This window comes from Nyctereutes procyonoides, unplaced genomic scaffold (assembly GCF_905146905.1).
Source record: "Nyctereutes procyonoides isolate TBG_1078 unplaced genomic scaffold, NYPRO_anot_genome, whole genome shotgun sequence".
NCBI lineage: Eukaryota > Metazoa > Chordata > Mammalia > Carnivora > Canidae > Nyctereutes > Nyctereutes procyonoides.
The window spans coordinates 797,103-941,281 of NW_026575157.1; the positions used below are offsets into that span (position 1 = coordinate 797,103).

Here is a 144,179-nt window from a genome sequence, read left to right on the forward strand (position 1 = left end):
AGAATGCAATAATTAAAAATGAACATGTTTATTACATTAACTTTATATCAGAATAAAAGGAAATGACATCTGTCTGTCCAGTTCCACACGAGATGTTTCTGCTTTCACATCAATTTAACACACTTTTATTCCATACCTAACAAATCACTGTACCTATTACTTGTCTAATACTCTTAAAACCTGGTGATTTGGTTTTATAGCTATGTTACTGTCATCAAAGTCCTCTGATGAAGGAATATTCATTTTAGGGGACTAGTTCATATGTGGCACTAGTTTCTTACATATTCTCACCTCAGGGGCCCAGATTCCCTTGAGAATCTGAAATAACTTATTCTATTCTAATAATTCTAGCTCCTACCCTGGTGAGGGTCTCACCATCAAGGAGTTAGTTGTACCCAACTCATCAAGACAGCATGTCCTGCCTGGATAGTTCGGACATACGTAACCCTCTGGAAGATAAACACATTCATGATTGGCGGCGGGAGAGGCCACGAATGCTTGCCTCGGGCCTGTCTCAGCACAGAGGTGTTTGGAAGGGTCGAGAGCTTCTTTGCTAAAAGGCACAACTTCTAAGATGCTCACTGTTATTTGTAGGAAGATGGGGTACAGCAGGTGATTAGCCTTTTCCTGGCAAAACCGCAGTTTCCTTTGTGCTTTCAAGAACCAGCTCCTGAAAAAAAAAAAAAAAAAAAAAGAACCAGCTCCTGTAATTATCAGGAATTTCCTAGTAGATCGCATTTCCATAGATTAGAGAAAGCAGAAGGGAGAATGCGTGGGCTGGCCCACAAACGTGGTCTAGGGCCAGAGGTGGCTGAGGAGGCTGGCCATTGCTTCAGGGGAATGGATGTGTCCCTACCACATAAATTACTTTGTTCACGTCCCAGACTGGCGAGGGGAGGCAGCCTTCCATTTTTTTGTGTAAGAAGAGATTGCCTTTCATTCATTTCCTGACGAGGCATCCATGTTACTGAGTTAACTGCTAGGCATCAGGATTGGGACTTGCATGTAAGATTTAGGACACACACTTCTTGCCTTCAGAAGGAATACAAGGTATGTTGTTAGCTAATGATTGCCTCAAGGGAGTCCACATAAAGCATTATGGGATTACACAGGCCCAAACAGCACACTTTGCCCCAGAGGAATCACAGAGGGAGGGCTTCTTTGAGGAGGTAATATTTGTGAAGTTTTAAAGCGAAGTATAAGTTTACAAATCTGGGAATGGGGACAAGAGGGCAAAGGTGGGAGGTATTTTAGGCAGACAGTGTCATATGACTGCCGGCACTGAGGCCAAGAAGGCAGATGTGCTCAGTTAATAGAGAATTCTTCTTGGGAAGGTATGAACATTGGAATGTTCTGTGATGATGGGCAGAAAGGTGTTAGGATGATGAGAGAATGAGCTAAAAATGTGAAAATGCAGGCCGGGCCAGAAGTCAGAAGGCACACCAGGGGATGTAGCAAGGCTAGCTGGCACACCCAATGGGGTGCTAACAGTCTTACAAGGATTTGCACCGTGCTTATCAAATGATTACCTATAATGGCTGCCACAGGCAACCTTTCCAGTCTTTAGAGAAAGCTGTGGTTTTTGGAGAAAATCATCTAACTACTATATCCTTAAATTATCATTTCTTATTCATTAGCTAAGGGAAAAGATAATCTCAGACAATGTATTCGCACTCTGGCTCTCCTCTGTGATCCTGTTGATGGTTTTTGAAAAACACAGGCTACAGCATCCAGACGTGGTAGGCCACTTCCTTTTCCAGAAGTGATTTCACAGGTGAATGCTGTATCAGCAAAAATGAGTAAAACAGTCCAAAATGGTCACAGACTTTTGTCAAAGTTTAGAGCACCTACCAATGAAACTTAGTAAAAGCAAAGACTGGAAAATAGAATTTGTCTAGGTATTTGTGAAAATGAAAAGGCTGTAAAAAGGCTGCTTGGAATGGCTCAAAAATCCTTGCTGTGCCGGACTGCAGAAGTACACTATTTTAAAATTCGAGTTTACATATTTCTTGTTAGACACTCAGAGAGGACCTCTCAAGTGCGGCAGCACTTCCTCAGGACTGACATTTATAAGACTTGAATTTTATTTCCAATTATTCTGGTAAAAACAAGGAGTACATTAATTTTGGTTTTTCAGAGCGGGAGTCTTTAACTTATCGATGAAGCTGGCATCTTTAAGATGTTGTAAATATTACTGTACTGTAATAGATCCCTCCACCAAACCCTTACCAGGTCCTCTAAGTTTCATGGAATAAACAAAAAGTGACATGCTTAGTAACAAACATTTAAAACCTACTTTTTTTTTTTTAATAACCAAATAGGTCACAGTTTACTGATACCAGTGGTAGAAAAAATTCTGATTAGTAAAGACTCTCCATGTTTAAGTCATTGGCCCTATCTTGTAGTGAAGTGAACAACTAAGTAGTTGTTCTCTTCTTAAAAATCCCTTGGGAGGTGCCTGGCCGGCTCAGTTGGAAGAGCATGCAGACTCTCGAACTTGGGGGTGACGAGTTCAAGCCCCATGCTGGATGTAGAGTAATGTAGAGATTACTTAAATAAACAACCAAACTAAAACAATAAAAATAAAAATAAACTAAAAGAAACCCTTACTAGGCAATTACTCAATGGTCTTGTTATGTATTTTCACAGTATAAATCAATAAATAAAACAAAACATGGTTGTGCATCCATCTTTTGATGCTAACGACGGTAACTATATATTATCGCAAAGTGTAACTTCAATATTTTAATAACAGAATAGCTGAATGCATTCTGCTCCTCAGTTATTTTTTAGATAATACTTATAAACGTTGGGATAGTAGCTGCAGAATTTTCATTACAGACTTATTTTAGTGCCAGAAAATAGACCTTCATTTTGGGAAAATGCCTTCCTCCTAAATTATCATTAATAATATATATGCAAAAATATAAGTTCCCAGGCCATTGGTTACAAGAATTCCTTTTTTCCTAAATAAATTGGTCTCCATTACTTATTACATATTTTGCTTAGCATGGTTAACTACTAATTACTATATACATATATATTTACATATAGATGTGTGGGTACACACACAGATGTTCATTTTGGGGAGATGACTGAAGACCTTTATTTTCTGTTTTTAAAATATTTATGTATTTTTAAAGAGAGAGAAACAGCGAGTGAGGTCAAGCAGGTGGGGGGGGAGGAGTGGGAGGAGAGGCAGAGGGCAAGGGAGAGAATCTTGAGCAAAGTCCCTGCTGAGCACAGAGTCCAGCCTGGGGCTGGCTAGATGCCATGACCCAGAGATGATGACCTGAGCCGAAATCAAGAGTCAGACACTTAACAGACTGAGCAACCCAGGTGCCCTGACTTTTTTAAAATTTAAAATGAACATAACACTCAGTGAAAACTGGATGAAAACCTAATAAAATTTATCAAATCTTTATTTCTGAACACTCTACAAATTCTTCCCACTTTGAAAATCTCCAGTGATCATTCAGTTACACACCAAATAACAGAAGTGAGGCTAGGTAGGCTGGTTGTCTTTTTGAGCTATGCTTCAATTGCCCTGGCTCTAGATACATTAACTCACTGGCCACCTTCTTTTTTTTTATTTTTATTTTTATTTTTTAATTTTCTTCTTTCTTTTTATTTTCCTTCTTTTTCTGAGAAGGGTAAAGCAGCCTTGAAGACTTGCTATTTGCATGACCAGAGAGTTTTATATCTATGGAAGACCTAAAAACCAGAGAAAACCCACAAAATAATAGTCATTTGAAACCATAGACAATGCATTTTTTTCTCATTTATTCAAATTCACTGCAGGAAGTAAACACTAAAAGATTAAAAAACAAAACAAAAAAAATTCACACCGCAGTATGTACAGTTTCATGATATCACATGAAGAAATTAAATTTCTAATAAAAATGACAAATTATATTACTAAGCCGATAGCATTAAAATTGGTTGTGTAAACCCCAAAATTCATATGAACGGTAATGTCCCTGTATTCCAGCAGACTGGAATACTCCTGGTATAATATTACATTTTCAATGGGATTAAAAAATTCATGAAAGTAGTTGTGTGAACTCTTAATGTTGAAAAGTGGTTGACTTGATTTTAAAAAGTTTTAAGACCCTTGGATTCAAAGCACATTCTTTCACAAAGCTTAAACCACAGAAGTCATATCCAGAAATGGAATACTGTCATGTTGGGATGAACATCTGATCTGACTTGTTAAGACATTTTGCCAAATGCACAGATGCACAGGGTCCCCCATGCACTTTTCATGCAGCAGGTAATCACAACTTAAATAAAAGGTTTATTCTATACATTTGTCCAGACTTGCAACTGTATACATCATGCACAATTTTTAAACCTGTCTGATTATATTTACACTTATACATGGAATATACAGAAACTGAAGAGGTTAAAAGGCTTTTCTGTTGCATTAGAACAATACAAAATATGTATTTTTCATTAAGGAAATCACTATTTACATCACCTTTAAAAACTGATTTTAACATCTTCATGTAACAAGTCAATATATATATATATACATATTATATATATATATATATATATATATATATATAAAATATATACTCTCACCAGTTTACTCTTCTGTAACATGTACCAGAGAATAAACAGGTAATGCTACCTTACTGATGTCAATGAGAGCTGTAGTACCCTTTCACAAACGACTTCATCGGGAAGAAATTGTCTAGATATCTAAAATAGTCCTTGAAAATGTGTGTATGCGCGTCCTTGTAACTACATATGCATAAACAAAGTGAAGTTATGGATGTATGCCCTTTCTCACTGTTCTTCTTTAAAATCGCCCTAAAGTCAAACTGGGGACATTCTCTAGTAAATCAGAACATCATTCTTCTGGTCATGTTTATCTACGTATTACATATTCTCATTCCTTTAACTGTTAACAATGACAACAACAAAAACAACCAACCAATCAAAGAAACAAACAAAAAGATAGCAATGCTGGCCCTTGATACTCTTTTCCCTGACCTAAATTTCACTCCCTTGTGAAAGCCCATTTTCCCCCGACCAAAGGGGAATACCAACAATTTTTCTAGCATACCTCTAAGGCTGCAGACCTTTCATAATGGCAGGAAAAAAAAAATGACTTGCTTAAAAACTTATTTATATAGTGGAGACAATAAGATTGTCACAGAGTCAATATGGGATGGAATAGAATATATTCACTGGCCAGTGGGATTTTCACTTCAGAATAAGCATACGCCTTCATCTCTCCATGATGTAGCATAATATTCACTCCTGACTATTGTTTTATAATATATCCAGTAACTATTTACAAATCATTTTGAGAAAAAAATAATCATTTAGGGTTTTAGATCATATAGGAAATAACGCCCATTTTTAATATAAAAAATCTTAGAAACAACTTCAAGTAGAACAACTTCAAATAGATTTCCTTCTAATTAATAGTTGATTATATAACAATTTTTTGATAGGTCAGTTGCAAACCTGGTTCACTTTTAAAAACAAAAGTATTATCTGGTGAACAAACTGTGGACTGTGAAAGCTGAACTTAAAACATAGGGACTTGTTTCAAGATCAAAACCCCATGTGGCTCGATAATAAGTTCTTCCAAGAGAACATCAATGTTTATGTCTTAATTGCAATTTTAAAAGAGTAGGACCAATGGAGGGACTGTGTGCAACTTTGTCATGTATATGTGCCCTCTGTACTTTTCTCTTTAGTCAATCTGAGTTGAGTGCCTTTCTTGGGTTTGAGAGAAATATTTTTGTCTTGGTCAGCAATGTTCTTAGGACAATGATTTTAATAGAAACTAAGGATGTATTCAGGAGAAGTTTCCAAACCATCCTGGAATCACCTGAGTTTGGTTAAGTGGCCCTGTTATTCCATCCCTAAGGCTAATTAAGTAGATGTTACTCATTAGAACACACAAATAATCACAGATTTTCCTGAGATGTTGAGCCAGATATGAAAGTTGTCCCCTCCACCCAATTTTTTTTTTTGTCATAAAAAGTATTCTGAACCCGATTTCCAAAGACATAACGGTTATATATGAACTACAATATTGCAAATTTTGAGTTGATGTATAACTGTACTGGGGAAAATATAGGCATCAAGTAGTTTGGTTTTTTGTTTGTTTTTTACAGTCCTGTGTTCTGAGAAAAGTCAGAAGCAATGGTTCTCAGACTTGAGTGTGCAGAAGAAACATCTAGGGAGTGTGTTAAGATGCAGCTGGGAGATTCCCAGGTCCACTTAGCAGAGATTCTTGATCTGTAGATCTGAGATGCTGCCTAGGAATCTGCATTTTAAAACAAGTGCTCCAGATGATTCTAATGCAGGCGGTCTGAGTCCAGCTTTTAAGAAACCCTGGTCATAAGACTCACAGGTACCACAGAAATGGTGAGAAGTAACTTTTACAAGAGATGGTGAAAATTGTCCAAAGGAAAGCCATTTTGCTTCTGTTAAAAACAACTTCTTAAGTAGTCAACTATTCAGGAAACCACCTGAAGGTAAATGGTTAACTTTCCTAATTCTGTAAAAGGAGGAATATTAATTTAGTAAAGTAGCTAAAATACAAAAATGGAAATCTGCCTTTTTTTTTTTTAAGGATCTATCAAACTTCCATCAATCGTAATCAATTTTTACTAAGTAGTACAAGGCTTAAAGAAATACGTATTGAAAAGGACTGGGGTGGGGCAGACACATTGGGAACCACAAAACCCCTTCCAAGAGTTAAAAATAAATACGTCTTCTTCTTTTTCTTTTCCTTTTTTTTTTTTTAGCAAAAGTGAAAAATGTAAGCATATTTTTTTTCTAATTTATTTCCGAATCGGATAATGAGAAGTGAATTAGGTTCTTTTTATTATTATTATTATTCAACGATTAATATTTAAAGAGCCATTTAACAATTTGGATTCAAAAACAAATGTGTTACGTAGGCCGACGCCTGAAAAGCAAAATAAAGTACCCCAATAAAGGCAGCAAGATGCGTTAATCCACTGTGGATGGCGATCTACATTTTAATTCACGCCTATTATTGGATCGTAAAAGATTTTCATTCATAGGCTACTCACAGTGGTTGCTTGGTGCATACAGAGTGTCAAACAACCGATTTGCTAGTTCAGTAGTTGCCCCAGGACATCTAACGTAGAGCAAACAAGCAGTACGCATATTCAAACATCACCGGTAACCAATACTTCTCGAAATGAAAAAAGTCTCAGTTATACCATGCTTTTCTCGAATCATGCTCTTATTTATACAGGTCGCAAGTTCATACTAAGCAGTTTGGAAAAAAAAAAAAAAAAAGAAGAAGAAGGAGGAGGAGGAAAAGGAAAGAAAGAGAAGACCCAAAGCTGGAGGGCAGGGGCGTTTCACTCGGCCTCCCTTTTTATGGTCAGCACGTTTCCCAGCAGTCCGTACGCTTCCCCGTTTGCGCTGTGGGGGCGAGAGGCGTCACTCCCCATATGGCTACGGTAGGGGCTTCGGAGACTAAAGAAAGCGGCTTTCGTCTCTGCAGCAGGCAGGAGCTCTTCTTTGACTGTGACCTGCGCGACACCCTCCGCAGAGGAGGGCGCCCCCCAGATGTCCCGGTCCTGCGCGTCCCGGCCGGCGACGGGGCCGCCCCCTTTCTGCAGCATGTAATAGAGGATGGGGTTGGTTTTGGTCAGCCGGGGGCAGTCCTTCTCGTACTCGTTCCTGTCCGCATCGGTGATGACCCACTTAATGGGGCCCTTGTCGCCGGCGCCGCCCGCACACCCGTTCACGGGCCCCGGCTCCGGCCTGGAGCCCGCGCAGCCCCCGGGCTCGGGGCAGGGGGGGCTGGGCGGGGCGCGCGCCGGCCCGGGGCAGGGGCAGGGGCCGGGGCCGGGGCGGGGGCGGGGGCCGGGGCCCGGGCAGGTCCTGCTGTCGCCGCAGCCGCCGGGCTGCGCGGGGCCGTAGAGCAGCCCGTCGAGGGGCGGGATGCTCAGCTCGGGCTTGCTGCCGCCCGCCGCACCCCTGTGTCCCTTCCTCCGGCCCTCCAGGGCGGAGCCGCTCCGGTGCTGGGACAGATCTCGGACGCAGTTTTCCGAGAGGAGCAGCTGCTTCAGAACGTTGAAGCTCTTGCTCTCTCGGGCCCAAGCGCGGTGCTCGGCGTCGCCCGCGGGGCCCTGGCCAACGGGGTATTTGAACTCAAGATCATTTCTGCCGAATTTCAGCTCCGGCGGGCTCAGCAGGGGCCCGTACAGCCCTTCCGGGGCGCTGGGGCTGTTGGCGGCGTCAGCTGTGCTGCTTTTCATCTTCTTGAACGGGTTTTCCAAGGGCTCGGTATAAAGCTTCCTCTTCTTGGGGACCACGCAAAGGTTCTTGGACTCCAGGAGCGCCAGCTCGCTGCTCCGGTGGCTGCCGTCCCCCTCATCCGCCAGGTGACTCTCCTGGTTCTGCCTCAGCAGCCGACTCAACAGGCCGTTCTTGGAGAAGGAGAAATCCTGAGGGGAAGCGGGCTCCGACTTGAGGTCCCCGGGCGCTGGCAAGGCAGCCGCGCTCCTCGGCGCGGGAGGCGCCGCCCCCGGGAACGGGAACGGGGCGCCCCGGGCGTCAGGGCTCAGGTGCGCGCTCGGGCCGGGGCTGTGCGGGTCGTCGCAAGGCTCGGACTTTATTTTGACCGTCAGTATCTGTTCACTTAAAGCTCTCTCCGCGTGTTCCTGAGTACTCTCGTCTCTTAAAGGAGTCTTCTCTTTCTTTTCGCTCTTCCCTTTGTTGGGGTTCCCCAGGAGCAGCTGGAGGACCGTGCGCCTCTCCAGCAGATTTTCGATCTCGGAGCCAGGAAGTCCTGCCTCGGGACCTGCTGCTGGGCTGCCAAATGCCTTGCTCTCTTCCACCGCGTTTGTTTTGTTTGAGAGCAGGGGGCTACTCAGCCTCTCCACCATGCCCAGAGGTCGATCCGTGTTCACACTTAGCAGCTGCTTGCTAGGCCTCTGCTCCTCTCCCGAGGCGCACGACTGCATTCCGCACTGAGCTAAATTCTGTAACAGCTTACTGGCACTGAAAGTTGCAGAGTTCTGCGCGCCTTCGTCGTGGACTGGCTTCTCTGCTAGCGAGTCTTTGCTCTTTGAAAGGTCCATCAGGGGGTTAGATGCAGTATTCGCTGGCCTTTCAGCCTGAGAGCCGCAGGCGAACGGTGGGGGATTCCACTTGATGACCAGCGAGTGTTGGGAAAGATTGATGGGAGACTCTGCTTTTGTGGAGGCAAGTAAAGGAGGAGTGCTCACCGGGGTAGTCCTGTTCGTACTGGGGCTTTCTATTACGGAAGTCCTCGCGTAACTCTGGCTACTGGACTTGGACACATCGCCGCCGCCGTGTACTTCCTGAGGGCTGTTGTTTCTTTCTACATTGTCTTCATTCTTGTGGCCAAGTAGCAACTGAAGAAGAGTCACTTTCTGGTGCGAGTTGAGCTTAGAACTCTTTGAGGTATCTTGATCTTCTTTGATGTCTACAGTGGGGACTTTGGGATCCCAAGTGTTTAGCAAGGACTGGGTTAAATTATCAAGAGAAACAGGCTGGTCAGGTTCTGGCTTCTCAATTCGATGTTTGCAAGACAGGTCTATGGGGACACAGTTGGAATAGGAACTTTCGTCACCACTGCTGTCATCTGTAAAACTAGGGTTGTTATCCGAGTACTCATCGATGGTTGTAGGGGTACTACTATCCTCAAAGATGCTTCCTCCTCTCTCACTATGATTCTGTCCATTCATTGGCTTTGGTATGGTCTGGCTCTTAAGAAGATGTAAAAGCAAACTATTATTAGCAGCTTGTTTTAGATGGTTTCTTTCCAGTGAGTTCTTATAGCCTGCATTTTTGGGGGAAGAAGGAACAACACCCATGGGGTTCTGAAACGCTGTATTTTTGCTCGCCATTAGCTTGCTCGCTGATGTTCTCGCCTGACCATTGAGATGGCTTGACATTCCTTTTGAGAGCTGGAAACCGCCAACATCCTTCTGGCCATTTTCTTGTAATCTGGCCATGGCGGCAAGTCTTTCACTCGCTGCCTGATTCGCGTTTTGCGTTTTTAAAGCGTGTTCTCGAGAATACTGCTGCAAATGGGCTTCACTTGAAAGGAGTAATGCTAACTGGCTACAAGCGACACTAGGTTTGGGGGAAGTGGCTGGACTAGCCCTCTTTTCCACCATGCTTGCAACAGCCTGCAACCTGGCAGCACATGACAACGGTTCGCTCATGACTTTTGTTCCACTTTGTCCAACATGATGTGGTGACTCTACGAACCTGTCTCTGATGAGGTGTTTACTTACGTCAGGAAGACTGGTATCAGGCTTTTGATCTTTAGCTTTACTTTTCTTCAACAAAGTTTTTAAGTGACTTGAAGCAACACCATAGCACCTTAAATCTTTCTCCACTTTTAAAGAATCATGACCGAGTGCATATCCTTGCTCCTTGAGGCTCTGCCTAATTTGTTGCGACAGAGCAACGGTCTGCAGCCTGGAGCTGAATGACTGAAGCAAAGAGGCCAGTAATGTGCTATCTTGTTTGCCTTTAGGCACACTGTCAACCATGCCAGCTAGCAAAGCTTCCTTCTTCACGTTTAAATTTACGATGGAATCAGACAGCCTCTTCCGCTTCGCGGCATTCCAGTCCTCAGAAGACTGCAAGAGCCTGGCTTTTTTGAGGTGCAGCATGCCAGATCCCTGATATGAATGTGTATTGAGAACTGGACCATTACTTTGACAGGCGGGAAATGCATTACCAGAAACGTTAAAGTTCTGATCTTCTTCATTATGCCCAGCAGACTTTTTGTCAACGGCAGTACCTGAGCCCTCTGCTGCCTGATGCATTAGTAATCCTTCTAGGTAAGTTAAAACAATAGAATCCTGGTGCACATCAGAGCCAAGCTCTTCTCCATGAGTCATGTTCAATAGAAGTGTTCACAAGGGCTTGGTTTCTATTCACGTTAAAGAATGGTTTTCTGTGCGTGAGTGAGATGTAATTTTAATAAGTGAGTGTCACTTTATCACCTTCCATAGTCATCAGACAGAGATGCACTGTTACATTCCAACCAGGGCTCCCTGTGACAAGATGAAAGGCAGGCAAATTCCAAAGTAGTCTGACCACAGAGCTGATCAACTCCACAAGAAGCAGCAGCAGAATTCCTTAATACACAGGTCTGTGGCAGCAGGCAGATAGAATCCTTAGTGAACACACTGCTTCTCCTTCTTCATCTTTTGCTTCCAATTAAATGCCAACAGCGGTGTTCTGAAAATAAAAATAAAAAAGTTAAGAAGAGGCAGAACTATTATCCTGTTACGATACCAAGAAGCAAAAGAATCTAGTATTTGTAAGTCTATATATGTGTGCGCGTATATGTATGTAAAACATAACGTACATACGTATATATGCATTATAGCCACTTCTTTAGTAACATAGTTTGCCATTCCTATTAAATTGGAAATCGCTACCGGAAGTCCTATAAATTAACCTATATTGTTAAAGTGATCAAATCAATTAAAGAAAACACTTTGGTGTTATATAACTGTCTTCCAAAGCACACCGAGTTTCTGAATTCTTTCTTTCTTTCTTTCTTTCTTTCTTTCTTTCTTTCTTTCTTTCTTTCTTTCTTTCTTTCTTTCTTTTTTTTTGAGTTTCTGAATTTTCATGAGCACTTTCCACATAGTAGCAATAAGGATGCTAAGTCTCTTTTATAGTGACATAGCTCTATACGGGAGCTAGAATTGGCTTTCTTACATTACTGGGAGCTTATGAAGGAAAAAAAAAGTGCAGAAAAAAAAAAGAGAGATGCACATGACATGGACTCATGTGATGAGCTAGATGCAGGGTTGAATACTACAGATTAGGTTCACTTCTGACATCATTCTTGAAACATCACACATTCCATAAGTAATTCGTGGGATTTCTGTTTTTAAAGAAATGGAAGCACTGACAAGTATCTTGTAGGCCTACGCAAAGTGTGACAGTCTTAGTCATATTCATAAATACTGAAGTATAATCACAGGCTTCATTTTTATCATGACCTATTGGAAACAGAAGAGAGTGATTCTCTAGATGCTCATCAAGTCTATCAGAGGCTTAATGTATCCATTTTTAAATCTTCACTCATTTGCTCTATGTAGAGCTTTTAATGTGTGGTCCATTCCTAACAGAAGCAGAAGACAGGTTACAGGTGAACCCGTAACTCTGTTTCTAAGGTGTTCCTCACAGAAAATACTCCTTTTCCCCACCCATGCTATTTCTTTTTGTGTGACTTCACTATTATAAGTATAAATAAATTCAAATATTATACATGATTTGAAAAGGTTTTGTAAGGTTTTAAAATAAAAATCATTAATTTAGAAAAATGTGTTAAGGTACTTGTACCAGTTTTTTAGTTCAGAAAATGTGGTTTCTGGGACACTTGGGTGGCTCAGTAGGTTAAGTGCCTGCCTTTGGCTCAGGTCAGGATCCCAGAGTCCTGGGATCGAGCCCTGCATTCGGCTCCCTGCTCAGCGGGGAGCGTGCTTCTCCATCTCCCTTGCTTGTGCTCTCTTGCTTTCTGTCAAACAAATAAATAAAATCTTAAAAAAAAAATGTAGTTACTATAATACGTGTAAATGTAACTGTACCTTACACAATAGGTAATCACATCATCTTGTAGAAAAGTGGGCAGGAAATAAATTTAGGATAGATTTGAAGGGAAGATGAATAATTGCTTTCAGAAAATTCTAAGTCAATGTGGTTATTTTTCATTAATTTTTAAAAATTGTATAAACAGCACCATTATGAAACAGGGAGGAAGACCTTCTAATAGAAACCTATTTTTTAATAAGATGAATCTGTAAATCAAAGAGTATTTCCTGAGATGCTGCTTCCAGAAGCACTCAGTTGTAATACCTACCATCGTTCTAGCAAAAAATGAAATGCTGAAGAAAGAAGGAATTCTGAGACTATCTAAAGCCTGAATTTACTCAGATCCTACTATTAAAACTCTTCAGGGAACTAAGTGAGCCAAATTTCTTCAGATAACTTCCTTTTCTTTCCTTTAAATAACTGAAGCAGGAGAAATCATTAACAATCCTTCCTACCTTTCCCAAATCATGCCTTTTCATATTTCTATAATAAAGAACAGAATTTAATTGAGAAATTTCTTAGAAAAGAAACAAAAGGAGGCAAGGTGCTTGGATACAGTACAGCTCACTAAGACTATAGATATAAGGGTATAATGTAAAATATTACTACCACCTAATAAATAGACTTCTTAAAGTTAAAATCATTTAAAGTTAGTATTAGCCTGATTCATTTTCTTTTAGCAAAAAGACAACCACATTATTTTTGAATCACCAACTTATAGTTTGTTTGCTTTTTAAATTTTATATATGTATTACTTAGGAATGTTCCCAGATGTTTAACACTACTTGAGTATATTTGGTTAAAAATATCTAAATGTCAACACACTATTAAGAATCAGACTTCTTGAGAGATTGGCAAGCAGTATATTTTAAAACTGGAGTATTTTACAAAATACTGTGATGCAATGGCTTATCAGTGGACCTACTTGCATGTCCATAACTTCAACAATGATTTTATTAGAGCCCGTGTCTATTTAAAGATACTCAATGGCTCTTCATAAATATAATAAGGAAGAGACTTTACTTATATGACATATATTGCTAAGTGATTTCATTGCAAAGATAACAGAATCATCCACAACATTTGGTTTATGGGCCGGGGGTGTGTGTGTAAAAGACAACAAAAGAGAGTAAAAGTAAGGAGGAGGCAGGAAAAAAAAAATTACAAATGAACAAATGTAGACCTCATAAGTTTTGTAACTCTCACGAGATTTTACAAGAGAAAATTTATTTAAGAAACTAAAATAGGTTATATTAATATCCTATCTTTAAACATTATGTTGGCAGATATGACAGGCAAACCCAAGAAAGATTTTTTTAATGAACACTAAAAATACATGTATATGAAGGAGAAAAAATAAAAACTACCCAGTGATAAAAGCTGATTGAACAATGTTTGTTTCAACTTAGTTGTCATTTTTATAAGGTGGTTCCATAAAATTTTTAGAAAAACTGACTTTTACAAAAAGCTTAGTGTAACCTTTAATCATATATGGAGGGGTGACTTAATCTCAATTTTAGATTTACCATCCTAAATCAAAATCAGCTCTTTGTAATTTTAATGGATTCGTTTAACCCTCAATATACCAAGAAAAATAGCCATCACCATTACCGTCTGGGTCCAACAAACATTTTATTAATATGTGAAGTCAATTTATGAATAATTGACAGAGTAAGAAGGAAGAGATACTATGAAACAACATCAGAATTTTAAATAAAAATGTACACACACCAAACCCATTCCTAAATCCATTAACCTCCTGGTTTTGAAAGACAACATATCCATAATGGGCAACTGACAGCTCATCAACTGTCATGCGTGAACCTGGAAACATTTTCTAAGTACCAATTCCAGATTGGTAAATCTAAGAGGTAAGCTTTATCACCACTTCTGGGTCTTCTCTTTGTACTTGCATAATTCAAAATGTGTTACTTTGGAAATCTTCAACAGCTCATAATTATGCTGAAGAGAGGATAGAAATCTTCCTTGTTCCATAATTGCCAAATATATTTATCTTTTAGTTTTAGTTTTACTAAAACCAATTACAATGATCAACACAATGGATTATCTCATTTTCAAGTCATCTATTTTCTTCCAGTGTCTTTTATTACACCCCAGTTTTCAATATTTGCCCACTTATGAAGCATTTCAAATAAATCTGGATGTGTCAACGTCATAAAAGAAAGAATACTGTTATTATTCCTTTGAGCTAAACAGGACCACTGAGGTCCTTGTCACAAAATAGTGAGTGATGAAACCCTTCTTACTGATCAATTGACTATATAAAATACTGTATTTCCTTTTTATCTTTAGAAATATATTGTTGGGATCCCTGGGTGGCGCAGCGGTTTGGCGCCTGCCTTTGGCCCAGGGCGCGATCCTGGGGACCCGGGATCGAATCCCACGTCGGGCTCCCAGTGCGTGGAGCCTGCTTCTCCCTCTGCCTGTGTCTCTGCCTCTCTCTCTATCTGTGTGTGACTATCATAAATAAATAAAAATTAAAAAAAATATTAAAAAAAGAAATATATTGTTAATGAGAACAATATGAGGTGATGGATGCATTAACTAACTTTATTATGATAATCATTTTGCTATGTATATGCATATCAAATAATCACACCGGACACCTTAAACTTTCACAATGTTATTACACGTCAATTATACCTCAATAAGCCTGGGGAAAAAAAAGAACTATGTTGTTGAACTATATTGTTCACTCATTGATGCCTGAGTTTGAAAAATCCATTTAGGATGTTGTCATCTGAAGACAAAAGTCAACGATGTTGCTTATACAGTCAATGTCACCATCATCATTCATGTCTAGAGTACTACCATCATTCTCTTTGCAGTCATCCTCTGATTCATCTAATTGAAGCATCTTCCTATGCCAACTTTCTTTTCTTTGATGCTATAGATGGAAAATGAAAAATACTGAGTTCTCCATTGTGTTTAATAAAAACTTAGAATAGGAAGACTGCAAAGACAATTGTCTCTAGACTTTTTAAACATTCATGAAAATGTTATAGAATAATGGGCTATGCAATAAGAAAACTGAAGGTGATATAATGATGACTTATTTCACTATTGCATCATCCTTCTAGGCACTTCCATTTTTCTCTTGACTTATTATTTTAGTCCTTACTTGGCATATTTGGAAATAAATAATGAATTAATTCTCAAGATCAGAAAATAGCAAAATACTTAAAGACATAGGAAAATTAAGATCACTGAGGTTCCATAATGTATCATTGATTTACAAAAGGTTCCAACAGACACATATAGTAATGGCAAAATAACTGTTTTTTTCTATTAAAAACACATTTATTAAAACTTTAAAAAATGAAAGTCATGTAATATAATCCTTCCTAATAGTTAGAAAAAAAAAGTTTCAAAAACTAACACCAGGGCCAAAGAACCCTACTTGACAGCATATCCAGGGTTAATGCATTTCATGACAATTTAATAAAGTTCATGTACAACTACTAATGTTAAAATTATAAACCGATTCTTTTATTAATTTAAAATTGTTTATAAGCATGAAAATCTCTTAAATTTTATAAAATTGACATTTTATTGCTCTAGCTAGCAGACTGTAAAAAAATTATTGTTAAATTTAAAAAAATAGTAAAATCAAACTAAATCATTAAAGAATTCTTGACCATATGCATAGATTTGGAGAAAGATCCAAGTTTCAACACAGGCTAGTTTACATATCTAGTAAAATGTGTGAATTCAGAGTGTATTTTTTTTTAAAGTTGCATGTTCTTTTTTTTAAGTATCTGAAAAATATGAAATTATCTTGAACTTTTTTTTCGAATGTTAATCAATAAGATAGTTGTAAATAATTTGCACGTTAACAGTTCCCAAATGAGTGTTATATTGATTCTTTGAAGTAGTTAAACTATTTTCATTGCAATGCACTTTGCACTTTCTATTTGGAAATGGCTTATTAAGCAAAGGGAAAATCTGCTGAATTTTTAAACACTTTTAAAAATGGTAAAATAAAATTTTACTTGGATAAATGAAGGATGAATCTAATAGAATTCTTATATATGGGACTACTTTTGTTTGACAATAAATAAATAATGAATTGGTTTTCCTCCAGCTTTTTTTTTTTTTTAAGATTTTTATTTATTTGACAGAGAGCAAAAGAGAGCGAGCATCAGCAGGGGGGAGGGGCAGAGGGAGAAGCAGACTCCCTGCTGAGCTCCATCCCAGGATCCTGGGATCATAACTGAGCCAAAGGCAGCTGCTTAACCAACTGAGCCACCTAGGTGCCCCAGCATCCAGCTGTTTTTAAGGAAAAGATTCAGTATCTTACTTCCAAACAAATTCTCCACTGAAACACATTTAAGTGATTAAACATCTACGAAGTCACTTAGTATGGTATTTAAATTATATCTAGTGAATACCTCATGACTTCCAATTGTTTCCATGAAATCTCTTCCACTTGCTTATCCATTATTAAGTAATACCTGTTTGAGTATTGAATTTAAAGGTATTTCTCCAATGCCACTTTAATGAGCATTTTAATTTTTGGCTCTGGTTCTTCAAAATGCAAAAGTAACTGAAAGTCTACTAAATTGTAACATTCAAGAATAACTCCCATTGGACAATATTACTTAATTTCCACCTTCGATTATTTTAGGGATGCTTTTTACAGAAAAAAAAAAAAGACTAAGAAAAATATTAAGATGTTCCCTTAAGGATTAAAAGAAAAATATCTAAGTACTAAGAAGATTCCAAAGTCCTAAATATTGAACCTTCTATTAAAGCAATACAAATTGAGGTAAATAATTTAGAATACTCTTGGTGTTCTCTAGGGTGAGACTGTGAAAGAAAGTTTTAAAAGGTGAAAAGGAAACAAAAATCCATGAAAAATTTATCAAGAAGACATGACACCAAACATTCTATCCAAATATGTGAGATTAAGCTTTTCAAACCAAGGGCCAACAACTCAACACTAAATTTCACAAAACAAGAAATAAAATGTAACATTTCAGATCAAGGGTTTTGGGACTTCATTAAAAAGTAAAGATAATAGCAAACCCTCTATTATAAATTAAAAGTTATTTTTTACCCAAGTCAACAAAAACTATAAATAAAAAGGGAGACATTACCATCACTGATGCCCCAGAAATGAAAAGGATTGTACAGGTTACCACAAACAATTATACTCCAACAAACAGACAATCTATAAGAAATGGAAAAATTTCTAGAAACATACCACTTACCAAGGCTGAATCAGGGGAAAAAAAAAAAAAAAAAAGCCCAGGCCCAGATGGCTTCACTGGTGAATTTTATTTAATTCTGAAGAATCAACACCAATCCTTTTCAAACTCTTCAAAAAATCAAACAGGAGTGAGCACTCACTCCCAAGCTCATTTTATGAGGCCAGCATTATCTGGACACCAACACCACTAAAAGGACACTACTAGAAAACAAAATAAAGCAAAAGCAACCCCCCCCAAAAAAAACTATAGGTCACTATCCTTCATGAATATAGATGCAAAAATTCTCAATAAAATACTAGTAAACCAAATTTAGCAGCATATTAAAAGAAACATTTACCATGATCAAGTGGGACTAATCCCTGAGATGCACAAATGATTCAACACCAGCAAATCAATCAATGTGATACATCACATTAATGGAATGAAAAAAAAAAAGAATGATGGTATCTCACTAGATGCAGAAAAAGCATTTGACAAAATTCAGTATCTTTTTGTGATAAAAACTCTTAACAAATTAGGCATAAAAGAAATATCTCAACATAATAAAGACCTTACATGACAAACCCACAGCTAATATCCCATTCAGTGACGAAAAGTTCAAAGTTTTTGCTCTTAAATCAGAAACAAGACAATGGTGTCCAATCTTGCCACTCCTATTTTTTTTTTTCGCCACTCCTATTAAACATGGTACTAGAAGTCCTAACAATCAGGCAAGAAAAAGAAATAAAGGTATCAGAATTAGAAAGGAAGTAAAAATTGTCCCTATTTGGAGTTGAAATGGTTTTATATAGAGAAAATCCTAAAGACTCAACCAACCAAAAAACTGTTAGATGTAATCAATAAATTAAGTAAGGTCACAAGATGCAAAATGAACATACAAATATCAGTAGCATTTCTATATACTTAGCGACAGATTTTCTGAAAAAGAAATTGATCCTATTTACAATAGGATCAAAAACAAAATACTTAGAAATAAATGTAAGCAAGTGAATCATCTCCACTCTGAAAACTACAAGACACTGATGAAAGAAAAGGAAGAAGACAAATAAATGAAAAAGTATCCTGTATTCATGCACTGGAACAATTAATACTGTTAAACTGTCAATTCTACCAAAAGCCATCTATAGATTGAATGCAATCCCTGTCAAGATTCCAATAGCATTTTTTTCTTTTACAGAAGTATAAAAAACACTCTTAAAATGTATATGGGACCACAAAAGACAACAAATAGCGCCCCCTTCCCAAATCCTAGGAAAAAAAAAAAGATTAAAGCAGGAGGTATCACTTTCTGATTTCAAGCTATACTATAAAGCTATAGTCATCAAAATAGCACATATTTGCATAAAAAGAAATAGACCAATGGAACAGAATCAAGAGCCCAGAAATAAACCCAAGCATACACAGTCCACTAATATTTGACAAAAGATTTAAGAATACTGAATGGAGAAAAGCCAGCCTTTTCAATTACTAGTGTTGATACAATCAGATATTCATATGTGAAAGAATAAAACTGGACCCATGTCTTCTACCATTCACAAAAATTAACTCAAAATGGATTGAAGACTTAAAAAATGTATGACCTGAAATCATGAAATTCCCAGAAGAAAACAGGAATAAAGCTCCTTGACATGGGTCTTGGTAACAATTTTTGGGATATGACACCTAGCAACAGAAGCACAAGCAATGAAATTAAAAATAAACAAGTTGACTAATAAAACTAAAAAGCTTCCACACAGCAAAAGAAATCATCAACAGAGTGGAAAGACAACCTATGGAATGGGAAAAGATATTTGCAAGCCATATATATGATAAGTATTAATACCCTAAAAATATAAAGAACTCATATAACTTAATAGCAAAAAAACCCAAGTAACCCATTTTAAAAAAGAGCAAAGAACCTGAAGAGACATTTCTCCAAAGAAGATATATGAAAAGCTAACAGGTACATGAAAATATGTTCACCATCACTAGGCATTAGGGAAATGCAAATTAAAAAAACAATGAGATATCACCTTATGCTTGTCAGAATGACCACTATCAAAAGATAAGAGATAACAAATGCTGATATGAATGTGAAGAAAAAAAGCCCTTGTACACTCTTGGTGTGACTGTAAACTGGTACAGCCACTATGGAAAACAGTATGGAAGATCCTCAAAAAATGAAAAATAAACTTACCATATGATCTGGTGATTCTACTTCTGGGAATATGTCCAAAGCAAACAAAGATACTAACTTGAAAATATATCTGCGCTCCCCATGTTCACAGCAGCATTATTAACAAGAGCCAAGACATGGAAATAACCTAAGTGTCTATGGATGGAAGGATGGATAAAGAAGCTATACACACACAGGAATATTATTCAGCCAGAAAAAGAGGTGGAAATCCTACCATTTGTGACAACATGGATGGACACTGAAACATGCTAAGTGAAATAGTAGTCAGACAGAGAAAGGCAAATATGTTATGATCTCGCTTATACATTGAAACTAAAGAAAAACAAAAACTCAAAGAGATCAGACTTATGGTTACTAGAGGCAGAGAGCTGTGGGAAGGCAAACTGGAAGGAGGTAATTAAAAGGTACAAACTTCCAGTTATAAGATACGTAAGTCCCAGGGATGTAACATGCAGCTAACACTGCTGTGTGATACATAGGAAAGTCGTTAAGAGAGTAAATCCTAAGAGTTTTTATCATGAGAATAATTGAATATTTTTTTCCTTTTTTCTTCTTTTTTAAAAAAATGCGTTTATATGAGAAGATGGAAGTTAGCTAAATCTATTGTGGTAATCATTTCGCAATATATGTTTTGTCAAGCCACTATGCTATACACCATCAACCTGTAGTGATGTATGTCAATTGTTCCACAAACTGGAAAAACAAAAGAATCCTAAGTATTTGTAAACTTTTGAAAAACTGAGTTATTTTATCTGAAAAACTGTAAGTATCAATTGTTATTCTCTTAATTATTGTAACTACTGTTTTATTCCACTTTAAAATGGTCTTATCTATAAATGGATGTGGCTTTATTAAAATAAAATCTAACAGACCACCACTACATAATAGAAGCGTAATAAATCAGTGACAGAAATGGGAAAAACAAAAGTTTTTGAAAAAAAATTAAGGAAAAAATAGAAGGAACATGCAATTGCTGCCATTTCAAGCAGGGAATAACAAGGGCATGGTAAAAGAGGAAGCCTGAAATTTCATTTATTGGAACATATTTCTAATTTATTTTAAAAAAGGAATAGATACTCATTGATGTCCTTTGATATAATTTGAATTCCAAGACAGTCACTTTCTTTGTAGTATTATCTCTATCAAAAGATGGATGTGTGGTTGTACAATTTGACAGGTGCCAAGAAAATAAATTTATCTAAAAACATTTTGCTCAAATAGTTGAGGGCCTCAACATTAAATTAGAACAAAAGAGCTATTTGCCCTCTCCCAGGGGTTTTCATTTTAGATGAAAATAGTCTTCAAAGACTGGTAAGAGAAGCCACTGACACTGTAGTGAGTAAAACAGCTGCCCAGACTGCCCTCCATTGCCACCTGAGGGACTTACATATTTTTGCCCAAGGCCAAATTTGCTCCTAACTTCCAGGTCCATCAGCTTTAACTTGCTGTCAGCTGCTTCCATAGGAGTAAAATAGTGTCACTCACATTCCCTATTAAGAGAGACTCACTAGGACACACTAGCGCTTGACTGACTCAAATGTTCAATAGAAGGACATATGTATCTGAGGACCTCTTCAACTCTAAAATGCTTTGATTCTAAAATGCTATGATTCCAAGTAATTTATCAAATTGTAGTTGATAAAAATGACAAGCATTTTATATTTATTTATTTATTTATTTATTTATTTATTTATTTGACAAGCATTTTAATCAGAAAGATGACAATGCTATCAGAAAGTTGTGTCCTGATCAATATGTGTTGTAGTCTTTCTAGAGAAGTCTGAGGGAAGGAAATGATTTTGAAACAGCCATATGCCCTACCCATCCAATCTCCCCAGATTATTTATCTTCACTGCTTTCTTTAAGGGGATAGGGTATCACAGAATTTCAAATAAATGTTTACCTAAAAGTTAAATACGAGTTTATATTCAAACTAGAGCTTTTGCTTATCTCACAGTAACTACATACTAAATAAAATGCAATAGTAAAGATTTAGGATCCTTGATAACATAGAGAAATGCATGTAAGAAAGAGGACAATTATTTGTCCTGACAACAGAAACAAATATTCCCTATACTTGATATAGCAAAATAAGGAACAGCTTCTTTGTTCTGAAGGCTTATGTATGCTCAGAAGGCTTATGTATGTGAATCAGATTCAATGAAATCCATTATCCATTTTACTTTGCCTCTACAGTTTATTAAAAAAAAATAATTTTAAATAGAAATAAGATGAAAAAATTGGAGATTTTAGGTTAAAAAAAGGCTCAACGGAGTCAAAGGAACTAGAGAAAGTGCTTAATTGCCAAATAATTTCTATTCCAAAAATGTAATGCTTTCCTGGATGCTGTGTGCATTATCTTGAAAACACAGAAAACTGTTAGCTAAAATGAATTCTAACTACAACTTTTAAAAATCTAGAAGAGAATGATTATATGATAAAGAATATATATGATGTTTATTTAATATTAATATTAATGTCTGTTCACTGCCTCCTACTGTTCTTGAAGAAACAACAGTTCCTCTGAAGAAACACAAAACACTCATTAAATAAATTTTTTGGTAGCACATATGTGTGGGAAATAGGGTTTAAATATAAAATAAACAGAAGGTACAGGTTCTCTTAACCCTTTTCAATAACTCTTTGAAGTACCCGGTGCTTTCTATCGGTTTTCAAAAGCAGAATATTTTCCAATCTCTATCAAGATATAAAGTATAATGGAAAATGGTGCTTTCTTCTCTTGGGATTGTTTACAGTGTGTGTGTGTGTGTGTGTGTGTGTACACAACAGGGCATCCTTTGAGATTGGAGCATAAATCCTATTAAACTCAACTATGGTCTCCCCATCCCTAAAATAGATTTGACATACAGATACAAGCACAAGGTCAAGGTCACAGATCAGTAAGAAAGATTACCAACAGAACTGATGTAACAGCTGGCATTTGATCAAAGCTCCTGGGGTTTTTAGTACACTTACCAGATACTCTGCATTTACTCACAGGGTACACTCTGTTTTAAAAATGTTCCCCATCTTTGAAGATAAGATCTTCATGCACTTTTTGTTATGAAGCATATTCTTCTAAAAATGTTGCATTGATCACAGAACGTGAGAAACTTGTGTATGTGTATTTCCGAATTACAAGTTTTTATGTGTGTATATGTATGTGTATGCTTGCATGTTAATTTTTTGCTATTACTGATCTTTGCCATGACAACCTGAAATTAATTTAAATTGCAGGTCCCTGAATCATTCTATGCTCCCCCACATCTCTGTATCAGCTGAAGTGGAAATTAACTGTATATTCCTTGATATCTTGGGACACTTCTTCCCAAATATACAGATTTAACTGCTAGAAATTGGTTCAACCAGGAAAATTTTAGAATGTATCCACTTTTCCATGATAACTTCCAAATTATAAGAAGAATGTTTTGTTACTGACAACAGCAATAAAAGTGATTCTTAATGGAATATATTATTGAACAGTGCAATCATGCCTTTTGTTTTAGCTGTTCAAACAAGATATTGAATTGATTTTAAATTACATTTATGAACCAAAAGTTATGGGATGAATGTTCTTACTAAAAGTGTTCTGATTAAAAAAATTACCATTTTTAAGGATACATAATGCCGTTGGGGTAAATTACAATATATTATAGCTTTCCTTGTTAAATCAAGTATCACCTGCTGTAGCTTTATATAATTCGCAAATTAGGATATATGCACATGTAAATGTTCTCAATTATCAAATTTTCATTTTGCAAAATTATTTTTGGTAATTAAATAGGTTTAAATGAAAATACCAGAATTGTACTATCCTAGAAACACTGGGGTTTCTCCAAAAAGAAAAAAAAAAATATGTATCAAATTAAATAACACAAAAAAATGGAACTTCCTTTACCAGGCAGAAAAAGACTAGGTATTGTAAAATTACTAGTAATGGATACTAATTTGTATATAAAAATTTGATAACAGAAATCCATCAACATTTATTTTCTTTTGAAACAAATAGAGCTCCTTACATACTATTAAAGTCTATTTAGAGGAATCATTTATCAATTAATCAGTTAATCATTCAATCAACTAACATTCTTCATTATGCGCTGCCTGGGTGAAAGTGCTGCTTTGTTCTGAGTGGTCCAGGAACTCTGACTTGATTTTCCTGAAATGGTAAACATCACAGTATCCTTCTTGCCTGTATTGGCCCAGAATACAAAGCTTTCCAGATTGAAGGTTTTAGTAAGCTCGAGGCAGAGAAACGTCACCTGGGCAGACAGACATAATGACGATATCTGTAAAGAGGAGACATCAATAACCTGACAGGGTCCCACCCCAGGGGATTAATAAACAAAAAACAAGAGTATGTACAATGTACCTGGAGAATTTCGGTCTTTAAATATTAAAGGGTAATATTAAAATGTGTTCTTCAATTGGGAAGATGAAACTACTGGCATACCATCCATCAGTAGGCTATTTATTTAAATGGTTTCATTTTTATTGAAGAAATTGCCACCCATACTTTTCCCTGACCTGCCTTTTGCACAGCTGTGCACATAAGAAAATGTTTGCAGTAATAATCTCAGGGACTCCAGGCAGTAGCTGCCAACCTGAACCACAGCTTTGCTGCTACCCAGGTCTCTGGTCTGTTGGGTCTGTGCAGCAGGGACAGCTGCATCTGGCCCCTGCCTCGGCACCTGACACTCAGACACCGATATGGATCAAGTTGGGGGGCAGGGTAGTGAAGAGGCTTTATAAGAGGCTCTTCAGAGCTGGAGAAGGAATGAGAAGGGCTCAGTAAGTAATAGAAGTCACAGCTTTTCTGACTTTACTTACTGGACCAGGGACGCCTGGGTGGCTCAGCAGTTAAGCGTCTCCCTTTAGCCCAGGGTATGATCCTGGAGTCCCGGGATTGGGTCCCACATCGGGCTCCCTGCATGGAGCCTGCTTCTCTCTCTGCCTATGCCTCTACCTCTGTGTGTGTGTGTCTCTCATGAATGAATGAATGAATGAACGAATGAATGAATAAATAAAATCTTAAAAGTAGTTTGTTTAACTCTAACATCAATCAATGACTGAAATCCTTACATCAATATTTCCTGTTTATATTTTGCTTTATTGTTTTTGTCCTTATCGTGCTTTCAAATGTAGTGTTTATATAAAATGAATAATTTGTTTTATATTTAAATTGTCATTACACATGAAGAGGACATAACAGTGGGAGTAAAGAACCTTCTGCTCTGTGCCCTTCCCCTCCCCCATTTATCCACACAGTCCCTACATCATCATCATTTGATGAAATATACCAGATATAAAAACGCATCATATAATGCATTTTTAAATAATACAATAAGCCCCATTTGCCTACAATCAGGCTAAAGGAATTAAGACATCTCTTTTATTCTGTAAACCTCAGCTGAGGACCAACCCACCCCCCTTCCCTGGACAGCTTTCCCTGAACTCCACAGGGTGAGGATAGTTTTTCATTTCTAGGACTTCACAGCACTCAGTAGATCTTTTAATCATCTCCTTACAAAATTGTATTTTGGTTTGTTTATGTCTGGTCCTCAACTAGAGGTAAACAACTTTTAGGCAAGGATTACTTCTTTGTCATCCCTATGTCTTAGCACCTGGCAGAGGTAACATTCCCAGTAGAACATGCAACAAGTCAACCTCCTAGAGCCTGAGTCTGTAAAATGAGGGGTAGACTGTCATAATTCTAAGGTACTTTAAGATTTAAGATGATATGATAATGATATCTATAATGGTTGGTTTTGAGTTCAAGATATCGTTTCCCCCTCCACTGTGAATATAATCACAAGATTAAAGAGTAATAAAGTATTTTATTCTATGCAGAAAGTTCTATGTTTGGAAGACCGTGTGACTAGTACCTGTTAGAAAAATACAGTGTTTAAACATTTTAGAAATATATATATATATATATATATATATATTTTAGAAGATTTTAGTTTACATAAGATCTGTATTTTCAACATGTTTTTCTTTTTTTTTTATTTTTATTTTTTATTTATTTATGATAGTCACACACACACACACAGAGAGAGAGAGAGAGAGAGAGGCAGAGACACAGGCAGAGGGAGAAGCAGGCTCCATGCACCGGGAGCCCGATGTGGGATTCGATCCCGGGTCTCCAGGATCGCGCCCTGGGCCAAAGGCAGGCGCTAAACCGCTGCGCCACCCAGGGATCCCTCAACATGTTTTTCTTTAAAAAACAAAACAAAACAAAACAAAACAAAACAAAACGATCATAGTCATTGAATTTCCTTTAATTAGTGTCTTCCCAGTCAAGTTATAATATTCCCACAGACTATATCTAGAATGGGCAAACGTTTCAGAATACCGGTATCATAAAGTTTTCTTTTTTAATCATTTTTCCCCTCTCAAACTACACACTCTCTAGAAAATTGAATAAAACCTACTTAACATTAAAGTATTACTCTGTTAAATTTTCATATGATAGAGATGTGTTAAGAAATGAAGTTAATACATTGAAAGATTTATTTCCAAAAACCGAACGAATCAAACTCATCCTAAAAAAACAGTTGTGATAACATGGGGAAAGAAAGGCTTTATGAATTAACCTTTTATCAAGCACAACTGAGAAACTGTTTCTCTATGTCCACTATAAAAATCAATCACTGAAGTAGAAAATCATCATGTAGTGAAGAACTTGAACCCTTTAAATTATGTGATAAAGATTAAATCCAATTGGTCAAAGCTATTCTTAGGATAATCTTTTTCATTTGAAACTGAAGAGCTTTAAGTGTGAGCTTTCATTGTATCTGGCTAAATAAAAACAATATTCTACCAAAGTGATTCAATTAGAGTATGTAAAAGTAATCAAATTATTTCTTGAAGACTTAAACCTGAAAAACCAAAAACCAATTCAATAAAAACAAATATTATACAAGCAGGTCTTGAATATTGATGCAAGAAGAGTCAACATGTCACTGCTGTCTTTTCTACTTTTCACCCTATCTGCACGGCGCTGTTAGTAGTGATATAAAATCAGGACATTCACTCCTCTGAACCATGCTGAAAGGGTAAACTTTAGGTCTCTTTTTGCTTTGTGGCATGCTATTACACCTAAACGTTTCTCAGGTGTGAGGAGGCTAAGAAGTCATGTAGGTCTAAAAGTATCTAACTTTGATGCAGAATGGATAAGATTTTTGAAAAGCCAAATTTTCTAAAATGTACAATAAACCACTGTTTAATATATATTAAAAACAAAACATATCTGATTGTATCCCAAAAGCTTTTTAGCTATTTGTCTTAAAGATACTCAACTTTCTAATCAAATTTCCTTGTCATTCATTCTACAAATACATATATATTTTTTTTCCTGGCACTTTACTCACTTGGATTAATGGCTTCCTTTTAAAGCTAAACTGACAAACACCATAGTCTGCATAATACTGGGAAAAGAAATTCATAGAACTTGTATAAAATTGGTAGAGGAGCTAATTTTTAGAAAGATAAACCGTTTTCCCCATAACGACTCTACCACCAACTACCGTTTTCCTAACAGTATGTCTTGCAAATTGATTCTACAAACACAACAGTATTAGAATTTAAAGGTTAAGGGAGAAGTGAAAGGTGACTTGCCTAACCAATCACTCCATAGAATGCTTAAACTCCTTTATAACCTCTTTGCTAACTCTGGTTGTCTAGTTTTTTTTTTCTGAAAACCTCTAGTGACCATGGACTGTGTCTTCCAAGGTGGTATCTTTTGGAATCAGCTCTGGGTTTAATTTCTAGCTCTTCCACTTACCAAATGGTTCTTACCAATTAGTTGGTAAACTGATCTTGAGCAAGTTAACTACTCTTCAAAGTTTTATTTATAAATGTGCAAAAACCTATGTCACAGAGCCTCTGTGAGGGGGTGAATGTGCCAATGTCCATATAGTACTCAGCACAGTGCCCGGGCACAATGCAGGCACTCAGTCTAGGTTATCCATTATTTAGGAACTTGTTCCACATTTGAACAAGTGCAATGGTATAAACATTCTTTCCCTGCACTGGGCCTTAATCTGTCTCCTCTAATCTGTCTTATGGCTGGTCTTTTAGAGGCCTCAGACAACAAGGCTAATCCTTGAATTATCCTTCAAACATGAGAAAAGAGCTGCCATATTCCACTGGCTAAATCTATCACCTTGTTAAGGTCTAGATAAGATAGTTAAATTCCACTGTTGACAGGAGCCTAACAAAGGACAAACAAAAGAAGATAAATGTTCTGGGGCTCCAGTCTGTGGTGGTTGCTACAAAGATGCAATTCTTTTTCTTTTTTTTAAAGATTTTATTTATTTATTTGCAAGAGAGAGACAGAGTGAGAGAAAAAGCATGAGTGGTAGGGCGGGGCAGAGGGAGAGGGAGAAGCAGACTCCCTGATGAGCAGGGAGCCCAATGTGGGACTCGATCCCAGGACCTCCAGGATCATGACCTAAGCTCTAAGCAGACACTTAACTGACTGAGCCATGCAGGCACCCCAAAGATGCAATTCTTTACAAATTTCTGGCTGGCCAAAGCAATGTATAAAAGGCTCCTGGGGGATGCCTTAAACAGGCCTTTAAGTAGCTCATCCAAACCTAAGTAGGGTTTTCTGTTCTAGCCCTTTCTATTAGTATGTAAAACTGCCACAGAGTACAGCAGAAGTGAATTTGGAAACATTTGGTAAGGCAAATACTTTGTTATAGAACTCTGAAAACTTTGGGTTACTTTTTCTACTCCAAAATCTAGTCTCTACTGTCCTAAGTCTCCTGTTTTTATTAGAAAGTCCACAAAGCACAGTGGTTCAGAGAACAGTCTGTGGATTCCTGACTCTTTAATTCATTAGTAGGTGACTCTGGTCATCACCTATCCTTCCTGGGGCTCAGTTTCTTTAGTTGGAAGACAGGAATCATATTACCTACCTCATAAAGCTGCTGTCGGGTTCCCAACGTTCATAAAGCTGTTGTCTTAAATGAAATATGTACGTAAAACACTTAATATAACATCTGCTATTTTCTAAGCACCTGATTAATGTTAACTATTCTATTAGTCATGGCCATAGCACCAGACTTTTGCAAAAAAATAAAAAAAATAAAAAATAATATATTTTTTTTCTCTTCATTTGCCGGTCACCACACATAAAGCTCCATGAGAATTTGGATTTCTTTTGTATTTGTAATCCTGTGCCTGATAGATTAGAGCCACTCAAAATGATCTGTTGAATGCTTTAACATAATCCCTGTATATCCTGGAAAACTAAAAAACAAAACAAAAAAACCCCAAAACTTTTGATCTGTAAAATAATTTAATAACCTAGCTAATTAATTCTTTAATTTTGTAATATTTTGTAAGACATGTTTCCATAAACCAGAGTAATTTTAGGTACAAAGGATACCTATTATTTCTTTCTTCCCTAGACCTTTTTCTTAAAGAATCTGTTCCCAGTCCATTAAGCCACAAGGAAATGTGGGAATGTTGGGAACCTAACTACACTGGAATCAAAACATTTCTTCTTGTGGGATCAGAAATTCAATGAAATGGAAAAACCTTCATTTTAGGTTGCCTTAATGAGGCTACATCTCACAGACGACAATGCTGAGGGGTCAGTATGCTGAAAGAAAGGAATGAAGTATGCATATACAGAAAAGCAAAGATGAAGAAAGCAAAAGGAAGAAAGAAAAGACAGTCAGGGGTGGCTGAATGGTTTTCCAGTTTCAAGGAGGTGCAATGCACTCTTATCACTGAGTTCCTAACCTACTTCATGTCTCGAAAAAATCCACCATACGTGAGCTTTGTGGAGTGGGCCTCTGTCCTGTGCAATCACAGCATCCTTATAATAATACTATACAAGACAAACTGTACCTTTTTATTGACAGTCTTAAAGGCCTCTGCAAATATCAACACTCTCCCTTACTTTTCCTACAGTGTCTCCACCTCACATATGGTCTAAAAGCAACACATACCTCCGGTTTTCAAATGGGGAAATCTAATGACACGAAGAGGTAAATAAGTTGTCCAAGGTCATACTTAAGAGTTTGTAGGGGCAGAGCTGATAACAGAATTTCAAATTTCTTATTCCCAGGAGCTTGAACTAACCAATAAACCAGCTGCCTCCCTTGACGGAACTAAAGTATGCCAATTATCCAAACTGTGTAGGAAACATTGACCAAAACAGGGGTTAATTGGACATTGGTTGTTTTAATTCCATAATCAGCTCTTTCCCTGAGCTACCCTGGGAGTGAATAACATATCTTTTGCAGGAATGGGAAGGAGGCCAGCACAGGCCATCTGGCTGAACATGTCCTTTCGTCAACTTATCCCTGCAGCTGTGTGAAACTTACTGATGTTGAAGAACTTTACAGTTTAATTTGTTTTATCATTTTCCCTCTATTAAATTTGAAAGTAGATAAATCTTTATTTTCATATTAGCCAAACAGTTTAACTGACTCTGAGGTTATTGAATCTACATGAACTTATATATGCTGTGGGTATGCATGCACATGTGTGGGCAAAGGGGACTGAAACTGCCTGACGTTAAGAATGACTTCTCATATTCAGAATGAGAGCAATTCATTTAAAAAAATGGCCACTAGAAAAGAAATAAGGACTCACTGTTCTTTTTACATGAAAAGTAAGACAGAATATTGATCTTTCTCTCAATCAGGAAAAAAGGGAACCATGAAAGAGCACAGGTAGCCTATTTCCCTGTCCATGTTCCTGAGTTCTACTTTGTAATTTTGTTAGGATGACAACAAATCTGGACTATTAAACTCAAGAGCAGTTCCTAAGACCTCAGAGTCAGATTCATATCTATCCAGTGGGTTCAAATCAGGATTTTAGCACCGCTAGCCTAAGGCAATAGTCAAGAGTTGCTTAAGCCTGTTATTTTTTTTCTCTCGTTTCTTCCTTCTTGTGTCCTCCACCTCTTTCCACCTTGCTCTTCTTTTTTCAACCTGTTAATTCTCAAGCCTTAAATTATTCTACGTGTTTTACTCATCAGTGCTGCTGATACTCAGAAGTACAGAGGCTCCTGGTATTGATGGAAAAGTCCCATTCTCTATGCTGGCAATGGTATACAGGAGTGGGAACAGGGTGGGTTATTAATACTTACTAGTGCAGGTAGGAATATCGAATTGTGGCTCAGACTAGGGTTGACCAAGCCCTAGATGATGAGCCTTAAACAAGGTTTAAGGTTTGAGAACGAATGTTTGAAAAATAAGGCAAGCTTAGAGGGAATGTCTTTACCCAGTATACAATCTGGGTATTTTCTCTTAATTTGAAGGGTAAGGGTCCATGCCAGGGAACTACAGTAGGAATCAGACAAGAAGTGATAAAATCTTAAGGGAGATACTTGTATTCAAGCTATATGTGTGAGTGGATGTGGAAAACGAATTCCTAAAGTAGAACCAAGCACTAAGGGTGGGTAGATGGGTTACAGTGAAATTCGCAAGCAAATAAAGACTAGATGGTTCTTACTCAGAGGGCTAGATAGCAAAATATTAGATAAGGGGATCTGGATTCAGCTAACCTCTAACATTTCTAGAAAAATATGTCCCTATTTCTAATAGGAAATGGGTATGGCATCTAATGGTGAGTAGCATCATACGGGTATCCTGTCTGCAGTCAAACTTCATTAGTGAAGTTGGGTGGGAAGCAGGGTGACCCGGGGTCAAGCAAGTCCAGGATGTACCTAAGAGCTCCAGATGCTTCTCTTGTTTCATTTCCTGCTGTCAACTATTTGGATTTCCACCTGTCTCCACTTCTAATAAACTTTGGTGGTTTCTGATCCAAGATTATAGCCTTGGGCAAAATATTTTGATACTAACTGCCCAAAGATGGAGTCAGAAATAACAGTTATTCCATGGTAGGATAAATAAGACAAGAGGCAGAAGTTTGTTCTACTGTGATAGTTCTCCAAATACTTCTGACTAAATTCCTTCCTGCACATCATGTAAATGCTTCTTCCTATTAATAGGACCAGGGAAGGATCAAAAGAGGAAGACAATGAATTTGGCCATCTGGACCAATTCCTGGAACTCTGGGACTACAAGAGATACCGAAGGAAAAAGAAAAAGTGACCTTGTGTTATTATCTCTTTGTGCCTCACTTTACTCATTTAAAAGCAGAAGGCTCAACAAGATCCTCTTTAAGATTCTATCGCATCTCCCCAGGCTCTAGTTATTTTAGCTTCTTATTTTAAAGTCCTCCTTGAGAATGTTCTTAGTACAGCTAAGACTAATCATTCTGCCTTTCTTTCTCTTCTCCATCTCTTAGAACTGATGCTCCTTTCAGGGAGTAAGTATGTATTTCCACTCTAAATGGAATAAAATGCCTTCTTTCACATCTTCCTTCTTACTCACAAAAGAGAGACTTTTTATAAGTGTCACTCCAAATTTTTTGCAGTTGTGCTTTAGAGATAATTATCATGGCTATCAAAAGGAAATAAAAATACCTGCATAAATGATACCACATTTTCAAAAAGTGACTAGAATGCAAAATTAATATACTCTTCTATGCGTACCATAATCAGAGGAAACATGCTACCCACTGCTCCATTTACTTTCCCCACAACATACTCTAGAGTCCAGGCATGTGACAAAGATTCGCCAAAAATATTCCCAGAATTAAAGTGCAAGAAACTCTAAATATTGTCTGTTTACATCTGAGATGGTAAGGAACCTCATCCAGGATTCTTTTCCTTTAAGAATTTTTCCTCCTCTCCCCTACCTGCCCCAGTTTCTCGGACAAGTGTTTTCTCCCCTATCCTGAATGTCTTACTAATTCAGCTTCAGGGAGTATAGTGGTTTATGATATACTCACAGAAATGGCTGATAAGATTCTGTATTCATTTACATAAAAGAATACCATTCAAAGTTTTAGAAGAAAAGACTTAGTGTTTTCAAAAAAAAAAAAAAAAGTCTAACTGCAAACATGGGTTTGCTATAAAATAGTTGCCAAGGTTGACCTGCTGAGTATGGTGTCCTGTCACCCTCTCAAAAGGTGTGTTCCTGTATGTTCACTACAGGAATACTCTCTAAAAGAGTGACACAAAGTGGGGAGACTCCTTCAATATACTAAAAACATCTATAGGGTACTGAAAAAAGTCCCCAAATTTAATAATATTTTTGTTCTAAATATATTACTCAACAGCATAAACATTATGAAGTAAAACTGGTTGGAACACATGTTCAGAATAAAAAGGGCTCCATGGAGTTGTGTATAACTGGCAAAATGAAAGAACAAAATTATACATTAAAACCTGAATACTGGGACAAAACAAATGTGCCCGGAATTTCTACTTTTAACTACACAATCAAGAAAAATGGTCATCAGATAGTTGATACTAGTCAAATCTTAGTACAATTATGACTAAAAGGGGATAAAAATGATTCAACCTCCTTAAAACCTTTAAATTTGGTTTTTAGTTACTAAAAAAGATTGTCAACAGGAAGAACACTTCTACAATTGTAGAAGATAACTTCTGTATTTTGCATTGTTAAGTATTTATACCTTTGTGTGATCTGTGATGGGCCAGGGGACAAAAGAGGGTTGGAAGTAACCAACAAAAATGGAGACCAGTAACAACAAAAAGTCAGGACCGAGAAACTAGACTCCAGAAACTATTTTACTGTAGTGGCTACTCATAGGGTTAGACACCACTCCAATCCTACCAGATTTAATGTCAATAATTTAAAATGAAGAAAGCCTAAGACTCAGATTTTCCATAGTTCACTTCAGAAAGAGCTTTTTTTACACCTTCAAACAATTTGTATAATAAAAAATTCCTCCCAGCTTTCATTTATAAAACATACTGTGAGCTTCACAAACAGTAGTACTGGGGCTTATCCACCAGCTCTGCAACTCCGGATAAATCTGTCCAAGCTTCAGTTTAATATGTAGGATACCAGCTTACCTAAAGGGACAGTTGTGTAGACTGAATAACGTATATATAACACAACACAGCAAGTCCTTAAGAAATGTTAATTTTCTTCTTTGTGCTACTTATCTCTCTAGAAGATACTACTGATAATTTACTGATTGTTTTAATATAATCTTATATTAATTAGGCAAAACCTATCCTTTCCAAAATCAAATAGTATAATGGAAACTAAAGTAGAAGTGCTATATTGCAAATGTTTTGGATACTCAAGTATTTTCAACACCCTTTTATATAATATCAATAGCTAACTAATAGAATACCTAACAGAATCTGAAATCTAAAGTTGAACCATATAATAGGTATTTTACTGTGACGTGGTACGTTAAATTACAGCACATTGCTTAGTCATAGTATTGGGACTATTGATTCCACTACCCTATTGTTTATAAGGCCACACATTAAAAGCAAACTGCTAATTTTTTATGCTATACAAGGAGAACTTAAGTGTTACCTGATTCCGCCCCCCCCCTTATTTTCATTTAATTAAAGGAAATAAAACGATTAGTTTACTGAAAAGTATCAGCTTGTCAGTGATAACACTGGATCAGCTTTAATCCGGTTAAGAAATGTGATTTTTAAAAACTTAATGTTTAAATGACCTTTCTTTTTACAGTGAAAAATACTATTGACAGTGTCAATGTTCCATAGCAGGGATATTGGGAAGTTAATTGGTTCAGTATACCTAAAAAAGTCGATAATATATCGAAGCTAAGAATTTGGACTTTGAATTTTAACTCAGATATTAACTTTTCTGAGATCCTGGGAATAATGTGACCTATCTAATAAGGCTATAAAAAGGATTTAATGACATAAAACATGCAAAGTACTAAGTATTGTGGCTGGTATCCTCGAAGTACACATAAGTGGAAGCAGATTCTATAGTAAGCTGTATTTTTCCCTCTAAAGCAAAAAAAAAAAAAAAAAAAAAAAAAAAAAAAAAAACACCAAAACTATGTGACGTGGCTTCCATTTTCTCAGTACTATGGAAGACAATCCAAAACTTGTACCACCACAGAATAGCATGACAGTAAAAAGCTAAAGTTATGAATCATTCCAATGTTATATAAATTAAATAGTGGTACTACAAATACAGCTTTCAAGCCAAATAAAACAAATGACAAATGTAACTCACATTCATGTACACAAATGCACAAGTACACTGCATAAAAGGAACACTCAGATAAGAGGAAATCAAAACACGTATCTGAATGATCTGAGTTTTGCCCAGTTTGTCACTTACTATCCTATAACCTTGGCAGCCTACTTAATTACACTAAATCTCAAGTTTCTTCATGCACAAGAGAAGGAGAATAAGCTCTACCAAGAGAATAGTTGGGAGGATTAAGGCTGTACAGAATGATGAAGCTTCTTAAGTTTAAGAACCAAGGTTCCCAGAAAGGTAGCTGTACAGACCTGCAGGATCCATGATGTCAACAGCTTCCATCAAATCATCAAGTAATTACTTGAACCCCAAAGTATTAAGAAATGTTTTAGATTTGTCAAAACTCTTAAAAATCTTTAAAGCCATACATGATTACACAATTTGAGGTATTACTATTTTCCATGAATTATAGCGCTCTGGAAAGCTGATAGAGATTTAATTTTGTAAGAGTTTTAATATTTCATGAACATGGAGGAAATAAAATTCTTATACATGTAAAACTAAACCAGTGCCTACATCCATAGCTTAAGAAATTCCGTCAGTAGGACTGAGAAACTCATTTATGATTACAAGACTTTTTTTTACATAACATTATCTGACAGCTGTTGTGATAACTAGTTTAGCTGTGTGTGTATGTGTACTACTGTACTAGCTTCCTAATTGGCCCCCCTCCAATACATTCTCCACATTGTAGCCAATGCTCTTTGTGAAAGGTAAATCCCCTTGGCTAAAAACCCATAATGGTTTCCTATTTCACTTCGAATAAAGTCTTAATTCCTCTGTGGTCCACAAGGCCCTGTATAATCTGGCTCCAGTGAATCTAACCAATTTTATCTCAAGTCATTTAGTCCCTTACTCATTATACTCTACTAAGCTGCTGCCCAACAGAAATACAATGAGAACCAAAAATGTAATTTAAAATTTTCTAGTAGCCATATTTTTAAAAAGTAAAAAAAAAAGTAAAACTAATTTGAATATATTTTATTTAACCCAATATATCCAAAATATTGTGATCTCAATATAAAGTTCTTAAGATATTTTACATTCTTTCCATCACACCGAGTTTTCTAAATTAGGGTATATTTCACAGTTAGAACCCATTTCAATTCAGAGAAAGCTTGTGTGGCTCATAGCTACTAAACTAGACAGCACCATTTAAGCTACAAAGACTTCCTTCAGTGCCACAATGGACAATTTTTTCTAGCCCTCTAGCCACTGTATGTGAGATTCCCTGTTCCTAGAAGGCTCTTCCTCTGACTAGCTCCTTTGTCTCTTTCCCCGACTTAGCCTAAATGTCACCTCCTTTCCCATAAACCTTTCCCAATGGCTTTATTCCCTAGCAAAGCACTCAGGAGAGCACAACTGTCTTGGGTTTTCTCTCCTTCTGTGTTTTGTTTTTGTTTTTTTGTTTTTTGCTTGCTTACTTTTCCTTGCTTTTTAAATACTTGTTTAATACCTATCTTCTACCACTATGTTGTAATTATTGCATCATAAAGATGAGGATTAGTTTTATTCTGTTGCCACAAGTATGTCTGAGGCAATTGAATTTTGGCTAAATAAGTGGATATCTATATATATTCTTAGTTTCTTTCTGAACACAGAACTTTGATACTGAAAGAACTTGCAGCATAAGAAATACATATACAATCACTTAAATTTATCACTTAAGCCACGTAAAGACCTTTAAAAGATATAACTTTAAGAAATCCTTTGATTTTGTGCTTTTCCAAAGATCAAAAGAAATAACTTCTTTTTAAAATTATAAGTACTACCCAATGAAAAAGTTAAATTTTAAACTCAGATCAATCATGAAGTATTTCTAATATTCCTCTTTTCTGTGCCTTCTGGAGAAGTATTGTGTTAACTGCAATTTATTTGGCATTCACATTTGTACACTTAGATCACCTCAGTCCTTGAAAGAAATACAAAAGTCTATAATTGCTAAGTAATTTCTATACTAAAGGGAGAAATGAAGGGTGTGTAAACTACGAGTGTCACTGGAAGAAAACTAAACTTTTTAGCTAAGATTTAAACAAATTAAACTTTATTTCCTTTAGCTTCTCATTTTCCATATTATTTACTATATTTTATTTTTTTAAGATTTTATTTATTTATTCATGAGAGAGACAAAGAGAGAGGCAGAGACAGGCGAGGGAGAAGCAGGTTCCCTGCAGGGAGCCTGATGTGTGACTCGATCCCAGGACTCTGGCATCATGACCTGAGCCAAAGGCAGATACTCAACCACTGAACCATCTAGGCATCCCTATTTACTATATTTTTAAACTGAGATCCATTATTTACTTACGCGTTTACACTGTTATATGGAAAGGTGGTCGCTGAAAATTATGCAGTTTTTATACATATTTTAAGATATTTCATGCAAAAAAAATCACATAACTGACGTAGTATGTACTTTTGAGAGGGAATGATATTAAAATTACAGGCTCTTTTTTTTAATGTTGAAATCTGAAACTAAATTGACAGTTAAAAAAATAGGAATAAGAGTTTATATGTAGCTTTAATATACCGCATATAAAAGAAAGACAGTATCATTCATTTTGAAATATCCAAAAATTCTATTGCATCATATTATGGTTACCCAGTCAAATCCTCTGTTAACAACAGTAGCATAAAGAATACATTTGCACAGGACATAGCTGTCTTACATTGGGACACACAAACCCCTATACACAAAAAATTATCAAAAACATATATATAATGGTCCAGGCACTATACATGTGTCCTTTCATTTAATCTTCATAATAACCTCAGAAGGTACATATATAACAATGCCCATTTTGAAGATGGGCAAACTGAGGTTTAGAGACGTTAGTTTGCCTGTAAACTTTGCTATTGTTGAATCAAAGAGGTAAGAATGGAGATTTTTTTTTCCCCCACTAATAGGAGAGAAAGGCTTAGAAACAGTTTACTGCAATTCCTATGACTTGCAAGCTTTATATAAACTTGAATTTGGAGCATGAGACAGCTCAAGTCCCCAAACCACACCTCCAACATCCACTAGTTTCCCACTGTTTCCATGTTTGGTCAATTTGGTTTCCTGTCAGTTCTCTAGTTCCTCCTTCATTTCTCTGCTAGAAATAAAATGAGTTTATGAATCTCAGCCCAAGTAGATGAAGGTGAGTCTACTTTTGTCAGGCATGGATTTTTGGATAGACTTTCTCATTCTTTAACTTGGATACTCATCTGACATGTACTGCTGTGATCTACCTGCAAACCCCAACTCCATCCCCAGGAGTCTAATCTTTCCAAGAACAATTAGAATATTTCTCAAATTTGGCAGTTCAGCACTTAATTATGCTTCAAGGAGGCCATGCCTGGCTAGTATCCCCCCCCCCCCCTTGGAGGTTCGTACTATCCAGCAAGACTCTCTGTTAGCTATTCTTTCTCTGCTCAGCCGTTATTACACTATTAAGGGAAACACTGCCATAAAATATTAAATATCAATAGGCTATAATGTGTTTATTTGTAATTGTACCAGAGATTTATTATAATATAGACATTACATTTTTACGTGAAGATTTTTCCTTAGTTTTTATCTATTTTTATTTTATTTTAAAGATTTTATTTATTCATGAAAGACACAGACAGCAAGGCAGAGACATAGGCAGAGGGAGAAGCAGTCTTCTTGAGGGGAGCTCGATGTGGGACTCGATCCTGGAACTCCAGGACCACACCCTGAGCCAAAGGCAGACTCTCAACTGCTGAGCCATCCATGCGTCCCTTCTTAGTTTTTAGTGTCTTTTTTAGTGATACTCAATATTTTCTCACTCTTTCTGGTATATGCTGGGTCCACATTCATGGAGAACAAGCCACAATTGTTATGTGTGTATAAAATGATTTATCAGTTCGCTTTAATTTACAACCTACTTGGATGTGAATTAAATTTTGTTGTGGCTATAAGATTTTTCATTTCTTAAATTAACTGATTTCTAAGGTTCCTATCACTCAAAACCCTGGTCCAAACCTCGCTAATAGACACCAAATAATAAAAACATCTGCTCATTAACTGAGCTTAGAGAATTGTCACCCACATATTTAAAGTTGTCTTCATTAATGACTTTCATTTCATGGCCTAAATTAATGGTCATGATAACACGCTAAACATTTGTCTTCTCCATATGTTTCATGTACCTAGGTATCTCTGACTCAAGTTAACATGCAGTTTTCTTGGATGTTCAAAGTAATTTGTTGATATTGATTAATAAGCATAATGTGCCTAGATTCACAACATGAATCTAAATAAGAAATGGATTTCACAGCTTTAAAAAATTTGGCATCATAGATCAGTAACATGAGGGAAAAAGATGGAGTCAATCTGAAGTGAAGAACTCTAAGTGTGTTTGTATATCCTTGTCCAGTGTTCAGAGGAATAACAATGTAAAAGCAGTCACTTGAATGACTCTGCCCGTAAGACAATTCTATAAACATGGCCCCTAGGTTGGTTCTAAAACAATGAATCTCTATTTTTTTGACACAGAATACTTTCAGAAAAGAAGCTGAGGCTAAGGACTCACTACAGAGCAGAGCAACAACTGAAACTGTAAATAGACAAGAGAGAAAACACAAAGTGTGTGTGTTGGTGGGTGAGGTGATTGGTTGAACATTTTTTATTCATTTGACCAAGAAATAGTTACTGAGTAGTTATTATGGGCCAGGTACAATAGGAATTATGGGTACTTTGGTAAACAAAAAACAACCTTCCGGTCCACCAAAAGAAGAAGAAGAATGACAATAATAGGAAAAGAAAACATAAATATCAATTTATTTTATTTGGTATTCCCTTTTCTATCTTCCCATTCTGAGTTGGATGAACATTATATATATCCATGCCATGCATTTCTTTTGATACGGTGAAAGATAACAAAATTTTCAAAGTTTGTAAAGTATTTACAAAACTAAAAAACTAAAATTAAAGCTAGAAAAAGTTTAAAACATGTTGTATTCTGGAAAATATTCTGGTTCTTAGTTCTATGGCTTATTTTTCCTCTACATTAACTCAATTTACATTCTTTCAATAAGAAAAAACTACAAAACTAGGTATATAAGAATGTAGTAGTAATCATTTTGATGGCTTACGTTCAACTGAAAACCTATCTAATAGTCTTAATTTTGCCATCAAGTTTAAAAGTTCTTTGAAAATGTCCCATCCCTTTATGGATACTATGACCTTAAATTTTAATCACATCAAGATTTGGTATATTTGTTATTTAACAAGTGCTTAAAAATGTTTCTCCATTCACCCATCTTCTATGAAAGTACCTGAGAGCAAGTCTAGACCAATGTCTATGACCTTTGATTTCACTGATCTTCTGTATCAGCATGTTTTTGTGATATTAAAATTAGTATATGTAAAACAATTACACATTTACTAATTTTTTTAACAATTACACATTTAAATGGAAGTGAAATGTCATCTGAAAACTGTAAAGCTATATACTAATTTCAGGAATGGAAAAGTAAACAATTGAAAACAACTTTAATTCCATCAGTGAGCTATTCTGCTTCTTCTCTTTCCTAAATCAAGGTTCTGATTATAATCGGAGGATCAGGATGGAGACATAGGAGGCAAAGGGCACTTGCAGTTCACATGTGGCAAGAGGCTGGGACAAGAAGAATTTCTCCTATCCCTTTCACAGTGCAGATTTATATGTAACCTGAAAAGTACAGCCACAACATCTCAGGAATGCCTGAAAATGGCAAGGGGTAAAATCCTAATCACAGATACTTCAACCATTTTATGAAATATTTAATTTGTTACAAGCAATCCCAAATTTTACACTACAAGTATCTGACATTCATAAACTGGAAAAAAAAAAACCTACAAAAAATGTTTCAATTTCCCATGACAGAGTCAAACAGTACAATGTTTGTACAAATGAATGAAATTAGTAAAAGAATAAAGTAAATAACACATTTCTTAATTTACTTAATATAGTTGAAGGTGGCACAGTGGCTACCGTGTTTTTTTTTTTTTAAAGGAAAATCTCTTTTCTTATTTTCTGCACCACATTATGTAGGACCTTTAACAGTGTAATATACTGAAAAATAATTAAAAATCATTTCCTAAACCAACTAGGTCCTCCATGACTTCTCCCATTCATTTTGTGGTTAAAATCTTATAATATTAGCTTGAATTTCATCTCTGCCTGACACGTTTCAAGCAGTGAAGCAGATTAGTGCCTCAGAACACTTTATAGGGTTTCGTTATCAATCAGGTTATGTTCCTAGTGACGCTTTCAACACAATTATCTTATTCGAATGAACTCTCATGGATTGAAGTAAACAATGCTGTAGCCCACTGCTCTTGTATACTTTACATTCATTTATTTCCTTTTTCTTTACTTAGACTTAAAGCACGTGCCATAGAAAGAGCGCATGTTAAATATTCCTGGAGTGTCACAATATGTAATACAATAAAACAGATTACAACCCTACCTTTCTTTCACAGCAGTGGTGCCAAGCACAGGTACACCGGAGCAATCAATTTGTTCTGCAGACAGTAAGGCTTTCATAGAATACTAATGTAAGATCTCTTTTCTTTCTCCTTTGCCTTGACTCCCCAATGCCCGGGTCCCGACCAATACTAGGAGGAGGGCGGTATGTCTTCTGCTGAGATAACCACAACTACTAATCAAGTCTACGTGTACAAGGGCACAGGATTAAACCTCCACCAAGCTTGAGTCAGGGTTTGAGAGCAGCTAACACATGCACAGCACGGTCAAAATTAAACACACACACACACACACACACACCCATGCACATGCCATGAAAATACAGATGTGTCTACTTCGGTGAACTAATTCATCACACTTTACCACTGATAGATTTTTTTATTTCAGGAGCATAAAATTACCTCCTGTTGGACTGGGAGCTTAGATCCAACAGTAACCAACAATAATTATTTTTTTCCAGAAATGAGAATCATCATCAGTATTCTCTGCATTACACTGTTCAGATTTTTAAACATGGCATTTTTCTAAATTGGACTATCCAATACAATTTACATGGACTTATACTTTCAAGTACTAACATAGGGTTAATGGACTCAGCAAAGATTCTTAAGATTTTGCACTTAAAAAGGTAATATAATAGCTCACGTCCACTTCTTCAAGAAAAGCATGTGCATTACCAATAGTGAAAAGATATCCAAAAGATTTTCATTTATTTTAAAGTTTTTATACTAAGTGTAACCCCAAGCTACTTAAAAAAATTCAGGTCTCAAAATTATTTAAAAAACATTTTTAACATTTTATAATTATGGTAGCATACTGATAACTTTGATGTCATAAATCCAAAATCCAGAGGTTCCTCTCTACAAAGCATTTTTACTTGGCTTATTTCTTCTTTTATCCCAAACGTGAAAAGGTATGCCAATCATTGAGTAGGGTGATGACAGAAGTTGTTAAATATTTTTTAACAACACATATTAACCTCATTTTAATTTGCCTGCCTTAATTTTCAAATAACTCCTAAAAAGTCGTGATGGTAAAGGGGCTGCAAACTAAGCAACAGTTAAGGACAAAACACTCTAGATAATCAAAGAAACTTAACAGGAGGCTTCCTAAACCAGTTCTATTTTCATGTACACAAATGCTTTAACACTGCTATAAAAACATGGGTCTTACTCTGCACTCTTCTCTTAAAAAAAAAATGCAGCAGGAACAATTAAGAAATACTAGGGCCTTCAATGAAGTATTGCAATAATGTTTAATCGATACTGATGCATTTGTCCTTGACACACTGACCATGTCATCAGGCTACTGTCATGTGATATCATGTCATTTCCCCACCTGGCTCATGACCTTGCCCTCTAAATGACCTAAAGCTTCCCTCAAGTAGCAGGAGGCCCCTCCCCGCTGTCTCAGCAAGGTCGAATGGGTCAGCGTGTCCTCATCTATAATCCACCACCATTTGTCAGCAGGGAGGCTGGAGGAGGCAGGCTTGCTACAAGGGGAGAATGCCCAATTAGGCAGCTGTCACACAAAGCATAGGCTGCAAAATTATCCCCTGTCAAAAGAAAGAGCAGCTGCGGGTGCCAATTACAGCAACCTTTCAACCCTTTAGGTACTGGAAACTACACAGAAGTAAATGAAGAACAATTAGTGATAACAAATCGATGAATTAGGACAGTGAATTAGAAATTACTAGCAGGTGAGCCTGGGTCATATATGACATAAGGGCATACCAGACTCCAGGCAAGGGCAGAGATGCACACAATCACACTAACCATTTTCTTGCATATAGATTTTCCCTCTGGCATTTTCTTCTTACAAACCCAAAACCCTTTAAAATACTCATAACCTCTAAGTATACATACCTTTTCACTTTTCATGGAAGATACCCAAATAAATTGTTTCTGGACTAGAAGGAAATCTTTCAGAACAGTAGGTCTATAGTTAATTCTAAATCATTCTCCTTACACAATCATCATGCTATGTCCTCAAACTTAAATTTAAGCGTGGCCCACAAAATCTAAAATATCAATTTAAATAATCACACTTAAAATATTATCCATCTTCATCAAGTACTTGCCCTGATGCTACTTTAATCACACTCACGGGGAACTATCTCCAAGAAAGCAACTGGGTATGAATTCTGAGACAACTGTGATGTTAATATCATCACGCAGACGTTACATTTCTCTACATGGTGTGATTCTGTGGATAAAGAAATAACTGCAATGTGTGCTTCTGTATATGATACATATTTTAAAAATCAACTTTAAGTTACTCAGGTTACTCTGCTCCTACTGAGGTGATATGCATCAAGTCTCAAGCATAGAAAGCCAATTCACTTGGACTCTTTCCAACGAATGTCTTTGGTAGTTAGCACTGGGAGGCAACAACAGAGGAACAAAATAGGCAAAGGAGCCCCATAAAGGAGAGGGAATCTAAATCTAATATGGCTTAGTGTTTGTGGACATGCTTTCACTGTGCCTTTAAAAAGTTATGTATGATCAGAAACAACTTTCTTAGAGACCACTTTAAACCAACATGACTTTTTTTTTTTTTCCTTAGGAAAAAGCAGGTATCATCCTGTACTGATTCTTTAAGAGTTGAGAAACCTGGATGATCTGCGCTACAATTTCTAAAGAAGCAGGGATAAATTGCTCAATGAGAATTCTAAATCACAAATGGGCAAAAAAGAGGGAGACAAGGTGAGGCAATAAAAAGCCCTTCGCTCATCCCCTCCAACATATTATAAATAAATCACAGTTGCCAGAGGGAAAAGTTCATAATTCCTAGCTCCTAAATCAAGTCATTTGATAACATTTCCATGAGAGAACTGTCTGCAGAAAACTTCTCCATTAAAAGTTTATCCAAGAATTTGATTCATAAATTATGTTTCACCCTGCTAAAAAAAAAAAAAAAAAAAAAAAAGGGCACTTACACATTTCCTTTAGTTTAGAATGCCACCTTCTAAAGTCAAACCGAAGGATTCAGAGAAAGAAATGGCAAGGAGACCGGAATGAAGGAGTTAATGCCTTTAAAATTCAGCTTCCATCATACATGGGTGACTATCTCTTTAAATAATTTAAATCCTCTCCATCAACTACAAAGCTGTTTTGAAGCCATTTAGCTTTGTTCTTTACATGTGTTCTAATTAAGAAATGACCTTGTCATCACACACACCATAAATCCGGGATTATTTCCTACAGCAAAAAATTCACAGAGTCCCCCCAAAAAAAGAAAAAGCAGGGGGGGAAAAAGACTTCTTCCTCAGTTCCTTACTAAAGGAAGTTGTTGGTTGGCTAAACGCTGAAGCAGTTTCACCGCATAATTTTTTTTGTTGTTGTTGAATGTCACAGGGCGGGTTAGTGTGACCTTGAGCTGCATCCGCAGCACAGCAAGGGTCGAGATGCCTGCAGGCGCCCTTGTACTGGATTTGCAAGACAAAAACCTTCAAACTGGCTGAAGGACATCTTAAATCTCTTCAAAGGTTTTCCGAACTAATCTGGGCTGCTCTTAGCAGGATCTGTGCCAGTGTGAGAGGCAAAATTAAAAACAAGGTCTTTGACAGGATGTTGTCTCCTCTTAACCCTTCCCAAGCAGCACAGAACAAATCACCAGCTTTCTGGAGAGAGAGTTTACCTAGAAGCATTCGTTCATAACAAATTATGTAAGCAAGCGATCACAAAGGATGGGGCAGCCATCAATCCTCACAATTAAACCTCCCATTGCACTTATTAAAGAATTGGGGGGAATCTTCTTCTTGCCCATATTTTAGTGCAGTGATGGGAAAACTTAAAGCTCTATTTGTTAGCTCTTAGGTTTGCGGAACAGTCATAAATTAAAAATAAGGAAATCTTTCCATCAACATTAATCTCTAGAATTTCTTTTTCTTTTAAGAATAAGCCTCTAGCTGGCTAAGTCACAAACTTCATGCATATTACATATAGCTTACTAAAACTGTAACAGGTAAAGAAAATTACATCATATGTTTATAAATTTCTTCTACCTAACATCATGGATACATGGCTACAAGAGGAAAAAATCAGCATAGTGAAAATGAACATATGTAAAATAAAGCAATGTCAGCCTTGTTACAAAAAGTCAGTGTAATATACTGTTATTGTGTGCAGTATTTCCAATGCAGGTATCCAGAGAACAGTATCAATGCCAGCAGAGGGTGTGAGTCTTCCCTGGCAATGCTCTCAAAGTTTAATTTAGTAGCTATGCTCCCAATAGTCTAAGGGAACAAACTTTGTAACAGTGATTTTAGGATTTTGCATTTTAAGCATTTCTCTTTCTATAACATGTTCGTTTGTCATCATCAGATATAAGGTATGTCATAATTAGTTGTAAAGAGTATTCAGTGAAAGGTAAGAATTTATTCAGGTCCAATAGGTTCCAAATTCTGCCCTTTACAAAAAAAAGACTAAGTAAATTCAAGACTACTCTGAGTAACTCAACATACTTTCACTTACTTGAATTCTGCTATGCTTTCCTGAATGGGACAAGAAAGGGGTAAAGTAATACCTGGTAAGTAGATAACACATGAGAGTGAATCATACATGTGAATTTCTTGTCTCTGTGCAAAAGGAGTCAAGAGCATATACTGTGCTAAATGCTATGGCTGAAATCTATAAAAAAAAAAAAGGTACTCTAGGAATGCAGAGTGAGTGTAACTAGGCTTTCAGTTCACAGGTATATGTGTCCTAAGTGGTGGTCAGTTACGGTTAAAAAACAAGGAAAGGCTGGCCAGGGAGAAGAGAATGGCGCCACTCTAGGTTACATAAATAACAGTCAAAGGCAGAGAAGAGCAGAGTGTGATACAGGAAGGGGATGGTCCAATGTGACTAGAGATTAGGCTGAAAACGCAATTGGGACCAAGGACTTTGAATCAAGGCCATGCCAAGGAGCTGGCCTTTATCTTGGTGGGCAGTGGAAGGTTTACAGGCAATGCTATGATTAAATGCATGTCAAAAACAAAAACAGAAGTTGTAGAGTTGTTCATGGCTTGGAGGGGAGAAATTTGAGATGAATTAGTGCAGAGAAGAAAACATGGTCAAAATAAGGCAGGGGGCAGGAACCCTGAAGAAAAAGATAACTAAAAAAACAATAAAGGTTGGTCTGAATCGTTGGAAAGCAATTTATAGAATATAGTGCTATTAAAAAGGGCATTTTTAATAGTAAATACATTAAGTAAAAAAAAAAGAAAAAATGATTATTGTTTCTCAAGCCCAGGTTTGTAAATCACAAATCCTGACATGATTTATACGGTTTCAAGAAAATTAAGAACTCCGATAGAGGTATGTAAGAGTCAAAATCAGATTCTGTTGGAGATGTGGATTTTGTACATTTCAAAGAACAATCTTCATTAAGATTGAATTTTTGCTTAGTGAGGCAGCAATATGTACCTTTTCAGGATAGTATGAAGACATATTTCCCTTGGCTATAAGAGAGAGATGTCTGGCTTAAACCATAATGTGGTTGATGGAGCTATCACATCAAGGGTTTCATCAACACTAATAAGAATAAAATTACTCCAGCAAACATTTATTGAGTATGTACTATGTTTAGAACTCAGAATTAAAAAATAAAAAGTCCCAACATTCTATCAGCTTTGTGCTTCTCATGTATCACTTACAATGATAAGTCCCTAAATTACAGTTTCACACCATGACACCATTACACAACAAAAAGACTATTAGTAAAAAAGAATATTGAGCTGTCAGTGATTTAAGTCTCAACTAGCAACCATCTTAGTATTCCCATGCGGCTGACAAGGTACACAATGAAATCCCAGAACTCTCTGGGAAGACCCAGTACCCATGCAATTTGAAGAGAGTCGTCAAATACTCTAGAGACTGACTGTCCTGCTAAGACCTCAGAAGGAATTTAACAGAGTATCAGCCAAGGTAAGAGGGTAGGGAGTAAAAAAGGAGACACTAAGGCCAAGAAACTATCTGCCAGAGAGCGGACTGTACTCTCAGAAAAGGAAAGCCAGCATCAGGGATCATGTTGAAGCAAGTGGAGGGGAAGGTCAAAACAAAAGAGAGAAGAAAGATTTTGAAGGGAGTTTTCTCACTTCCCTGAAGAAGTAAACTCTACTCTTCAAGATCATTAAGGAGGGACTAAATCTCCAAACCCTCTGGAGTAAAAAGAGGCACCACAGGAGAAGTATTTGGAGGTTCACAAGTCATAAAAAGGTCTAGTAATTGAAAGCCAGTGTAGTGACAGGGCACAACTAGAAATGACCTTCCCAAGTATTTACAAATAAAATGACTTCTCCCTGAATAAGCACCTCCATCCCACTGGTAATAGTTTCCAGCACATTCTATGTCTAGACATTAATATAAGGGTGGGTAATATAAGTCTTGCAGATATTTTTTAAAAACTCCAATAATTTACTAACCTACAAACACAAAGGCTAGGATACATTATTGAAATAAAAATACAGAATATTCTGTTGGCAATTAGTTAAGTAAATTCCTGTAAAGCAGAAGTTCGGAAAGCATGGTCCAGGGACCCCAAGAGTCTCCATGATCCATTTAGGAGGCACATGAGGTCAAAATACTTTTATAATACTAACCTGTTATCTGCTTTTTTGCTTCTTTCTCTCAGAGTGTACAATGATGTCCAGAGGCTACATGACGTGTCATGGCTAATGTGTTAATGGCTAATGGAATATAGCCTTGTATATTCTTGCGTTTTAACATTTTTCTCAGTTTTGATTTCTAATGTGGTAAAATACTGGTTGACATGACCCTCACAAAGAAAAGCTCCCCTGGGTCCTCAATAAGTTGAGAGTTCGGAGGGGTCCTGAGACTGAAAAGTTTGAGAACTGGGGCTAGTCTAACTGTAACAGAATCAAGAACTTCAATCTTGGTTTTAATCTTCAAACAAAATCTCCACTTTCTAATTTTCAAGAATTTACACTATTAACTATGCCAGACAAATACTATTCTCTGTGCAGGAAAGCCTTAAAGACTTGAGTAGGGGAAAGAAAAGAATGACCTTTTAAAAAAGAAAATTAGGAAACTAAAAATGATACAAAATATCATTCTTTGCATGGTCTCTACTCTTCGGGAATCACCATACCAGAAGTAACAAATCCACAATTATTCATAAAGAAGATACTATATGTTGAGAGCTGAAGGCAGAAGGATAGCTAAGTGATAAACTGGCCCTTAGTAGGCTTACCCCACCCCATCAGGAAAAATATAATCCACAACATAGTGAGATACTACTATAGGAAAACTCATGCACAAAGTGAAAAAAGCATAAAGGGGAAATTCTTGGGAAGTAGACAGGCAGCGAACACGTTTGTCAGTGAAGGCACCTGACCCCAGAGGTGGCATGTAATTCACATTACACGACTGGCAAAAATCAAGGTTTTGCCAAACGAACAGAAGTTAAAAAGCACTCTTTAAGCTGGGGGAAGTGCATCAGTCCCAGCAGGGAAAAGCAACAGCACACAGTAAGTTTTAGAAACTTTAGTTTTCTAATCACAGATATTTGAATTCTGTTCAAATAACAGAAACTGTGAGTAATTAGAAAGTTTTATAGAATTTGATAATGTAATTTACTATCAGTTAAATTCAATGATGAGAAATTTGGACTTGTAATTTGTGTGCCTTTTTCTTAATTTCCAACCTGTTGTAGATAACAGCTTTTTAAAAATACAAAATAAGTAATTTTTAAAAAAATATATGAAGTGAAAACAAAAACTAGTCCTTCACACAGATATTTGGAGAACCTTAGAGAACAAGATGCAAGATGGCAGGAAGGAGGAGGGTCAACTGGAGACAAAAGTTTCAAGCTAGAGCTTGCACAGATTGTACTACCAATAATCTATCTTCTTTTTTTTAGAGAGAGAGAGAGGGTGCAAGAGTGCACATGCCTGTATGGTGGTGGGGAGAGGCGGGGAGGTAGGCAGAAGGAGAAAGAGAGAATCTTAAACAGGCTCCATGCCCAGTGTGGGAGCTTGTCCTAGAGTTTGATCCCAGGACCCTGAGATCATGACCTGAGCTGTAATCAAGAGTCAGATGCTCAACTGACTGAGCCACCCAGGTCCCATCAATAATTTCTATAAGTCAATACAAACAAGAAAATAAATGGTGTTTGAAAATGACTAGTATACTTCTAATCCAGAGTGAGTGAGGATAAGTAAAATGTAATGTGTAAACTCTACTGTTAGAATCACACTCATTTCGGATGTGCAAACCACAAGCCATGTGGTTGAAGGGCAAACATGGCAGAGAATCAAGGAGAATATCAGGTTTATTACAGTTATTTCAAGTGAAAATGACCAGGGTCTGGGTAAGAAGCGAAAGTGAATTAACACTCTTATCAACACATTTTAAAATTATTTTAGTTATTTCATTTGAAATCCTTCATGGGAGGGCAGCCCGGGTAGCTCAGCGGTTTAGCACCGCCTCCAGACCAGGGCGTGATCCTGGAGACCCAGGATCACGTCCCACGTCGGGCTCCCTGCATGGAGCCTGCTTCTCCCTCTGCCTCTGTCTCTGCCTTTCTCTCTCTCTCTCTTGAATAAATAAATAAAATTTAAAAAAAAAAGAATTATGAAATCTTTCATGGGAGAGAAAAAACCTGAGTTGACATGGAGGCTTGGTATAGTGGTAAATATTCCTCTCAAAATGTTAGGTAGTTACATCAATTAAGGTACTAAGTAGGGGCACGTGGGTAGTTCAGCAGTTGAGCATCTGCCCTTGGTTCTGGGCTGATCCTGAGGTCCTGGGATTGAGTTCCCCATCAGGCTCCCTGCAGGAAGCCTGCTTCTCCCTCTGCCTATGTCTCTGCCTCTCTCTGTGTATCTCTCATGAATAAATAAATGAAATCTTAAAAAAAAAAATTGAAGTGCTAAGTAAAAGACTTTTAAAAAGTCAATCTTTTAATGACACCAAGTTCAGCAAAATGTTAATTATATTAACGTTTCCCACTGTAATAATGAGTTAGAATTAAGGAAGGCCTGTTACTTTCCTATGGTCATTATGCTATTAGGATCACTGAATTATTCTATGAGAAAACTAGCACAAGCAAACTGGAAGTTTTAGGAAAATGTGATGGCTGTGGAGACAAAGGCGTAAGTAAGGAGGCTTCCAGCACAAGCATTCAAGATGAGAAATGCATTCTGAGATAAGATGCTGGCTGTGGGAAAGGATATTAAGGAGTGGGTTAAAGCAATCTTGGAAATTAATGCTTCATTTGAGTGCATCATCCACATTTTCTTGCAAAGGCTCTCCACAAAGCCAGGGAAACATCAGTTGAGAAAGCTAAGTTAGTTTAGGGAATTAATTCCATCTAAAATAACTCACCTAGATTCTGGACTGATCTCAGTTTCACCAGTACCATGTTCTCAACTGAATATCTTGTGTAGAAGTTTAAACACTTTTTTAAAGTGCTATTCCTTTTATTTTGGGGCTCGAACTCATGACCCTGAGATCAAGACTTGAGCTATTATCAGGAGCCAATCCTTAACTGACTGAGCCACCCAGGTGCCCCTCACAGTGTGATTTCTTAAAAACATTACTTTGAGAAATGTTTTATAAAGTTTGGGGAACACATTCCATGTAGATGACTAGACTCATTTTACCAACCTAGTGACCCAATCTGTTAGAACCAGCAAAATCAGTGGCCATTGTCTCTTTATACAGATACTTCTGTAAGCTGATGGAAAAGTTTTAGCACTTAAAACATGTGTTGAAATACTTATCAACAATTTAATTGAACTAGAAAAAAAAAACATACATTAGAGAACTCTTCCCAGTGAGAATGCATGAGTTATAATAAAAACTCCATTTAGTGAGAAAATGAGTATATTCAAGTGTTTAAGCTAAATTGATTTATGGTCAATTATATCTAATTGTACCCAAGATAGTCACTATTTTTATGTTATCAATATTTACCAAAGTTCGCTAATAAATAAATGTTGCACTCTGAAATAGAGCGTAGAAAGTATATGGAGTCCCCAAAAAAACACTTTTCTGTGTTTTTATTTTGTTAGTTATATGAGATGACTAACTTTTTTTTCCAAAAGGAGCTGACAACTGAGCAAAGGAAATCTGGCCCAAGGCACTGAGAAGTTTTTATAAATACTTCATGCTTTATATGGCTTGCAATATTCATTTAATCAAATTCTTCTCCTTTTTTCCTAATCATCTTCTTTGGCCTCTCATTCAGAAGGACATTACCTAAAAATGCGATGTACAGAGTGTCTGAGAGGCTCAGTGGATTAAGCATTCAACTCTTGATTTTGGTTCAGGTCATGATCTCAGGATCCTGAGGTTGAACCCCAAGTACGGCTCCATGCTGGATGCGGAGTCGGCTTGAGATCCCCTCTCTCCTCTCTCTCTCTCTCTCTCTCACTGCCCCTCCCCCATTCTCTCTCTCTCTCTTAAAAAAAAAAGTGACATACCTGTTTTTTGGAGTGCAGCTGTATGAAAGACAAACTATAGTAGAACCTCATGGAATATATTAATTCAGAGTCTTCAAGTGTTTTCTATCAAATACTAATCTATATAAGGCCCTCCTTTTGGAAACTGAGAATCCAATGGCTGGCTAATGGAATGCCTACTTAAAAGATATATTATATAATGACAATTTCTCCATATTTATTTGATCAGGAACTCTCATTCAAAACATAATTTAGAAAACATACAATTAACATATTCATTTCTAAATCTTGAAAAAAATTTAAATATATATAGATGATAATCATGAATAGCTCATTTTTATATGCTTTCAAAACTATTCATTGTACATTCTAAAGAATCTATCTTTTCTATCTGAGAGAAAGATCTAAATTTGATCATTTTTCAAAGACAACTTACTGGCTATGTAAATTTGCCAGCTGGCTATCTATAATTTATTTATCCAACTGTCATAAGTGGTGGTTGCTTACTTGGTAAAACAAGGGCGTTAACAAATTAAGAACAACAAACTAATTATATCTTGTAGGTCACAAGAATATGCATGATTACAATTTTCACTTAACAAAATTAAAAGTTGGGAATTGGGGTGCAGTAACAACTATAAAAGCAAATTTCAGACTATCAGTCATTAACACAAATGAAAGAACTCAGCATTTAACAAATACAAGTCTGGTTGATTTAAAATCTCAATTTAGAGGAAAAAATAATAGGTGAATATGTGAAGAATGACTAGCAACCAAATAATTATTAGTAATTGTGATTCTTATTTAACAAATAAAATGTTTTAAAGATTTTCATACTTAAATTACAAGAAAGAATAAAAAGAATGATCAAAATAAGAAAGAAGTAGAATGATTAAATAAGTTATTCACTAGCTTTTCTGAATATAACCAGAATAGTGAAGAAAAAGGAATCTGTATCATCATCGCGCCAACCATATTATACCTAAGATAAGGAACAAATTTGGCTCAAAGTTGCCATCCCCCTTTAGAAACATCAGAGGCCATTAAAACACCATGAATTTTAGGATATCTTATCTGCTTTCTTCTAACAAGAGTTTTCAGCTAGCTAATTGAAAGTGAACTCTTCACAACTAATTATGAGCACAATAATTAATCACTATGTCCTTTCCTGGTTTACTTGGAGTGCTTCTCTGCCCAGGCAAAAGCAGCACAAAGTCCAAGAGCTTAAGACAGGACAAATTCATTTAGGTTGTAGCTCTACTAGATAACAGGAGTGTTAATCCAAGGAGAATTAACCACTCACCCATCTCTTTCTGTTGTTATGCCCACCTACTTGTGTTAATTTAGTCAGATTATTTTATTACTTCTTAGAAATGCTAATATACTATTTGCCTTATAAGAGGTAACCATTTTATATAATTCAAAAAGTAATCATTGACTTAGACTATAATAAACCCACAATAACCAAATATTGCTCCTAATTTCCTCACAACAATAATTAACTTTTTATTTGAAATCAGATTGCTATTTCAGGTTTTATATTAACTGTCCATTTTCTCTGGTTTTTGGTAAAACAAATTAAGTATCATCAACACAAACACTATTTCTGATTTCAAGCTTCCCAATCCCCCTCTCCAGAAGTAATCTACATCCTTTAAATTCAGAAGGAAATTTTTTCTGTCTTTCTTATGGCACTTAGCCTCTTTCTACTGGTTGGTTAAATTTATTTATCTATACTTATACTTTCCCTGTAAGTTCTTTAAAATTGTATCTTATTCACTTTTTTTTTTTAAACCACGCTGTGCCTAATGAAATAATTTGACAGATAAAACACAAAAAAAGTAAGTCTGGTGATTACAAGCTAATTTATAACTAAGAGAGGATTCTTCAAAATATATTAAAATCACCATGATTGAGCCTTAAGAAGTCAAGAAAAATATTCTCACCATCTGTCTCTGAGTTTGTCTCTACTTTCTGAGAAAGGAAATCGAGAAGGCTGTTGTAAAGTAGCTCTGATGTCATCTGAAATCTTCAGATTCTCCGCTCCTCCTTCGGCCTAGCGTGCATCTGAGGAAAAGGAAAACCAGATTCTGGAATATCTTTTGTGAAGTTCTGTAAGCTATTCCCAGTATCTTTTCTTATTCAAGTTCAATGTAGAAGCAGTCATTTAACAGAGAAATATGGTTTTATGACTTAGGAAAGCTTCATTAAAGGAAAGCATGTAACGTTTGCTTTTTAGACCATGCATTTGATAAAAGTAGATGCTTCAAGCAAACAAACTGTGAAAAAGATTTATACTTGCTAGGATGTGCTTTATTAACCTGTTAATTTCAAATTTCTGTCAAATTAATCCAATTAAGTCACATCTAAAAATTCTAAATCCTCCCTCCCAAAGATATATATCCAAAAAGAAAAAAGAAAACTAACAAGGAAAAAAGGGAAGAAAAACATAGCTATAGTTTTTTAATTAAACCTTTTCTGTTACAAAATACTACCTATGTAACCGTCTAGCACAAAAATGTAATAAATATTATATACCTTACGTCCACAGACAGTCCTGTACACCAATCTCCAAAGCAGCTTTATTTTAAATAGCCAAAAACTGGAAACAACTCAAATGCCTATCAGTAGGTAAATGAATTATGGTATACCAGATTTATTATTTGGTATACCAAATATTCAATATACAGAATGGAATATTTACTACTCAGCAACAAAAAAGGATGCACAATTGACATAAGCAACAGCATGGATGAGTTTCAAAATAATTATGCTGAGTGCAAGAAGCCAGTCAAAAAGTAATATTTAGTATATAATTCCATTTGCAAAGAACTGTAGAATATGCAAAGTGTTCCACAGGGAGAGAACACATTTCAGTGGCTACCTGGGGATAAAGGCGTAGGAATGTACAGGAAGGAAGGATTATAAAAGGATACTAACTGTGGCGATAGGTTCATGGGTGTATACATATGTCAAAATTGATCAAACTGTAAATCTTAAATATGCGGTTTATTAGATGTCAGTTATAACTCAATAAAACAAAAAAATAAATTTCTTAAAATGTCCCATGCACCTTAATGTAGCAATTCCAAGTCTAAGGTTTATCCTAATGAGAAAAAAAAATGGATATATACAAGTATTTAGCCATAAGGATGTCATTATATACATTGTTTTTAATAGTTCAAAAAAAAAAAAAACAAACTGAAAACAGCCATTAGATGTCAAAATAAAAAGTCTGAGACTAGTTTAATAGATTCTGGTATATTACATGGGATACTAGGTAGCTATTAAAATATAAAAATTATAGGATATCATTCCATATAACTCATGTAATAAGTGATAAAAATAGAAAGCAGAACATTATGTTCAGCTTAACCAAATTTATTTTAAAAATATATGAAAATAAATGTAGCAATTATTTCTTCATTTAGAGGTAATTTTTATTTTTCCTTTTTGCTGATTTATATTTCCCAGTTTCTAAATAATACACATGTATTACTTTGGTAATAAATAAAACAAGGGATGAAAATACCAACAGTCTACAACTGTCCATTCCCCAGCACAAGTAAAACACTCCTCATAGGTGGTGCATATTACAGAGTTCTGAGCTATCATGTCACCTCTACCAATGACCTACTAAACAGTAGTGAGAAAAGGGCAGGTCTGACAGGATAAACTGGAGTAATAATTAGTAAGCTACGTGCTTTACAAAGTGCTTTCATGGACATGACCTCGTTTGATCTTCATAACTCAGTGAAATGAGCAGAGAAGGCATTATCCCATTTTATAGAGGGGAAAGAGACAATGAGCAAGGCCAGCTAAGTGTCATGTCCCAAAATTACAAATCTTGGATTTAAATTGAGCCTTGACTATAAATTCTGACAGGCATTCTAAGAGGAATAGGGAACAATCACTTCTGATTATTTATAACTAGAAGGCAGTGATTTATACGTGAATTTAAAAATAACCGTATTTGCAATCGTATTAGTATTCCTATTAGAATATGCTAGGGGCCTCAGGGATTTCCTAAATCCCTAGGGCCCAACCGTGGAAGCTATATCTTGGCAACTCCAGCTTGCCCCTAGTCAATATTACCTACTAAAGCACTGACATTCAAAAAGAATCTAATTGCTTAGTTTTCAGATGCATTTCTTTCCTTCTTGAAAAACAGAAAGTATCACCTTTTAGTTTAAAGCTGGTAAAAGAAAGTAACCATAACTATATTTATGAATCCTGCAAATAGTGACTTACAAGTTGATGTCAAAAGATCTAACTTAATGGTACTTTAAAATACCACCTTTTGGGCCAAATCTTTTGTGTATACCTGCAGACAAGAAACAGTCTCCAAATAACTTCAAGTATATTCAGTGAAGAAAATGATCCAATTCCTCACAAAAATATCAGTAAACATCTTTGGAGGCATATTATTAACAAGCTGGTCAGCATCTACTAGTGAAGCTTTGAAGCATAAGGAATCCATATAGCTAACCACTCCTACTAACACTCCCATGACTACCAGAGACTTAAAAGGTAATTAATTAATGGTAGCTCTTGTTTTCTGGGCACTTCCTGTGTTATCAGACACTCAACTAACCTCTTTATATACATGATCTTTAAAACAACCCTATGAGATGACTATTATCAACTCCATTTAATAGATGAGGAGTTTAAGTTACCCCAAATCATAAAACCAGTAAAAGCTTAAAGTGGAATTCAAACTCTAGTATATTTTATTTCAAAGATGGGGCCTTCGTAGTTCTCTGGAATACAAATATAACTTTTCTCTAGTGTAAGCCACCTACAATGGTCTCAACACTTGGCAATGAATGGTATGTGAAGTTCATGAGTCTATATTTTCCAAATAAAGAAAAAATATCCAGAGCCCACAATTTATGTCTGATACTTTGTCACATTCTAGAATAGTTTGCTTTAATAGCTGTTCTCTATTAAAGCATTGTTTTAACCCTTTTGAGCTGACATGATCACATGAAAGATAAATTAAGAGTATTTAAATAAAAGTTAGCAAAAGATAATATTAAAGAAACTACTCTCATAGATTAATATTTTAACACTGTCTTAAATTAATAAATGAGTAAATTAGTCTTAAATCCAAGTCAGTGGAACTGAATTTGCCAGATGTTTTGGATCATGAAGACAGGAAGCATTTCTATGAATAAGAAAGTGTTTAAATGACTATTATAATTATAGTAATGCAATATTTCTATGGAATATTATGCAATCATCAAAATATATAATTTCAAATAATATTTAATGACAGATACAATAAAATGAATGTGATTCTAAGGAAGCAAGACACTCAACTATTTATGTGTTAAGCTGAACAAAGCTTAGAGGTTAGGCACTGTGCTAGGTGTTGGAATTACAAAGTGAACAAGAAAAGCACAATCCCAAATGCTGGACTACTTCTCACTGTATTCTTTGCCTGATTAGGACTTTCAGGTTGTTTAAATATCAGTTTTAGTGTCATTTCCTCAGAGAAGCTTCTCATCACTTTTTGTAAAGTAGCTTCCCCTCTACCTCTTCCTTTGTTTAAACTCTTTATTTTGTTTTCTGTTTCCTTGATTTTCTTTTATCTGAGTCTAATGAGATATTTATGAGGTTCTAGTCCTTCATTTTATTAATAAGGTATATTACATTAATTGATTGTTTCAGGGTGAAGACAACCATTCCTTTCTAAGACAAGCATATACAACTAGAGTCATACTTAATGGTAAAAGACTGAATGCTCTGCCCTATAATGCTGGTAAAAAGGCAAGATGTCTCCTTTAGACATCACTATTCAACACTGTACCAGAGAGTTCACTCACTGCAATCAGGCCAGAATATAAAGACACATAGATTGGAAAAGAGAAAGTTAAAACTCTCTATTCGCAGGCAACATTATCTTGTATGTAGGTAATTCTAAGAAGGCTACAAAAAAGCTACTAAGAAAGTTTAGAAAGGTTGCAGGATACAAGATCAAATGTAAAAATTAATTGCATTTCTATATACTAGAAATAACCCCAAAATGAAATTTTAAAAATTCCACTTACAATAGCAACTAAAAGAGTAAGAGACTTAAGCATAAATTTAAAAGGGGTGCCTGGGTGGCTCAGCCGTTAAATGTTTGACTCTTGATTTTAGTTCAGGTCATGATCTCAGGGTCATGATATCAAGCTCCACATAGGGCTCCTGTGCTGGGTGTGAAAACTGCTTAAGATTCTCTCTCTCCCTCTCTCTCTGGTCCTATGCACTACCCCCACCCTGCTTGCTCTCTCTCTAAAAAAAAAAAAAAGTCAATTTAACAAAAGAAGTCCAAATCCTATGCATTGAAAAACTACAAAACACTGTTTAGAGAAATTACAGAAAATCTAAATAAAGATGCATTCCATGTTCACGTATCTAAAAGACCCAATGTTGTTGAAATGGCAATTATACAAATGAACATTCAAAAACCAAATAATCCAGTTAAAAAATGAACAGAAGAAATGAACAGACATTTCCCCAAAGAAGACCTCCCGATGGCCAACACATACATGAAAAGATGCTCAACATCACTTATCATCAGGAAAATGCAAATCCAAACTACAATGAGATATCACCTCACGTTTATCAGAATGGCTAAAATCAACAACACAAAAAACAATTGGTGTTCATGAGGATGTGGAGAAAAAGAACACTCCTGCTCTGTTGGTGGGAATGCAAACTGGTACAGCCACTGTGGAAAATGGTTTCTCAAAAAGTTAAAAATAAAACTACCCTACTATCCAGTAATTGCACTGGTGGGTATTTACCCCCAAAATACAAGGCACTAAATCAAAGGGATACATGCATCCCTATGTTTATGGCAGCATTATTTATAATAGCCAAATTATGGAAGTAGCCTAAGAGTCCACTGACTGGCAGATGTATAAAAAACATATGGGAGAGATATAGATAATGGAATATTATTCAGGCATAAAAAAGAATGATATCTTGTCATTTGCAATGGCATGGGTGGAGCCAGAGAGTTCAATGGTAAGTGAAATAAGTTAGAGAAAGACAAATACCATATGATCTCACTCATATGTGGAATTTAAGAAACAAAACAATCAAGTGAGTGACAAAAAAGAGAGGGTGGGGGAAAAGACAAAAAACAGACTTTTTATTGAGAGCACACTGATGGTTACCAGAAGGCAGGTGGGTTGGGGGATGGGTGACATAGGTGATAGGATTAAGGAGTACACTTGGGATGAGCACTAGGTGATATATGGAATTGCTGAATCACTACATTGTACACTTGAAACTAATATAACACTGTATGTTAACTATTCTGGAATTAAAATTAAAAAAATAAAACATTCTTAGAAAAAAAAAAAAAAACAAACGATGGCAAGTCTCCCCAAACTGATCTATCAGTCCCAGTATGCTTCTTTTTTTTTTTTTTTTTTTTTGGTAGGAATTAATTCTAAGATATATATGAAATCTAAATAAGGATTTGGACTATCCAAAACAATTCTGAAAAAGAAGATTAAAGCTTTAGGACTTAACTACCTAACTGTAAAGCTTAGCCTTACTGTAAAGCTACAATAATCAACACAGTGTGATATTGGCAAAAAGACAGACACACAGATAATGAAATAGGATGAACCCAGAATAACTCTCACATTCATGGTCATCTGAATTTCAACAACTGTGCCACTGCAATTCAATGGGGAAGGAATGGTCTTTTTAACATATGATGCTGGGACATGTCAATAATCACATGCAAAAATAAATAAGTATAAATGTCTCAGAATTTACAAAAAAACCCTTAAAATCAATGATAGCTGGAATTATAAAACTAAAACTTCAAAACTTCTAGGAGGCATAGGAAAAAATCTTGTGACCCTAGATTAGGTAAAGAATTCTTAAATAGGACAATAAAGGAGCAATCCATTAAAAAACCAAAAATCGGAAAAACTGGACTTCATCAAATTCTTCAAGTCATAACTTAGATAAAAGACCAGCCCCAGAATAGAAGAAAATATTTACAAATCATATATATGATAAAGAAATAGTATCTAACATATTAAAACCCTGAGACCTAAAGAATAAGAAGATAAAATAATTTTTTTAACAGGCTAAAGATCTGAAGACATTTCACCAAAGATACATGATTATTTAGTAAACATACAAAAAGATGCTCACCATCTATCCCTAATAGAGAAATCCAAATAAAACCACAATGAGATTCCACTATACAACTCACTAGACCAGCTATAACTTTAAAAAAACTAAAAAATCCAAACTTTGGCAGGATAGAGAGAAATTGAAACCCTTATACATTGTTGATAACACTATAAAATGCCACAGCCACTTTGGAAAACAGCTTGGTAGTTTCTTAACAGCATACTCATATATTTAATCACATGACCCAACAATTTCACTCGTGGTATCTAACCAAGAGGAATGAAAACATGGGTCATTTGTGTGCAAATGTTTATAGCAGCATCAATCATAATAGCCAAAAACTGTAAATAATCCAAGTATCTATCAACTGGTAAAGGGATAAGCTTAAAGTAGTAACCAAAATAAAATAAATAAAAAATAATAATTCATACAATAAGGATAAACCTAAGAAACATAATGCTAGTGAAGGAAGCTAGATGTAAAAGACATATTTTTATGATTTTGTTTATATGTAAAATGTCTAGGAAAGTCAAAATTATATAGACAGAAAGCAGGTTGTCTCCTGGGACAGCAGAAGGGAACAGAAACTGACTGCAACAAGAATGAAGAAACTTTGGAGTGATAAAAATGTTCTACAGCTGGACTGTGGTGATGGTTGCACATCTAAACAAATTGACTCAAAATCATCATACTGAATGCTTAGAATAGGTGAATTGTGTAGTACGTAAACTATACCTCAATAAGGCCATAAAAAATAAAAAGGATACATTCTACATAGAACCACAAATTGTTTTAAAATGAAACCGAGGTTAAAATAAATTGCCATTTCTCCCATTATTTAAAATAATCATCGTAAAGATAAACCTAATGTGTAACAATTACTCTTTGGAGAATGCAAAAGTAGTTTTAAGATGACTATTCACCTGTCTCATATACTGCTGGTGGAAGGGTAAAATGGTACAACCGCTAAAGAGAACAGTTTGGGAGTTCCTTAAAAGTTAAATAGATAATTACCATATAACCCAGAAATTCTAACCCCTAAGGTATAAATAGAAAAGAAATGAAAACATATGTCCATGAAAAAAATCTGTATATGCATGCTCATAACTGCATTATTCATAATAGCTAAAACCTGGAAACAATCTAAGTGTCTATCAGATGAATGGGCAAACAAAATGTGATATACTCAATACAAAAGATAACATCCAGCCAATGAAAAGGGATTTAGTACTGATAAATACTACAACACAGATGAACCTTGAAAATTACTATACTGAGTGAAAGAAGCCAGTCACAAAAAAAACCATGTACTGTATGATTTCATTTATGTGAAATGTCCAGAACAGGTAAATTCAAAAACAGAAAATAGATTCACAGCTGTCTAAGGACTGGGAGTGGGGAAGGATAGGCATGGGTAGTGACTGCTAATGGGTGTGGGATTCTTTGCAGGATCATAAAAATGTTCAAAAATTAGATGGTGGTGTTGGTTGCATACCTGCATGACTATAAAGAACAGTTGAAACTGATGAATTTTATTGTATGTGAACTGTATCTCAATAAATTTATTTAAAAAGATGATTATTGTGCTCACTTCAACTACTAAAATCGGAACAATACAGAGAAGATTAGAATGGCTCCTGCAGAAGGATGACACGCAAATTCGTGAAACGCTCCATATTAAAAAAAAAAAAAAGATGGATTATTAACCTATGATTTATTAAAATATCAAAAATAATTTCAGAGTAAAATTCTGAATTTCTAATCTTGTTTATTTGCTTTTCAGCATTTCTTTTTTTTTTTTTTAATTTTTTATTTTATTTATTTTATGATAGGCACACAGTGAGAGAGAGAGAGAGAGAGAGGCAGAAACACAGGCAGGGAGGGAGAAGCAGGCTCCATGCACCGGGAGCCCGACGTGGGATTCGATCCTGGGTCTCCAGGATCGCGCCCTGGGCCAAAGGCAGGCGCCAAACCGCTGCGCCACCCAGGGATCCCCCTGCTTTTCAACATTTCTAACATTTACTTACACAAGTATGTTCATGTTTAGTTCATTGTGGCTAAATATAAATCACTTCTAAAAAATCAACTGCATTTTTACACACTAGTAACAAACAGAAAATAACATTTTAAAAACATCCAACAAAAGGGGCACATGGGTGGCTCAGTCTTTAAGCATCTGCCTTTGGTTTAGGTCATGATCTCATGGTCCTGGGATTGAGCCCCACAGGGACTCCCTGCTCAGAGGGGAGCCTGTTTCTCCCTCTCCCTGTGCCCTTCCACCCTGCTTGTGTTCTCTCTGAGTATCTCTCTCAAATAAATAAATAAATAAAATCTTAAAAAACAAAAACAAAAAACAATCCAACAACAAAACGTACCTGAAGAATAAAAGTTAACTTGAAAATATATCAGAAGACATTAAGTACAACCAAAATAAATGGGAGGACATACCATATTCATGATTGAAAGACTCAGTATCACAAAATCACAATTCTGTGATACATTTAATGCAATGCCAATCAAAGTCCAAAAGGTTTTATAAGTGGAGTAGCAAAAGCCCAAACAGACAAGCCATCCAACCAGAAACAGAATAGAGTAGGGAACTTGCTGTATCTACACTAGATTTATTATAAAGCTGTACTAATGAAATTAGTGTGCTTCCAGAAAAGAGACATACTGACTGCTAGAGAAGAAACACACCTTCATATAGAACAAAAACAATATTTCACAAAGGTCACAACATTGCAGATCACTGAAGGAAAGAGGAATCATTCAACAGTGCTGAACAAACTGGTTATTTTTTTTTGGGGGGGGGGAAGAAATTGGATCCCTCCTATGTAACACGTAAAAAATAAATTCCATAGGGATTAAAATTTTAAATAGAGAAGACAAGTCTTTAATTTTTTTTTTAAGATTTTATGTATTCATTAGAGGCTCAGAGAGAGAGAGAGAGGCAGAGACACAGGCAGAGGGAGAAGCAGGCTCCCTGTGGGGAGCCTGATGCAGAACTGAATTCCAGAAACCTTGGATCATGACTGGAGCTGAAGGCAGAGACACTCAACCACTGAGCCACCCAGGTACCCCAAGCCACCCAGGTACCACAGAAAGGGCTAACTATAAATATATGAATAATAAATTCAACTACATTATCATTAAAAACTTCCATCCATCAACAAATACAACAAGAAAAAATAAAGAAGATTAAATACAATACCATCAAGCACATTGCCAAAAAAAAAAAAAAAAAAAAAAAAAACGAAAAAAACCACCACAGTATCCAGAATGTATGTGTGTGTGCATATCCTTTAACATTTTATTTAAAAATAGGAAAAGCGGGGATCCCTGGGTGGTACAGCAGTTTGGCGCCTGCCTTTGGCCCAGGGGGCGATCCTGGGGACCCAGGATCGAGTCCCACGTCGGGCTCCCGGTGCATGGAGCCTGCTTCTCCCTCTGCCTGTGTCTCTGCCTCTCTCTCTCTCTCTGTGTGTGTGTGTGTGTGTGACTATCATAAATAAATTTAAAAAAATTAAAAATAGGAAAAGCGTAGGGGTGCCTGGGTAGTCATTTGGTTAGGCATCCAACTCTTAACTTCAGCTCAGGTCATGATCTCAGGGTCAGGAGATTGAGCCCTGTGTAGGACTCCATGCTGTGGGGAGTTTGCTTCAGATATTCTTCCTCTCCTGCTGCTCCCTCTGCTCACAAGTACATACTCTCACTCTCTAAAATACATAAATAAAATCTTTAAATAAAAATAAAAATAGGCAAAATACAAAAAAGTATCCCTGGGTGTCAGGTCTGAGCAGGATGAGGCAGGCACCCAAGCTGGAAAGGAGGGAAGAGTGTGACATGGGAGTCAGAGCCCAAACTTTGGCAGAGTGGTATGGGTTAAGCAGGACCCGCACAACAGATGTCAATGACTGATCACGGGGAGGAGAGTGCCCACAAAAAGATGCACTGGACTGTACCTGTAGGAATTGACATAGGGTTGAAGGGGGCTTCCGCATGAAGGGTCTTCAAAACTTAAGAATTTGGGGGGGCGAGTGCAATGAATACGGCATGAAGATTACATACAGTGAGACCGGTCCAATAAGTAAATTTAGGTTAATAATAGGCAAGTTTCTCACTATTGGAGAAGGGGATATATAAAAAAGGAAGAAAATGTGATTAAACTCTATAGTGTAGGAATGAAACTGGAAGTAGCAGCATGATTGATGATTGACACGTCAAAAAGACATTGGAATCCCATTGGCTGAATCTGGGCAAGATGAGCATCAAAATAAGTAACAACAGTACCTGATTATAGCTCACTGAATACAAGACAGAATCATGAATTTGTACTGATATAAATTAATTAATTAAAGTTTGATGAGGAAGGAGATCGTCACACAGTCTTAGAGCACTTCCACACAAAACAATTATTAAACAGAGGGAAAATGAGTGATTTCACAAGAGAGAAACGTGACAGACACCATCTTCATCAGGTAATCAAGTTAACATAAACACTAATGCGTCAAAATGAAAATCATGTGTCACCTGATAAGATACTAAGAGAAGACACAGCATAACGTCTGAGATATTCCTGCCAAATATTCATAACTTGCATGTAATCACTAGGAAGCAGCAGACAAATCTAAAGGAAGAGAGTTCTACAAAATAAGTGGCCTATGCAGTATAGTCTTGGAAAGTGCCAAGGTCTTGAAAGTCAAACAAAGACTGAAGAACTGTTCCAGATTGAAGGAGACTGAAAGGATGTGACAAGTAAAATGAAGGCGTGCTTCTAAACTAGATCCTTTTGCTATAAAGGACATTATTGGGACTACTTGTGAAAATTGAATGAGATCTGAGGATTAGATGGTAGTAATGCATCAATGTTAATTTCCTGATTTTGATGGCTTTATTGTAGCTTATAGGACAATGTCCTTGTTTGTAGGAAATATATGCTCATTTATTCAAGGGTGATGAGGCATCACATCAAATCTTCATGGGAAAAATTTTTCTTTCTTATGTTGTTACTTAAAATTGAAAAAAAATTAGAAATAAATATATTTAATGCATAGTTTTAAGTACATACTGGACAAAAGACATAAACGAGCAATTCATGAAAGTAAAACACCAATGGTGAGTAATCACATGAAAAGATGTTCAATCTCATTAGCAATCAGAGAAAAGCAAATGAAGACATAGTAAAGATGCCGTTTTGTAGCTACAATATTGGAAAAAGTTAAGTGGCCTGAGATTTCCAAGTTTTGGCAATGATTTGGTTCACTGGGAGCTTCTGTGGTGTTATTAGTGGTATATAAATCACTAATTTGTGGTCCAATGACTTCGGAAAACAATTGGCATTAATTTGTATAACTGATTAATAAACTCATATAAGTAATTATCATTCTCTATACCCCTACTCTTAGGTAAATATTCTAGAGTCTTACACATGTGCACTAGAACATATATAAAAGAATTCAGACATAAGTAATAATCGCAATAGCAAAAACATACCTGTATCAGTGTACAGAAGTACACCAATCTCAATATAGATATATCAAAAACAAAACAGGCATACAGAAACATCCAACAGCAACAACAATCCAGATGTCTACCAATGGTACAATAAATAAATTCAGACAATGGAGTATTACTCAGCAGTAAAATAAATGAATTGCAAACTACATACAATAAATAAATTTCAAAGAACCATAATGAACAAAAAAGGCAAGTTTCAGGCAACTATGCACCCTTTTTATAAATCTTTACAAAAAGTAAAATTAAACAGCATATTACTTAAAGATCTATGTGATAAAACCAGTATTATTAAAAAGTTAGTGATAAACACAAAATTGAAGACTGATTAGGGAGTCAGGGAAGGCATTAAGGGCAGCGCCATGGGCAAGAAGGGAAATATGCTAACAGTGCACACTTTCTCAGTCAAGTTCTGGTTGGTGGATTCTTGCTGGATCATTTTAATATTATGCTTTATAATATAAATATATTTCTATCTGCATAATAAAAAATAAGCTGCCACGTTGTGGCAAAATAGAGTTTTACTTTGACAAGAATATAGTTTTAGGTGAGCATCATAATTTGCAGACATGAACAAATGCTAATTGCTGGGTAACAGATTTTCCTAAATCTCTTTTTCAAAACAAAATAAAGGAGGGTATAAGAAATACACTCCAAAGAACTGGAAAGCAGACTTGTAGATAAAAACTTAGAGCTCAGTCAACCAAAAAATGAGGCCAATTCATATCTACCATCAATTTGGTCTTAAAACTAGCATAAATGCTTGCTTAATCACTCCAAATTTGCAGAACTCTCTCATGGGAGTTGATTATTTTGCAAAAATTACTTAACATGAGAAATAGGCAAACTGAAGTAATTCAATATACTCCAGGTTCTGACCAAACAGTATTTCCCCTCTAATTATAAACAATTCCCCTCATTGATCGCATAGGCTAGTGGTCATATACTCACCCTGATTGGCCAAAAGTGTGATAAGAAAAGCCTAACCCATCCTTAAGAGCAAAACTGTCTTGCCCAATAAACAATTCCTTATAATTATTTTATGTACTTTTATCTGAAAAAACCCATGATAATTCAATATTCTCAACAACCTTGCATTGTAGGTAGGGAACATTATTACCAAGCAACACCTATGTCATGCAGCATAATATTATTAAAGGTTTAAAAATAAGTTAGAAATGTGAATGTTCTAAATCAAATTTTCTTTCTATTTATTGAGTACCTATAATGTAAAAGGTACTTTATAAGGTGTTTCTCAGCATTTTACGTGATACACACAGATTGAAAATCTTAGCTATGGGCAGCCCGGGTGGCTCAGCAGTTTAGTGCCACCTTCAGCTCAGGGCCTGATCCTGGAGACCCTGGATCGAGTCCCATGTCAGGCTCCCTGCATGGAGCCTGCCTCTCCCTCTGCCTCTCTCTCTTTGTGTGTGTCTCTCATGAATAATTAAATAAAATCTTTAAAAAAGAAAAAAAAAAAGAAAATCTTAGCTATGTGCTGCATCCTCACTAAATGCAAACAAATATACAATCTGGTTTAAAAACCATCTTGGACTAATTCCTCTTCAAAAGAAAAGCCAATTATCCTGATATATATATATATATATATATATATATATATATATATATATATATATAATAACAATTCTTTTCCTGGCTTGGATCACTACTGAATATTATGCCTGAGTCTTAACTAGGTTGCATAATACTGAGGAAATTGGGATGGAGACCATACTTGGTTAACAATACAACATCCTTTAGAGGAATTGTTGCATCATGCTATAGAGGGAATGAACAAAAACTAAATCCACACTATTGATCCTTGTGGTGTATTTCACTTTTTATGTATATTTTTGACACAAGTTGAGGCTTCAGGAATGAGGTATTGATTGAAAGAATATACTTCTCACACAATTTCTGAAACTAGACTATAGTGGCCACTAAATAAATGCTCAGTATATAAAGGCTTCTTTCATTAGTCTATTTTAAAATTACTTCCAATACTTCCCTGTATTTGTTCAATGGAACATAAAATATCCCTCTCCATATACACTTTATTTCTCCATTTCCTATTCTCTCCCTATTTTTTTTAATTTATATTCTTTTAAAAGGCATGCCCTGTTATTAATGACCAATGTCATCCTTTTAAAATATATATATTGATCCATCTTCAAGAAATACGTATATTCAATTGTTTATTTTACATCTCCATCTGACATCCATCAATTGTTTACTTGACATCTGAGATTTAACATGTCAATAACTGAGTCCCTCTTCTTCCTAATCTCAGATTATATCAATTTCATCTTCTAACTGTTCAGGCCAAAAACCTGGCTGCCATCCGAGATGCCTCTCCTCTTCCCACAGGCTACATCCAATTTGTCAGCAAAGTCTGTAGGGTTTGTCTTGGAAATATCTACATCCAACTACTACTTACTGCCCCCATTTAAATCACCATCATATCTCCTGGATTATTACAACAGCTTCCTGACTGGTTTCCTTGTTTCTGTTTTTAATGTCTTTTGGTTTGCTTAACACAACTGCAAAAGTGATTCTATGAACACGTTTTATTGTGTCACTCCTTTCCTCCCCACTCTGACCTCACTTAATGTGACTCTCCCTCATTCACCCACAGGGGCTTTGACTAGAATATTCTTCTCCTAGAGAGCTGTAAGTATCACATGAACTCAGCCTTTCCTTAAGTTATCTCCTAGGCAAGATGTTCCCTGAACATAATCTAAAATTTCGTACACCCCTGCCCCAGACCTTCCACACTCCTTTCTCTGCTTCAGTCTCTACTTAGCACTGTTTGTAAGATATCATGAAGTTGAATTGTTGCATACTGTTTGTCTATCTCGTGAATAAAATGTAAGCATCAAGGGGGCAGTAATTACTCCCTTTTCTGGTCACTGCTCTATCCTTAAGACAGAGAATAAATGGAATACAGTAGATACTCAATAAACATATGTCAAATGAATCAAGGCATGACTGTCTATATTCTGTGATTCCATAAGGAAGGAAGCTTGCAAAAATTAAAAAAACTGTGACCTTCCCTAGCTGTGCAATCCACTGCAGCAGCCATCTAAGAGACATACCCACCCCCCCTTCTTACTTGCTGGTAAAACACTATTTCTCTTAGGAGGTAAATCCTGATTAGGTCAAGCCACTAAGACAAGTATTGTTTACTTTGCCAATCAGGGGTTTAGGCACGGGCATATGATGCAATTGCATTGCAGCCAATAAAGTTTACTAGGAAATGTTTTTCTTACCTAAAAAAAAAAAAAAAAAAAAAAAAAAAAAAAAAGTAGCATGGAAAAATGGCCACCTTGCAACCAAAGATTGCAAAAAAGCAGCAGAGTAGAAAAATGGAAAATACCCTGTGTGTTTTTGTTAACACCATTAGGACAATTAATTACCTCTATTCTAAACTTCATGTTGCATAGGGTATTTATCCCTCGTTTAAGTTAGTTTAGTAAGGTCTTCAATTACTTATATTTTAATTCACATAGAAAAAAGTTAAAAATAGTTACACAGTTTCCTGCAATGTGTTAATCCAACTAAAATGAAGATAGATGTCAGGTGTTTTTCCCCTTTTCTATGCTGCAGGCCTACATATTGTCATATGACAATAAGACAAGACCTCTTAATATGAGTCATACTTTCTCACAGGAATTAATTTATAAACAGTGTGTTCCTAATTAAGAGTTGAAAATAAACATATGACCAAGGCAAAGGCAGTCCAAATATAGAGCTTTGAAATAAATGGCAAAATGTACTCAAAATCACGATCTGCCTAACTGGATTCTACAGAACTATCAGTATTTACTCAAAGGAAGGAAGAAAGGGAAGAGAGAGGAAGTTAGGTGGTAAGGAGGGACGTGGGAGGTCCCGTGGCCAAACAAAATTAGGACGTGATGAATTAAACATAAATAATTACACTTCCTTTGTGTGTGTACACACATTGGAAGGCAGGTGGGGGACACCATCTCAAATGTTCCCCTTCATCTTTGAAGTAATCCTAGGTTTGAAGGGAAGCCGGGTTTCATGACTCAGTAATGGGTTGAGTCCAAGACTAAAAGTCATCAGGTTTTGGTTTTTAACTCAAAGCCAAACCATTAGTCAGTAACAAAGCCAAAGCTTTATCTATCCAAGACTCTAACTTAACTCTTCAAGTTCTTACTGTATGAACCTATCAAACTACAGTGCTTTCTCATAAAAGTCTTATAAGGTTGGAAAATTTCTACAAATTAAAATTCCTATACCATTAAATAGCTTCTTTTAGACATACTGATCACCAAATAGAAGATACAGAAAATTAACTTTATAAAGGAGAAACTCAACTCTATACTTAATTATGATACCTATAATATGTGGTAACTATGTACTTACCAATCACTTATTAGCTGTCACTTTGAAAAATTACTGATTGAATTATGTTATGGCTCTGAAAAAAATTATTGAAGGATGGTGGGAAAAGTAGAGATTTCCTTTAAAATCTTCTCAGTATATGTAACAATAGTAAAAAAAAAAAAGCATTAAAAATTATTCTGTGGTAATACTTGAGAAAGCATTCATGAGTCAATTTAACTGAGGACTTTAGTCCTGAGAGTATATCTGATCATGGTAAGGTTGAACATCTATTGACAATCCTGCCTACTCCTGCTTTCCCTGCTTCTCCTTTGGGTCACTCTCAGGCAATGAAGCAGAAAATAAAGCAGAAACATGAAATAAAGACTAGATTAAAAGTACAGAGCCATAAAATTGGATGCTTAGTTCATTCAGGCTGTTATAACAATACTATGGACTGAGTGGCCTATAAACAACAAAAATTTATTTCTCAGAGTTTTGGCAGCTGGTAAGTCGAGGACCCTGGTACATGCAAGCATGGTATTCAGGGAGAATCTAGCTTTCTTGTTCATATATATGGCTATCTTTCCACGATATCAAAGATGGCAGAAAGGGAAAGGGATCTCTCTCAGGCCTTTTTTATATGGGAACTCATCCCACTGTGAAGGCTCCTCCTTCATAATCTGATCACCTCCCAAAGTTTCCACCTCCCGATACCATCTCCTTGGGGTTAAAATTTCAACATATGAATTTTGAGGGGAAAATAAACATTCAGACCATAGCAGATGATATGTAAAAATGTGTTTTTCAAATATAAATTAAGTGCTATTTGGACTATAGGAGATTCAAAACATTTTATCTTAAGTCAACTAGATAAACATTATACAAACAGGGAAAAAGGTATTGATTCCAAAATTCCAACATTAAATATTACACAAAAAAAAATTCAGGCTATATTTCTTATAAGTACTCATGGCCATGTCCAAAAGGGTATCTATGGACTAATAAGAATAACTAAACATTACTGTGCCAAGAATGACATTCTTTCAATTCTGAAAACAACCCTATAAAGTTACCCCATTTTACAGATGAGAACACTGAGCCTTAGGAGGTAAGATGATTGGTCCAAAGTCAATAAAGTAGGTGGCAGAGTTAGGATTCACACTTGTTCAAAACACCACACCACAGTGTCTCAATTCTTGTCAAATTCAGTCTATTAGCTATAAACACTGCTTTGACTCTAATGTGGTTTCAAATATACTTCTATACTTAAATGACTCTCAACATGGAATGCAAGGGTTTTTTTTTTTTAACATTTTTTCATGATTTCTTTTTTTTTTTAAGATTTTATTTATCCATTCATGATAGAGAGAGAGAAAGAAAGGCAGAGACACAAGCAGAAGGAGAAGCAGGCTCCATGCCGGAAGCCCGACGCGGGACTCAATCCTGGGACTCCAGGATCGTGCCCTGGGCCAAAGGCAGGCACTAAACCGCTGAGCCACCCAGGGATCCCCTGAATGCAAGTTTTTTAAACTAAGTTTCAGAATTCCAGTACAGTTAACATAGGGTTATATTGGTTTCAGGTATACGATACAGTAATTCAACAATTCAAGTGTGTGTGTGTGTTTAAAGACTTTATTTGAGACAGAGGGAGAGAGAACACACATGCACTGGGGGGTGGGGGCAGGGAGAGGCAGAGAATCTCAGGCAGAGACTCCACACTAAGCTGGAGCCCAATGCGGGGCTTGATCTCAAGATACCAAGCTCATGACCTGAGCCAAGAGTTGGACACTTAACTGAGCCACTGAGGTGCCCTATTAAGTGCACTCTTTAGGAATGCAAGTTTTAAAACCTACTCTTTGGAGGGTTAATTCCCAGCCATTATAATTAACTAGATGGCAAATAAATGCTACTTTTTTACAATCGTCCTAAGTCATATATTATCTCACTTAATCACTATTTATAAAACAGATACTATTCATCCTTACAGATGAAGAAACTAAGTCTCAGAGCAATGGAGTGACTTGCCCAAAGTTATACAACAGGTAAGGGGTAGACTGAGGATTCAAATTCAAGTCGCTGTGCTTCTATAATGTACTTCACAAACCACTACTGAATAAAGTCTCCACAGTGTCTAACCAATTGCCCTAGTCAACCCAGCTCCAGATCATTTCAGAAAAGACTTAACAGTCTGTTTTTAAATTATTGGCCAAATTTTCTGTACCTGGAGCTGAACAAATATAATTACTAGTCTTTGCCTCTTTAAATAAAAATAGATCTCTAGGGTAGTCTGGTTTCTGGCAATTTCTATAAACAAATTCACCAAATATATTGCTTTTGTTACTACCATGGCATAAGCACCCTGAATTTTCCTTACTGGAATAAAGCCTATTAAGTCTTCTTGCAGGAAAATTTCTAGGACTTTTGTAAGTATCAAAATGCTGAGGAAATGTTGATACTTTAAAATAAATCTTGACCCAGTAAGAACTGGCACTAGGCCTTTTATTTTCTTGCAGTCAGCAAAACTACAAACCTATAAAAATTCAAATAGTAGTTAAGGGCATGCATTTTGAAGTACTTGCATATGTGGTGAGTCACTTGACAACTCATACTTTATACTGAAAACTTTTTTAACCTGGATTTGTAGGCAGAAATCACTTTAAACCTGTAAGTACTATGCAATGGAAAAAAAAAAAAAAAAAGCAAGTCCATTTGGGGTGTTACCAATTGTTTTCTCTGACAACTGCCTTCCTTAGGGGAAAAAAAAGAGTATTATTACTGGTTCTTCTGTACCTTGTTTTATTTATAGTTCAAATACATGCAGAAGCTGCTGTTTCTAACCCTGTATTAATCTAGATCTTTGGAAAAATCAAATGAAGTCCAATTTAATCACCCAACGAAAATAAGCATGTGTGTATGGGGAGAGCTCAGTTGAAGGAAGTAGAGAGAACTGGGTCAGTAGGTAGCAGATGGTAACTGGTTCAAACTTGAAAGGAGTTCAAAAGCGTGGAGCAGGGTTTGTGAAAACTCTTCAAGTAGAATAGAACCAAAAAAAGAAAAATGCAAAATGTGTGGAAGAGTGGTCCTAATTTAGAAGGGTATGCTATTGAGTAAAACAGTAGTCATCCAAAAACCTATTTTATTTCTTTTGGAACACAGAGAAATTAACAATATTGTCAATAAAACATTGTCTTTCTAGAAGAATACACCGGTGACAACAAACGTTATTTCCTCATTCATTCTGCATAATATTCCTTTGATGTAGATTATGTCCTCATTTTACAGATTAGGAAACTGAGGCTCAGGTTAAACAGTCTGTTTGATGAGCTGTAGTTCAAATATAAATCTTATGTCTCTAAGACCAGCATTTTTCCTATCACTGTATTAAACTGTGGCCACGGTAGGACTACTCTTTGTATCTACACAAGGGGTAAAAGAAATATAGTTAACCCTTGAAAAACACTTTGAACTATGTATCTTTCAATAAATATATTGGAAAATTTTTTGGAGATCTGCAATAATTTGAAAAAACAGATGAACCATGTAACCTAGAAATATGAAAAAAAAATAAGAAAAATATATTATAAGACTACAGTATATAATACATATAACATATAAAATATGTCTTAATAGACTGTTTATGTTATCAGTAAGGCTTCCAGTAAACAGTAGCCTATGAGTAGTTACGTTTTGGAGGAGTCAAAATTAGAGAATTTTGATTCTGTCAGGGATCAGTACCTTTAACCCCCATGTTGTTCAAGGGTCAACTGTATATCGTTTATATATATATAAAACAAAGAAACAACTATTTCTGCCTTCTCTCAGGCTACACTACTGCAAAAGACTTAAAAGCTAAGAAAACAGCATTCTGTAGTCACCAGACTAGGTTGAAATTGTATGTAACTTTCCAACAAATGCTGCTCACCCTAACAGAAACTCATGGGAGTACTTAAAAAAAATGAAAGTGTTACTTATTCATTTCTTATTTACTAAAATTACTGTGTAAATAGCAAATTAGCATGAACTCAGTATTGATACAAATTCTGTGCACATATTTTTAATATACTTGTCAAAGTAACATTAATAACACTATCAGGTTTTATCTATTTCTACTAGGATAAACAGCTGACTTTCAGAATTTTTGTCTGTAACATAATATAAAATCAAAGGGTCAAATTTTTAGTCACCATTAAAAAAAGGCTAAATATTTTCTACTATGGCCTAGGTAATGAAATAATGGCTCCATACACTCACGATCTAAAATATATCTGGGTGGCCTGTAAGGGTAACTTCTCAAATCTAGTTAGTTGCCAAAGGAATAGTATCCAAATTGCACATCATATTTTGTCATAAGTAAGGAACACTTAGAAACCATAATCACTGCCTCATACTTAATAAACTCAGTCTCTGGTACCAATTTGTGTTATCAACATCTGAGCATTTAAATACACAAGACCATATGATACCATATTTTCAGAATCTACAGATAATGATTGTATTCATGGTTCAAGATGCTGGTCCTATAATACTATTTCCTACCTGAACCTCAACCCTATCTCTCTTTCAACTAATTCACAGCTATATCCCAGATATACATGATACCTAGATTTTGTTTTGGAGAGAAAAAAAAATCTCTGAAAATCAGAAACTTATTCCATTTCTAGATGCTGTTCTTAGCACCAGAACTATACCCTACCCCAATTAAAAAAAAAAAAATTCATCATCCCGATTTCAGTCTCATATAGAATGTCCACTAGCCAGGTAAGCTATTTAATTTTAAATACTCTTAGGAAATAGAATTGACAGGGATGGGGTCACCTCTGAGAAATTTATGGAAATCTGTGAGATGATGCCCTTCAAAAAATGTATTTTACTCCATGTAATTCAATATGATGAATTAAGGATCAATTTTGGAAAGTTGTTAACAAAACTTTCAAATTCATTCATCTCTGAAATTGTTGGATTCCACGCAGGTAATTTATTACTTTCACCAAAAGCATCTCTATTTTCCTTCTTGTTTCAGATGAATTGTAAAGAGACTTATTACAGTAAACATTCAGCTAACATATTAAATCAATCTTGCCATTAGTCAGGTGAGGAACATTAAAACAACATTCTATACATTTTACATGAAGACAAAGAAACTTATATAGTCCACAAAATGCAGTTTGAGAACTATTACAAATGCTTAGATTACATTTTGGAACCTACAAATGCTAACACACATACTGTCATTTCATCTTCACACAAACCACACGTAGAAATTGTTGCAGCCTAAGCTTAAGGAACTTGTGTAATACAGGTGAATTTGTATCCTTTTCTTAATTGTTTCCTTTTTTCTTTTTTTTGGATTTTATTTATTTACTCATGAGAGACACACAGAGAGAAAGAGGCAGAGACACAGGCAGAGGGAAAAGCAGGCTCCACGCAGGGAGCCCGACATGGGGCTTGATCTGGGGACTCATCTGGGTACTCCAGGATCACACCCTGGGCCAAAGGCGGCGCTAAACCATAAGCCACCCCGGCTGCCCCTCTTAATTGTTTCTAAAGCTCCAGGATATACCCTGGAGTTACTGTCTCCTCAGTGTTTTGATTTATCACCTTCTATGTGTAAGGCTTAGAGCTGGGTGTTTTACAAATCACAGATTTATACAAGATATGATCCCTTCCCTTTAGAAGTTTACAGTCTTGCAGGAGAGACGAATTAAATAAATGCAGTGTGAATGGTACTCATCAACTACTAAGGGACAGTGGAAGAGGGCACTTCAGGGTGATTATTCAAATCACAGACCAGGGAGTGTTTTGGTAAAAGAAAATAAGCAGGGATCACAGGACACCTGTGAGAAAGATGACAAAACCCGGGTGGCAGCATAAGAAATGTGCAGTTAACATCTTTGAGGGTGAGGCAAATGGAATATGATGCTGGGATAAGTAGGAGACAGATAAAAATAGGACTTGGCCTTTATCTTGTTAGGCAAAGGCCTTTGTTCAGAGTTATAATACTTTCTTCAGAAAGGCTTATTGTCCTACGGTGTGTAGAATGGGTTGAATAATAAAAATGAAAAGACAAAAAGAGCAGTTAGAAAGCGACTGTCTAACAAGCATGAAATACTAACATGTGAATTTGGAAGAGAGCAGTAGAAAGAGAAGGAATAAACCAAAACACATAGCTCCTCCTGTTCTTATGAAAATGATTATTGAAATAGTCATATATATTATGTGTTGATATATAAAGGCACAAAATAAAACCAAACACTTGTAAACAGACTTGCAGGGAAAACTTTGCTTAAATCATCACGTAAAAGTTTCCTATTCTGCTTTGGAAAAAACATTTATAACAACTCCTTTCAATCTGAATACAGGTAGCATATACCATTTCTTAATATAAGTCTTTGATTATATTTTTGTACTATTTTAAAAACATTTATTATAGGTGGCCTAAAAATAAAACTTCAAAAACTACAGTTAGAAAATGTCTATATAAAACGAAATCTATACTTTATTACAACATTGTTTATATGAACAATTTATACTTTATTACATACAAATTACTTCTTAAAAACTATCAAGGTCTGTTTGATTCATACTAATTTTAAGATACCAAAATACCATGTGTGTCTCTCTAGTTCCTAAGAATGAAAGAAGTATCTTATAAATATACTTCTCTGAACCAACATTATTTTTATGACCCAAATGGAAAAATGTATATACAAATATCCAAAAGATAAATTACCTGACCATAATAATAAACCCTATTTTTTTGAAATCTCATATTTACATGTTACCTTTCATAGGCATATACACATCAATTTGATAAACTACTTTCAACTAATTCAAAATATCAAAATGTATTATTATATATACAACTGAAGATCTTTGTTTTCTCTTGGTTTAAATGTTCTCCGCCCCCAGAAAATTCTCAAAGGCAAATTTCTGGGAGGGGAAAAAAAGTGTAGCTTCTCTATACACTCAAGAAATATTTAATCAATACTTAGGAGTTCCTTCTAGATGCCTATCACTGAACAACAACAATTTTTAAAGGTATAATTGATTTACAAAATGCTGTTACAACTTGATGAGTTTGGAAATAAGTATACACTCATGAAACTACTGCCGTAGTCAATGCCATAAACATATCCAACACCTTCAAAAGTTTTTTCCCCCACTCTCTTTATTTTTTGTGTGATTAGAACATTTAACATAAGACCTACCTCTTGGAGTGGCTCAGTGGTTAAGTGTCTGGTTGAGGCTCAGGTCATGATCCTGGGATCAAGCACCGCATCAGGCTTCCTGCTCCTCTCCTTCTGCCCTCCCCCCAACCACTCTCTCTCTCTCTCCCCCCCCAAAAATAAAAAAATCTTAAAAAAAAAAAGACCTACCTCTTAGCAAATTTCTAAATATAAAATACAGTCTTGCTAACCATAGGTACTGTGCTGTACAGTAAATCTCCAGGATTTACTCCTCTTACATCATTTAAAGTTTATACCTTTTGACCAAAACCTCAGTTTCCTCCTTACAGAATTCCTGGTAACCACCATTCTATTCTCTGCTTCTATGAAGTCTTTCTGGATATAAGTGCAATCGTGTAACATTTGTGGCTCCTGCCTAGTTTACTTTATTTATGATGATGTCCTCTAGGTTCATCCATGTTGTCACAAATGACAGGGTTTCCTTATTTTTTAAGGTATGGAAACAAATACTGCATTCTCTTTATTCATTCATATGTGGATGGACACGTGGGTTGCTTTCATGTCTTGGCTACTGCGACTAATGCTGCAATGAATATAGGAGTGCAGGTATCTCCTCAAGATTCTGATTTTAATTTCTTTGGATATATATCCAGAAGTAGGATTACTCGATCAGATGACAGTTCTTAATTTTTTGAGGAACACTCTACACTGTTCCACAGTAGTTGTACCAATGGATGCCCAGGATTATTCTTGGTTCTTTCAGATGTACTAGTGATGAGCACAACATAAAAAGACTCCTGCCCTCAGGGAGCTTTCATTTTAGAAGAGGAAAATAATCAATGAGCAATCATTTTATAAGATTAATTTCATGGCAGTCTTAAAGGTGATAAATGCTGTAGAAAAAGAAAGGAGAAGAGGCTTCCACTTTGAGTGGTCACCAGACTAGGCCTCATTAATAAGATGCAGATGGCCCTGTCAGCAAATACAAGAACTTTAATTTTACTACAACCAAGACGAGGGCTTTTCAGCAGAAGGATGATTTTCATTTTTAAAAAGTAGCCATAATATGCACTATTAGAACGGGGTGTCAAAAAAGTAAAGTTGATTTCTTTTAAAAAAAGAAGAGGTAAGTACTATTAAAGAAGTTAGCGGACAGGACTATGAAAAAACTACCTCCAATCCAGAACCCAAAATAACAGCTAACATATATAATTATGTCAAGTATTGCTAAAGGTGCCCTGTCCCTCATGACAACTCCATGTGTGACCACATTCGAAGGTCAATAGTACTTTATCCATATTCTGAACACTAAAAAAAGCTTAAAGCAAGCCAATTTAGTAGTAAAATCTGACCCAAGTTCGTATGAGATAGCATATGGTTCTTGATTTATCCTACTTGGCAAATATATACATGAAGAAACATTAACCCTCAAAATGTAGGTAACTTTTAAATATCCTAATTAATGAAAAGTCATTATAGGCACATCTATATGTATACATATTACCTTTTTTAACTGTCCTATTTTATGCAGGAGATAGTGGAGTTACATCGTTCAGTTTACCACATTCAAATTAAACCAGCCATGCTTTAAAAATAAATTTAAAAAAAAAGGAAAAAAGCAACAAAGATTAAAAACCTATCCAGCATATAACCTAGAGTAAGATGGAAGATGTGAACCTGCCATTACAGATTTTGATTTTACAGTTAAAGACATGTATTTTCCATACAACATGTCCCCTAAACATTGGATAACTGCTTTATCTGATGTTCAACCAAAGAAAATGTCATTTATTCCAACACTGAAGGAAAAACAGGCAGTTTGAGACATACTGAAAGATGGTATATTAGCTTTTGACACAGCAGCTTTCTATTGGATTTTAAAGGATAATTTTTTCAAGATTTATTTATTTTTGAGAGAGCACGAGCAGAAAGGGGAGAGGCAGAGAGAATCAAAAGCAGACTGTGTGCTGAGCATTGAGCCTGGTGAGGGGGGCTGGGAGCCTCGATCTCAGAAGCCTGAGATAACAACCTGAGTTGAAACCCAGAGTTGGAGGCTTAACCCACTGCACCACCCAGGCAGGTGCCCGGAAAGGATAATTTTAGCTAGACATGGATTTGACTAAAGCCTTGTCTTTTAAAACCAAGATGTAATTCTGTAACTGTGCTGTCAGATATGGTAACCTATAGACACATGTGGCTATGGAGCATTTGAAAAGGGACTAGTCTGTCTTTTTAAAATTTTTATTTTTTAAATGTTTATGTATTTGTGTTTATATTTATTTACACACACACCTGCAGCAAGAATTACTATCAAACTCATTCACTGGGCCAGAGACCCTTGTGGTGTTAGCCAGACTTGTCCCTCATGTAACACAACACTACCCTACACTTGAGTTCACTGGCCAGGCCGTGGCCTCAATTCCAAGCTCTAACAATGTATAGGAAAGGTGACCAGTTTGAATTGAGATGTGCTCTAAGTGAAAATATACATTGAATTTTAAAAACTTATTATGAGAAAAATGTAAAATATCTCACAATTTTATATTAATTATGCAATGAAATAATATTTTGCTGATAATGGGTTAAAGAAAATATTTTATTAATTGATCAGTTTCTTTTTCCTTTTTTATGTGCTTACTGGACAATTTAAAATTACACTGTACTTTTATTTATTTTTTTTACATTGTACTTTTATTGAATAAACAGCACTGTTCTATAGTAAAGACTAAGAAGAAGATCTAACATAAAATTTCTCAAGTACTTATGCTCTAAAATGCATAATTTCACTTCACCAAAAAGATTAACACAACACAGATAAAGGTAGAAAGAAAGATTCATCAGAAATGCTAAAGTAGGGATCCCTGGGTGGCACAGCGGTTTAGCGCCTGCCTTTGGCCCAGGGCGCGATCCTGGAGACCCGGGATCGAATCCCACATCAGGCTCCCGGTGCATGGAGCCTGCTTCTCCCTCTGCCTATGTCTCTGCCTCTCTCTCTCTCTCTCTGTGTGACTATCATAAATAAATAAAAATTAAAAAAAAATGCTAAAGTAAGTTTTTTGTAACTCAAGAGTATATAATTTTAGATATTCCAGAGGTATCCCAATATTCAAGAATAAAATAAAAGCTTCATGTACAAAATGTCCAATTTATTTTAAAATCATTTTTTCAATATTTCCACAGTAGTAGGTATACATATATATATATATATATATATATGGTTTTATGTTCTCCTTTCCTTCCGTAGGGTTAGGACAGATCTAAGTTTCACAGATCAAATACATACCATGATGACATCAGAAAACAGGCAACTTATTTTAAATAGATGGTAAAATTTTATACCTCCTAAAAAACAATTTTAGAGTTTACATGAAGTTAGATAAAAATTAGTCTGTATCACAGTATAAGCTATCATTAAGAAGAGATACACTAATTGACATTTCACAAATATCCTTAAAAGCACTCCAAGTATGTATCATACTATAGTTAGACATATACATACTCCATGATTCAGCAGTTCCGTTCCTGTGCATACACTCATCAGAAATGAATGCTTATGATATGAAAGATATAAAAAAAAAATTCATGGCAATCTTATTTGTAGCCCCAAATTGTTAAGATTCCCAATATTCATTTATAGTAGAAAGGATAAATGGTGTATAATCATACAAAGGAATACAGACAATTGGGGTGGGGTACAAATAAAAAAAAAACAATACATGGGTGACTCTCAGAGACGTAATGTTGATCAAAAAACTCAGACACAAGAGTTCATATTATATGATTCTAATTGTATAAAGTTCAAAAACAGGCAAAACTAACACATAGTAAAAAATGCCATAGACTGGTTTCTGTTGAACAGAAGTAGTACTGCCTAAGACAGACAGCCTCCTGGGATAGTGTTAGTTATGCTGGGTATGCTGTGTGGAAAAAAAAAAAAAAAAAGAAGAAGAAGAAAGAAAGAAAAAGAAAAATCACTGAACTAGCAAGTAAGAGTGCCTGTTTGACTACATGAAATTATGGTTTGGTAAAAAGTTTGTTTTCTTTAGGAAACTTTTTTTTGAAGGGCCTTAAGTATTTTGAGTCAGTTTCAAAAGAATTACTTAAAACCAATTCCTATTTTGAATTTACATAAGAGTCTGTCTACTTAATCCTACAACTAAACTTAATTTGCAGTTTTTAATCAAAAATAGTAACGAGTTCAACTTTATTCAAACATACTCTTAATTTTGAGATTACATGATAAACTTTCATAAATGGAGAATTCATAATGACCTTAAAAGTTTAAGAATCCTTTGTATAACTAATAAACTATTTGAATGTATCGTCAAATATTTCCTTGTCATAGTAAATTCTTTGATTTAAAAAGATATCTTTCCATGCTCATGGATTAGAAGAATATTGTTAAAATGTCTATATTACCTCAAACAATATATACATTTAATGCAATCCCTATCAAAATACCAATGGCATTTTTCACAGAACTAGAACAAAAAAATTCTAAAATTTATACGAAAGATCCCAAAGAGCCAAAGCAATTTTGCAAAAGAAAAGTACAGCTGGAGGTATAATTCCAGACTTCAAGTTACATTACAAAGCTATAGTAATCAAAAGAGTATGGTACTAGCACAAAAATAGACACATAGATCAATGGAACATAACAGAGAGCCCAGAAATAAACCCACAATTATAGGGTCAATTAATCCTTGACAAAGGGGGCAAGATTATGCAGTGGGAAAAAGACAGTCTCTTTAAAAATAGTGTTGAGAAAACTGGACAGCTACATACAAAACAATGGACTAGACCACTTTCTTCCACCACATACAAAATGCACTCAAAATAGATTAGACCTAAATGTGATACTTGAAACTATAAAAATCCTAGAAGACAGCACAGGCAATGAGGTCTCTGACATTGGCCATAGCAATATTTTACTAGACACATCTCCTGAGGCAAGAGAAATAAAAGCAAAAATAAACTATTGGGACTACATCAAAACAAAAAGCTTTAGCAAAGTGAAGGAAATGATCAACAAAACTAGAAGGCAACCTAGTGAATCATGTGAAAAGATATTTGCAGATGACATATGAGATAAAGGGTTAGTATCCAAAATATATAAAGAACGATATAACTCAACACCCAAAAAACAATAATCCAATAAAAGATGGGCAGGACACATGAGCAGACATTTCCCCAAAGAAGACATCCTGATGGCCAAAAGACACATGAAAAGATGCTTGTCATCACTCATTGTCAGGGAAATGCAAACCCAAGTTACAATGGGATATTGCCTTACACTCGTCAGAATGGCTAAAATCAAAAACACAACAAGCAACAAGTGTTGGAGAGGATATGGAGAAAAATGAACCTCTTAGGTTCTGTGGAAAACAGTGCAGAGGTTCTTCAAAAAGTTAAAAATAGAACTACCTACCTTAGGATCCAGTAATCTCATTACTGGGATGCAAGACTTGATCTCATGACCCTGAGATCATGACCTGAGTGAAAATCAAGAGCTAGATGCTTAACCAACTGAGCTACCCAGCCACCCCCCCAAACCAGATTTCTTGCCTGATGTGGGATTCGATCCTGGGTCTCCAGGATCGCGCCCTGGGCCAAAGGCAGGCGCCAAACCGCTGCGCCACCCAGGGATCCCAAAACCAGATTTCTTTTATTGACTTACAAAAAATTCTGAATTACCCATATTGAAATATATCCCTCTCCTCCATTATAAACATCAACTAGTTAATCAATATCTGAAACTTAAAGAAAAATAAATAACAAAATGCAACATAATTTTCTTTCTATGATTGAAAAGGCATAACTACATTTTAAAAAATGGAGCAACAGACAAAATACAATACCTTCTGGATGTGTTTCTCCTGACTGTTAAAATAATGGGTCCTGAGAACAGAGTTCTGAAATAGCTCACAGTCCAAAAACTCCCTGAAAATTAAGAAAAATAAATATTACTTCAAGTGCATCTTATCTCAAAGAATCTCAGTGGCATGTTTTACAATGAAATCTTAACTACTAAAATAAATTATCTTTAAAAATAACACAAAAGATGTAAAATAAAAAATAGTTTTCATTATACACGCTTTCCTTAGGCATGGCTGTTGACCACAACTGATGACCAATTATAAAATTATTTACCAAAATATACTGTCTTTATATACATAAACACTATCACCTATTCTCAAGGTGAGAAGTTAATGGTGATGAAGAGAAATTCTGATCAAGGATTCTGAGAGAAAAGGTATTAGGATTATTTGTAGTCAATACAGAGTTTGAACCACCTCTTTTTTTTCCCTCTCTCTAGATCACCAGGAACAAAAAATGTTAAACTGAGAATTAGAAGCCTTCAGATACAGAATGACATCAACCATATAGGAAAGTTTATAACTTCAGGAATAAAAAAGTAGGTGAAAAGTTTTGACCAGCAAGAGACACAGCCTCTACTTTAATACTGTGGTGGCAGAGGAGGCTTTATATTGATCAATAGGCTAATGGACAGTGAAGCTGGTTGGTGATAAGGAAGGCGTGATGCAGATACCCTGATTCCATTATAGCAACTTCGACTTCCCAAAATAAAGGAGCTACTTTTCATTGTTATTTCATTTTACCAGTACCTGTCAGTTTCCCTAAAACCATACAGGGGAACCAAATTTCTTTTAGTAATGCTTTCTTAAACCCTACCAAAGCAGGCTCTTTGACCATTGTGCTTCCAGATCATTTTCTCTGCTTCATGCTTACTATTATTCTCATTGTAATTGTGAACCCTTTATTCATCTTTGAATCCTCCAACACTTAACATGGTGCAAGGCCAAGAGCTGATGTACAGTAAGTACCTACTCAAAAAGTGAATCTTAAAGACTTTATCAATTAATATGCTATGCTGAAGTAAGAATAATCCATAAAAGGAAAGAGGATAATTATACAGGTCAACTACAATGAAGAATAGCTGCCCTTCTTCTAATTAGTTCACACATACACACATATATACACACAATTCTTCATCAGCAAAATTCTTCTAGTATCTATGTCAATGCTCTCCCAACCCTTACAATCAGCCTGGTAGGATAGCAGATCTCCTTTCTGAACCAGGACTCTAATCATGCTGTCTGAGGTCCTGCACCAACTGGCATGATAACTGGACATTAACACAAATCCTCTAAGCACATACATCAGCTGCTCCTAAGCAACCCTCCATCAGCAGCAGGAAATGTCTCCTACATGTATGAGTCAAAGATACCTAGAATCATAACTAAGGGTAGAATGTTCCTAAAATTTTACAAGTAGACAGAAGGTATCATCTTAAAATAGAACTATAACTATTAGAAATAACAAACAAACAAAAACCCTGAAAAGACCTCCCAGTGGTTTAAAGAAAAAAAAAAAGCATTATCATTTCCTATTAGGACATTACTTTTTCAGCAGCTAAATAAAAACATTACCAAATCATTTTATGTAATAAAATTTAACCTTATTTTGACCTTCCTTATAAAGCAAACAAATCTCTCTATCCAATAAGGTTCCATCTGAACTATGTAAGATGATAAGCAATACCTTAATTGCATTCATTTACATGACTTTGAAACTATTCTGGGCTGAAGTCACTGACTGCAAGGTCACAGCATACAAAAAAGTAAAATGTACGCAATTTGCTGAAGAGGAATGATCCACTTAGAATGATAGCACCAAAAAAAAAAAAAAAAAAGAATGATAGCACCTTCTCCCTCCTCATTAGAAGATATCAAATGCTTAATGCAATCAACAGGTGCGAGTTCTCTTTTTGAAACATATTACATATATACACACTGATTTTATAACTATAAATATATAGATATACTAAGAATATATTTTAGAATAAGTTCATCATATAATCAGTCTGCTTAAATAGAGGTAAAGGACAATCCACTAGCATTTAAAATCAAAAGATGAAACAGAGCTATTATTTTTTCCATTATCTCATAAAATTTCTAACAACCAAAACTCAGATTACAAAGTTATAACAATTTTTAGGACAATAACTACAAACACAGGATCTAAGGTATATTAAGAGTTACTGCTTTCACGTTTTATAACCTAAACAAGCGTATGTTCAACTATTTTGCTTAGAGAAGCAGACTTTACGTGTCTCAAAGTCAGTAATACAACATTAGTAAAAGGAAGGAAATACAACAGACAGAAATGGACTATCACAGATTATAAAAGGCTATGTATATTCTTTGAAAACCTCAGAATATATCAAAACACACAAAAATAAGTTAACCCACCGGAATACTTCCCTGTAGTCTTATCAAATTCTAACACAAACTGGATAATATTGGTATTTGAGTTTACTGGAGAAAAGAAAAGAAAACTAAAACAGGATCTAGGGGTGCTTTAAAAAGGTTTATATTATTAGTACAAATGGAGAGCAGCAAATATTTATTTCAGGTTTTATATATCATCACCAGAATATTCATTTAAGAAGTTTCTGTCCAGAGGTGCCTGGACACCTAAGTCAGTTAAGCACCTGACTCTTGGTTTGGGCTCAGGCCAGGATATCAGGGTTCTAAGGTTGAGCACCACGTCAGGCTTGCACTAGATGAGGAGCCCGCTTGGGACTCTTCTTTCTCCCTCTGCTTCTCCCTACCTCCTCTCTCTAGCTCTCAAAAAAACAAAACAAAACAAAACAAAAAACAGTTTCTGTACAATAAATTAGATAAATCTCCCACGATTAATTTACTAACCAAGTACTTTTATACGACTCAAGCCAATCTTTGTAATTTAAAAGAGTCAGTAAAAGAGAAGCAACACTATTATAAAATGTATGCTTCTTTACTTTCTCTACCCTCACAGAAGGGCAAGACTTTTTTTCATGCAAATCTCTATTAGATCCAAAGAGTTTCAAGTGATGCTCCTCCCCAAAGAACACAAGGATAAATAAATATATATATATTTATGACAGTCAGAGAGAGAGAGAGAGAGAGAGAGGCAGAGACATAGGGAGAAGCGGGCTCCATGCACCAGGAGCCCGACGTGGGACTCGATCCCGGGTCTCCAGGATCACGCCCTGGGCCAAAGGCAGGCGCCAAACCGCTGCGCCACCCAGGGATCCTGGATAAATATATATTTATTCAAGTACCATATTCCTAAATAACCCCAATACCAAAATGTGACTTTGTCCTTTTTAAATGAGAAATAAAATATCTCAATTTTTCTCTAGAAGATAAGCCAATTAACTTTGGATTAGCTTAGCAGTAAAATAAATGCATACATATGTAGTTAAAAGTATTAGTTACTATTACGATCCACATGATATGTATAATTTGTATAACTATATAACAGGCAATCGATGGTTCATATCCTATGACAAAGATAAAAGCACGGGGGCCTATCAGAATCTTCTAATATTGTTTCCAATATTCTTGGTCACATTCTTACGTAAATCTCAGATGGACAATAATTTTCTGATAAAGATGATAACTTTTTGTTATCTCTAGAACACTTCCCCTTTATCCACCCAAATGACCACCGAATGTCATGTGTTCCTACAGCTCATTGATTACAATCACAATAATCTAAAATTCTATCTCATCCACATATTTAGGATCTTCCTCTTCTTGGATATCAGAACATGTTAAAGCCAATTTTTATAGCCACAATCTAGCCTTTGTGTATCTTTAAATGGGCTACAACCTTGAACTGAAAATGAACTATATTAATGGCATCACTCTTACATCTCTCAAAGAAATAAGTCTGAGCCTAGGTTCAGATACACTTCATTTTAACAACATGCATCAATCTCAGGTGAGCCTAGTAAATCCTGCCTACAAAGCAAGTACGCATGCATGCATGCATGTGCACGTGTATATGAGCCTCTTCCATTTTCTCTTTTCTTTTCCGTTTCCTCATCCCCAGGAGGTTAATGAACAAAATATGACACTTTTTAAGTATTAAATCCTGGACTGACAGGGTTGCTCAGATAACACTCAGAAAAGCACAACGTGACTCAATCCGTAAGGAACATGCCAAAAACACTCCATAAAACCAAGTGTATCTAGAATATGCCATATCTCTATTTGAAACACCTGCTAAGAATATGTGACTTCACAATTCCATCTAGGAAACAGTTTTCTTCTTCTCTCACCTGTTCCCCCACCCATCTTGCATTCAACTCCATAAACAGCAGTAATCCACCATTATAAAACAGTTGACGGTTAAAACAATGAGCCAACGAAGAAAGTACAATATTCTATAACTGACATTTACTGCATTGGCCTTGGACTTCTAATCTTTACCAGACGGGCACACAAATCAATCCATCAGCTCATAAAGGTGTGCTTTTTTAACCTCTAAAACAGATGGGATTGGCCAGAAGTGTCTGGCATGTCAAACTGCTAATCACTGCTGCCCTTTGCACAAAATAACCCACTTAAGTTGAGGCATGGTTGCACTGTAACCGACATTAGTCTGTGGGAAACCCATTTAACTGTCACACACTCCTGCCACTCCTGCTCTCCCTTAATTAAGCCTAATGCCTTATGCTTTGACCTTTTGTTCTAGCCTATTAACCCTATCTAGTACAAGTTCAATTATGTTAAACTAAAAACTTTGCTGTAAAATATTAAATGCCAACCTCAAAAAATCATAAGGGACATCCTCCCAGCCCTTAGTTCTATGCACCCTGTTACTCCATGCATGCAACAGTAAAACCTCATTTTTGAAGTGATACTGATTCTTACAGAGTTGAGAAGAACCGAATTATGATCCTAGTCCACCCTTATTTTAGAAACTGAGGCCAGAAAACATTTAACGACTCGCCCATTTCATAGCTTTAGCTGAGCCACAATGAAATCTATCTCATCACTAGCTCTAATCCTTTATTCTCCATGGTATTTTTTTTTTATAAAGAACTTTTTTTTAATTTTTTATTTACTTATGATAGTCACAGAGAGAGAGAGAGAGAGAGAGAGAGAGAGAGAGAGAGGCAGAGACACAGGCAGAGGGAGAAGCAGGCTCCATGCACCGGGAGCCTGATGTGGGATTCGATCCCGGGTCTCCAGGATCGCGCCCTGGGCCAAAGGCAGGCGCCAAACCGCTGCGCCACCCAGGGATCCCCTCCATGGTATTTCTGATTAATAGTTAAACCAACCAAGGTTGTTAAGGATACTAATATTTTCACCACGAATTTGTATCTTTCACCACCCTCTAGGATGCAATACACAAACTGGCCTAAAGCAAAATAAATGAGCATGTGAATAGACCTCAGAACTAATTTCCCAATACACACAAAACTTTCTATCCCTTCGCTATTTTTTTCTTTTTAAAAGTAACAATGATCATCAAAAACTGCTAAATTCTGCAACACTCAAATCTAAGGCAGTATGTATGAATACAATTTTTTTTTCTTTTCTAATGCTTCATCTAAGTATTTAACAGAGAAAATGACTTAAGCTACAGAAAGCAATTACAATTCACAATTTCTCCCCAGTGGACAAACTCACAGCTGGGTATCTTTAAAAATAGCTCTATTTTACACCTATATGTATAAGGATTGCTGTTCACATCTACCAGAATTCCAAAATATAAAAACAAAAAACTTTGAAGTTCACTGTAAAATAAAATCAAATGTAGTCCAAACTAACATGCTGTCATCACTGAGGTATTTTAGTTTTAGCAATAGCAATGTGTGTTATTATTCCTCTATTTTCTTCACACAGCTAGAAAAATTTTCTTTTACTATTCTCACTGTAACACATGAAAATAATATAAAGATCAATAACATCTAACAAATTTTAGATTTCCACCTGTGATTCTTGTGGGAAAACATATATTAATTTCAGATTTTCAAAAGATTAAAAGTCAGATTTTAATTTTATCCTTATTGTTGACTGCCCAAAGCCCATTTACCTATTTTCATTATTAAGCAATACTGTCATTTTACTGGAACCTTACAGGTTAAGGTGACATACCATTTATTGGAATGTACAGTAATTTTTTTTCTAAAGATTTTGTTTATTTATTCATGAGAGACACACAGAAAGGAGAATGCACAATAATTTTTAAAAGAAAGATCATTCAGAGTTGTACTAAAATGATGAATAAATCCAGTGAGGGAATTTATTATGTTTTAAGAGGTAAGAAAACATGGTATCGAGTTTAAAACCCAAAGTAAATGTGTTCATGCTATTAGAATGACACCTTCAAAGGAAAGTGTCACTTGACATTATCAGAAGGAATATATACGAGGATGTATAAAATGTCAAATACATGGATGGATGAGTAGCCAGAATTAAAACAAACACTTGTAGCAGGGACAATTACCAGTAAAATAATGATTCAGCATTGTATTCACCTTTTTTACTGCAAAGGAAAATGCTGTTAATTTATGAGACACCATGTCTTAGTTATAAGAGTCAGTTCATGAACATAGAAATTAAGTCTGATTCTCTGTTGAGGAATCCTACTTTGGAAAATTTATACTACTGTATAGAACTCATGCATTCTTTAACAATGAAAGGCAAAGACAATTCAGTTAATCAGGATAAATCATGATGAAAGCACAAAGTAGAATATATCACATAATTAGTAAATGTGCTTATTTTTCTACCCTTTTACCTTGGACAATAGTCTACTAGCCTACATATCTTCTTTTGCTATGATTTATAAGCATGTGACATATAAAAAATATATGAGCCATGAGAGGAGATGTTTTTTCTGTTTACAAAAGATACCGACTTCTAAACATGCATGAAGTTTAGTAAAACACTTTGTCTTCACAAAGCAAGAAACTGGGTTAAAGTTATTTTAAGAAGATTTATGAAATCTCAGTGTTGCAAATATATATCCCAGATTACCTATACATTTCCTTTAGCATTTGAAAATCACTAGTTTAGAAATTTCTTAGCTCCATTTTAAAATAAACTTCTTTACTACCTTAGCATTATTAATCTAGTTGAACATAATCATGTTCTAACAGAAAATTCACCTCCAGAGAAGAGCAATTGCTAGTTAAAAAAAAATAATAACAGAGAGGCTTCATATATTACTTAAGTCCTATAACTTAGTAAGGTTTGAATCAAGTCATTCTTAATGGAGGCTTTTAGATTACTGAACACCAAAATTAACTCTAGACATGAAATTCTGAAATACTTTCATCTTTCCAACCAGTCAAATCCAATGTGAGTAAATGTGTCAAGGTAGTATATCTTTACCACTACTATTAGCTAGTAAGTTTTCTTAGCTTTGGAAATGAAGCTAAGGAGACTACCTATAAGGCTCTATAAAAAATGTTGTTTCCTTAAAAAATACTTAAATGTTGCCCCCAACGGTTTTGCTAAACATGTTTTCAAATAGATTGTACTTTGTGTATTTTTGAAGAAACTTAGCATTACAAAACAACTTTAAGTGCCACGTAATTATAATGTCACCATCAATTTCACCTTTTCCTTCATAATTAATATGCCTGGAAAGACGATGATAAATTTTAAGGAAGAATTGTTATTCCTTTTAGAAGTCTTTATTTAAATAGTCTGAAGAAAAAAAAATGTAGAATAGCAATTACTATGAATTAGCTATACATAATAATTAGTAGTTGTTACATATAAATACATAAAGGCTCCATTCCTGACCCCCCCCCCCAAAAGCCAGATTTTACCAATAAATTGGGATTGGTATGGTTCAATTCAACTAATGTTTGTAACAGCCTTCTATGTGCCAGGCACCTACAGTACCAACAGGACACTGATGAATTAGCTCCTATTCATGGAGCTTACAATCTACTAAGAAACACAAATGTTAAAGAAGTCTGGCTATTGCAATCAGGGGTACAGAGAACTGGGACAGACAAATCTGATCTTGTTGGAGGCTTGGGGACTATAGTGAGCATCTATTCTCTCTTGCCCACTGGCCCAGGAGTGAGAATATTCCTTTCCAATTTTCTGGCTAAAATACAGTTTGTGAACCATATAAGTGACTACCTTAGGTTTCTTTTCTCTTGCTCTCATTTTAGAGGGGTGGATCTAGATGCACCTGGTTCAGGGCACATTACACTAGTCCACACAGTGCCATCTCATCTTGTTACCCTTTCACAGGAGAACACTGAAACACTGTCCACGACATTTGTATTATATTCCCAATTGAGCTGATAGACCCAACTACCTGCACTAACGATTTTATAACATTACTCTTTAGTGATATCTAGAGCTGACCTGTAGTTTGATCCCACTGGTCAACTAAAGGTACCTGACTCTGTTAATCTACAAATAGAAGTTTCCCTACTGATTTTTAAATAGAACTCAAAATGTATATAACATGTAGAAACAAAGCTGCTGCACGAATAGATGCGCACCTGTACTGTAAAACTTGTTTTTAAATTCTCAGCCTAGAAAGTACATTCTAAGTACTAGAATACATGAATCACAAGACTGTTCTGAAGACCATATTTCAGCAGCAAGGAAGAAAATAGACTACAAGAACTAGGGGGATGTGGTTGGCCTTGTCTCACCCCACTTCTCAAGACTGTCTTTCTGGAATCATAAGGTCAGTTTGGACTTTACTGCTGGATCCATCACCAAAGGTTATTAACTATTTCTTAACATGTGGTACACAAGCCCTCTTGCTAAGACTGCCTTAAACAAATGCAAAGTGTGAATTAAATTAAGACTTGATTTCTTATCTTGGGTTTACCCAACCACTAGCTGTCAAGTTTTAGAATTTACCTAAATTCTCAGGGACTCAATTTCCTCCTCTACCTAAATTCTCAGGGACTCAATTTCCTCCTCTGTAAAATGCAAACAATACATGTTTTGGAAATTTTATTTTTGTTTTTTCAAGTTTTTATTTAAATTCCAGTTAGTTAACATGCAGTGTAATATTAGTTTCAGGTACAATATAGTGATTCAACATTTCCATACAACACACAGTGCTCATCACAGCATTAACAATGACAATAATGTTGGAAGATAAAGTAATTTACCCTGTTGTATCACAAGTATACCCTGGCAATAAAAAAAAATAAAAAAAAAAGGACAAGTGAGAAATTGAGAAAACAGGGAAAATAGGAAACAAAGAGAAAGGCGGATCAAAAGAAAAAAGTGTATAAGTGCCAAAAAGTAGCACTTATCACTATTTGAGTTATAGTTCATATCAACTACCTATCCTGTGTGATCTTCCATTAAGCAAGATGCCTCTATAATCCAACTTGCTTGAAAATAGGGACCACAAGATACCTCTATGACCAATATACTTAAACCTGGAGCAGCCATAGCTTTTATCAAATTTCCTTCCAATCTGAAAATCTAAAAATTCTTTGTAATTACTTCAACTTGTGAAAGCTAAAGCAAAAAAAGAAAGAAAGAGAGAAAAAGAGAGAAAAGAGAAAAAGAAGAAAGAAAGAAAGAAAGAAAGAAAGAAAGAAAGAAAGAAAGAAAGAAAGAAAGAAGAAAAAGAAAATATGATGCTGATTCAGGTCCGTCAAGGATTACTAGGATAGATAGGTAAGAGCAATGTTTTACTAACAAAGCAAACAAATGCATTGGTTTGTTTTGTGTCAACAACACCAAACATATGGATATTGGGAAAGAACTAAATGGTGAATACAGAATTTCCATCTTCAATCCTTGGCTTCAAGGAGATTCAGTCTATCAATTAAATTTTTAAAAAGGTATGAATGGGTTAGGGAAATAATATAACCACATATCTGAACTCTAGAAAGGGGGGGGTAGGGTGGTGTTTTTTGTTTTTTTCCCAGATGGCTCACTTACAGTTTCTCTTTATTTGGCCAGATACAATATATTCTCTTAATAAAACATAATAGTAAAACATTTCTTTGCAGCTTTTATAGAAGCCTTTTTGTTTATCCAACATCTACTTGGCAATTCAAAATCCAAAGCACACTAGAAAATATGTACATGAGCCTTATTACTCATCCTTGTGTCTCCAATATAGTTTTAATTTGACTGTATCTTTTAGCGTAAAGGGAACCACTCGGCTTCTTTTGAGTTCCAAATTCCATAAATTTTAAATGAGTTAAGTAAAAAGAGGTGGAGAGATTTATAAACAATAAACAATAGAAGAACATTTCTGATGTATACTTAAAACTATGCTACATGCCACAAACCTCCCTAACTTAAAAATCTCTTTCCTGACCATGGTCTACTCCCAAAATGAAGTCAAATGCTCATCTTTCTATTTCCACTTCCTTCTTTTTTTTTTTTTTTTTCAAAATTATGAGTTTTTTTTTTTAATTTTTATTTATTTTTTATGATAGTCACACAGAGAGAGAGAGAAAGAGGCAGAGACATTGGCAGAGGGAGAAGCAGGCTCCATGCACCGGGAGCCCGACGTGGGATTCGATCCGGGGTCTCCAGAATCGCGCCCCGGGCCAAAGGCAGGCGCCAAACCGCTGCGCCACCCAGGGATCCCTTTCCACTTCCTTCTGATAAATGCACAATCCCATTACTAAATTCCTCTTCCTATCAAAGAGCCTAGTTTATTAGCATAATGTAGTCTTTAAAATAAAATTATTGTGGGTGAAGATAGGGCAATAAACCAAATTCATGTCAGGAACTGTTACAGTCAAGAATTTTAACTTTTCAATCAGGAAGAGCTAGGGTCTGAATTTGTGGCAACTGCTCTTTGAAGTAGACAAACATAATTAGCCTCGGGAATACCTGGATTAAGACCATGACAAGGTATTTTAATGAATTATATCAAGACACATAGTTGCTTTCTCTGCCTCACAGAACTCCACAGTAATTCTGTGATATACTTCACGAGGGTTAGCATCTGAGGAGGGAAATGAGTTTGCATGGTTACCCTTGTTGTCTACATTTCTCTTGAGAATTAACAGCAAATCCAGCAAATCCTGCAGAATTATCAACTGGAAACAGAGTGCCTTTCTCCTGAGACTGGTCTGAGAATCCAGGCTGGGCAGATTTGGAGGTGCTGCATGAGTTCTGTGCCTACTAAGTTTGGGAGCAGGATTTTTGGTGACTTTTTAAAAATCAAATAGAGACTGGTTCTCTCTTAAAAAGATGGCATATTCCAATGAAAAAGCAAATTATTATCAATGAAATTAACTGTGTAATCTCAAGAATTTCTGGGATTCCTGGGTGGCTCAGCAGTTGAGCATCTGCCTTTGGCTCAGGGTATGATCCCAATCTGAGGATCGAATCCCACATCAGGCTCCCTATGAGGAGCCTGCTTCTCTCTCTGTCGGTGTCTCTGCTTCTCTCTCTGCATCTCTCATGAATAAATAAAAATTATTTAAAAAAAAAAAAAGAATTTCTCAGACTAGTTTTATTTGTAAATAGAGAAAATGATACCTAAATGCCACATGGAAACTGTAAAGCAGCCAGCTCAATGCCTGGACACAGCAGTTGCCCCCAATTCCTTTTTTCCTGTTATTTTCTCAATAAAAAAGAAAAACACAAAAAAGGGCAGCTTTTCTATATTCTAAGTTTTTACCCTATCATGTCTACTCTTCTTCAAACCACAGGCTTGGGTACCTGGGTGGCTCAGTGGTTGAGCATCTGCTTTTGGCTCAGGTCGTGATCCCAGGGTCCTGGAACAGAGTCCCACATCGGGCTCCCCAGAGAGAGCCTGCTTCTCCCTCTGCCTATGTCCCTGCCTCTCTCTGCGTGTCTCTCATGAATAATAAAATAAAATAAAATAAAATAAAATAAAATAAAATAAAATAAAATAAAATAAAATAAAATGAAATGAATTAAAAAAAAAAAAACCCACAGGCTCGAAATCTTTACTGTTTACTGACAACAGCATACATCGATACATAGAATGAGAATTCCAGAACTTAGAAGTCCAACTAATCTCCTTGTTCTATACTCTATGGATGTTGCCCAGAGAGATAAAAGGACTTTCCCATTATCTATATCATACATCGTCATAGCAGCAGATCCTAAGCTGGAAAAGTACATGTGGGATAACAAAACAAATATGTAAAAATTTGTTTTTCAAAAATCAGATTTGAGCCTAATGACCCATTGTGCAAATACTCCTTTTACAGGAAAAAAACTGCAACTGTGATTAATTCATTTTGAGGATACGTCTTATTATAACCTATTTTGGAGGAGTTCACATGTTTTCTAACACCTTTTCCTGGTGCTCTCCACCTTCTTCTATCCTCCCTCCTTTCCTTCTTGTATTTCTTTTCCAGTGTATACATCTACCATTCTGCTGTTGTAGATTACTATAAATTCAGAAATTCAAGAATCAAAAAAAAAAAAAAGTATCTAAGAAAGTATGCTTTTCAAAAGCCAGTTACACGGACGCCTGGGTGGCTCAGCAGCTGAGCATCTGCCTTCAGCTCAGGGCCTGATCCTGGGGTCCCAGGATCCAGGGCCACATCGGGCTCCCTGCAGGTAGCCTGCTTCTCCCTCTACCTATGTCTCTGCCTCTCTCTGTCTCTCATGAATAAATAAATAAAATATTTTAAAAAAAGAAAAAACCAGTTATAATCCCTTAAAGATTTCATTTCTCTCAAATTCTGGAGAGATCCCTCAAGGGAGAAGACCCTTTTTTGTTTTGAATTTCTAATTCTCAAATTTGGATTATGTTCTGTCAGGTGTCAGCTCTCTTATCTACATTATGTCATTAAATCAACACAATAATCATAAATGCTACTCTTATTTTTAAGAATGCATATAACATAGTTTCCTAACTGTTACAATGCTAAATTATCATCTAACTTTTTTTTTTAATCGCAGTAACATAATTCAAGATGTTCACAAGTTGCAGACAGTATGGGCAAATTCAACAGTTAAAAGCACACAACTACAAGGAGAAGCTAGTGTAGCCACTGTGGGACTTAAGCTTTCCTTTTTATCTACCTAAAGCTCATCACCTGACTTTTACCCCGTATCCTCACATAGCTAGTAAAGAAGGTAAAAGTAAAATAAGACACCCCAGTAACAACGGAAGCTCCTAACTCCTTACTTCCTAATTTGTCCTCAATTCATGAGCAAATTACAGATTTGAAAATAAGGAGTAGCCCTATCATTTAACACATGACTAAAAAGAGAACTTTCTTAATTAGAAGTCCAAGCGCAAGAGACTCCTTTCCATCAAAGTTCTGAATAGACACCAACATCAGGTCAGTAAGAGTTGTCCTGGTCCTCGTGGTATCTTAAGCTGATGACTCAAGTTCCCAGCAGGCTTCTAGTTTAATATTTCTTGAAACACCAGGCTTAGTCAGAGTGACCTGGAATTTAAGGCAAATGAGGGTCTCTTCCTTTCATCCTTAAAGACATTTTTGCTAAATGACGCAAAGTTAAAGAGGCAAGATGAGTTTTAATTTAGAGCTTTTATTCCCTAAGTTATAAGTCAAAAAATTTCCTGGGGAGAATGGACCATGCTAGCTCTGAATTTCAAACACAACTATCAACCCTGTCAGAGGAGCAATTCTATTTCCAAATTTCTTAACAAAATGCCTCTTCCCCTAGTCCTATTTATTAAAAGAGGAAGGAGAGATGGGAAGGAAGGGAGGGAAAGAGGAGAGGTCAAAGGAAAAGGAGGAGGAGGAATGGGAGGGAGGGAGGGAGGGAAGGAGGAGGGAAGAATGGAGGGAGGGTGGAAGGATGGATAAAGGGATGAATGGATGTCACAAGCACCCTCCTAGCAAAAGGTTCAACACATTCTGGAGTTATTCTGGAAATTAATTCAACCAAAAAACAACCCACATGAATTACCCAAATCAGCTTAATTATCCATAATATTATCTTCAAGAACAATCTATCTTAAAATCTGGTAAAGACATTTAAAAAATCTTAATACTACTAATATAGTGCAGTCCTTTTTTTTTCGTAACTACATTCTTGAGTTGCCAGTCTCCTAATAAATTCTTTAAGTCTGCTTCTCATTATAGTATTCCTAGAGTTCTAGGCCAAATGTTATCCCTAGCACGGTTTAAGGTATTAATTTTAACAAAATGCTAATACAGTGGTAAAATGTGCCACATTTTCCCTTCTCTCTTGTTCTTCTCAATGTTTGATGAATGAAAAGAAAATCACCTTGTTTCAGGTGTGCTGATACGCTAAAATACCACAAGTTTTGGAATGCTTTATTTGTAATATTTGCAAGACAGAACTTCAAGGTTCGTAATGCACAGTGCGTACTATTACAGTAACAACAGCTAGTATAACATCCTATTATTTCAACAGCTGTATTTATTATGAAAAATTAAAACTACCCTTCGTAACTGTAGTAAGGTGAAAGGAAAGGTCTGTTCTAAATGACCTCTAATTTTGAGAATCCTAAACATTCACTATCCATCAAATTGAATGTTAATTTTCAAGGAATAGGAAAATAACAGATGGGCATTTATGCCATAGTTTGTGAAGAAATCCTGGTAAGACTTCAGATGTCTCTTAGTTACAGTTTTCCCCTGCCCTTGATAATATGCTTAAAGGAAACACTCTTTCTGTAGTTATTTACATCGTTATCTTTATCAGAAATCATATGAAAAGGGTCTCTAGTTCACCACCCAAACCTCAGCACTGTTTCCCATGTTGAGGAAGACCCTTAGAAATCACAGAATCTTAAAAGAATAAAGAAAAGGTGATCTAAGACGAATTCATTTTCTTCCAAACTGTAACTCCTGGTTCTCTTCTGGTACCCAGTTTTGATCTTCCCACCTTAGATACACTTAAGAGACGTTCAAAAGCAAAGTGTGCAAAGGCACAAATGGGGAATTTGCTGTTTTTCCCCCCTTCAAATAACCACTGTTTATATAATATTGCTGCCCTCATAAAAGGGAATCCATTACCATCAGCAATTCATGTCCCTGCTTCAGCATCAGATGCAAACAGGATACGGAAACAAGATCTCTCTCCTCCATTTACTTTTTGTTCATTCCAACCTCTGGACATATTCCTCAGTTCCATTCCATTGGCCTGCTTCATCATCTGGCACTCCTGAGTTTTACCTTCTCAAGTCTTAATGACCCTCCTGATGGTGAAGTTCTGTGATTGTTCTGGTATCCAAATACTATAGAAGGAGTTTGCCCATTAACCCTCCCCCACCATAGCAACCTAAGGAAATGAATCTTCAACAATTCAATTCACAGATTCGAACATATCCTGAAGTCCCTCCCCCTGCCATATTCTGTTGCAGATGTCTGACTTTTCGATGGTAATCAATGTGCTTTTTTGATAATCAAAATGCTTTTCATAAAAATATGTCCTCGGTTAGAAGACATGGGTACTGGGGCTTTATTAAAAGAGCAAATGCTTCTTTCCCCAGTCTTCGTCCACAAAAATGGTACATTGGTATTAAAACAAAACAAAATGCACTGATCATGGATTAGCCACGTGAAGGGGCATATGGAAAAAACACACAGTAAAGAAACTGTACCCACCGCAGCCAAGAAAGGAAGCTACAAATGAAGGTGATTCTCATAAAAGAACACACCCCAAAATGCAGAAGCTATTTATTTTAGAAAAGGGGGTGAGAGATGAGAGAGCAATACAGAGAAAGGTGAAGTACTGACAGATAAAGTACAATTCTTCTCTATTCACCTACACTCTAAAAACTAACTGTATCCGGCAATCTAAAGTTTGAAAGACAAAACTGAACCTATCACAATTTAAACCGAACAATATTTTCTTGATGAAAATTAGATGTGTTGGAACTTATTTTTGGCCGAATCATCTTTTAACCTGATACACAAAACTCGTACTGCTCTTCCACAACACTTAAAACACGAGCTTTCGAGTTTCTTACAATCTGCAAGGCTTAAAATCAAAAGCTTAATAATCCTTTTAGCATCATATATCCTAAGCCACTCAGATTTAAAATTACCTTCTCTATCATTGCCTCCTAGTATTGGTTTGCAATGGAATCTGTACAATTAATAATAACCTTCTTCCCTCTCATCTTTCTAGAGAGCCAAGGATGACATATCTTCTTATCTCCCTACTTGTTCCATTAGATTGACATATTTTGCCTCATCTGTCACCTTCCATAAAACTCTGCTTTCAGATATGAGTTAATTCATTTTTAGTTGTCCTCAATGTTCTAAAATAGTGATGTTTGATAGAATTAATACAGTGCTCTAGTTCTCTCTGTTCAACTGGTACTTAATTAAAGATCTTGGAGGCCATCTTTCTCTCAGGTTACACCATTTAAAGAAGGAACCTTACTTCCTCCCGACAATGTGATAAGCCACATGGCACTAAAGCTGCCATCCCCAAGTCTCCCATTTAACAGATTGCTTTACCATGTATAAACTACCAGCAAGACAGATTACCACTTTATTTCACACTGATTTACTTTTCACATCTCTGAACCGTTAAGTCTGCTTTGCCTACATTCTCTCTTACCTTTTGAATTTCCAGAACTTCTGGAGTTTTAAACACTCCCTTACACTTTTCTTACTGCTTTTGTTTGAGGTGGACCTGGAAAAGTCCTAACGACGTTTAAATCTGCAAGATTTCTTAAATACCCTGATAACGATGCAGAGCGATCTTGAAGCAATCGGAGAACTACCCTGGGGCACAAACCGAAAATTCCCTGTTTTAAATTCTTTTGAATTAGTATCTTTTGGAGAAAAGCCACTCAACTTGATACGTCATAATTTTCATCTCTAAAGGTAGCATGGATACTTTAAATTGGCACTTGCTATTTATTACACAAATAATTGTTCTCTTGGATGGCCTTCGAACACTAGCACTTCTCAATCATTTTTTTGGTTATACTGGAGCCACAAGAGACGTGTCAATTTAAGCAAGCTTTAGGAGCAATAAACTAACAAACAGACTCTAGGTGGTGGTATAGGTTATTTTTTATCATGATGTTTTGCTCTTAAAACTGAAAGAGTCAGGAGAGTATTTAGCCTCTTTTACAGACACTTGATTGCAAACTTACAATCTTTCAGGGCGCTTAAATCAGTAAAACCCAAGTTCTACAGAGTTTCGGAGATAAATGCAAGGAATGGATCTAAGTCAAGTTTTCCCACAGACATTAAACATGGTTTTCAATTGCTTCAAAAGCACTGTAGAGATCTCACTTGAGTAAAACAAACAATGAGCAGTTCTCCTCTCTCTTTCTTTCTTTCTTTTTCTTTCTTTCTTTTTTTTTTTTTTTTAATATGTATTGAACTCACATTCTTAGGGCACTTTCAGAGGTAAGTAGGGAAAGAGGTATTTCCCCCACCAGACTGAATGAAGCGGACTAGAGTTAACTATCCCACAGTCTGCAGAGGAGTAGCTGTTCCATTGACTGACTCTTCTTCTTTGTCTCTAGGAACTAATTCCAGACAGAGAAAAAGTCACTACTGGTGATGAAGCCATTACTTTCTGAACCAACTAAACCCAAGTGACATTACCAAACCGCCGGACAAAACCAAAACAACTTATTTCTAAGTTGAAAAACATTTCAACACACTCCAGGCAGCAACCCACACTTGGGTGCCAAGCAACTGAAAACATTATTTGTTTAGAAAGTCCACTTATTTCAGTGTGTCTTCCACGAAGGTAGCAAACTGGTCACTAAACGCTGAATAATCCATCGGGAAAATACACCCACTTGCAAAACCTGTGCTTCACTAATAAGCAGGTTCCACGGAATTCATAACTTTAAAGAATGAATTACCAAAGCCTTCTGCTTCACAAATCCCCCACCCCCAGAAATGCAAGAGCATTCATCGTATATATCCCAACAACCATTTTTTTTTTTTTCACTCGGGACATCAGCAGACAGTCTTTCTTCCCCTAAAGACAGTTTTTCACCCCCGCACAATCTCACGATTTAATCATTTACATTACCGGAGACAAACTCCAACTCAGCCCCACCGACTGAGTGAAAAGTCCCTGTAGCTAGGGACGTCTTCATTTTCGTCCGAAATTTAACGCAAAAGTGCTCATCACTCTGTTCTCCTTTCACTATCTTCAGCAACCAATTAGAGCACTAATAGGACGGGAGATGGGGCCGCCTGTAAGGCTTCGGGATCAACATGTGTCACAGACTCCCGGCTCGTTCGCCCGTGAGACACAGTTGATTCCTTTGTTCCTGCAGACTGCACACCAACTCTTGGTGACAATTTGGAAACTACTTCGGAAAGGATGGGAGGGTTTGGGGAATATTTCCAGGGAAACCGTTCATAAAACAACACTCACTAGTAGTTAAGGAGGACACAGACAAGAGGGGAAGGAAGCCTCCCAGGACCTCCGCAGGGCTCACCCCAAGCGCGAGCCCCGCTTGGGGCTCAGGGGTAGTGATGGTTGAGGCCTCGGGTGCAAAGAGCCTCGCCCTCGGGGGAGGGCTGGGGCTGGGGCTGGGGGTGGGGGTAGGGGTGGGGGGGCAAGGGCCGAGCGGCCAGGCCCGGGGGCCCGGGGGCCCGCGGGTCCGGGCAGGGCCAGGAGAGCTGTCCCTCCCTGTTCCTGATCACTTTTCTTGACCCGGAATCCAGCGAGAGCGCCGCGCCGGGAGGCACCGGGCGGGAGGCGGGAGGCGGGAGGCGGGGGGCAGCGCCCGGCGCCGCCCAGGTCGCCCCGGGCTGCAGGACCCGGAGCCGCGCGGCCACACGCGCGCGGGGCTCCGGGCCGAGGGGGCAGCCGAGCGGGGCGCGACCGCCGCCTCCAGGGAACCCGCCGTGAGCCCGGGGCCAACTCCGCAACTTGCCCGGCCGGCCGCCGGGGCCCCCCGAGGTCCCGGGAAGATCCGGCGCCGGCAGGAGCGGCGATGCCCCCGCCCGCCCCGCCGCCCCCGCCGCCCCCGCGGCCCTGCCCGCCGCCGCCGCCGCCGCCGCCGCCGCCGCGGGCCGCGCTCCCGGGCCGTTTCCGGCGGCGCCCGCGGCAGCTCGCGGAGCTCCCGGCGCCCCCGGCCGCGGCCGCCACTCACCGGAGGCCGCCGCGGCTCCGCGCCCCGGGCTCCGCCAGGCTCCCGCGGCTCCGCGCCCGCCGCCCCGTCCTCCCGGCGCCCCGGGAGCTCCGCTCTCACTCGAGCAGCGCCGCCGAGCGCAGGGGCGGCCGCGGGGCCACGGGCGGGCGTGCGCGGGGCCCGTAGTCCCTCCGCCTCGGCCGCCGCCGCCGCCGCCTCCTCCTCCGCCGCCCGCCGCCGCCTCCTCCTCCGCCGCCGCCGCCGCCGCCTCCCGAGTTCGGGGCTCTGCTGCAATGTCTGCGAGGCTGACTTTGAGCGCCTCGCTCGCCGCCCGCCCGCCCGCGGCCGCGCTCCTCCCTCCGCCGCCGATCCGCCGCGGCCCGGTCCCTCCCCTCGCCGCTCCACGCCATTCAGCTCTTCAGCCAAGTTTCTTAACCCTTTTCTCCCCCTCCCTCCCACGGCCGCCGGGGCAGGGGGCAGCCGCTCGGGGCCGGCGGCTCGCGCGAGCCGAGCCCCCCCGCCCCGCCCCGCCCGCTGGCTCCCCGCCCTGTGCGCCCCGCGGCCGGCGGGCGGGGGCTGCGGGGCCCGGGGGCGGCGGGAGGCCCGCGGGGCGGGGAGAGCCCCCTCGGCTGCCGGCTCCGTGCCGCGCCCCTGCCCGCCGCAGGCGCCTGGACAGCTCCTCCCGGCCCCGGGGCTCCCGCCGCGACCCGGGCCGCCCCGGGCCGCCGGGGGGCAGGCGGCTGGCACCCCGGCCCCGGCCCCCACGACACGCGCTCCGCGGCTCCTCGGCCGCCCCCAGCCTCCCCACCTCGCAGTCGGTGTGTCCTGCTTTACTGGGGGGGGGGGCGGGGGGCACGAGGGCGCGGACTCCGGGCCACCTGGACCCCACGCCTTAGCCCGCAGGAGGCACCCAGGAATCAATGTGCAGGGACTCGGAGAGGAGAGCTGGGCAGGAGACCTGGGGAGCGCCCCTTCAGCCCTCGGACGGGCGTAGGGCCCAGGAGCAGGGCTGCTCTTCGGCTGCTTTGTCACCGCCAAGTCCCCGCGGAGCCCGTCCGCCAATCTCCAGCATCCCGGCAAGAATCTGACCCTCTACCAGCCCAGGCGAAAAGAGCAGGGCTGCCACCTCTTCGGCAGCTCTCCCCTCGCCTCCGGCTCCGAATAAGAAATGACAATTACATCACGAGGCCGCGGCGGCGGCGCTGGGAGCCTCTCGGGTTCCTGCGGCTCAATCTCGCCGAACCCGCCTCTACACTGGGGGGATCTGGCTTGGCGGCGAGGGAGAGTGGAGAGGAGAGAGCGTCCTAGACACCGCGATTCCTCTCCCCCCACCCCCTTGCATTTCCTGCTTTAAAACCTTACCCCCCCCCCCGTGCTCCCCCAGACCTCGTAAGTGGACTATCAACACCCCTTCAACACCTCCCCAGATGTCAGGTTTCTTTCTGACTCTAGCATCTAGCAGTTAGTAACTCGCGGTGAAAAAAAATAAAAATAAAAATAAACATCACCGGGGGAACTGAATGTCACTGCCGAAATCGTCTTTTGCTTGATTAAAACAAACATACAAACCAAACCAAAACAGAAACGCTGAAGTACAGCTGAACCTCAACCTCAACTCAGAAACGGCATGCCTACGTTAAAACACGTTATACAGAGCATGAGTGAATGAGGCACTCCATTCTTGTAGAGAGGTTTTCATATCCCTAAGAATTCTATAACATTGGGAAATAGAGTACTTAAACACCAAAAAACCCACTATCCTAGTCATGAAACAGTTTTCTATGCCTGTTATGTAATGGCTGTACTGTGCATTTAAGATTTCATTTAACCTTTCAAAATATGAATGAAAGTGCCGCAATACCTTCAAATCTTAAAAGTGAAAGCAATGCTAAAGATAAATCCACCACCTAGCCCAGTGCTGGGCACATGGTACGAATACTTTGCTGAATGGTGATGGTGCATTTTAGAACGATTATTTTACATCACCCTAGTGATTCAACTGTGCAATCTGTTGCCATCTTATATAGTTTACACTTCATAGGGTGACTTATTGTGTGTATGTACCATAGTCTGAAATCTGCTCAAGGCAACTTAGTCAAGCCGGCTGTTCTATCATGCATCATTATCTAGGGTTGATGCAAAGCGAACTGTTCCAATTAAGTGATGATCAGCAGAACTGGAATCTGGCCCTTTAAGGAGTCAAACTTCTTTAAAAACACAACAACAACACTGTTGAGTGCTATACAAAGATTTTCTAAAATGGGTTATTTTTTTTTAAGCAGTTTATTGGACTTCATTTGGCTTTTTCTTGAAAATTGAGGGTTAATTTTATTAAAAGTGTTTACTGTGGTAGACTGCAGTGGATTCAACTAATACATCAAGTTTCTATTCTGTATCAGTCTTCTTCCTAGGTGTTAAAAGATGCTCCCAGGAGGTATATACACTATTAATGCACTGAAGGACTCTAGGATGTTAGGACTTAGTGATTTTTTTTTTTTTTCTGCCTTTTGTAGTTCCTCTATTCCCCTTCGCTGACAATCTGTTGGCCTTTTTCTCTGTTGCCACAGCGGGCCTGTCTCTAACATTTTCCTCCTCTTCTGATTGGCAGCTTCTGGTCTGGGGCAGACTGGGAATCTAGATAACCCCCCTTGTCCCAATTCAGTAAAGTAAAACTAAATAGGTCCTATAAGAAACTGATGTGCTCACCAAGGAGTAAGACACATGAATCTCAACGCATAGACTTTGGGACAGCTATTCAGACTACCCAAATGTTGCTTTGAAAAGCATTAGTTTTCCTCCTTAACTGGGTTTTGGATCATCGAGGCTGGTAGATAAACAGTCTTCTAATAAGTGAGGTTACACGCTTGACCCAACAAGCAGAGTATTGGTCCTGCCTTCCAATGCTAGTGTTAGAAAATCTACCGCCATTTGTTAGCTGACTTAACAAAGCCTTTCACCTCTTATTAATCTATCTCTTCAACCCCACAAAAATCCAGTCCCTGAAATCCTGAACTCTTTTTGATAGGGCATCAGTGAAAGTAAATTGCACACCTTTTGTGGGATTCATTTTTACTTAATCATGCTAATTGTGGTGGGGCTCTTTTGTTGTTGTTCTTTGTTTTTGAAAAATCAATACCTAAGTTTCCTGGCTAAGAGAGTCATTGCAGTGATACTGGGCATATGTGTAATATAAGAATGCCTATTCAGTAATGTGTATTTTGAAGACGACTCTCATTTTAACCAATTGTGATGTGAAAAAGATGCCCTTCAGTTTATACACTTAAACACAAAAGTATTTTTATAAACCCTGGGATCCTATGGCATCAGACATTTATGGTTCACTCTCAATATGATTATCCATCACGAAGAAGGAATCTGGGAAAAGTACGTTTATGATGTGCTGCCTGAATCTCTGCTGTTACAGCATTTCTCACACCATTTTGTGACTGTATCCCACTCTAAATGCAAGCACTGCTGGCAGAGACAGGGTCCATATCCCCCTGGTTCACATTTAGATATCTCCACCACGCATCCCTGTGCTCAACAAACAACACTCAGTAGAGACTGGGCAAGATTCTGTCATAGTCCAGGGGACAATGTTTAGCTCTACCTGGGTTATAGGTGAGGGATGAGGGGATTTAGGGAAAATTTCACAAAGAAAATAATGCTTCAGCAAACTATTAAAAGTAAGAACTGACCAGGTAGGCAAAGTAAGAAAGGGATTCTCAGAAAAGGAAAAAGGCTGTTCGACAGTTAGAGAGGTATAAAGAAAACAAAAATATACATTGAGAAGTATTGAAACTCCATTATACACAATGAACTAGTGACTAGCAAACTATGACAACTGACAAACATATTTACAGATGGAACTCCAGTGTAGCTACCCTGCTACGGTCCCCTTAGCCTCTAGATTAAGCACTGCCCAATAAAAATATAAAGTGAGCCATAAATGTGAGCTACATATGTACTTTTAAGTTTTCTAGTAGCCACATTTAAAAAAATACAAAGAGGGCAGCCTGGGTGGCTCAGCAGTTTAGCGTCGCCTTCAGCCCAGGGGCGTGATCCTGGAGACCAGGGGGTCGAGTCCCACGTTGGGCTTCCTGCCTGGAGCCTGCTTCTCCCTCTGCCTCTGTCTCTGCCTCTCTCTCTGTCTCTATCTCTCGTGAATAAGTAAATAAAATCTTAAAAAAAAAAATACAAAGAAACGGGTAAAGCTAATTTTAACAATATACTTTACTTAACCCCATATATTAAAATATTATGTTAATGTATGCACAACATAAACATTATTTATTAGATTTTTTAAAAAGATTTAATTTATTCATGGGAGACAATGAGAGAGAGAGAGGCAGAGACACAGGCAGAGGGAGAAACGGGCTCCCTGTATGGACGTGGGACTCGACCCCGGGCTCCAGGATCACACCCTGTGCTGAAGGCGGCCCTAAACTGCTGAGCCACCTGGGCTGCCCACCATTAGATATTTTTAATTATTTTATTCACACTGCATTTTCACAATCCAATGGACATCTCAATTTGAACTAGTCACGTTCAAGTGTTCAATAGCCACATGTGGCTAACAGCTGCTGCGTTGGACAGCAACAGCTCTAGAGGACAGATGAAATATTTAACAATACGGTGAAAAGTAATCCCCTAAGTTGAAAATCTAAATCTTGTTAAATCTAAGATTTTATTTGTGTTGATTACTGGTGTTTAGCGCTACTGTGTTATAAAAACCACTTTCTTGTATCTAGGCTTTTATGCCAATTAGAAAATCAGCAAAGTTTACATTTTATGTACTGTGTCTTCATTAACCATACAGTAGTTACAACTACGGCTATCTCTATTAACTCTGGTGGTGGACTGTAAACGTAAACTGGCTTTATGGCAGAAATAAAACACTATAAATTTGGGGTTGAATAAGCTTTAAAGAAGTCTTCCCTAGAAGATAGAACTACCTCTGTGCTAGTTACTGCCAAGCACCTTCTACAGAAGCCCAGGTTTTGCTTTTCAGTTCTTCCATGCCCAGTTACTCCTGGGCTATACCATACAGTCCAGCCTCTGTTTGAGGCAGTCACCTGCCTGAAGCCACAGTGGTTAAGGATGTGCCGCGGCACCCTGGGTACTGAGAAAGGTCTAAAGAGCTGAGATGAAGATGCATAGATGCCCAGCCTGCAGGTTACTGTGGAGTTTTCCAAAATGAGATTGGAGCGTTTTTACTTTTGATAGGGCTCGAATGCGAAGGACTAGAAAACCAGGGCACTCAAAATCTACACTGAAATGAATCCTGAAAACTGAATCTTAAAAAAAAAGTCTGAAAATGATTGTGTACCAGTAGCTGAAAATGTGCAAGAAAAAGACAGATACTTCAGGGAAGTGCAAATGTGGATGAAGGCTTCTCATTCTCAAAACAAGAAAATCTCTAGTATAGTTAAGGGATCCAAAAAGCAAAAAGTCCTAATGAAGCTAAAGAAAACATGTCCATCTTGATGATATATCAGTCTAGTATGTCTAAATAGTTGAAAGTAAGTATGACGTGGAATCCTATCCTTTAATCTAGAAATGGGTTATTTAGGGGCACTGATGGCTCGGTTGGTTAAGCATCTGACTCTTGATCTCAGCTCAGGTCTTGATCTCAAGGTCATGAGTTCAAGCCCTGAGTTGGGCTCCATGCTGGGCATGGAGCGTACTTTAAAAAAAAAAAAGGAGAGAGAAGTAGGTTTTTTAGATCTCTAAATTAAGCAGTCAAATGAATACAAAATTTTGGGATTTCACAAACATACATCCATATAATAAATCAATTGAGGAAATATGATTCTATTAATTTTCAGACATCTTTTTCAGGTACCCTTCAACTAAAGCAAAGTGCATTTCTGTTTTCCTGAATTATTCAGGGTTCTACGGAGAAGAAAGCTATAAAGTTACAAATGTATGTAACCATTTTACCATTTGTTTGACCCTTAAAAGAAAGAAATACAAACTCTGATGTATCTGTTTTAGACTTGTTTAGTTTAAGGAACATAAAGTTCTTATATAGTTTATCTCTTCACAGAACTAAAATTACTTCTCACCTTCAAACACTCACACACACACATATACACACATACATATACACACCCCTAAGATTTCACAAAATTCAATGCAGAAAGAGTAGTCTTCAATAAATGATGCTGGGACAATTAGATATTTATGGAAATGAATGAAACTTGACCCCTTCCTTATACCATATACAAAAATTAGCTCAAAATGGATCTTAGACCTAACTGTAAAAACCAAACTATAAAGCTCTTAGGAGGAAATATAACAATAAATCTTCATGATCTTAGTTAAGCAAAGCCATCTTAGATGTGGCATCAAAAGAACAAGTGACAAAAGAGAAAGTAGATATATTAGACTTAAATAAAATTAAAATCATTTGTACTTAAATGGACACTATCAAAAACATGAAGTGACAACTCACAGAACAGAAGAAAAAAATTGCAAATTATCTACTTTTATAACTCTTACAACTTAATAATAAAGACTTAGAATGAGCAAAGGCTCTGAATAGACATTTCTCCAAAGATGTAAATTAAGTACATGGAAAGATAGATGCTCCTTGTCATTAGTCACCAGGGAAATGCAAATCCAAACTATAATGTTTTACCACTTCAAACTTGCCAGGAATGTCTATAAACAAATGAAACAAAACAAAAGAGATAAAACACATGTTGGGGAGGATATAGAGTAATTGGAACCCGCATACATTGCTGGTGAAAATCTAAAGTGTTGCGGCTACTTTGAAAGAGAGTCTGGCAGTTCCTCAAAAGGTTAAATATGGTTACTGTATGACCCTTCAATTCCACTTCTAAGTATATACCCTCGAAAAATGAAAACTTTTTCTCCACAGAAGAATCTGTACATGAGTGTTCATATCAGTACTCTTCACAAGATCAAAAAAGAGAGAGAGAGAGAGAGAGAGAGAGAGAGAGAAACAAACCCAAATATCCATCAAATGATGGATAGATAAGCAAATGTGGTATATCCTTACAATGAAATACTACTCAGCAATAAAAAGGGAATAAACTGGGCCACTTGGATGGCCTAATCAGTTAAGTGTCTATCTTTGGCTCAGGTCATGATCCCTGCGTCCTGGGATTGAGCCCCTCATCAGGACCCATGCCCCCTTTGGGAAGTCTGCTTCTTCCTCTCCCTTTACCCCTCCCTCTTGCTCATTCACCCACCCTCTCTCAAATAAATAAATAAAATCTTTTTTTAAAAAAAGGGAATAAACTGATACATGCTACATAATGAACGAACTTGAAGAGATTATGCTGAGTAAAAAAATTTAGTCACAAAAGAGCACATATTGTATAATTACATTTATATAAAATGTTCATAATATGCACATCCGTAGAAATAGAAGTAGAATGGTGATTACCTAGGGCAAAGGCAGGGTAGAAAGGGGGGTTGAAGATTGGGGATTGATCGCTAATGGATATAGGAAGAAATGGGGATTGACTGCTAATGGGTATAGGATTTCTTTGTAGTGACAAAAGTGTTCTAAAATTGATGGTGGTGATGTTTGCACAACTCTGGATATTCCAAAAACCACTGAATTATACACTTTAAATGAGTAATATGGTATGTCAATTATATCTAAATAAAACTATTATATATCTAAAAACACTAAAGAAGCTTTCTGTTTTCTAATTTTGAAAATAAAACTTGACATGTATTAGAAAATAATGTCTGTAAATGTTTAAAAAATTATTTTTTAAACATTTTTATAGTTACAACTCAAAATTGTTTTTGCTTGATATGATTTGCCAAAATCAGCAAAATAGTATCTATATAAAGAGATAGATACAGATAAATCTTTAAAACCAAAAAAACTACACATTGGAAATTAACTTCGGCTGTTTAATGATACTTAAATGGCATAGTACAGAAGAATGGTTTTATCAGGACAGCCCAAGTTCCAATAATTTAGTGTGCACTATACTAAGTGTGTGTGTGTGTGTGTGTGTGTGTGTGTGTGTGTGTGTGTGGTCTTTCAGCAATGCCAATATGGAATTCAGGGGGTGGCTTAGGAAGAGAATCCTGTATAAATTGCACATACTACTCATGTCTCGCAAAGCTGGCTTACATGTATACGTAACTCAGTAATTTATAGTAATAACTATTTCTACAAACTAAATGATTACTCCTGTTAGGTAGTTCACTGTATTATATCTCTCTGTCATATCCAAGAAATCTAGTTCCAAATTCCATCCTCTAGTAACAACATTTGGTTGATAGTAACAGAGATAAGAACTAACCAAGATAGGAGTTTATTTTTCTCGAAAGTAAAAAAAGTCCACAAATAATATTCCTGGAGCTGGCTTGATGAAGCCATCATCTTTAGGCACCCAGATTGCTTCTATTCTGTCACCTGTAGCTCTTGGCTTTCACCCTAAAGTTTGCCTCTTGATGTTAGTTGACCGCTACAGCTCCAGTCATCACATTTGCATTTCTGGCAGAAAGAATGTGGATGACCTACCACCTTTTTAACTAGTTTTCCTGAGAGCACCATCAAATAACTCCCCCTAACATACCATTGGATGGATCCAGAGGGAGCGTGGGGTGCATAGTATTTTGGCTAGGAATAATACTCAGATAAAGTCAAGGTTTTGTTTCTAAGAGGATGAGACTCGATATTTAGTGGGTGTATTTGTTACCTCATGCTGCATAAAAAACCACCACAAAAATTAGTAGCTTAAACCAAGAAACACTATTATCTCATAGTTTCTGGGAGGTATAAAATTCAGGAACCGCTTAGCTGGATTATTTTGATACAAGGTCTCTCATGTGGCTGCAATCAGGATATTGGCAGGGTCTGCAATCATCTGAAGGCTTGCCTGGAGCTGGAGTATCCAATTTCAAGAAGGATCCCTCACAAGGCTTTTGGCAGGAAGCCTCAGGTCCTCACATGGCTCTTGGCAGGAGACCTTGGGTTCTTGCTACATGAGCTTGAGTATCCTGACGATGTGGCTGCTAACTCCCCCAGATGAAGCTCTCCAAGAGAAAGCAATGATGAAGTCACAACGTCCTCTGTGACCTGGTCGCCTAATTCACATGGAGTATTTCCACCTTATTCTATTAATTAGAGGTAAGTCATTAAATTAATTCCACTCTTAAAAGGAAAGTCATCTTGAAGGGAAGGGTATCAAATAATGTGTGGGCATCGTTTAAAACCATACAGTAGTCTATTAGCATTTTCTGTCATAATCTGCCTCTTTGGTTTCCCAAACCAGCACGTACACCTTTGTTTTTATACATACAACAGTCTCACTGTCTTTTCCAGGGGTACAGACACAAGTCTTTTTCTGTGACTTCATCAAATCTACTGCCCAAAACTTTTGGGTGATATGCAGCCCTCTCCAAGAAGCCCAGACACGACTCCCTGTAGGACGGCAACCTTTAAAACCTTCAGTTTTAAAGACATGTGTTCAACTATCAGCACATTTAAATTTTGTAGAAGGAATGTGTTATTGAAATAAACCTGTCCATTCGGAAAAGGGAGAAGGAGAAACAGTCATTATTCCATCATAATTATAAAGACCTACTAAGCAGGAATAGCCAGGACTCCCTGCCCTAACACTGCAGGGAGTTCCTTGGCTGGCCAACCTGACAGCTACCTGGTTCTTTCTCGTGAATATTTTCCTTCATGTTTTGACCTCTGCTGCTCCTGGATCTGCTCCTGGGAGGCTTCTTCTTGTCAGTTTTCCTCAACAAATATATATGAGGTAGGCACAGGGGAGGATGCCCTTCTTGGAGACTACATGGATTTTAAAACACCAGGACATAGAGATTGCTTTCAAGTTTTAACAACCACAGACTATTGTAGACCAAGTTAGCGTTTCTTTGGGAAGATAATTCCTTCAAACATTTAACAGACTTGATTTATTTTCATTCTGTTCTATGTATAAACTACCATAGCCAAAATTCTTGCCTAGACATGGTTTTTCAGCCTGTAGATTCTCCTCTTTTATTTACTAGGCTCTGTACTCTGCCCATCTCTTTGGCCCTTAAATTAATGGTGGTTACCTTGAGAGCATCTGAAATAATAGTCTTAGTTGGAGAAGCAATACAATTCATCACCGACTGCCAGCAATATCACTGCTGCTTTATGACAAAGCAAGAGTCTTACCTCTTGCTAAGACTATAGTTTCATGGCCACAGTTTAAAACTTCTTCAAGTTCAAGTACAGAGGCAGATGACTTTTTCAACACTGCAAGGCCCAAATCATTGGACTCTCCATCAGTGTCATTAACATGCAAAGGCAGAGAATATCTCCCTTAGTAAATCTTTGCTTCCTTCCACCTCTGTTTCAAGAAGGTTTGGTTCTAGTCTGAGTTTAGATTAGATTCTGCTAAATGCATTAGATTCTGCTAAAAATAGCAAAAAATGAACTACCACATACCAACGCCATAAATTTGTTTTGCTTCTCTTAACATTATAGACTCAGTCAGCAAATAGCCTGATATTTTTAAGGTAAGCAAATGACAGGTTAAGCAAATATTTGGCTACCACATTAAAATTAGACCCCCACCACTCACTATTTGTACTTGGTAGCATCTCACTTCTGGTACCAATTACTACATGGGCCACGGTTCTTGGTTTCAGAAAACAAAATTAACTCTTGCCAGCTCAAGCAGCAGAAGGGTTTATTATAATGCGGTATAATAGACAATCTACAAACTTTTTGCTGGGACCCAGGAACCAGGCTTGAATCCAGGAACCAGGCTTCAAAGATCCATGGGAGGAGTGTCCAGCTGCATTATGGGAACAGCCAAGTAGAAACTCTATCTACCACCTGCCTCTAGAACTAATGAAGATACAGATTAAGTATTAGAACCTCCATCACAACTCTATAGAAGAACTAAACACTCAGCCACCTTACTTGCTGAAACGACCCTATGCTTTCTGCCTGCCGTGTTTGTATCTATCTACCTCCCATCTCTGATATAAGGCCATCTCTGGTTGGCACAGACCAGGTCACATGTGAAATACTAGCTTCACTTGTGTATGAGAAATGTATGTAACACTCAGTTTTCCAATCTCTAGCAAGCAGGAAAGCATACTAGAAATAAATTAGAATGGTATTTAGTGTGTCATTCCGTGGTATTTAACATAGTGGCCAAAGTGTTCATTCTGCTAGAGAGCAAGACCAAAACTTTCTGAGGCACGTGAAATATTTCACATTGTAAAATAAACAATAGTTCATCCAATGATCATTAAATTGGGGTATGTTTTGCATTAATTCTATTTCACTGTATTCTAGCTCTTGGAAATTTCATCAATCAGTGTTAACTAGTATACTATATACTTGTATAGTATCTTGATCTTGATGGGATACAAAAAAAAAAAAATGTCCTTGCTCTTGGATAGGGCATCTTGGTTTTAAGGAAAAGAAACATACCAATTAACTTGAAAAGAAAGGAAATTCTAAGGAATAAAGCACAAGGAATCTAAAAAGATGCTGTCCCATTAGCCCTCAGAAGACCATAGAACTTCATCCTGGTGCTCCACCAGTAACATGTCTTCATTGTCCACTTGTTCAAACTGTCTATTGGTCCAACTCTCCAAAAAGAAAAATTTGATTGACTCTTGACCAGACAGTGGACTACTTTTATGGACAAGTATCCACCCCATTCTAATCAGCTGTAGCCCTGATTGCAGGTGAAGGAAAGTTAACTTACTACATAGGATTGACACTCCCAAGCCTGTGAAGAGGGCTAGTAAGACTAGAAGGGTAAGATGGGTGTGTAGATCAATAAACTAATATTTGTACTACAGTCATTATCTTTTATACCACATAAATTAAGACTTGTAATATTGTAACAGCATCATTAATCTTATTTACAAACTGTCTGCCAACAAATGAATGCCTGTGAATCTTATATACAAAATACATTAAACATATTCATTCTTTCACCAATTATGTATTGATTTCCTACTAAGTATTCTGCAGTACACTATATCAAGGTTCTCTTGATATAAAATGAACACGCTATGGTTACTTGCTTTGTGGTACCCATTTGAGGAGACAGCTGATTAGTTTGGTATGTTCTCTAATAACGATGTAATTAAGATGGGTGTTGTTGGGGAAAGAGGCATTGGCTTGTTTTTTGGGAGTTCAAGTAAGGATTTCTTCCTTTGAAGAGATTATTGAACCATATCATAAATGATGAATTTACCAACATGATTTTTTTCTTATGGTCATCACTGATTAGTGTTTATAAAAGCTGCTTACTATAACACCCTGTCATCAAAACAGATTTTGTAGATGTTATTACCCTCCCAGCAAGTTTTGTTGATTGTCAACGTGTTAACATATAAGACTAGAATGGTATTTTATCAATTACAAGCAGATTCAGATTCCTTTCTGAGGGTAAAATTTGCTTTTCTAATGCCCAGATGGCTTGCATGCAAATCAGAACTTTACAGGTCTACAGTATTGGTTGTTGTTATTTCCTGATCTCTTCCTCAAACAAAGTTATGCAATGTGCCAGCCTTACTTTTGGTGCCAGTACCTGCCCTTTTTCCAACTCAGTACAACTTCATAGTAACATTGTCTATTTATGTACCTATTTTTCTTTCTAACACATCAATTGTTTCATGTACTATTAAGTAAGAAAATAAAATAATAACAGAATGCTTTTTCATTACATAGAATTTTAATTTTATACTTATTGGAAGAACCCTCTTAAACTTACTTATACATAGATTTTTAAAATCTTTTATCACTCTTAGGTATAAGTCAAAGAACGATATAAGTGAAATATATTCAAGATATTCCTAAAATGTTTTCACATTGAGTCTGTCTCCCCAGGATCACTTTTTGACTCAAACATTGATGCCTATGTTTTGTTTTATTTTGTTTTGTTTTGTTATAATACAACTTAATCTTCTGTGCCATCAAGAAGCATTTGCTAAGTAGCATTTCTTAAAAGAGTGTTCTATGTCTCTCTCTGGGATCTTTTTCCAAAGCTGCTGACCTTCCTTTAGCAAGTTTTGATGCAGATGCACTGGCAAATGACGCCCACGGACAGTGAGGGTAAGGCACATCACCATTTCAGAGATGTTAATACATCAAATAATGAATCAGTGGTATATGACATAGAATCAAAGACATACGATATTACTTGATAGCTCCTAAAGTGTTATTGCATACATTGAATCTCTTGAATATTGTCATAATAATGTAAGTCTGGTAGGCATTGATTCTTATTTTACAAGCAACATACTGGATGTCTCCCAAAGCTTATAAAAGTGGAGTTGGTACTACGTATGGTAGAACGGGGATATTTTATTCATAACCTAAGTCTCTTTCCACCAATTTATGCTACTTTTCATTATGCCTCTTGGGTATTCATGGCCCTACACTATGTTTCTCAACCTCCTACTTATCATACCTCCACCATTGAAAAATTTAATCCAACAGTTCACAAATCATGCTTTTGAAAAATACTGATGTTTCAAGATTTCCTGTTTTTCAAAATTGAATAAAGGTTATCTTTTCTCAATGTTCGGGGGCAGGGGGCATCAGCTGTCAGATAGTTGTCAAAATCTTTTTGCATTTTGTCTTTAAATCCAGTCTCTGCTACCATTTGACCATACTAGAACCTTGTTTCGCGTGGTATCGAATTTATACAAAATATATAGTCATTTTCATTTTAAGCAATATTTCAGGGTGTTATGAGAAAAATTTTGCCACAAGTGCTTAATTTCTTAATCAAATACTAAAATCTTTTATTTTATTCATTCTCCTACAAGCCTGCCTTCCTCCAGGGACAAGGATATATCCGTGGCTCCGATATACTAATCCCTCCTAATAAATTGGCTAGTATTGGACTCCTTAGAAGAGGTCTTAGAAAATTCACAAGGAGTGAATTGAAGAATGGGAATCTCAAATACTCCATACGCCGATGAAGGAGTCAGTTTTTTTGCTAATCAGACTTTTTCAAATTTCCTCAATTACATAATGTGAATGAGACATTCTAATTTTAGGATAGCCCTACCTGTGATCAACACTTTTTTCCAGTCCCGTTTGTGGGGGAGTAGCTCGATCTTGCATCAAAGAACCAAATTTATAGGTTCTTTCTATTCAGGAAAGAGCCGATGCACTTAATTAATCTTTTCAGGAAGCTAGGCTGACTTTCACTACTTCAACACATTGTATGTTTAAAGCATATATAATTTAATCCTGTTTGAATGATGTGTGGAAGGGAATTGACATAAAATAGCAAGAAAACTCTGAAGTGAACTGAGCTATCTAATTTGGGCATAAACATTCTTAATACCACCTTTAAAGGAACTTGAAATGTATTTGATGATGGGAGAAATGTTGGTATAGGTTTGAAAATTATCAAACAGCATCTGCTGGCTTCTCCATTTTGATTAAAACATGCTCAGAGGGAAAATAGTGGTTTGTCTGTTAAGTCAAACGCTAATGAAACATTTGCTAAAATAATCTATTTAATTTGGACAACATTTGGCAATAAAGTGCACTCTTTGGATCATTTGCCTCTATTTTGATCCCTCAGAGTTAACTGAGCACAGCTAAGTCTAACACGGTAATGAGCTCTTTGTTAAAACCTGGGCATATGCATTTCTCATGCTCTATTGTGTCCTACTCTGGTGAAGAGAGATAAGAAACGGTATTGTGATGGCATTAAAGGTTTTTCATTGACATAGCTAAATACCATGAGCCTAAACTGTCTCATTTAGTCATGTCCTGTTTCTATATATCTTATGGATCAAAGGCATCATGACTAGAAGGCTCAGGTGAGTAATGAGGATTAGCAATATTAATCAAGTTATCACAAAAAGATTTGGTAATTAATGTTCAGATACTCTGCATATGCTTCTTGAATTAGCCTATGGTAGTTACAATACTTCTGGGATGTGAAACAAAATAAAATTAGTAGTTAATACTAACAGAAAATAATAATGCCTCATATTATCATTATTTACTATTATTTTATAGAAATTAGACTAATTGTTTTCAAATTCAAAATGGTTCTTGTTTCTAAATTATTGTTTTATATTTTAAGTATGTACGTACGTATGTATGTGCATGTATGTGCACACCTACACACATATACACAGGCAGTACTCATTGCCCCCCACACACTCACATCATAATGGACTTTGCATTAACACCTACCATTTGCTGTACATTATTAGGCAAGAAACTAGTGGACAAAAGCAAAACAAAAAAGCTACCTTTCTGTTTCTTCTGGCACCCTGTAAAACCAGAAGCATCATTCACACATGTATACTTGGAAAAACTGACCTAAATATGCCCTTCCAGAAGATATAAGTGATTAGATCATCGTGTTGAAAGCCTTCATTGGTTTTGGGTTTTTGTACTATTAAAAGAACAGCAAAGTGATGACCTTTTTAGAAGCTTATGCCATTACCGTAGCCAGAGATGGTCTTCCTTTTATTTTTTGTCCGTCAAAAGATAGAGTCAGCTCAAATACCAGTCTCTTCATAAAACTTTCCTTTTTTTAAAAAAAATAATGTTTCTTGGGGATCCCTGGGTGGCGCAGCGGTTTGGCGCCTGCCTTTGGCCCAGGGCGCGATCCTGGAGACCCGGGATCGAATCCCACATCGGGCTCCTGGTGCATGGAGCCTGCTTCTCCCTCTGCCTATGTCTCTGCCTCTCTCTCTTTCTCTCTCTGTGACTATCATAAATAAATAAAAATTAAAAAAAATAATGTTTCTTAAGGTTCTTTGTTAGTACTTAGTTCATCTAGGCCTGACTATGGCTGAATGTTCAAATACCCTATACCCCGTTAGACTGTGAGCTTCTGGAAGGCAGGGACCGTGTCAGATCTGGGAGCGACTAGAGGCAGTGCCAGTGGAGACAGTTTTCGAGATCATTTAATGGAGATGACAGGACACATGGCAAGGGTGGCTGGGCCTGCGGCAAAGGAAAAGTTGCCAGCAGGCATAAGAGTGGCAGGAGTTACAGATGCAGAGGAGAGGTAACAGAAATGAAACCAGAGGAGAAGTCAGTATGACTGACCTCAAGTCCATCCATCAGCAGCAGAATCAGATTCCGGAATCCATTCCCATGTGTCCACCCACATCATTGCTACCACCTAGAATTAAATTTTTGATAATAGCATGTAATTTGAGGACACATTCCCTTTTATTATAGAGGGTGTCACTTAACATTGTTTCTCTGGATGAATCCTTTCTCATCTTGAACACTGGATGTCAGAAAATAGTTTCTCAAAGTTCTTCTTAGTTGAGAGTCAGAGAATGGAGCAGTTTGGTATCAGACAATTAAAATGTCAGAGATGATCCCTACACACAAGTTAATTGTTAAGAGACTATTTCTCTTTTTTTGGCCAAGTATTACCAGGGATTAGCACAGGGCCTGGCCCATATTTAGACCTCAATAAATATTTGTTAAGTGAATGACTAATAATAAATAATATTTGTTTGAGACTTATATATGTTGGACATGCTGCAAAATACTTAACAAATATTGGCTCAATTAATAGCCGTTACTGTTATTCCTGTTTTATAGAAGAGTAAACTGGAACTTGAAAGATTAAATAACTCGTTCAATGTTACACAGCTAGTAAATGGAGAAATTGGGACTTGAACCAAAGAAACCTATAGTGTACTACCTCCGTATACTGAAAGCATGCAAGAAGGAATGATTGAACATTCTACAGTTGCATGAGAGACAATCATTCTATAGGTTGATGGTGCTCCAACAGTACAAAATTGCTTAATGCATGTGCAAAGGCTCAGGGCACTGCCCATATTTATAGTTTATGAAGCAATAATTAATTTTTGCTTAATTCTTCCTTGAAATTAGATGGAATGTTCTATCAAAACCTCCAACTTTATTTTTAAACTTAGCACATCTACATGATAAAAGGAAACCTAAGATGACAACTACTTCAGCAAAGAATGATAAGCGAAAGACCAGATGCTACATATTTTCAACTGCAAAAATATCACGGGAAGCCAGCTGTATCTTCTAAAATTTCATGATGTCATCATATGGTTTCAGGATCTATTTAGTTGGTTTATAATCTTATTAGCTTATCTCTGCTTCCAGTCATGCACCAGGCTTTAATTGCATAGGTTTGTTTATAACATTGTTAGAATTAGAGCTCTGGTCTCATATTTCATGCAAGAAGCATATTACTGGATAGTGCACAAAAACTTGCCACCCTGCATAATACCTAGTGACCCACTGTAAACTGATGTCACTGTCCCATTATTCCAAAGAGGTCATCACTTCCTGGCATCGAGCTATCACAAAAGTGACTCAGAGTTTTTGATCTTGTTCAACTTTTCCCAAAAGTTCAAGTCTAGGATGATGATTTCAAAGTGTGATGGCAGCAAAGTGTTTCAATTCAGCAAGTTTCAAAGTCACAGTGAAATTGACCATGTTTTCCAGGCATCAGTTACGCTGCCAGCTCCAGAGAGATTTCCATTATATTAGGGATGGAAATAATTTTGCATTTCCCACACTTCTACTCTGAATTTCACTGTCCCATTTCTTTGCCCCCCAATTTTATTCACCATTTTATTCAGTCTCAAAGCCTTATTCTTTTACAGGTCAATATTCCTATTAAAAATTTTAGGTAAGCCACTGTCAGATATTTTCTCAGTGATTCCACATTGGGGTCTACCACTTTCTAAATTTTTGAAAGGGAAACCACTCGTATTTATTGCCCAGTGGAAGAGCCTACTCCTTATGGCCCCACTAGACCTGAGTTGGCAAATTGTATCCATATGACAGGATCCCTACCTATAAACTACTGGTTGATCAGAAAAAAATGAAACCATCTATCTTTCCCTTAGTAACTTCTGTGAATAAAACCTATTATTTAAGACTCTTTTCTGTGCAAGGAAAACTCAATCCTGTAAGGGCAGCGGGAAATTTGAATTGATTAGTTTATGCAACTGGGAAGTCTGAGATAGGGATGGATTCATGTGGGCTGGTTCAGGCAATAGTTCACACAGTGTCCTGCCAGTCTGGATTTGTCTCATTCCTCTTGGCAGGATGGGGTGCTGAACTTTTGGTGTGTTTGCTTCATTTACAGCTTTGTTCTCAGCTTCAGTGACAGAAAAAAGATGGTGGAAACATTTCCTGATTTTAAATTTCCCAATCCCTAGCTCAACACAAAAGGACAAATCTGATTCCTCCAGTGGGCAATATACAGTCCCCCAAATCAGCGTTACTGGCTCTGATTGGCTTGGGGTGGGCCATGGATCTTTGGGAAACAATTACTGTTGCTGGAAAAATGTGATACTTTGGCCAGCTCCGGACTGTATGCTGTCTCTGGAATCAAGGTTGCATTTTCACATCAGAGATCATGAGAACTGAGATTAGAGGCCAAGAACAGATCCTCAAATAGATAAATTAGAAACAGTTATCAGAATAGAATGAACGGATATTGGGCACCTACTAAACAATTTTTGGCCCCTGGAGTGCCATTTCAGTTATCTGTTCTGCTCCTTCCTATCTTTAGATTTTGTTCCATTTCCGTTTCTTCTCCCTGTTTTTTTAATAAGCATGTTAAACAGTTGGTCTGTGTTTTCTTTGGGACTGTTTCTGAGAAGTCATCTTACATCTGGCCTTTCTATATGCATCCTATGTTGGCCCGTACCATTTTTACTTTGTCCTTTTCTTTTTTTTTTTTTTTTTTTTTATTATTTATTTATGATAGTCACACAGAGAGAGAGGGAGAGAGGGGCAGAGACACAGGCAGAGGGAGAAGCAGGCTCCATGCACCGGGAGCCCGACGTGGGATTCGATCCCGGGTCTCCAGGATCGCGCCCTGGGCCAAAGGCAGGCGCCAAACCGCTGCGCCACCCAGGGATCCCTACTTTGTCCTTTTCATGCATTATTACATTTTGTTGTTGTTTTCTTTGATTATTATCCTGAAACATCTCATTTTAACAACTGTTACTGTATTTTGTTTCTTCATTTTATATTGTCCAATTTGGGGATAAATTTTGGAATATTGAATGAGTGGCCAAAAATGCATCTAAGTGGTCTTTTATGCAGATAATATTTTTTGGTAGCAGAAAAGAAAAACCAGTAATTGGTAGTAAGTAGAGTGTATAGATGTGAAAGAATCAAGAATGAAAAAAAATAATAAATTAAAATTATCAAAACACCTCATTTTAATCACCAAACTCAACTTTTTTCCTCATAAAGTCTTTTTATATGAGCAATTAACAATAACAAATAATTTTATTCCAGTTTTGCCTCTCCTTTATGACCATGCGCACTGGAGCCATTAATGAGCAGGAAAATGATTAAGAGGCAGGTGGCAGAGGAGCTAAGGATGTGAATCAGAGTCTAGATAATGCACAAGCTCAAAAGTGAGTGCTAAATAATTGATACCTGGTGTAGATAATGCACAGGAGACAATGATATACAGAGCAAAATACTATTGTTACTAAAGGTCTTAGGTTACCAACTACCATATACCAAGAATGACTTTATATTCAATTCTTACAATGATACAACCCGTGTCTGTGAGCTAGCGTATTCTAGAATGAATTCTCCTGGAGGCCTGTGGATGTATCTTGTTCATTTGATAAAATAGCCACAAGGTGACAAAAGAATAGGCACTAAAGTCTGTCACCTATTTACTTCAGCACAATCATCCTATATACCTATTGACTTGTTAGTAGTATATCTTAAAACTGATAATATCAGCATAAGGAACTAAATTCTAAGGGAAGACAAATTATACAGGGAAAATAAACCTCTCTCTGTCCCCCAGCTATCCAGTTCTCACCTCCAGAAAAACTCACTGTTTCCGGTTTTTTGTACTACAGACAATCTAAACCTTTACAAACACAGGTACTTTTACAAATATAAATTCATATTATATACTCATTTATAAACATACTGTTGCACATCTTACTTTTTTGCTTATTAGGTAGAAAGTTTAAAATGGCTAAATTACTGAAAAGATGTTAAAGACCAAGTTTTAGGGGCGCCTGGGTGGTTTAGCAGTTAAGCATCTGCCTTCCGCTCAGGGTGTGATCCAGAGTGTGAGGGGATCAAGTCTGCATCAGGCTCCCCATAGGGAGCCTGCTTCTCCCTCTGCCTATGTCTCTGCCTCTCTCTGTGTGTGTGTCTCTCATGAATTAATAAATAAATCTTAAAGAAAAAAAAGACCAAGTTTCTGACACGAATTCTACCATTTGGAAGAGTGCTATGATAGTAAGCATAAAATAATTAAGCCAAAACGCCTCCCTCACGAGTGAACGCATAAAAAAGAAATGCAAAAGAAAAAGCAAATGAGAAAGTAACTTTTATCTATTGAATACTCAAATGATAATAACAACAATAAAATAGTAATAATGAAACCAAAATTGCTTATAGTCATTTGCGAGAAACTTGGGGATATTTTCTGATTTATTTCTCTTCTTCATTTACATTTAATCTTTCACTAGGACCTGCCCTGTCATCCTTTCAAATACACATACTAAATCTCTTCAGAGGATATAGCTGAATTGCAAGTAGATTCCTGACCCACAGAAACTGTAAGATAATAAATGTTTGTTGTTTCAAACCACTATGGTTTGGGGTAATTTGTTACACATCAATATTTAACCAATACACATCTAACAGAAACTTGTTTTTTATAGGCACGGTGCTTTTGGACTTTCTAATTGATCATTGTGACATTTATTTAATATTTATTCCCCCCTCCCTTTAAAACTGCATACCCAGGAGAGCATGGTCCTTGTATTTTTGGTCTCAAACGTATCTGTAGCATTTATTGGAGTTCACGAAATCCATTTGTTGAATAAAAGGATGAATAAATGAATTGACATTCCAGATATGCGAGTGTTGGGAGAGTGTAAACCAGTATAAGCTTGTCTTCTGCAGGCAAGTTTATCACTTTATATGAAAGGTCTTAACTATGCATATTCTTTGAACCCAGCAATTTCATTGTTAGGAATTTATCCTGGAATATAAAAATTTAACTAGAATAATGTTTGTTGTAGCTGTGTTTATACTAGCAAAATAATGTAAATAACTTGTGTCTCACAATAGAGGATTGAATAATGGTGCATCCTCTGTATCTATTAAAAATCATGTATAAATAGATGCCTGGGTGGCTCAGCGGTTGAGCGACTGCTTTCGGCTCAGGATGTGATCCCAGGTCTGGGAATCAAGTCCCCTACCAGGCTCCCTGAGAGAAGCCTGCTTCTCCCTCTGCCTGTGTCCCTGCCTCTCTCTGTGTCTCTCATGAATAAATAAATAAAATATTAAAAAATTATTTATAGAAAAATAAGTATTAACATGGAACGTACTCATTATATGTTGCTGAGTAATGTAAGCAAGTTAAAAATCAGAAATATAACAATAGCTCATGTTTACTGAGTGTTTTAGTTATAGTAGTCACTGTGAAACACACCTCTCATATAGGATCTCATATGTGCATATAGATGCAGGATTATGGTGTGCACGCACACATAAATGTGTGAATGTGTGTGTGTAAGGACATATCATTAAAATACTTATGGTGATTGAAAGGAAATGTGGAATTCTTATTTTGGCTTTTTGTTTCTTTCCCTCATTTTTTTTACAATAGGAAGAAAACTAAGGGCCGAAATGCCAAAGGACAGTTGCCAAATGATAAGGGTCACAGATACTGAGGCTAGAAAATGGAGCCAGATAGACAAAGAGCACAGCAATAGATCAGGATTTAGGCAGAGATCCAGGACATGCCTAGAATAAGGAGCTATTGTTAATGGTTCTGCTGGGATATGCTGCCACTTTTTTAAGATAATGGGGATCCTGTAAAGTCTGGGAAAGACTCTGAGTAGTGCCTTTATTAGACATTGACATGATCAGGCATTTGTATGTGGTCCAAACTGAATTGTCTTGGTTAGTTACAGCATGGTCTGAAGGTCCCCAGATCAGTGGAGCTCTCAGAGAGTTGACTGTACTACCATACCCTGCTGAACGGTGTGCCCAAGATTTAGACAGTGTACTGGTCGAAGTGTTTAAAGAACATGGTCCATGTCACCTATCTACTCTGCTTGCCTTGGCTCTTCTAGGCTGCAGTGTTTAAATGCCTTGTCGTCATTTGTCTGGAGACTTGACTCAGACTTGGCATTGATTGCCAGAATTTACTGTTTCATACGCAGTATGGATTTCAGGAAGGACCAGGTTTCTAGAGCTGTGGGCACTGAGATTTCACTTGCAAGGATGCTCTTGTAGCATTAGCTGTGCTGATGGTGGAAGATGAGGCAGTGTCAGGACAAGGGTCAATTTCCAACTGTTGGAATGCTAAAGGCTTTTCCATGAGTCAGATTACTCATTTCAGCTCCAGAGGAGGTCTTTATCGGAATGGTCAGAGTGAAATGGGAGGGCATGAACCACTGTTTATCTAGAAAATCATAGGAATTACCAGACATCTTTGATTATCTTTTCTTCCATGATTAGTGATATTTATGTAGTTGTAAAAACTTCACTTTGAAACTTCTCAATATGATATTGGTCTTGGTGCCAGTGGTATATTCACAATATGTTTAGAATAGTCCCAGCTAGTTAGGAACTGGTGGAATGGAGCTCCATGATATATATGAAAATAATGATATTTGTAATTAGCTTTGGTCTAGAATCCTTAGACTCACCTCTTGGAACACTTAATGGAATCACTATGCATTTGAAAGTTTGAAAACTGTCTTCCATTTGTCATCTGCTCAGATCAAGTGTTCAGTTTGCAGATGCAGGAGTTGGATGGAGTCAGGTAAGCTCAACTCCTATGGAGCTGATTTAAGTATAGGTAAGGATCTCAAAAGGGAATTTCATTAAGACTATGGTAGATGTAGGTGGGGAAAAAACAACTTTTCTGTTATTTTCCAAAAGGGGTGATAATTATCTATGTATCTTTGGAAATGAACAAAGTGCAAGTCCTTGCTGAACAAACACCTGTTGGTGAGCAGAAACAGCTGCACAAATTAATTTTCCATGCCTAGTTTGTGTTACCAGATTTCCCAACTTTAAGCTCTCCTGGCATGGCCTAATCCCATAGGAATATACATATATATATATATATATATATATATATATATATATATATATACTTTTTTCTTTCTTTTTAGGAAAATTGGTGGGTCCACTGGATCAGCACATGGATAAAGCAGTTATCTGATCCCTCTGAATCTATCACGATTAGAATTGGATATGGGTCCCTTCTAACTCTAATTCCATGGGATGCAGTAAATCGGTCTTCTTCACCTAAAGTGTGATGACAATAAGAAAGGAGTCCTGGCCTGCTTCCTTTTTCAGTGGGCTGGTGACGCTTGCATTGGGCATCTGCCTACAGAGCAGTCCATTATCACGGCTTTACCATTTGTAGTTAGGACAGTGAGTGCAGCCTGAAGGCACTCTCTAACCTTTAAATTTTGTTCCTAAGTGCCACAGTCTATAGATACTAGGCTTGAAGATTAGCTACAGCTTCAAGTATCTTGCTTAGAGAATGAAAATGAGGGAGAAAGGATAGGTCCACAAGGTTCCCCATCATGAACAGAGTAGGTAAAGCTCAGACAAGTTTGGCAGATATTTTTAACCAAATTGTCAATATAAGCATTGTTTATATCAACAGGGGTCACTAGTTAAGCCTTTCAGAAGCCCTTCAACCTATTCGGGAGAAAAGACTATACAGTATAAAATCACACATATGGACTAAAGAACAAGTCAACAGACCACCTGAACTACTTATTTTAATCTGAGCACAAAGTGGAAGCAAAGAATCATATATAAATACCAGTATTTATGGGGCACCTGGGTGGCCCAATCCAGCTCTTGATTTTGGCTCAGGCCATGATCTCAGGGTCATGAGATCAAGCCCTATGTCAGGCTTCGTCCTGGGCATGGACCCTGCTTGGGATTCTCTCTTTCCTCCCTCCCACTCTCTCTCAAATAAATAAATAAATAAATAAATAAATAAATAAATAAATAAAATCTGAAAAGAAAATACAAGTATTTCCTTTAGTAAACATGCAGTGTTTTTTCCCACAAACACAAATGGTGGCTGAAAACTAACAGTTTATTTGTGAAGCAATTAAAAGTTAAATGACTATTCGACAAAAAATTACTGTGTCAGAATTAGATCTGAAAGTCAATTCCCAAATATCTAATATTGATTCTTCTACCTGGCTAGATTATTGACCATCATATAGCTTAAATTTGTCTTATTGATCTAAGTAGGATAAAAAGAGATGAGATTTCCTGGAAAAAGTATAGCTCTCTCTTTACTATCAATATTTTTATTTGACATCTGTCAACTCAAACCCACATTTGTTTTTAGTTATTCCAAGTTACTAAAAACTATTATTTTTGTGCTATTCTTTTAGAATGCAAAACCATCGATCCTACTAAAAACATAACAGTAAAGCATGTATGATCAACCTTTCCCATGACCCAGGTCCATCCATCTTGAGGAAAAAAAAAAACCTCCTATAAAAAAGATCTAGGTCATTATCAAGAAAAATGGTTCTTCAAAGCTCTATTGATTGCCAAAAAAACTATTACTGTGAAAAGAGAAATCTTCAACTACTCCTAAAATAATTGACTGGACATATGTTATGTGTGACCCAATGGCACTAAGAAGAATTTCATTTAATCAACAAAATAGATCTTTCACATAAAAATTGGCCTCCTATAATGACATATAATAATCACCAATTTTATAGTGGACTCCAGTATTAAGGAAGCCCTTCTGAAAGCAATTGGCTTATAAGTGGTCTCTCTCTCTCTCTCTCTCTCTCTTTTTTTTTTTTTTTTTGACATCATTAAATTCACCTGCTGTCCAAACTAAACTAAACTGTCTTGGTCAGTTGCAGTATGGTCTGCATGGGCAGAAGGTCCCCAGGTCAGAGGAGCTTTCAGTGAGGCGTCTGTTCCACTAAGCCCTGCTGGTTTATGTGATGAAGCATCTGCTTGGTGCTGACTACCCACGATTAAGACAATGTGCAACTGGAACAAAAAGATGACCACATGCAACTATTTGGAAAAAATTTCAAAATTTTTTTAAAGAATAGATTGAGATTTGAGAACCATTGGCTACAATCTGAACAAGTCATTTTTTTAAAAAAAATCTTTGGTTTTCTTATCTAAAAATGAGGAAGGAATTGAATTAGATGATATCTTATTCCCTTTTCACCTCTAAGACATTTGGCTTTTATTAATGCACACTAATGTTTTTTAATACATTAGTGGATGACAATGTGTTTATGCGTGTTCATCTCTTGAGACCTTTTCATTTTCATCAAAGGTGAGATCCGTTTTATTATGACTTCCAACCTAAGTTTCATTTTATGAGTAACTCTTTCTACTCAGTTTTGGCTTGTCTAGTCTTTCACATAAAGTCACCAGAAATTAAAATTTTCTGAGCAAAAATTATTCCAACAACAATAAAAGTAATGTAGGATAATAGCTTCTCCCCTATTCACAGAAAATTCTTTGAGAGCAAGACATTCCTGATTCTGCTGAGATTTCTGGTGGTTTTTGTAGTGAAGGAGGAAAAAAGGAGGGCTGCATCCAAAAGCAAAGAAATGTCATTAGAAAAACTGTCAAAATGAGAACTTTTAAAACATATTGCCTATTATCAAGCATCATAAGCAAATAGTTTAAAAAGAGTAATTGCTGAATTGAAAATCATGATTATCCATTATTGTTCCTAAGCATATATGAATAAGTTTTACAAAACAAGTGTTTACCTTGTTTTCTCATTTTCTTGACCCTGACATTGATTCTGTGTCTACATGTGGCTATTGGATCAATTACTTAAGTTGAATCTTTCTCTCTCTTTTTTTTTCCAACTTGATAATTCTGTTATGCTTAGTTGATCACATTGGTAACTTATTCAACCTGATTCAATGAAAAAAAAAAACATTGAAATCACAAAATCAGCTTTTTTACAAATAAGTTTTCCTCCTTATAAACTCAAAATAAAGATCCATTTTGCATCCATTTATTTAAATTTATTAAAATTTCTCTAGCTTTCATGACTGCAGACAATGAAGTAGCTCTCAGGTAGGCTGGTTTTTTTGAAGATTGCCCAAGGAATGCAAAATTGCCTTCACTATTGAATTAACTTCAACCTATCTCTAAATTCACTATTTTATTATACACACACACATTTGTAAAGAAATACCTGTGCAACCCTAAAGAAAATTTGAGAAAATTAAAAGAAATACAAAATTTACTTGTAATTCTATCACTCAATCATTAACATCTTAGTTTACTTTTATCCTAGTCGTTTTTCCTAAGATGTAAACATAAACATATATACATGCAACTACAAGCAAAATGATTGCTACTTGTCTTATCTCTCTATCCATGACTGATTTGCAAATATGAATATATATGTACATATATATAGTATTATGGACTATGTATGTGGTTTATAATTTTTCCTTTTTTATTCCTTATTAAAAGTTTCAACATTGTCATGCACATGTCCTTATATTTATTAGTCTTTAAACACAAGATTTTATAGCCTGCATATGTCATCAAAATACTGTGCATATTTGGTTTACATATTTCTTTATTATTGAACATTAAAGGCTCCATTCAGAATTTATTTCATTTTTGAAGACTGTTTCAGTTTGCCTTTCTCTGATAAGGCTTCTACCTCAACCAACTATCTACCCCCTGATTTTCTTATTTTTATGTTTACTGCCTCTTGTTTGTTTTCTTGCTCATAGTCATCTGATGGAGGCCAGAGTGGAGGAGATTCCTCCTGTCATTTCATTCTGATGACACCATTTATATATAGGAAAACAACTCTTCTCTTCCAAATGAAGTTCTTTTCTCTTTAGGGCCAACTCAGTGTCTTTGAATATGTAAATGAGAAGAAATCTGGTTGACCCAGAAAGGGAAAAAGAATTGGCAATTTCCTTAGTCTGTTACCTAGTTTATAGAAGGATCTACCATCTCAACCCTGTGGTTATCTCTGAGGAAGAGGGAGGAAAGGGACTAGAATGAGGAGTGGTATAACATTCTATTTCTTGGAAAGAAAGCAACCCTGGAAGCACATTTGGCAAAATAATGGTATTTGTTACATTTGGGTGGTGGTTAGAAGAGCATTTGCTCTATTAATCTCAATACTTCTCCGTAAAATGTCATGGAGAGGAGACTAAAGTGTTTGTTTTGGGTTGGAGGGCAGGTAGGGAAGTGGGAACTGTGAAGACTCAGTGGCGGCGGAGGGGGGGGGGGCGGGTGGCAGGTGTGCCTGAATGATGGCTCAGGAAATTGCCCTTCAAGGGAGTGGGCATCTGCCCAGGAGGATGAGTGGGCGGATATCCACAGGATGCTAGGAGGGCATTTTTTGAGTGTCCAGCCTCTGGCAGTGCAGCCTTCCCTACAGGCGAACTTCCTGCTGCTTGCCCCAGGCCATATGACCAGTGTCCCTCTTCTCATGCCTAGAGAGGACTTACACTCTGACGCTTCATCTGTCACACACAAGATGTGAATGACACAGACTTTGGTCTCTATATAACTTGCCAGGTAGACATCTCCCACAATGGTCCAGGATGGCCAGAAATAGAAGGCTCTTGTCATCAAATGCAAATGTGGTTGGAAAGTACATATATCCCTCTCGTTCCCACTCCCTTCCTCTGTCACTCCCATAGGGCCCTAGCGTACCATTCTTAAACCTGGTACAGTGGAGACACATGTCCTCTAAAGTTAGTAAAGAATCAAATACAAAAGCCATTTGTTGCAAAAAGAAGTTGTTTATCTTCTGCACAGTGTTGGTAATAAAACCGACATTTTGTTCATCTCTAGTGGGATTGCAAATTGGGACAATATGCCATTTAAGTGTCAAGTGCCTTAAAAGCACTATATTTTCTGACCTAATGGTTCCTTATCCTAAAAAGAAAATCTAAAATGTGGACAAGTTGTTCACGAAAGTGTTATTCATACAAATTATTTGAAACTGCTTAAATGGGGATCCCTGGGTGGCTCAGCAGTTTGGCGCCTGCCTTCGGCCCAGGGTGTGATCCTGGAGACCCAGGATCAAGTCCCACGTCAGGCTCCCTGCATGGAGCCTGCTTCTCCATCTGCCTGTGTCTCTGCCTCTCTCTCTCTCCCTCCCTCTCTCTGTTTGTGTCTTTCATGAATAGATAAGTATTAAAAAAAAAAGAAGAAATAAACTGCTTAAATATCCCACGATAGTGAAATGGACAGACTGGTGACTTTAGATCCATAAATGGAATATTCTAGAATGATTACAAATAATAGAATACATTGTGATCATCAAATATCATGGTATGGAAGCATATTTATTTGCAAGAGGAAAATATTCACAATATACTTTAGTTCAAGGAAAAAGCAGGATACCAGTGTACTATATACACATTAGCTCTAATTTTATAAAATACATATGCATATTTGCATATATATAAATGACAGGAAATATTTCAAAATGTTATTACCTAGGATTTTTATTTATTCTTCATTTTTATTTTGAAAATATCCTATCATAAACATGTTTTAATTTCTTTAATAAAAAATAAGCTATAGGAAAAAATTGGACACAAAATCATAAACATTTTGCAGTCTTCTCATCACTTTTATAACAGACATGTCATGTAAAAGAGAATTGGTCCAGGAGTCAAAAGACCAGAAATTATCTTCCTTCTAACATTTGATTTGTGTGTCTCTCTGGCTCACAGGGTTGTCATCTGCAGAACTGGATGGTGATACATACCCTAGCTAGTGAGTTAGTACTCAGCATGTGAAGACCTTCAGAATCTGTGCTTACTTGTGTTTTTAGCTTTCTCTCTTCCACTCCCCCACTGGAGCCTATTGACCCTGCTACTGTGAGCCTCATTCATGGGCCCCTACTCTTCAAACCCTCCTCCCATCCCGTGGGAAAAAGCACTGCCTCCTCCCACCTGCACTTACCATGTGGCACTGCCTGTTATTCCCATTGGCCACAAGGACGGTGAGCCTCCTGAGTCACTTATAACAGTGGAGTCACCTTTATCCCAGTAGTGCCCAGCTCAATTTATACAGTCAATAAATATTTGTTTAGTGAATAAAGGAGAATATGTATCGTGAAAGCAATCTGCACACTGCAAAGCTGTAAAGTATTTCTTGGGTTACGTATGGAAAGGGCTTTACATTAAGGGTTCTTTCCCAAAACAGTGCAGTATGTGGAGACTGAGGAACAAACTCAAGATTCTAATGACTGGTTGTACATTTGACTAAATATTCTGAAGGTTTTAAAATGCACAAGAAATTTTCTTAGCCTATACCACAAGGAAAAGTCAAAACCAACTTAATCCTTTTGAGATACAGTTAGAAAGACACCTACTAGGATCTACTAGGAATAGCATATAATGTGGAGTGCTTATTAAAAAAGGAGCAATATCAATAACCTCGTCAGAAATGCTAAGTGGTGCCACTGTCATAATATTGTGGTTGTTAAGCACTCTCACAATACAGAAGTGCAAAGTATAGTAGAGCCACAGAGTGGGGCCATTGCAGCCTGTCTGTTGTTATGAAAGCTAATATAACATGGGGATATACTTGCATACACCACTAAGCATAAAATGCTGTGGTGGCCAGCAAGCCATCTAGAAGCTCAGACTGAGCCAGACCCACAGAAGTCTTTGTCCCATTTGGGGCTCTATATTTTTTAAGTGATTGAGAAAGTTGGACATGAACCAGAGAAGAGCAACAAAAATAATTAGTGTTGGCAAATGGACCTATGGGGAACAAAAGGGAAAAGAACTCGGAATTATTTGAGCTGGAGAAGAAATTGCTGCAGGGTGACCTCATAATCATTTTCAACTGATGAAAGGGTATTATAAGGATAATAGGTGTCGGGGATGGAGGGTGCCAATTAATTATTTTCCTCCTCACTTCCGGTTTTCAGATTTCTGGAACCAGATTGAGAACAGACACAAGCAATTAGGTAAAAATTCAAGAATAGAATCAGCTCTCCTGCTCTTAACAGTCATGGTTTCTTGAATTGGAGAGTGTGGCTTGGGGCTGAGACCCAAGTATAGTTCTATTACTTTGCTGCTTACCTTCCTCCATTCACCATGCTACGTCCACTACTGAAGTTCACAAATCTTAACTCAAGGCCCAGTCAAGCCCAATCACTGGGGCTACAAAACAAGATGCTTAACCATAGACACACGGTTGTTTGCAACCAACCTCACGTGTAGTTCAAGGAAAAAAGAGAACCAAGAGATCAGGCCAGACAAGAACAATGATTTTGCCTAAATTTTGTCAAGAAGAAAAGCTACACAAATAGATAGGAAAGTGTCCTCCGTTAGTGCTTCTTCTCAGGAAGGGAAGCTTAAGTGTTCTTTACTCTATAGCGATAGTAGGGAGCTGAGTAACAGAACTGCCCTTCCCCCTCAACAATTGGAGCCAGTGACCCTCATTTTCTTAATACATAGGCCAATACCAAAAGGAAGATTTCTCTTGAAATCAAGAATTTCTGAGAGATGACATAAGTTTCTGAAGGAAAGTTTAAAATTTTCTCTGGAGAACTTCTGGCAATTGCGATCATTTGATCAACATTATTCAAAATATATTTCCGTGTAACAGTGGTTCTACAGCATGTTAATGGGTCATGTGAAAAAAAAAGTGTTCTGTGGTCAAATCTATTTGAGAAACACTAGGTTAAACCAAGTTAAATCATTTTCTATATTGAAGGTCATAGGAAAGCTTTTAATGTTATAATATTTATTGTGAGTCTCCATGTTTTCCAGAATCTTTCTTTGCCTTCCTTTAAACATTTCTTTTTTGGCAGATGTATAGCTTGGCTTTTGTTTCATAAAATAACGCTTTGGAAAATGTAGCCTTAGCTGGTTTCATTAACTTAACGTGGAGACAGACAAAAAAATTGGATCTCATCTACAAGCCTCTTCTAGCTCTACTATTTCATGACTAAGTTGGGTACAATGACTCATCTTATTACAAACTGTAATCACAACCTTTCACCAAGCTTAAACCTAGAAGCGATTGGTGCAACTTTTTTAATGGAGATGAAACTTGGACTGCATCTGTCTGTCTACCTCTCGCTGGGAGACAGAGTGGCTATGTATCAACCTTGTTCACTGACAAAAACATGGAAAAAACCTACAATCCCAATCCATTTACACAGGCTTTCTGTATTTATCTGTACTTAGCGGCAACATTGTTGTTCAGGTGGTTTGGAGTAAGGTGTCAGTGAACTTGAGTTTACTACTAGACAGGGCCACTTTATTACATTGCCATTTACATTTGTCCTATGCCCTGACTTAGGAGGGGCCCAGCCAGAGAGATTCATAAACAGGGAAAATTTGTGGTTACTTCTTCACACAGGGCTTTCCCCGTAGTAACATCACACCACACTAGAGAAGAGAAAAAAATTTCCTCTTACCAGGAAAGGATATTATTAACCCAAAGGGCCCATGGTATCTGCTGCTTTTGTTTTACATAAGAGCCTTGTGACAAATTTCAGATTCTGAAAATGTTCCCTTTAAAGTCTTCTGTTCCTATGGATAATGAAGTGGCATCTGAAACAACATACTCTGTTTGGTTCAGGGCTTTGGCAGGAAGTGGCTGACAGAAACTGCTTCCATAGGCAGGGAAACGTGCTGAGGCTGCACTTGACCGCGGTGGAAGGAAGACTCTCTCAGCTGCTCTCAGGGTTTTGCAGCTTGGTTGGTTAGTCCAGAGGCTGGTAATTAAAAGATCCCTTTAAGGGAAAGAATTGCTTCCAGACAACAAGATTCATGAGTGACTGGAGAGAGAGCTCCACAGTTCAGGTGCTACACGCTGCCTGTCGCAGGGCACGCAGGCTGCCTCTGGACGCGTGGCCTACCTGAGTGCCTCAGAGGAGGCCCAGCGTCTCCTTTGCTTTCTTGTGCGAAGCTCCAAGTTTCTTAAAAGTCACCCCACTGTCAGCATATGCGTGAACCATCTTTTACAAGAGAGCACCGAGAATGAGAGAGCATATTATATTTCCAGCTCTGACGTCCATGTGTTGGCTATATTGTTTGGAATCTGCCTTTTAGACGGAAGATTTATCAGCCACTTTGTCATTTCTGCCAGGAGGGACCTGGGTATGAGGTCTGTCTTGGATACAGTGATGAGAATGAGGCATCTGATAGATAAATTAAAAGTTAAATAGGATCATAGGCATAGGTAAAATCTGGCCACACAGTGCTAGGACCAGGACAGCTGAGTCTGAGCTCTGAAGTTTGCCAGAACAAACAGAGCTAAATATACACATATTTTGGTTGCCCACTAACCCTCAAGCTTTTTCACCCACTTTGCCGAGAAACTTAATGCTTTCAAACAAAGCTACAGACTGGAAGCATAACCCGTGTCTACACAAATACTAAACCTTCTGCACAACTAGAATTCATCTGGTTACCAGTGACCTGGAATAAATGAAAAGAACTGGGTCACTCAGTGTCCTCACATAGCATTTTTTTTTCTTTTTCAAATAGCTGCAGCAAAGACCCCCAGCCCAGGCCAGGAATGTTATTAAGGAAATACAGCTTATTCTAGGACTTTAGGGAAGGACATTATTTTTGTGTGTGTTGTACCATAAATGGATACCTGGATAAATAAGAAACAAGATGTTTCTTTAAAAAAGCAAATTAATCTTTTTCTTCCCCCAAAGGCTTATAATCTATTCATGACAATTGGTATATAGCAATATCCTCCAAAGCCAAGGAGAACAACCCAAAGGAACGTCCCAGTAGGAGGTTTTCAGGACTCTCAGAGAAAGAGTAAACATGGTTAAAGAGACAGCAGTTGGCCAATTGTGCCATATGTAAGGAGAGATGAGGACAGAGGGTAATGTCAGGAAAGACAAACATGAGGATCACAGTATCCTTTGGGTTCTTCAAATAACAATCATTGTGATTTTAAACGGTTATGTAAAATAAAGACAGCCCAGAGATGGGCAAAGGAAATGGGTAGACATTTTACAGATTAGAACACCTAAGTGGCCAATAAAAATGGGGGTAAAGTATATTTTGTCAACCTAACCAGTTACTAGGGAAATGGGAAATTAAGTAACAATGGGATCTCACTACTCACTCATCAAGTTGTAAATACAAATGGTTTATGTCCAGGTGCTCAATGGCTTGTGGGGAAAAAGACATCCTTAGACATTCCTGGAGACATGTGAACTGTTGAGGCTATCCTGGGAAGCACTTTGGCAATATGTGCTAACATCAAATGTATGTCTGTGTATACACACCCATGCATTCCTCTGGCTCAACAATCCTACTTTGAGACACTATTCTATAAAAACAAAAGCACCAACATATAAAGATGCCTATTGTACCATTATTTGTGATAGCAACAAAACTGGAAACAATCTGAATACTCATAAATGGGTGAATAATTGAATAAATTTTAGGATATTCATACTGAGATTGATTGCACAGCCATTAAAAAGAAATGTGTTGGGATCCCTGGGTGGCGCAGCGGTTTGGCGCCTGCCTTTGGCCCAGGGCGCGATCCTGGAGACCCAGGATCGAATCCCACGTCGGGCTCCCGGTGCATGGAGCCTGCTTCTCCCTCTGCCTGTGTCTCTGCCTCTCTCTCTCTCTCTCTCTCTGTGACTATCATAAATAAAATTAAAAAAAATTAAAAAAAAGAAAAAAAAAAGAAATGTGTTAATTTTATCCTAGTTGCCCTTGAGGGATTTCAGCAATGTGTGGCTAGGTAGGAAAAGCCCCATGCAGAAAAGTATGTGGCACACAAGTCCATTTTGGAGTAAAATATATAATATATTGGCATATGATTGATTAGCGGAAAAGTGTGAAAGGAAGGAAAAAGATAGAGGAGAGGTAAATAATGTATCAAATATAAGGTTGTCTAAGTGAAATATGTCAGATAGAGAAAGACAGGTAACTCAGAATTTTACTTAGAAGTGGAATCTACGCAAATAAAACAAATAAAATGAAGCAAATCCCAGACTCAAAGATACAGAGAACAGAATGATGGTTGCCAGAAATGGGTGAAGGAAAGCAAGAGATACAGATATCATAAAGTTAAGAAGTCATGGGGATGCAATGTACAGCGTGGGGAATATAGTCAATAATGTTGCATTAACTTTGTATGGTGACAAATGGTAACTAGATGGTCCCTAGACTTATTGAGATGATAGGTTTGCAGTGTCTACAATGTCAAATCACAACATCAGACATGTGAAACTAATAGAATGGTGTATGTCAATTATATTCCCATAAAAAAATAAAGTTGCTCATGAGATTTAGATAATCATACTATGAATATATGTAAACAATAGCATATAGGAATATATATGTAAACAAAGATGTTACGTGATGGTCACTGAAATGTTAATGGGCCTCTGAGAGGAGAGACTTCAGGTATATCTCTTTTCTATACATTTCTGTATTTCTTTTTACAACAAGCGTGTGTTTTTTTAATCAGAAGAATAAACAAAGATTTATTTCAATTAGAATAACACTTTTACACACAAACTCACTATTGTTTCTATACGTTTCACACAGAGTTGTATTCATTGTGCAAGTGACCAGTGAAGGCAGTGGGAGAGAGGCTGGAGAGAGGAGCATTTGAGCCATAATGTGCATTCTTTTTATTTCCTGCACTCTGGATCTATTCAAATCTTGTCTCCTGCCGAGGGATTCAGTGCAGAACTAAAATATGATGACTTACTTGGCAGCAGCAAAAAAAAGAGCATTTACTCAAATGCAATAAAGATAAGCAATAAGTTTCAGTGATGCATATAGTATGTTCTCTGCTCGCCTGCTTGTTCTTTCTTCTCTCAGCAGAAGTTCAACTGAAAATAAGCTCAAACAGCAATTCACCAAATTAGCTAGTCACCTCACTTGTGACCAAATCACAGAGATGCTGAACCCCAGGCTTTCGCTTCCTAGAATATATGCAGTTTGAAGAGACTTCACTTATTGAGTAAAGGGGTAGCCTAGCCAGTTTGAGTTCTCTGGAAATGAGATGCAGGAATAATCTTTGTGCCCAATACCCACACATATTATCTAAGTTAGCTCTCCCCAGCTATCCACCTCTCAAAAAATAGTAATCCAGAAAATTTCCTCTTTTCCCTATCTTTTCATAACCTTGAAAGTAGGTAAAATCATAATTGCATAGCAAAATCCTAAGAGTAAGCTGCAGGAAGAAATAAAGAGAAGAGAACTTTAATAAAGCACTGGCTGGATCATCAAGAGTTTGATACAGGACACAATCAGCCTTTCTTTACCCACAGAGGCTAGGGGTATTTTTTTTTTATTTTATTTATTTATTTATGATAGTCGCAGAGAGAGAGAGAGGCAGAGACACAGGCAGAGGAAGAAGCAGGCTCCATGCACCGGGAGCCCGATGTGGGATTCGATCCCGGGTCTCCAGGATCGCGCCCTGGGTCAAAGGCAGGCGCCAAACCGCTGCGCCACCCAGGGATCCTGAGGCTAGGGGTATTTGTTGTTTGTTTGTGTTTCCTTTCTGTCCCTGATTGGTCCCTGGATTGTCAGTGCTTGGTACTGTGAACAACTCTGAATCAATCACCATGCACAGAAATTACTAAGTGCACTTTGGGGTCTTCTGACTGGCTGACATGAAGCAAGTGTCAGCCTTGTGGGAGAAGAGATAGTGCCATGAGAACTACCCCATCAGGAAGATGGGCAGCTTCCCCAAAGAAAAAAAATGCTAGGCAGACCAAAGTATTTATTAGCTGTTTACTGTACTGAGATGCTTTTGAGCAGTGACAGCCTAGGCACTATCGGAAGGTGCCTTTTTTTTTTTTTTTGTTCTGCTATCTTTTAACATATTTGGCCAGTACAAGCAATATATGAATGCAAAATAATTGTTTTTTTTTTTTTCCCATGGGGATCCAGAGTGAGGATTTTATTCCATACATTCATTTTGAAAACTTCTTTCTGGCAGTGTCTCTTATTTGTTTTCCTTATTGGCCAGTGGTAGCACTGCTGTATACTCTCAGAAAGGTTGACATTTGCTTCTTTATAGTAAATGACTTTTGTATGCTATTAGGAAAATCAAATCAAAATGTTACCCTTTAGTCCTTTCAGTTGTTGATTAAAATTCTCAAAAATAGGACACCTGGGTGGTTCAGGGGTTGAGTGTCTGCGTTTGGCTCAGGTCGTGATCCCGGGGACCTGGGATTGAGTCCGGCATCAGGCTCCCTACGGGGAACCTGCTCTTCCCTCTGCCTATGTCTCTGACTCTCCTTCTCTGTGTGTCTCTTATGGATAACTAAATAAAAACGTCAAGAAAAAATTCTCAAAAATAAAATAATTAATTAATTTAATTTAATTCTCCCAGAAGATATGTCTTTAAGCCAAAATAAAAATGACTTTTGTTTTTGAGAATTCACCTTAACAATGAGAACAGGTACCTTATCCTGACTTCAAGCCACACCTCGGACTGCCTATGTTAGTTTTCTGTTGTTGTGTAACAAATTGCCACAATCTTAACAGCTTAAAACAACACATTCTTATTATCTCACAGTTGTGAAGGTCATGTGAACACAGCTGGGCTCTCTGCTCGGAGTCTCCCAAGGCTGAAATCAGGGCGTTGGCCTGCTTGGGCTGTATTGCGGAGTTGCGGAGGCTCTAGGAAGGAATCCACCTCCAAGCTCATTTAAGTTGGTGGATTTGTTCCTGTGGCTGTAGGACTGAGGTTGTCATGTCATGTCCTTTGCTGGTTGTCAGCAAGGAGCTGTTCTTACTCCTAGAGGTGGCCCTGCATTCCTTCTGGCTGGCCCCCTCCAACTCAGAGCCAGCAATGGGGCTCTGAGTCTTTCTCACGTGACGACTTTCTGTGGTGTCCTCTTCTGCCACCATTTGGAGAAAGCTCTCTGCCTTTAGGGTGCATGGGACTCGATCAGGACCATATGGACAATCTCCTTTCCTTAAAGTCAGCTGTGCCATGTAATATAATCACAGAAGTGATAACTCATCAAATCCATAGATTCTGGAGATTAAGGATAAGGTAGGGGACATCTTTGGAAACTATTTTAGAAATTTTGCCTGCCACCTTGCCTCGTCCTCGTCCTCTTCCTCCTCATCCTCCTCTTCTTGCTTCTCCTCCTCCTCCAAGCCAACATTTTATTTAGTGCTTGTTGTGTGCCCAACAGGTCCTTTGCTGAGTGCTGCATATGGATTATATTTACAATATCTCTATGACTTGGGTGCTATCATCAGCTCCATTTTCACATAAGAAAACAGGCTTAGGCAGCTAAGTTCTTTGCCCAAAGTGACAGGCCAGCAAAAGGTGATGTCAGGGTATGAACCCAGACCTGACTCTTGCTTGTGATTTTATTCTTAACTACTTCCCTAGTTTATCTACATGTCAAAGTTTTAAAATTCCACTTAGTCCATGTTTGATATTGTTAGTTCTAGCTATGTTATTTCATATGGACGATATATAATAGACTCAAGAATGTTGTAAATCTAAACAAAATATTTTAATTTTCCATAATGAGTAAAATCTACTGTATTTAAATACAAAAAAAAAAGGAGCTATTGTCATTTTCACGACAAGCATTTTGAATTGTGTTTTCAGTAGAAATATTCGTTTGGACTGAGCCAATGTCACAATCGCCAGACTATCTTTTGTGTGTGTTTTATAAAAGGCACTACTTCAGACCCCTGGGCAGACCATTCAGAGAAAAGGGGCCCCTCTGGGTGGATAAATTAGAAAAAAGGACTGTCTTCTGGGCTGACACTTGGGGAATGAAATCTAGATTGGCTTTCACAACCACCCACACCCTTGGCAGGCTGCCCCCTGCATGCACAGCCCAGACAACCATAGACTGAGTCTCACTCTGAGCCATGCACATTCTCCAAGCTCTGCCTTGCAAATAGCAGTGCTCATTTGCAGAACTGCTATACACATTATGTACTCTCTTGCTGTGGGCCTAAGAAGCTGGCCTGGACAGGATCAAATATCTTTCCAATGCCTTCCATTAGATCAAATACTGAGGAGTCTGGCCCAAGACACCAATGGAAATGTTTTACAAATTACACAGTAGCTAAAGAAATGAATTTTATGGGTATCAATTTTGAGAGACTTTTGCACCACATCTTTGGTTTAACTTTTCACATTAATCTTTTCCATTTTATAATTTAAGTATAGAAACACTGAGAGGGAAGAAAAGTCAGAAAAATTATCTTTTGGGTATTTCTAAATTGCCCGATTTACTTTTTATAACCCAGTCTAAGAATTAAAACCCAAAAGACAGGAATAAAAGATTTACTGTGTATCCAAGTCAACAATTATAAACACTGTCATTCAAAAGTTGGGCTGTTTCTTTGCATTTAATGTAGAATTTATGAATTCTCATAAACCATTCATATTTCATTTAGCACTCTTTTGAGTCTTTTGAGTACTAAAACATTTGTTTTAATGCAGCACATTAGTGTCAGGATTTCCAAAGTAAGAGGCTAAATTACTCATTGTCTTGAAAGGAAATAATATTTGTTTTCACTTTTATGGCATAAGCAGTAACGACAGAAACCAAAACCAAGCCAAAACAAAAACTTAAAAAAGTCAATGCCTCAGAAAATACATCTCTTTTTTCCAACACCCACAGTTTGTGACTTTCATCTACAGTGTTTTTCTTCAAATCTCAAACTCCACTATAATAGTCAAACATTTGGAATATGAGTCCCCAAGGGCCTGGGTCAAAGTCCAGGTTGACAGATTGGTACTGTTGCTCACGGGGCAGCAATAAAAACTCAGTGGCTTGTTATAACATCCATTACTTAAACCTATTTAAAGGTGTGATGTATTTGTTCAAGGTAAGTCTTTTTCCAAATTAAACTTTTATTTAGTGACATGAAAAATTTCCAATTTTATTTTTAAATTCTATATTTCTTCTAATTACTCTTTAGAAGCAAGTGTTTCAGTATTTCTCTTTTGATTAAAAAAAAAAAAAACAACAAAGAAAGACCCACGATAGTGCTCACCATAGATGACACCATCAGCCAAAATTATTTCACTGCTTAATCATGAAACAGATCCAACACTGAAACAATACCATAGATTCACTCATTGAAACAGAAGACACCATATCATTCTGAGGTGGAGAAGCATAAATATGATTTATTAAAAACCTTAGCTGGGAGAAGTTTGCATCCTACACTTGACAAACAAAACAAACTGAAATCATGGATTTGCTTTTTAAGCCCCTCCAGAGAAGACATATAAGTCATTTCCTCTGATCAGTCCATAGTTAGATTAATCTTCTGCACCTTCTTCATTTGCTGCAGTGGGTGTTCAATAAATATTGATGCTCAGAATACTGATGCAGAAGTACTGCCAGCTAAGCACCATCAAAGAAAGGCTCAAGGACCAAGAGTCCAGAGAGTAAATAAAGTAGAATAACCCATTATATTAGCATCCACTTGGTTAAAGGGTCTAATTCTTTGTTTTTCTTTAAACTAGGTGAATTGGAGATGGTACAAATTTCCAGATGATAAACCTCCAGACCAAAAGTCAGTGGACTCATCTAGATTATGTATCTATACTGATTTAATTCATCAACTAAATGCCAAATATGCATATTATACTCTGAGTGGCTTTAGGTTTGGTCTCTGGGTTTAAGATGCTTCTGCATCCTTCCTTAGCCTTTAAGAGGTAGAAGGTAGTGGAAAGTGAGCAGTATATACTTTTCCTTCTTGTCTTAGCATTGCATTGCTTTTTGTCTCCTGTTTTTGTCTTAGAAGCTGTTTTAGTAAACTTCATACATTATATTTTCTGAAGCTAAAGAGAATGACTACATTCTATTTTTTTTTTTTTTTACAGTTTTTGGTTTTCATACTACATAGGCAAAGAGAGAAAAGAGGGACATGACTGCAACCCAAGTGGAAGTTCCCTCTAGTATGTGGATAACTCAAAAGTGCTGGCAGGCTCAAGGTTCCAAATCCAGGGAAGAATTAAGCAATGTCTCATGTTCCTTAGTTCTGTGAATTTGAGTTCACATAGCATTATGCAAGGCTATCATTGTTTCTTTGAGTATATATATTTTTTGTTTATTGTTGTCTTTTGGCATTGTTTTAAAAACCCACAAGTTAATTTATGTCATGATAAAAAAATTTACTCTAGAAAGAAAATCAGTAAATCAGCATGAAATTCTCAGAGGAAAAAAGTGTGATATGAACTTGAGTTATGACTTGAAAAACTGTCAGGTAGCATAGACTAAAGCTAATTAATGAACCAACAGATAGACCAGGATCCAAAATTACTAAATAAGTTGTTTTGTTTTTTTAAGATTTTATTTGTTTATTCATGACACACACACACACACACACACACACAGAGGCACAGAGACACAGGCAGAGGGAGAAGCAGGCCCCCTGCAGGGAGTCTGATGTGGGACTCCATCCTGGACCCCAGGATCATATTCCGGAGCTGAAGGCAGACGGTCAATTCCTGAGCCACTCAGGATTCCAAGATGAGTGTTTTTTAAATTGCAAAAGGATTATGTTGAATAGAAACTGTTTGGTCTTAAGTAGATACCTGTCTTGTTTGTTTGATTGATTATTTTAATGAAAACAGAACACTAAATTTTAAAAAAGACATTACTGGCAGCAAGAGGGATGCTCCTGAAAAATTTACTGAAAATTTGACTTAGATAATACATGGTGATTTTAATAACCTAAAGGAATTTGCTGTAAAAAAAAGAATACAGCTGTCTTAGTTTCTAGCTTTTAAAGCCAAATCATTGTATTTTCAAGGCAGATCTCACTAAAGTACTATTCTATATTTCGTGTTGTAAGTGACCAAAAAGTGAAATAAAAGAAAAAAATGTGTTAAAAGTATGTGGTAATGCAAGATGTAAGGTCGAGTTTTGTTTTGACAGTCTACGAGTCCAAGCTCACTAGCTACCTCGACGTTAATTCAAGAAGGAGGATGTAACGGGTGAGGAAGAAACCTAACTAGAGTCATCATGCCAACTGACTGTTTTGATGACACAAAAATCAGCAATATTAAAACTACCACCTAAAAAGAAAATTATCCTATATCAATGATCAATCCTGGAGGCTAATAAAAATTGTTAATTCCATCTTGTGTTAAACACATGTTGTGAAATCTACAGAGTGTGACACAGCCCCTTTTACACACTATGACTTCCTTTTTCTTTTCCTGTTGTCATTAGTATTGTCATTGTATGGTGAGGATGCAACCACTTGTCTTTGACAAATGGAACAAAACCCATTTATCTGGGATGATCCCTTCTTATTTTTTTTTAATTTATTTATTTATGATAGTTACACAGAGAGAGAGAGAGAGGCAGAGACTCAGGCAGAGGGAGAAGCAGGCTCCATGCACCCGGAGCCTGACGTGGGATTCGATCCTGGGTCTCCAGGATCACGCCCTGGGCCAAAGGCAGGCGCCAAACTGCTGTGCCACCCAGGGATCCCATGATCCCTTCTTATTAAGAAATTTTTATATCAGGGATGAATAATGGTAAATAAGAAAGGAGACCAGACCACCCCAAAGATGGCACAGGAGGTCAGAACTCAGATTTGGGCTTGACTGCTAGGCAGATAGCTGTGGATTTTACCTGTATTTGATATTTCCCTTCTTGAACTAATGTTGGGGTAGGTAGTTAGCTTAGATTTGTAAGCTGTATAGTTTGCTCATCTATAAAGTGGGAATAATAATAGTATGTACCTTTACGATTAAAGAGAGGATGAAATATATTTAGATATCAACAGCACTTAGCAAAGCGCCTGGCACACTGTAAGTGCCATATGTATTGCTTATTATTGTTGTTACCATTATTATTTTAAAAGAATTTGAGAAAGCCACTATGAATAACAGACTATAATATTCTATCCATATTAGACTATGGATAATAGAATAACTTTTTATATCAGTTCCCTAGAATACAATAAGGACAAAATCTATTATGGATCAATTCCAACAAAGCTAAGAACCCCAAACCAATGCAGATAGAAGTTTTCTATAACTTAGAAATTGCTCTTTCACATGGTATTGATACCAGCTATCCCCCATTTATTCATTCAGCAAATATTATTAATCACCTAATGTATGCCAAGCATTAGACTAGACGTAGGGAAAACCATAATGAACAAGCTACCTGAACGAGTGGAC

At 37.1% G+C, this 144,179-nt stretch overlaps 1 protein-coding gene and 2 non-coding genes across 6 annotated transcripts; 1 reads left to right on the forward strand and 2 right to left on the reverse strand.

Moving 5' to 3' along the window:
* Positions 1 to 3,761: 3,761 nt before the first annotated feature.
* Positions 3,762 to 103,424, reverse strand: NRIP1 (nuclear receptor interacting protein 1). 4 transcript variants are annotated; one of them, XM_055313815.1, is made up of 4 exons: positions 103,205 to 103,424; positions 83,062 to 83,143; positions 53,948 to 54,068; positions 3,762 to 11,238 (listed from the first exon to the last, which is right to left on the reverse strand). In XM_055313815.1, exon 4 carries the CDS (start codon positions 10,893 to 10,895, stop codon positions 7,365 to 7,367), a length of 3,531 nt encoding a protein of 1,176 aa, XP_055169790.1. In that variant the 5' UTR covers positions 10,896 to 11,238; positions 53,948 to 54,068; positions 83,062 to 83,143; positions 103,205 to 103,424; the 3' UTR covers positions 3,762 to 7,364. The 4 variants fall into 4 exon arrangements, with proteins under 4 accessions (XP_055169790.1, XP_055169793.1, XP_055169789.1 ...); XM_055313818.1 differs by lacking the exon at positions 103,205 to 103,424 and adding an exon at positions 102,834 to 102,855; XM_055313814.1 differs by lacking the exon at positions 103,205 to 103,424 and adding an exon at positions 102,047 to 102,243.
* On the forward strand, positions 61,726 to 61,834 carry LOC129502331 (U6 spliceosomal RNA). Its single transcript, XR_008662943.1, has one exon. It is a non-coding gene; the product is annotated as a U6 spliceosomal RNA (small nuclear RNA).
* On the reverse strand, positions 79,494 to 79,646 carry LOC129502327 (small nucleolar RNA SNORA62/SNORA6 family). The gene has a single exon (XR_008662939.1). It is a non-coding gene; the product is annotated as a small nucleolar RNA SNORA62/SNORA6 family (small nucleolar RNA).
* Positions 103,425 to 144,179: the final 40,755 nt, after the last annotated feature.

Excerpts from the sequence above, each read along its gene's own strand:
- NRIP1 (XM_055313815.1), bottom strand. The coding sequence starts at position 10,895 with ATGACTCATGGAGAAGAGCTTGGCTCTGATGTGCACCAGGATTCTATT.